This window comes from Furipterus horrens, unplaced genomic scaffold, assembly GCF_987537825.1.
Source record: "Furipterus horrens unplaced genomic scaffold, mFurHor1.1.pri manual_scaffold_16, whole genome shotgun sequence".
In the NCBI taxonomy this organism is placed as follows: domain Eukaryota; kingdom Metazoa; phylum Chordata; class Mammalia; order Chiroptera; family Furipteridae; genus Furipterus; species Furipterus horrens.
The window spans coordinates 1,464,739-1,608,321 of record NW_028327186.1 but is presented as its reverse complement, the minus strand read 5'-3'; the positions used below and the strand labels follow the sequence as shown (position 1 = coordinate 1,608,321).

The window sequence follows — 143,583 nt, the reverse complement described above, 5'->3', positions numbered from 1 at the left end:
CGTGCCCAGTGCGGGGAGGATGACAGCTCAGAGCGGAGCCCCCGCAGACCAGCAGATCCGGGGGGCGCGTGACGGGAGCGATGGAAATGAGCAGGAACCTTTGTGCGCGCCTCCCGGAGATGAGGGGCGTTGTCTGTTGCCATGGAACCACCTCGTCTATTCTGCAGTGACTTTGGCTTTAAAGGGAAATTGGAGCAAAGAGGCGAACCTTGAGGCGAAGCCCTGGAGGGTACCAGAAGCGCAAAAGATCGCATACCTTAAAAACTGCCTAAACCAAGGTTCCGTTAATTCCGTGCACGTGTGCCTTAGTTAAACATGATGGACGGAGTTCGGCTCCAGGGAAATGAGAACGCGCGTTTGGTTTGGAGGCATCTATATGTATTTGAGCCTCCGTGTGGTCTAGGAGGACTTGGAAATATCACGTGCCTTTCCGAGGGAGAGGGCGGGGTGGGGTCGTTTTCAGAGAAAGCCTTATCTCTGGTTTCAGCTGCTGGGGTCTGAATGCAGATGATTAGGTCATGAGGGCTCTGCATCAATTATGAGATTAATGCCCTTCTCAAGGCAGCCTGAGAGAGCCCCCTTCCCACGCACCCCGTGGGGATGCAGCAAGCAGTTGGCACGTGCAGCCCAGAAGAGGGGTCCCACCTGTACCTAACCGCGCTGGTACCCTGACCTTGGGTTCCAAGCCTCCAGGACCATGACAAATACATTTTTGTTGCTTACATGCCACCCAGTCTCTGGTATGTTGTTCTATCCACCGGAATGAACTAAGGCACCACCTCCAGGATGGACTCCAGTATTAAGAATTATTGACTTTGCCATGGTCAGGTGGTTCAGTGGGTTGGAGCGTTGTCTCTCTCACCAAAAGCTTGCGGGTTCCACTCTTGGTCAGGGCACATGCCCAGGTTGCGTGTTCGATCCCCAGTTGGGGGCACATGTGGGAGACAACCGATCGATGTTTCCCCTTCTCTCTCCCTTCCTCTCTTTCTAAAATCAATAAATATATCCTTAGGTGAGGAATATATATATATACACATATATATAAAATATATTTTTTATATATATAAAATTATTGACTTCGTGTTTCTGTGGTTATGCCCCAATTTTTGTTGTAACATTTACATTTTTTGGTTTTGGTTTTTTTTTTCTGTCTCTATTTTATAGTCTTGCATTGAGGCCTCCACAGGTCAGTAGTAGGATCCTTTCCCTCTGTACCAGACCCCAAGCACAGCCTCCAGGCCTGAACAAGGCCGCAGGCAGGAACCCGGCTCCCGCTCTATGGGAAAGGAATCAAGTTTCCTCCCTGGCTCTCAGGTAAGCCCACAGCCCCGAGGTGAACGAGGTGAGCACTAGGTGATACTGATTAGGCTGAGCTGGCCTTGGCAGGGTCTCCAGAGCCCCCACTGTAATTTACGAGGAAAGGATGGTCTGGTCTTCTGATAAGGATGCAAAAACACTTTGTCAGGCTGTGAGGAGGGAAACCGCCCCTTTTCCAACACGGAGTTGGGGGACGTGAAATCACTTTAAAATGAAAGGAGAATGATGTGTGGGTCTCTGAACTGGGCACCTTGAGGACTTGGTCCCGTTAAGCCCCGGGGGCAAGCTCCCCACCCCTGACTGCCCCTAAACACTGACTTCCATTGAAGACTCCTGGGGTGCTTTCCTTCTATATTGATTTTATTGATTTTTAAATCCTCACCTGAGTGTGTGTTCTTAATTGATTTGAGAGAGAGAGGAAGGGGGAGGGAGAGACAGAGAGAGAGAAACATTGGTGTGGGAGAGAAACTTTTCTTCCACATCCAGCTCAGCAACTACTGAACACCCAGCTTTGCAGAGATGTGACGTCATGGAAGGGGATGGAGCAAATCTGATGTTCAAGCTGACTTACCTGGGCGTAGTGGTTCCCCAGGTGTAGGGTGGACATCGCCCTGTTTCCCTTGAATATTGAAAACATCCAGAAGTCTCTGTGAGTCCCCTGAAGTAGACGCCTCAGGACACAGTTCGTTTATGAAAAGCAGTAGCTCCTTGCTGGAGAACAGGTGTAGATAATCCTTTTTCTTCTGCATGATGATTAATTAGATATGCAGAGAATCATGGATAGGAATAGAGAAAAAAACAAAAAGGGGAAATGAAAATATAGAATGAAAAAAAAAAACAAACTCCTCCACAAATGATATTTTTATGCAGTACCACAAAAATAAGCTTATCTTTTTACTAGGTATTTGATACCAGAATATAATTACAACTGAGATAAATTGCATTATCTGCTTGACTTTTCTGTAACTTAAATACTAAGTCAATTATTATTTAAGTTTTTTAAAAAATAATTTATTTTATTTTTAGAGAGAGGGGGAAAGAAGAGAGGGAGAGAAACATCACTGTGCGGTCGCCTCTCACCCGTGCCCCCAACTGGGGACCTGACGTGCAACCTAGTCATGTGCCCTGACTGGGAATCGAACCAGCGACACTCGGCTCGCAGGCCGACGCTCAATATTATGTAAGTTTTAATAATGTCATCCCAAACAGAGAGCCACTGGTTTTTAGCGTGTTTTCTCGATTTGAAAACTAGATTTGTAGGAATGATCAAAAGTATAATAAGTTCCAACAATGAAGTGGTGTTTAAACTTGTTTGCAATGAAGGGTTCTGTTTTTCTTTCTTCAAGAATGCCGATCTGTGGGAAACCGACTGTATTCAAGTATTTGCTTCAGTCTAGTTAAATCCACCAGACAAGCAGAATCAGCCTAACAAATGAGTAAGCCTTCTAACAGAACACAAAAGCAATTGTTAATTATAATTTGTCACCGGTAGCATGCTATTTATGGGCTGTTAGTTGATTTTTACCAAGCGTGAGTAAGTAGGTATCGTTCGTCTGCTTAATTCCATATTACTTCAGCACGGATGGCTGAATCACTTGGTTTTTGAGAAGAACAGAAAGATTTTACGTCTCATTCTTCCCATTCTTTTTTTTTCTTCTGAATTTTGGATAGGCTAGGTGCTTATTTAAACAGTATGTTGCTGCCATCTGTAGGGTGGAATGTGTGTCCTGCTCAGGCACAAGGACTCTTGAAACATCCCAGTGTCTGTTCCTGGCTTCTTTTAACTTCCTAGATATTTCTTTTTCTTTTTAAACTTTTATTTACTAAGTTGAGAGAGCGAGAGAAGCATGAATTTGTTGTTCCACTTATTCATGCAATCATTGGTTGATTCTTGTCTGTGCCCTGACCGGGGATTGAACCCACAACCTTAGAGTATTGAAGGACGCTCTAATCAATGGAACTTCCCAGCTATTTCTTAAAGGGGAGATTCTGCCTTTAATTCGTACATGTGAGGCATGGCTCCTGGCTCCCAGCCTGGGAATGTAATTTATCTTAGGAGTGTCTTCTATTGTGGTGGGGTACTTCCTCTTCAGAGAGAGTGGGTGGTTTTTATCTTCTCAATAAGACTGAGCAGGAGAGGCAGGTTGGCGGGGGAGGCGGGATGCGGTTGCGTGTATCCTTAGGGGCAGGCACGTAGTGTTCACCAGTCATCGATGCAGTGGTGGACTCAGAGGCAGACGGATCAGGCAAAGCTGTGTCCTGACAGCGGTGCATTTCGAGGTCAGTGATTTCCTCCCTCTGGGCTTCAGTTTCCTCGGCTGTGAGATAAGACAGCGGGATGCAAACGGAGACAGTCCATCAACCCAGCGTATAGGCTCAGATCTGTGTCGGTTCCATCTCTCTGGGAGTCAGAGTCAGAGAACAGCAACAGCACAGTAAATACACATTTAAGACAAGACGCCAGCCCTGGCCAGGTGGCTTGGATGGTTGGAGCGTCATCTCGCACACGGAAAGGCTGCGGGTTCCACCCGTGGTCGGGGTACGTGTGGGAGGCCACTGACTGTTTCTCTCTCACATCGATGTTCCCCCCCTCTCTCTCCTTCTCTCCCCTGTACTTTCTAATAATCAAAACAAAAACAAAAACAAAAAAACAAAACAAAAAAACACATACACACACATCCTTTGGTGAGGACTAAAAAAAATAAGACAAAATGCCAAACTTCCTCTTGAGGAAAACACGAAAGGAGAACCCAACTACCAATCCTTGGGAAGGAAGCCGGCTTCCTGGTTGGGGGCGTGTGCAACCGATTGCTATTTCAATATGTCAACAAAGTCCTCTCCAGCTTTGCCCGTGGAAGGGGTGACCATGTGTTTAACGATTCGACAGCAGCAGACAAGGCCAGCTTGCTGAGAGCTGAGTTGCTCTGCTCCAAGTCGCGTTCCTCGGCTAGTCCTAGAGGCTCCCCGTCCCTTGGCGTCCACCTGAGGCCTCATCACTGGGCAAACGCTCACCCGGTCCCTCCCCTGGGACGGGCAGCTGCGGGTCCTAGCTCCTGGTCAGGGGGTGTAGCAGCCCTTGTTCATGGCGCCTGCTGTTCCGGGGCGGCCTGGCTTGGGGACTGGCCGCTGGAGGCCACCGTCTCCCTCGGCTCCCGCACAGGGAGCGAACGTGGAGGCCACGCTGCACAGGAGCCTGCAGGACGTTGGTCCTTGTCCTCCAGTCTGCGCTGCCCTCAAGGGCCGTCCCTGTCTGCAGAAGTGTGTGACTGTAGGAAAAGACGGAGGCTTCATGCTGGCATTGGCGGTTTACGTGGGCCTGGTTCCTGGGCCCTGGGGGTGGGGGACAGAGTCGCCACCCCGCGCATGGAGCTCCACTGTCCTGGGACATCATGGCGGGGGTGGGGGACAATCAAGTATTCAGGTGCTGCAGTGCCTTTTAAACACTGTTTAGGCATGGATGATAATGTAATATAATCAATGTAGTGTAATATAATTAATACAATAAAGTATAATTAACACAACATAACAATAAATATAATATGGTATAATTAGTAACATATAATATATAATTAATATAAGATAATACATATAATATTAACATATATAGCATAGTATAATTAATATAACATAGTAGAGTATATTAGTATAATATAATTGACATAACTTAATATGTAATAAATATAATTGATACAATGTATAGTATAATTAATATAACACAATAGATAATAAATTAACATAATATTAGAGGTAGGTTTTAAGAGGCTAAATGGGACTTTAAGTCTGTGACATCCTCTTTTAGATGATATCACCTTGTAGATTTTGAAAAATCTGCCATTAGTTAGGTTTTTCTATTAACATTGCCCATAGGTTGACTGAGTACCAGAAACCCGTATTTACCTCCTTTGACGAGGCCCGGCGACCGGTCACCACCCGCAGCTCCCAGCCAACCGCCGGCCGGAATCGGCACACGCGCCTTCATCCCCTCCGCTAGGACAGAAGTGGACACATGAGTGAAGGCAGCTGCCACCCCGGGGCCCACCCCGGAGCCCCTCCACGGACCACGCCCCGTGCTGGGAGCACCGTGTGGGTGACCCACTTACCCTCCCACGTTACTCATGGTGCGGGGAGCCCCGCCTCTAGCTTCAGAAAGCAGTTGGAGGCTCAGGAGAGGCTCACACACTGGAACCGGGCCTGGGCTCAGAAACCCTGACTCCGAAGCTGTGACTTCCGGTGGGGAGCTCTGCTCTCAGGGGCCCCAGTAAGCTGCCTGGTGTACTGGGTGTCCTTCTAGACCAGTGGTTCCCAACCTCCCCAATGCCACGACCCTTTAATACAGTTCCTCATGTTGTGGTGACCCCCAACCATAAAATTATTTTCGTTGCTACTTCATAACTGTAATTTTCTACTGTTATAAATCATAATGTAAATATCTGATATGCGGGATGCGTTTTCATTGTTACAAATTGAACATAATTAAAGCATAATGATTAATCACAAAAACAATATGTAATTATATATGTGTTTTCCGATGGTCTTAGGCGACCCCTGTGAAAGGGTCGTTCGACCCCCAAAGGGGGTGTGACCCACAGGTTGAGAACCGCTGCACTAGGGGGACAGACAGCCCCCCCTTTCCCCAGCCAGGGAGGGGCTCCAGATACACCTCTGGCAGGTGTAGCTGTAGCTGCAAACCTAGTCTCTGCCCTGATGAAACTTACAACTTGTTAGTCTAATGGTACAGATACAGCCTCAGTGTAAAATATACCTATTTATTAATCACTAAACTGTCATTCCAAAACCATAGTGCTCTATTATGCCATCATAAGTAGTCTCTTCTATTCATGTCTGTAAGTCGGGTGCGTTTTCCTGCGGCCTGAGAGATAACAACTTAAACAGATTCTTTCTTCATCCATCCATCCATCCTTCCATCTGACCTTCCTTCCTTCCATCTATCCATGCATCCACGCATCCATCCATCCTTCCATCCACACATCCATCCATCCTTCCATTCATCCATGCATCCATCCATTCGTCCATCCTTCCATCCATCCATGCATCCATCCATCCGTCCATCCTTCCATCCAACCATCCGTCTGTCCATCCTTCCATCCATGCATCCATCCATCCGTCTGTCCATCCTTCCATCCATCCATGCATCCATCCATCCGTCCATCCTTCCATCCATCCATCCATCTGTCCATCCTTCCATTCACCGACCCATGTATCAATCCATCCATCCATTAGTCCATCTGTCCGTCCTTCCATCCATCCATCCATCCATGCATCCAACAAATATTTGGTGATTTGAACCTAGTGTCACATGCCCTTCCTAAAGATTGCAGACCAGAGAAATTTATCTTTTAAAAGCCGGAGCCTCCTCCCACAGGGCGCCTGGAGTCTAGCAAGGGGAGGCCCTCCACACGGAGAACTGTAACTTGGGGGAGCACGAGACAAGTGCTGTGGGAGAGAATGAGCACCCCCCCAGGCAGTCACACAAGTCTGGACGCCCGGGCAAGACTTTGAAAGGGGAGGCGGGCTGGTGGAGAGACATTTCAGATGCAGAAAGGGGGCAGGTGTGGGGACGCCGGGTCTGTGTGGGACTTGGGAATGTTAGCGGAGGGGGAGAGGCAGGCTGGGGTCGGTCACAAGGGCCTTGGTCACCCGGGTAGGTGGCTTTGGCTGAACTTGGGAAAAGGAGTCCATGACAGCTTCTGGACCAGGAAAACCCACACAACCTGGGTTTCAGGGGAAACACATACTTTTTCAAGTCAGGCAGATCCTGGATAGAACCCCAACTCTGCTCTTGAGCGGTGCTCTCTGAGCCTCGGTTTCCACGTCTGTCACCGGGAGGAAATGACGCCTGCCAAGCAGTCTTGTTTGGAGGCCCCAGTGCAATCGCTGTGCGGAGCACCCATGGAGGTGGCCTCCTGAGGAGGCCGAGAGACTGGTGCTTTGGGACATCTCACCGTAGAGGTGGGCCGCGGGGACTGGCAGCCTGGTTAATAAGTCCACAGTGGTACTGACGCTGAAGGAAGTGGCAGCAGAAACAGAACAAAAGCAGGGACAGATCTGAGACACGAGGAAGAGTGGACAAAGCCAATGGCACTCGGTGCCATCCAGTGCCACCAGAGACAGCGTCCTCGTGGGGCTGTGAGCTTAGAACAGTTCTGCGGGGCTGGACTTCTTTCAAGCCACAGGGGATTCCAGGAGCCCCTAGTTTCTCACACCCTCCTGATGGCTGAGGCCAGGTTCACGGCTTGCGGTGGCAGAGGGTTTTCTGTTCGCCTTAGGGCTCGACCCACTCCACTCTGCCCGGCTTCCTCCCAGGCAGGTTGGCCAGGTTCTGTGACTTTGCACGGGAGGCATGCGGCTCTGTGGCTCCTGGCATTTCCTTTCCCCAGGGAGTGGAGATCTGTCTTGGCGCGCAGCTGCGGTGGGGGCGGAGTTGGAAATGCTCCTCGGCAGGCAGAGTCTGCGCATTTGGACATGATCCTCAGCTTCAGACACTGCTCCCTGGTGGCATCGTGTACAGCCATGCTGGGAAAACAGAATCAGGGGATACAATGAACTCATGGTCACTGCATCGCGATGAGACACCTCCGCTAGGGAAAGTCAGCATGGAAAGTGTATCCTCAGGAAAGACAATTACGAGTTGCAGCTAACCCTGACTGGCGTGGCTGGGTTGGCTGGGCTCATCCCACAAAGCAAAAGGTCACTGGTTTGATTCCCAGTCAGGGCACATGCTCAGGTTGCAGGTTCGGTTCATGGCCGGGGTGTGTCCGAGAGGCAATGGATTGATGTTTCTCTCTCACACTGATGTTTCTCTCCTCTTTTTCTCCTTCTTTTTCCCTCTCTCTAAAAATAAATAAAATATTAAAAAAAAATTGAAGCTAGGCTAATGAATCTGCTGTAGGAAGTATAAATGTGTTGTCTTATTAAATTGTGGGATGCTCCCATTGAATACTATTCAACTATAAAAAAAAAGGAACTCTTACCCTTTGCAACAGCAGGGATGGACCCGGAGAGCACCATGCAAGTGAACCAGCCGGTCAGAGAAGGACAAGCACCATGTGATTTCACTCATGCGTGGAATCCAGCGAACAAACTGAACGAAGAGATCCAACAGAAACAGACTCACAGATACAGAGGACAGACTGACAGCTGTCAGAGGGGAGGGGGTTGCAGGGATGGGTGAGAAAGGAGAAGGAATCCAGCAAAAGAAAAATAAAACCCAACCCCTGGACACAGGCAACAGTGTGGTCGTGACCAGAGAGCCCGGGGGGGCAGGGAAGGTGGAAGAGAGAAAAGGGGGGACACATGGTGGTGGGGAGACCTGACTTGGGGTGGGGAACACACACTACAATATACAGGTAATGTATCATAGAACTGTACACATGAAACCTATATAATTTCATTAACCAATATCACCCCAATAAATTCAGTGAAAATTTAAAGATATCAAAATAAGTCACCCTCCACCTCACATTATGTGGTGCTCCAGAATAACACACGTATGGACCTCAGGTATGAACTTCTATCCTGGGGGGTGGGGTGGGCGTTTCCACAAGGGGTCTTCGGGTGTCCCTGTGACTAGAAGGCATGATGCCAAGACAAGGAGATTCATGCCCCTTTGAGATACTGCCGGACCCCGTTTCAATAAGTGCTTCTACCTTTTCACCAGCAGATGTCGCCGTTCGCCTGTGAAATAGAAAAAGTTACCCCCCCCCACCCCTCCCTTCTCTTATTCTAGAACAAGACAAGCTTATCCATATTTTTTCCCCCATAAAGCCATATCACATGGTCATTTCTATTCTGGAGAAAAATGATATTGTTCATCCCTTTAAAGAAAAACTACGTATAAAGAGACTGGCTTACAAGAGACACACACACGTCACATTGTAAGCCATACTGTGAAACTCCATTAAAAGTGCTTTTTTGAACACTTACTATTTGATTGAAACCATCTTATGTAATTGGGGCACCCCCAAAAGAGCTGAAGGCCTGCTCCTCAAGGGTCTTAAAACTCTTTTGGAGACAAGACTTAAATGACAAAGCAACTGAAGGCCTCGGAAGGTCAGTGCTGAAACTAAAAGTGACTATCTTTGTTCCAGATTTTATTTCGGGGACTTGGGGGGGGGGGTCAGAGTGGGCTGGAGCAGGGGAAGGCGTTAGAGCAGGAAGCCCCAAGAAAAAGAAGGTGACTTCATTTGCTTGGCGATACAAGGCATTGTGAGTTTTTTTCCCTGAGAGTAAAAAGAGAAAGAATTATTTTTGGGAGATTCGTTTCTTGCAGTGGTGACAAGTGAAATGGATGGGGATGACATGATTATGGATTCTGGGAGTAAGGACAGAGACTCCTGCGGTGGTTTCTAGAAATAAGACTCAGACCCAAGAGAAAGGACAGGCCACCACGCCAGCTTAGGGACAGTGCAGTCACCACAGCATCCGGTCTTCTCAGCCCCAGGTCAAGACAAAAGGGCGGACAACATGGTTCTACAACAGGACCGAAGACCTGAGATCAGAGCTGTTTCCAGAAACGCTTGGACTCAGAGCAAAACATGCATATGGAGAAGAGGGTGGTGTGAGTCTCTTGATCTTGGGCGACTGGCGGGTGAGGGTGATGTTGAGAGAAACAGAAAACCTGGGGAGGAAGGGTGGCCTGGATGGAGAGATGTCAGGCCCGCTGTGGGCCACGTTGTTGAAACGGATGGAGGTGATGCTGGCCGAGAGCTGGAGGCCTGAAGGTCGAGGAGCAGGAAGCTGGACCAGATCTGGGGAGCGTGCAAGACTGTTCCTAAAGGAACCTCGGAGTGGAAGCGATCGGGACCAGACAGAAGGCACCGGGTCTCGGCACATGCCCACAGCTAAGAGGTGACACTGGAAAAGACACAGGGACTCGGGCCATGAAGCATAAAGACCACTAGGAGGCAGCGGACAGTGTCAGGAAGGAAGTAGGACCAACACTGGTAAAGACCTCAGGGAGGCCCACAAAGAAGAGACCGCCCGAGGACTACGCGATAGGATAAGAAAACGCCTGGTCTGGCTGAGCCATCCTGACTTCACTCACACTTGGTTACCACTGGCCCCTTGCCTTCCAGGTGTGAATGCCCAAGAGCGTTTAAATATTGCAAAGGGTCTCCGTTGAATACTAGTTTAGGTTCCTTCCAACTGTGAGTTCCTTTGAATTGGGTGCTGTGAGGCTAAAGAAGCCTTGACGTGAAGGAGGAGCGGGATCAGAACGCTGTCCCGCCCCAGCCTGCAGGTGTAGCACAGGAACCTTGGATGGCCAGGCCACTGGCCAAACATTGGTCCTGCTCGTGGGTAGAAGCAACAGTAAGCGCCGCTGCTTCTGAAGACTTCAAGAGGGTGACAGCGTGGCCCTGACCTTGGGCTCACAGGCCGTCTCCGTGACTTGAGTGTTGACAGTGAGTGTTCATACTAATACGTGTGGACACAATGGCAGGTCCATGACGAAACGGGACCGAGAGCCAAAGCCACTTTTGCTGAACTTGGCATCCAGGGGGAAGAGAGAAGAAACAGAAAAGGAAGCTCTCGGTTACCGGATCCCAAGTGAAAGCTGCTTGTGGGAACCAAATCAGACGCTGTTCGTGAGCCTGCTTTGGGCCCCGCTGTGCACTCTGTGAATCGGCCATTATAATTTAGCAGCTCCAACAACAATCCAGGTGTGAATTAGATCCTTCTAAATAAATATATGACGTCCTTGATGACATTGGGGACATGGTAGTTTTTGGAAAAAATGACCTACTGTGAATGAGGCAGGATTTATCTGCAAGGCTCTCTTTGTGTTTTGACTGTGATGACGATGACAGTGATGACGGTGGTCATTGTTTTCTAATGGCTTCATTGATCAGATGGCCTGCCAGTGTCCCTCCATGCCGAGAGCTGCCCTGGTTTGGGCTGCATGGGTGTTGACCTACGAGTGCTGCTGGCACACGGAGCGCCATCCATAAGGCTCATCCCATAATGCAGAGTCTCAGCTCAGCTGCTCCTGTCTGAGTTACTCCTTTGACACTCCATCACCCCCCAGCCAACGGCTGCTTGGACCTGACCTCCAAGAGAAGGTCAGGCATGCCAGTTTTCCCGGAGCCCAGAGTTAGGTGGTCAAGTGACGCACAACGTAGGAAAACTCACATTCAGGGAGGTGTCTTCCACTACACCTGGCTCCAGTCCTTGCCACGATTAACAGAGAGAAGTCACCTTATCATGATTGCGTGTCGGGCACGGTGCTTTTATTATCAATGACTGGCACTGAGTTCGGGCGAGTGCCCCAGGCATTCCTAGCCAATCACATCACTATCGATAGGCTGAGACCCACAGAAAACAGAGCTGAATGATTTTCCCACATGAGTCCTTATAACAGGCCTGCGAGCTGGACAGCGTTACCTCCCCGTTACACAGAAGAGAGCTCTGAGGCTAAGAGAGATGTAGCAACTGAAGGAAAGCCACCCCAGTAAATGACAGAATCCGAACTTCGGCAGATGGTTTGTCTCTGAGGACCTTATACCTAAGCGCTACTCCTCATGGACCGGAGAGGAACAGTTCCTACTGCTAACCTGGCTTTGGGTCATGATTCTGGTGCGCTCATTTCTACCAGGGCTCCAGAGCACCGCCTGCCCCCCGCCCCCTGATCTCCACCCCTCAGCAATAACTTAATTGGAGAGAGGCGTCCATGTTCATTGCCCAATGGGAGGCACGGGGCAGACGCTCAGGGGGCACCTGTTGAATGAACTCACCCCAGTCTCATGCTACGGGAAGCTCCTAGGCGAGGCTTGGGTGATTTACGTGCAGATAAAACCCTCGAGCTACAGAGAATACCACGTTGGAGGCTCATTACTCTCATCCTTGAGACAGTTTGCATCCTGAATCCTATGAGGAAAGATTTTTTTTTTTTTGGTACTACTTTAGATTCCATTCCCCGGAGGCCATGCTGATGCCTTCCCTTATTGGGACAAGAATTAACAACAGCCACAGGCAGGCAGGGAGATGCCCCTGATCTGGTCCTGTCTCAGAGAAGCAGGGCTCAGCGTGGGGCCAGGGAGACACGTAAGTGCCCTGATGGCCGCCCCGTCCCTGTCTCTGTCCCCGTCCTGTCTGTGTCCTGTTGGGAAGGGATGCTGCTCCTCTATCGTGAGCCCCTTGACGCTTTGCTGGTTTTTCATCAGCATCAGTTCACACCTCCAGGATGCAAAGGCAATGTCAACCCCCGCTCCCAAAACGCTCATAACGCTCTAGTTATACCTCCAGGTTTTTCTTCCAGGCAGCCCTAAGGACTATAAAGACTTCCTGAAACAATACATTAGCTGTGGCAATTGTTCATGGAGCACCAGGCATATTTCCTGTCTTACAAGAAACACTCTTCCTTCTGTGGAAGTGAGGGTGAGTGGCCCCTCCGCTGAGGGTTCTTGTTCTTCTCGCAGGCTGACAATCTCATGCCCACGGGCTCTATGGCCGCTGGCGACGGAAGGACCAGTAACGAGTGACTGCTGAGAAGCTTTCTGTCAAGACAGAACTGGGTTGAAATCTGGCTCAAACCCTACGTTTCCCACGGACTCGCTGAACCTGACATGCTCCCAAACAGGCCTGTGCTATAGTTCACTCAGCTGCAGAATGGGGAAAACAATGCCCACCTCTCGGGGTGCAGCCAAGGGCCGTACGTGGGTGTCTGGTGAGTGGCTGTGCTTGTTCACAGCAGTCCTGGGATTTCCTCACGGCGTGCGTGTGCAGAGAGGCCTGGCGTTAGTAAATGACAGAAATCAGCCCACCGCAGAGCCTGCAGTGAGTCCTCTTCAGCCGGCATCACTGATGATCTACGTCACCAGCGACAAGAAGTGGATGGGTAAGGATGCTGCCCTTCTGATCCTGACACCTGCCAGTTTCTTTTGTTTCAAACCCCGTGCACTTAATTTGCATGCAGAGAAAGGTCACGCATGGAATGTTCCAGGTCCACTGCAAACAAGCAATAGGGACGCCGCCAAGGCCAATGCCTTTGTGAGCATGTTGAGCTATTAATCAAAGCATAGCAACACAGGGCACTTTTATTTATAGCCAACTGTTGCTAAGCAGATAACAGACCCCTTTCAGGGCTTGCTTGCCTTTTTTTTTTCATAGACAAGTGCTTGGTTCGTACACCAGTTTCTCAGATGAAATAAAACCCCCACAAGTGCATGAGCCCTGAGTGCTTGTGGGTTTTAGACCAAGGTCATTGGCAGCCCTGGGAAGAGGGGCCAGGCCATGGCTGACTCACTTCTACAGCTGACAGGGGGACCTAAAACACATTCATAGTAGACAAACAATATGGTAAGGTATATTGCTTTGTTTTTTAGTTTCCCGTTCAATTAAAAAAAGTTTTTCACTACATTGTACATTCAGTATTATTTTGTATTAGTTTCAGGTGCACAGCATAGTGGTCAGACCATCATATACTTTACAAAGTGTCCCCCTGATATTTCCAGCACGCACCTGGCACCGTACATAGGTATTACAATATTATTGATTATAATCCCTATCTAGTCAATCTACATCCCTGTGACTACCTGTAGCTGCCAATCTGTACTTCTTAGTTCCCTCACCTTTCTTACCCAGTCCCCAAACCTCCTCTCCTCCAGCAACCATCAGTCTGTTCTCCATATCTGTGAGTTTGTTTCTGTTCTGTTTGTGCATTTCTTTTATGTTTCATATCCCACATATAAGTGAAATCATGTGGTATTTGTCTTTCTCTGACGGATTGATGTCACTTGGCATCCATACTGTCACAAAGGGTATGATTTCATTCTTTTTCATGGCTGAGTAATATTCCACTATAATATCTATTGTTAAAAGTGTGCCTCCGTTCTTAATCCCAGAGTTCAGTCCTGCTTCCTATATTTTCATCTCCCTGTTTTGACCCAAACCAGATTATTTACTCACACTACACATTTCCTTTTGGTTCATTTAAAAATACGCCTTGGGAGATTTTTCTGTAGGTGTATGTAAATACTTCCTTATTGTATGGATATACCATAAGTTATTTAATTGGTCAAAAATGATGAATTATTAAGGTTACTGAATATGCTTTTGCTTCAAAAGGATACCATGGCTTTAAACTGTACTTAGAGGCCCACAGAGTATTTTTCTTTCTCTAAATCACAGCAGCACGGTTGATGAGGAGGGCTGGGTTCTGTACTATCACCCTGGGATTGGGGGAGAGGTCTGGGACCCTCCAACTACCCTCCCAGACAAACACACAGCTCCTTGATCATTAATTCCTTCATTGAATCAGTGTGCTCCCAAGCCTTCTATGTTCCCAGAGCTGTGCTGACCTTCTGCAGGTGACAAAGGTGAATGATACAGATACCTTGCCTCCAAGTGGCTTGCTTTCCAGTAACTAGAAGAATCACGAACACAGACTGAGGGTTGTCTGTGGGCAGGCACGGTCCTAAAATGCTCTATATCCATGACTTTATCCAGTTCTGCTATTATCCCATGTTTCAGATGAGAAATCTGGGGCAGAGAGAGATCCGTCACTTACTCGAGGTGCCAGTGCTAGTAAGTGGCCGCACCAAGGTGTTAACTTGGGCCGGCAGACACCTGAGCCCATCCATCTAGTAGAGTTGGCACCTACTGCTGAAACACAGTAGCTAAAAACAGCAGCAATCATTTATTTGCTCCCGTTTCTGCAATCTGGGCAGCGCTTGGTGACAATGGCTCACCTTTGCAGCAGCTGCCAGTTCCAGTTAATTCCTGGTTTTGGGAATTTAAGAACATCACTTCCACTGCCTCCATTGGGCAAAGCAATCTTGAGGCTGGGTAAGGTTCAAGGGGACAGGAGAAAACCCTTTGTCTGCTATGGAGGCAAAGTCAAGGTCACCTTGCACAAGAACATGCAAGGTGGGAGACGCTGTTGTGGAAACCTTTGGGGACACTCTGCAATGGGTGATTCCCCAGGCGGACCAGTGGCCATCAGGTGAGAGGAGAGAGATGCTGCAGAAGTGGTGGGGCTCGCAGGATTGACAGACTACTTGCAATGTGCTGAACTGAAGATGAAGATTCATGGAGGGGGTGTTTAGCTTGGTTTGATGGGAAGATAGCATAAGAACTGCATGTGAGCCCTGGCTGGTGTGGCTCAGTGGATTGAGCGCTGGCCTGCAAACCAAAGGGTCACTGGTTCGATTCCCAGTCAGGGCACATGCCTGGGTTGTGGGCCAGGTCCCCAGTTGGGGGCATGTGAGAGGCAACCACACATTAATTTTTTTCTGTCCTTCTCTTTCTCCCTCCCTTCCTGTCTCTCTAAAAATAAATAAATAAAATCTTAAAAATCAAAAAAAAAAAAAAAAAAAGAATTGCATGTGAGATGAGTTTCCAGGAGCACAGAGTAAGCAAAGGCCAGAGGCGGGAGGGTGTGTGTGTGCGTGCGTGCGTGTACACGTGTGCACACATGCCAGAACCCTGTGTTGCTGTGTTTGAGTACAGGATTCGGGGAGAAGGGTAGTGGGAGATGAAGTAAGGAAGGCAGGATGTTACTTTTTAAAGGAGCAAGAAGCATCAAGGCAGGGGTGCGGCACTGAAGGGGTCACATTGGCAGAATCGATTCATGGAGGTCGAGCCTGAAGAGGAGAAAAGCCTTTGGGAGGCCAGTGGCAGTTACCCCTGGGGTCCAGGGGAGAGGTCACGGGGGTGACCAGTAATCACCGAATGTGCCCGCAGAAAGGTGGCGTGACATACATACAATGGAATATGACTCAGCCATAAAAAAGAACGAAATCTTACCATTTGCAGCAACATGGATGGACCTAGAGGGTATCATGCTCAGTGAAATCAGAGACATTCAAGTACCACATGGTTTCACATACATGTCGAATCTTAAGAACAAAACAGAATAGAAGCAGACTCACAGAAACAGGGAACGGCCTGGTGGCTGCAGGGGGGGGGGGGCTGGGTGAGAGGGGCGAGGGGGTAGGAAGCACCGACGGGCAGTTCCTGACGTCGCGGGGATGGGACTGCGGCCCAGGGAAGGGCGTCGGTAATACCGCCATAGCCACGGCGGAGCCAGTGGGCACTCGACTTATCGGATCACTTTGTCAAGCGCACGGCTGTCCCATCACTACGCGGTGCACCGGAAACGAATTCCAAATAATACCGTCAACTGGAATGGAAAAGCCTTACCGCGTGCGTGCTTCAGTAAAGACCCCAGCCGGAGGAGGGTGCAGGCTGGGGCGCGGCTACTTCTAACCGGAGGATCGAACCGGAGGGGAGGCCGCAGGTGTGCCGGGCTTTCCCTGGCGACCAAGAGAGAGCAAACACGGACGGAGGTGACGGCCGGGCCTCTGCCCCTCACGCGGCTGGGGCGGCGGGGCAACCCCCCCGCCCGGAACTGCCGCCAAGCAGACGTACCTGGCCGTGCGCCTGGCGTCGCCCGGGCCGAGAGCAGCGCGGAGCGGCCTCCGTTCCCGGCATCCTCCGCGCGGCGCACCTGCGGGGCGGGCACAGCCGCCGGGCGTCGTCGGGTAATTACAGGAAGAATATGCTAATGAGCAGCTGCCCCTGATTAACTCGGCTTTTCTGTTGCTTGTCAAGCCCAGGCGGCACTTGTTGGAAAAGATAATGAAATCGGAATCAGAGGCCTGCAGTCACTATTTTGTGCGGAGTTCCACAGGACAAGAGAGTAAGTTGATGGTGACGTCCAGCTGTAAGTTCCCACTTCGGTCCGGAAGTGGGCGGGGTTCGGGGCGGGGCTGTGGGCGGAGCTCAGGGCGGGGGCGGGGCTCTGCTTCAGGCGCTTCTTGGCCAACAATCAAGGGCCTGGTGATGCAGGCCGTGCTTATTAGCTGATTAACGCTAGAATGTTAGGGCGATGCTTACCTGCGCCCCGAAGAGTGGACAAAACCTGCAAAGTGTGAAATTCAAAACGACGAGGCCAGCCCAGCCTTGTCTCTGAGCCTCCCATTTGCTCTCAGTTTATGGAGAATTCAGGTCCAATTCTAGTGAGTCTGCCCTGCATGCATTTAAAAAAAAAAAAATCCTCACCCAAGAATGTGTTTATTGATTTTCTAGAGAGAGAGAGAAACATCGATATGAGAAAGATCGAAACATGTATCGGTTGCCTCCCACATGTGCCCGACCAGGGTGTGGGACCCACAACCTAAGCATGTGCCCTGACAGGGGATCGAACCCGCAAACCTTTGGTGCACAGCTCTCCCCTGCATGCCTTTTTATATAACTTCACTCCATTTGCTCCGGATGCTTGACTTTGTGCTTGTAGCATTAATTGCAATTTGTTAAGATTATTCTGGATCCATTTTGGAACAAGGCAATTATAAAATAAACCAAAGGACACAAACATATCACTCTTTGTAGCATTCTGGAAGCCTTGCTATATCTGCTCTTAGAACTATCATAGGCTGTCACATTTACACATTTAAAAAAACAACAACACAGCGTTCATTGTTTACTGAGGTGAATACTAGACCTCTGCTTCCAGGAAGATGGAATAGACATACCCCCACCCCTAGACCCTAGACCCTGCTATTCATCCTACTGAATATAAATAAAATCCCTGGATGTTATATACAAAATATACCTAAGAAGACTCTTAGGGGTAGAGGAAAGAAGATAGACCTGCTAAGGACCTCAGAACTCACGGAACAGCGTGGTGGTGAGCTCCTAGGGTTGCTTTCCGCCTCACATATCCCAGCATTAGAACTAAAGAAGTCAGCAGCCTGGAAACGCCCAAGGGTGCCCACTGCAAATCCCCCAAAGCCCGCTCTCTAGCCAAAGGATCCAAACAACAGGCAGCCTAGCGGGAAAGAAAATTTGAAGATGGTCACCACTCTGCTAACGTGTAAAAACTATGCCCCACCCCTCACCATCCCATCAGAGGCCAAGTGTGAAGCTTAGACTCCCACCTCTCCAAAGGTGGAACTGGGGGCTCCAACATCAGCGCCACAGTGGTGTTAATAACGCTCAAGGAGGGAATGGAGACTTCTGTATCCCATAGGTGGTAATGAGCACCCTATCAGCGTGTCAGTGGAGACCACATGGAGGGCAGCAATAAGCCAGCCCTGCCTTTCCCAGCCAAGGATAAGTGGAAGCCTAGTTAGGAGCTGAGATTCCTCTCCTTACCCAGAAGCAACCAGGAGTCATTCCCTCTTGATTGTCTAAGGAGGGCAAGTAGGGAACTCAAACTCCTATCAACACCTGACAATAATGAAGTGTACCCTATCCCTTCTGCCAGCGTGATGGCAAAGGGAACCCCCTAAAAGAGGGTTTAGATAAGATCCAAAGTCTCATGATGACCAAAGCATCCAAGTCCCAGTGAAAAATCACCCATCAGACCAAGAACCAGGAACATCTCAAACTGGGTGAGAAGATAATCCATCGATGCCAACAAGATGACCATCAAGACATGTTCCAATGATCCGACCAAGATCATAAAGCAGCCATCATAAATATGCTTCAATGAGCAACTATGAACAGTCTTGAAACAAATAAAAAATAGAAGACCTGAGCAAAAAATGCAATGGATGATATAAAACATTCAATGGGCCAGCTCAACAGCAGAAATGGGCAGGAGAGAAAAGAATCAAAGACTTGAAACTACTCAATATGAAAAAAGAGAGAGAATAGGCAGAAGAAAAGTAAATGAATAGAGTGTCAGGGACCTAGGGGACTACAAGACAAGATCTAATGTTTGTGTCGTGGACGTCCCAGAGGAGAAAAGAGAGAGTCAGGACTGAAAGAGTAGTGAAAGAAATAATGGTTGAAAACTCCCAAAATCTGGAAACAGACATGACCTAAAGATTCAAGAAGCTGGGAGAATTTAAAAAAAAAAAAGAAAAGAAAAGATATGCCCTGACTGGTGTGGCTCAGTTGGATGGGTGTCGTCCTACAAACTGAAAGGTCACACCAGTTCGCTTCCTGGTCAGGACACAGGCTTGGGTTGCAGGTTTGGTCCCTGGTTGAGGTGCATACGAGAGGCAACTGATAAATGTTTCTCCCTCACACCAATGTTTCTCTCCCCATCTTTCTTCCTCCTTTCCTCCTCTTGAAATATAAACAAATAAAATCTTAAAAAAAAAAAAAACTCCAAGAAATTCACACCAAGACATATATAGTCAAAAAATAGAACTAAATAGAAAAAACAGCTTTAAAAAGCAGCAACAGAGAAATGGTGTCTTATCTATAGGGGAAGAGCAGTACAAATGACAGATTTCTCATTAGAAATCAGTGAGGCCAGAAGGAGGTGTCACGACATTTTAAAGTTCTTAAAAAAAGAACAGAAAGAAAAGAAAAAAGACCTGTCAACCTAACATCTGACATCCAATGGAAAATATTCTGCAGGAATGAAGAAGAAATAAAACCATTCTCAGATGAAGAAAACTAAGACAATTTGTTGCCAGCAGGTTTACCCTAAAATAATGCCGAAAACAGAAGGGAATAATGAAAGAAGGAACCTTGGAACATTAGGAAGAAAGACTTTCTGTGTGTTATTTTTTTCTAAATTATGTTTAATGGTTGGAGCACAAATTATAACACTGTCTGATGTAGTTCTTAGTTATGTATTGTGTTATAAATGGAGGGGAATATGGGGATGTGAAGGGATGGAAAGGTTTCTACATTTCATGCAAGCCAGTAAAATGTTTGCACTAGTGCCTGTGACAAGTTATGTACATATAATGCAACATCTGCAATGACCATTTCAAAAATTATACAAAGAGAGGCACTCAAAAAAAAAAACCAGATAAATAAAAATGAAATTTTAAAATACGTTCAAATAATTCACAGAAAGGCAGAAGCAGAAAACAGAAATTAGAAGTAGAAAGAACAACCGCTCCCCCCCAAATTATATTAAATGGCAGACTTAAACCTAACATATAAATCATCACACTGAATGTAAGTGGTCTAAGTATACCAGGTCAAAGGCAGAAAGTAGATTTTAACAATGAGCTAATTCTACACTGTCTATAAGAAATTCATTTCAAATACATAACAATATAAGCAAGTTGAAAATGAAAGGATAGAATAAGATATAAAATGAAAACAGTCAAAAGAAAAGCAAGAATGGCTACCTTAATATTGGATAGAGTAGACATCAAGGCAAGGAAAATTACCAAGGACAGAGAAAAATATTACATAATAAGAAATGGTTTAATCCATCATGAAGATCTAGCAATCGTAACACCAAACAACAGAGCTGTCAAATACGTAAAGGAAAAAAGTGAAATGAGAAATAGAAAAATCCACACTTATATTTAGAGGGATTTAAGACTCCTCTCTTAACAACTGATGGAACAACTTAGAAGATCAGTAAGATACAAGAGAACTCAAGAAAACCATCAACAAGCCCTGGCTGCTGTGGTTCAGTGGATTGAGCACCAGCTTGAGAACCAAAGGGTATCTGGTTCGATTCCCAGTCAGGGCACAGGCCTGGGTTGTGGGCCAGGTCCCCAGGTAGGGGCATGAGAGGCAACCACACACTGATGTTTCTCTCCTTCTCCTCCTCCCTCTCTTCCCCTCTCTCTATTACAAAACAAACAAACAAAAAAAGCACCCTTCAAAGGATAGGTCACAACAAAGACAGTCTGTTCCTCTGCATTGTAAATCATGCAGAAACCCAAGAGACAGGCGGGGACTTACCTGCCAACTAGTATAAAATTCAGAATGTTTTTGTGAGGTCGCTTGCTTTCTTTGCGGCGGGGGAGAGGACAGGTAAAGTTTGTCACTGAAAGGCTTGGCATGGGTCCTGGAACATGGTGAGTACTGAATAAAAGGAAGTTGCCAACTTCTGAAAATATTTCACAATCCTGGAAGTCTCCCACCTATACTTCCCATCTGATTTTCATGTCTTTGGCCTATGTCTAAAATGCCAATGTTTCAAACTCTTCTTCTTCCTCTTCTTCCCCTCCCCCTCTCCTTCTTCTTCTTCTTCCTCCTCCTTCTCCGCCTCTTCTTCTTCATTGATTTGAGATAAAGAGAGAGAGAGAGAGAGGGAGAGAGAGATTTGTTTCTCCACTTACTGATGCATCATTGGTTGATTCTTGCATGTGCCCTGACCGGGGATCAAACCTGCAACCTTGGCATAGAGGAATCACACTCTAACCAACTGAGCTACCTGGCTGGGGCCCTTTCTTCATGTTCTTGATCACCGAAGAACCAAGAAGTTCCAGAAACTAGCTATGAAGAATGTTAGGAAGTTCTGTAGTATCTGTTTCATTTCCCAGGATAAAGCTGATGAAATTATCTGTGATTCTAACGGCCTTTCAGATTGCTGAGGATTTAAATTTCATATACCAGGACAAGTAAGAGCTTTAAAGACTCTATGTTCTTGGCTTATTTTTGGTCTTGATCTTACTTTACAGGTGTAGATTTAAGTATTTTTTAAGAGTGAATGAATAAAGAGGGGGGATTTACTCATGAGAATTCAAAGTAGGGGGATTGGTGGAAGTGAGTTTGGAGCAGAAATTTCTCTTTTATTCCACTGCATTTCAGTATTTAATTGTGGCCAGGGGAGCACAGAGAAAGGGCTGGAAGATGTTACTAAAACTTTGACTTGTGGGGGAAAAAAAAGGTTTCTCTTGCCCTGGCCGGGTAGCTCAGTTGGTTAGAGTGTTGTCCTGATACACCAAGGCTGCAGGTTCGATCCCCAGTCAGGGCACATACAAGAGACAACCAATGAATACATAGATATGTGGAACAACAAACCAATGTCTCTCTCTTTTTCTCCGAAATCAATAATAATAATAACAACAACAATAATAATGCTTTCCTTGTACATTTGGGTTTTTAAACTTTGTACAAGCAGAGACTTAGAACACTGCCCAGGAAAATACCCAGCTAGCAAGATCTCAGTTCTTAGAAAAATCTAGTAAAGATTTATTTTTAACATTTCTCTCTAAATAAACTGCCTCTGCTATTCTTTGTGATTTTTTTCCAACTTAAAGTCCAGGCAGAGGAGGAGGTAAAAATAATCTTCTTAGGCTTTTGTCCAGACAAAACACCCAGCACCCAACCTAGTGTCTCATCTGCTTTCCCCCTTTTATTTACTTATTTTTAGAGAGAGGGGAAGGGAGGGAGGAGGAGAGGGAGAGAAACATCAGTGTGTGGTTGCCTCTCACACGCCCCCAACTGGGGATCTGGCCTGCAACCCGGACATGTGCCCTGACTGGGAATTGAACCAGTGACCCTTTGGTTTGCAGGCTGGTACTCAATCCACTGAACCACACCAGCCTGGGCTGGTTATAGTTTCTTATAGTCTCCTTTCTATGAGCCCCTGTCCTTATTTCCAAACTAGTATGTTGCTCTTTTTTTTTAAGTCCTCACCCAAGGATATGCTTATTAATTTGAGAGAGAGAGAGAGAGAGAGAGAAACATAGATCAGTTTTCTGACGTAGGCACCCCGAATGGGGATTGAACCTGCAACCCAGGCATGTGCCCTGACCAGGAACCGAACCCACAACCTTTTGGTGTATGGGACAATGCTCCAACCAACTGAGCCACCCGGCCAGGGCCTAGTATGTTGTTCTTAACTGTCTCTGTGCATCTGCGTGAACCCTTCAGGGTCTGGCAAACTGCTGGGTTCCTGGTCAGCCTGGGTGGGTGGAATCAAGTGGGTGTGACCTGAGAATGCAGTACATGGTTTGCATTTTCAGAGGAAACAGGCCACATACAACACGAAGCTGCTGTCTGTTCTCTGCTCACCGGCATGCCACGTGTTTCCTGGGGCGCTGAGCTAGCCCTGACGTTTCAGAAATAAATGCACTATTCTCACCAAGCCAAATGGGGATGAAAAGCAAAGGACCAGAGAGTCTTTGGTGCCTCTGAAAAAAAAAATGGATTCCCTTCTGCTCACATTTTTGGGTGGTTATAGAATTGAAAATTGGCTCCTCAAAAAACACATGAACTCTATAACCCAGATGTGGCACAGTTTGCTGCTATTTCAGGAAGCTGTTTGAGATCTGTTCCATCAAAGGAGAAACCTCTCGCTTTCTCCCGGGGCCCATTTCATCCTATCTATTCCTTTCTTTCCTTTGAGAAAGGAGTCAAAGAGGAGTTAGAAATAGGCCCCTCTCCACCTGCAAAAGACCATCCTTGCCAGGCTGGAGTGGAGAGAAGAAACCGCAGCCCTGCCCTGGCTGGGTGGCGAGGTTGGTGGGAGCATCGTCCTGTATGACAGAAGTCCTCTTGTCCCTTCAACAAGCTATTGTGTAGTCTGAGTATGGAGTGGGCATAAAAGAGGATGTCTTTTCTTTTGGACTAAAGTGCTCAGAGGAAACTGGCCAGCCTCGTTGCTAGCACATGCTTCTCTATGTACGTCCCAGATGATACAGTCCCCAATTCTTTTTCAAGCACCAAACAGAGAGAGAAAGCGCCATCCTGGCCCCATAGCTCAGTTGGTTAGAGCATCATCCCATATGCCAAGGTTGTGGGTTCGATCCCCGGTCAGGGCACATACAAGAATCAACCAACAAATGCATAAATAAGTGGAACAACAAACGGATGTCTCTCTCTTTCTCAAAATCAATAAATTTTAAGAAATGGAGCAGGATGAGTCAAGACAAGCAGATGATTTGCTCCCAAATCCCAAACAAGATATTTAAACCCTGGAATTAAACAGCAAAGGGTGTGGTGACTAGGATATCATTCCCATTGGGTTTTTTCTTCATAAAGCTTGACAGAGGACAGGGATCCCTCATTGCCTGTGATATATAGACACACTGAATACTTTTTTTAAATTTAAAGATTTGAAATTAAATTATTTTGCAAACGGGGTGCTGATTATTGAAGAAATCTTATGCTGAGATCTCTTTCAAAGCAATAATCCTTTGTTTAGTCGTCGTCGTCGTCGGCAGCCGTCCGTCTCGAGAGACGATGGTGTAGCTTCTTAAGAGTCTATCTGCACCGCCGAGAATGGCTGTGCAGTCCGACTCGGGAGTGACATGGTATCTGTCTCCTCCCGTGTTGAATCGACATCTTGTGATGACGCTGAAGCTACAGAGCCTGGGCAGGGTAATATGGAGGGTCTGCTGTTGCCCATGCAGCAGACCCCCCCTCTCTTCGCAGCTGAAGGGTCCAAGGGAAAGACGGAGTCGATACAGCTTGGGTTCAGGTGCGCCGCAGGAGTTGCCGGTGTTGACTACAACGTCAAACCGCCTTAGGGACTCCGGCTCCGGATTTTCTGTCGGGGTTTACTCCCTTAGCCTTTCCCCTGAAGAGGTATGCCGCAAGGCAGCGGAGGTTTTTTGGAGTCAGAGTTTTCCTTCTCTGTCCTTTGTTTAGTAACCTGTAAACATCAATATAATAGGATTATAGAAAATATAAAAAGTGATAAACATTGATTATCTGCAAGCTCCTAACTCAAATGTGACTCATGTCAACTGGTTTTATTTTCTAGTTTTTGTGTACTAGACATATATATTGTAATTTATCCAAAGATTAAAGTCTTTAGAAAATATTAGATTTCCTTACCCTGGTCATTAGCACAGAACCCCTCAGTCCCCCCCCCCCATCCCCCCATCCTTTCACCAAGAACTTGGTCCCAGGAGCAGCTCAGAGCTGGTCGGTGGCAACTAATGCAAAGACTGAATCGTCTTTCCTTCACAGAGAGGCAGAACAGAGGTGCAGGGTGGGAGCGGTCCGCTCACATGCGTTGTGTGTATGTATGTATACATTTCCCGTCAGCTTAGTGAGCACGGGCGTAATTGATTGCACGTTCCTCAAAGGCAGAGAGTAGCAGTCTTTGCCTGGTGGGGCTATAACGTCAGGGTGAGATTTCAAAGCCCTCTGAGTTTTTCCATGAAGTGGGTGACTGATAGTGGTGATTGGGATGGGGAAAGTTGATTAAAAGGAAGGAAGGGAGGGAGGGGGAGGGAGAGAGGAAGATGCAAAAACAAAAAGGCTTAGAACTGAAGACCCCTGACTTTCTTTTCTGCTTCCAGCACTAATTATACAAACTTTGGGCAGGGCATTCCATCTCCCAATGCCCACGCTGAGACAGGGACCAGAGCGCTTCCCTGTGAATTTATCCTGAGGGGGTGGCGCTCTGGATTATCAGAAGGGAATGGTGCTATCTACCTACCTATCTATCTACCTGTCTATCATCTACCTACCTATCATGTATCTGGCATTTATCATCACCTGTCTATCAATCACCTATCAATAATCTACCTATCATGTATCTATCATTTATCACCACCTGTCTACCTAGCTATCTACATATCATGTATCTAACTAGTTATCTGTCTGTCTCTCCATCATATGTCTGTCCGTCTCATCCTCTACCTACCGCAGATTCCAACCACCTCTGTCTGTGCCTTCCTGGCCACGCCAGACCCTCAGATCTGTTCCTCAGCTGTGGCTGTATCGCTTTATCAAAGATGGCCTATTTCCAAGGTCTGGGCTTCGAGCCAAGCCTTGGCCAAATGCGCCCCCAGAGGGAAGAGTGTCATTCTCCCCTCTGCTTCATTTGGGTCAGGCTGTAGGTGGCATCTAAGGCAAAGAGGGTTCCTTTATCCACTCTATTGCTAGGCTTTGAGATAAGAGCTGACAGGACATTCCGCCCACCCCAGTCAGCTACCGGTTTGCCCCCAAGATTCTCTCGGTTTTTTATTTCACTTTCTTGCCTGTCAAGCCAACGTCTTTCCTATTTTCTCCCCTTTTCTCCCCTCTCTTCCCCTGTCCTTCTCTTTCTCTATTCTGTTCATTTCCTCTTTGATCTTTCCGTGTGTTTGTGCCTTACAACTGCTGCTATCCTGCACGGGCCTCAAAGGAAAGGAGATTCTCAGGATAGGCAGGGACCTCCAGAGCCCATTAAATCAGCCCCTACTTTGTGCCCAGGGGCTGGAACCGAAGCTCAGAGAGCCCAGACCAGCACCATAAATAAGCAGGGGCCCCGGAAAGATCGTAACATCAAATCAAAGTCGTGACGGTGCCTTTGTTCATTCATTTTCTCACCCAGTGTCAATCAAGTGCCTGCTTTTTCCAGCTACTCTATGGGGTGCTCAGTACAGACGTGAAGTTCCTACTTCTGCCCCAAAGAGTAAGTTTGGTATTATGACTTTTCTCCCAGAGCTGTCAGATAATCAAGCAACAGCCGTGGAACATCTCACTGACACACCCAACCATTGAAAGACACACCCAATGTTGTGAGTCCTGCAATGCCACAAGCAACAAAAAACTGGAACAGAATCTTACGTATGGGGAGCATTTGGAGGGGTATCAGCTGGGAGGGGGGAGCAGGAGAAATGGGGAAATGGTGCAGGGATTAAGCAGCATAATTGATTGGTACACAATAGACAGGAGGATGTTAAGAATAGTACAGGAAAAGGTGAAGCCAAAGAACTTACATGCACGACCCATGGACATGAACTAAGGGGGGGTGGGATTGCTGGAGGGAAGGGGGGTTACTGGGTAGAGGGGAGCAAAGGGAAAAGAAATTGGAACTACTGTAACAACATAATCAATAAAATATACTTAAAAAAAAACAAAACTGTTCTAAGCCAAACAGTTCACAATTAAATGAGAGTATACATTATCTGGATAGTGTCCCAGCTGAATTATAGTCTAAGACCACCTTCAGAAATTTACATAAAATTCTTTAAATCACTTTTTATCATGAGCTAAGGCTCTCCATATGCCACTAAACATAGGCTATAACCTTGATCCGTCTTCTGAAATAAATGTTAGAATGAGGTCTGAAGTGAGCCTGGAATTGGATGGTCCTGCTATTCTTCCAGAGATGGCAGTTTTGAAACAATTTAATTAGTTTGTGAAACTGTTTGCATGATAAATATTGTGTATGTCTTAGTGGCCATCTGTCAGAAACCTCCTGTCATTGCCAAGGAATGTGTGATGCAGTACACTCTCAAATTAAGGGAATTTCTGGCAAAAATCAACATGGTTGTTCTACCTGTTTATGTGTTTTGGTTTAGAATCCATAAAATTACTGATTTTGCAGGTAAACTATGTCACAGTCAGTCCTGTTCAACTATCCCCTCAGCTTTCTGATGGTGCAAAAAAGGGTTAAAACTACTATTTAATGTGCATACTCCCTGAAACATATTAAGATTCTAGCAGCACCCTGGCTGGTAGCTCAGTTGGTTTGAGTGTCATTATGATAAACCAAGGTTGCAGGTTCGATCCCCGGTCGGGGCACAAACAAGAAAGACTCAACCAATGAATGCATCAATAAGTAGAACAACAAATCAATGTTTCCCGCCCTCCCCTTCCTCTCTCTCTAAAATCAATAAATACAAAAAAAATTTTTAAAGGAGCTTATATCTCAGTAGGGGAAGCACAGACAAGCAAACAAAAGATTCTAAGGCATTTCTATGATTTCCGTCTCTGAAGCGTTTGTCACAGTGCCCTCCTCATCTGAGCAGGTCATTGATAAACGTGGATGGTTGTTGATTCTACCTGATACATCAATTAATCACATTGAGTCACTTTCTAATAATGTTGATTAAACTCTCACCTGGGTGCCACACATGTGGGTTTTCAGAACTCCTCAGGGGCCACGAGTCTGTCCTTCCGCTCACGTGTCCATCCCACGGTTGTCCCAGTGGCTGTGCTCATTCCGATCACGTTTCCGTAGGAAAGAGAGGGTCACCAGGGAAAGGACAGAGCTGGAGAAAGGGAATAATGCACAGTGATGGTAAAAAATGCTAAGGTCGTGAATCAGTGTTAGCTCTGTGCTTTACAACTCAATGTTATCGGTTTGAAGTCTTCTGTGGCAAGCACATAGAAAAGAGGTCAGAAATAGGGAATTTAAAAGGATTTCAAGACAAATCCCGAGAGAGAGGAGATGCAGGAAGGAAAAGAGGAATGAAGATGAGGACTTAAAGAAGTTAAGTCAGCAGAAAGGAATTCACAGCGAGAAAAAAGGAGACTGGAATGTTCTTGAATGAAAACACTTTCGCAAAAGGCTAAGTGCAAGCGGCCAGCGGCTGCTTCCTCTGTGGCTTGGAAGGAGAACACACTTTCCTTGTAATTCACTCCCTCAGTCTCCTAGAAGGGGGCCGTGGGGAATGAGAGGCAGAGGCAGAGGAAACTAAACCAAAAGAGCTACCAAGCATTTAGCTACAAGAGTCTCTTCACATGTTATCTTCTTAACCCTCAACCCACACCTAGGAGCTATTCTGGAGTCGGCATTATTGAGGTACCATTGACTGAAAGATATTAAACCGCACCAATTGGAATTGTACCCTTTGATGAGGCTGATAAGAAAGTAACCCCTACCAAGACAATGAATAAATATATCCATTATCCACACAACTTTAGGTTTCATGGCAATCCCCTTCCTGCCTCTGAGGACAACAATTTCCCCCATCTCCAGGCAATTTCATCTTCTTTCTGTCACTATAGATAAGTTTACTTTAAAAAAAAAAAAAGAAATTTACATAAATGGAATCATACTATATGCATGGGGGGTGGCTTTTTGGATCAGCATAAATATTTTGAGATTTATCCATGTTACTGCATGCACTCATTTTTTTCTCACCCAAGGACATTTTTGCATTACTTTTAGAGAGAGCATGAGAGCAAAAGGGGGGGGGGGAGATCTGAGAGAATCATCGATTGGTTGGTTGCCTCCTGTACTTGCCTGACTGGGGATCAAACCCACAACCTTTAGGCATAGGCTACAACCAACTGAGCGACTGAGCCAGGGATTATTTTAGATCATTCTTAATTTGTATACTTCTATGTTTACTGAGGTCATAATTGCAAAACTGTAAATAAAGTAAAAATCTAATCCCACATTTTAAAGAAAGGTATATAGTTTTTTTAATTTGGTTTTCTTGTTTGTTTGTTGTTTTTTTTTAAAGAGAGCCTTGGCCAGGTGGCTCTGTTGGTTAGAGCGTCATCCCGTACACCAAAAGGTTTACAGTTCAATTCCCGGTTAGGGCACATGTGTAAGTTGCAGGTTTGATTCCTGGTCAGGGTGTGTACAGAGGCAACCGATGGATGTTTCTCTCCCTCTTTCTCTGTCTCTTTCTCTCTCTCTCCCCCCTCCCCTCTCTCTAAAATCAATAAACATATCCTTGGTGAAAATTAAAAAGAAAAAGAAAAAAAGAAAAGAAATTCAGCCTCTGGGCTCCCAGCTCCATCATGCTCTGACCCACCGAACGTGAAGGGCCTCGGGGAGTGCTTTGGAATTCCAGTCTAACCAGAGCGCTCTGCCAGCTGCCCAGTGGGTGGTTTCCGTCACATTAATCCCACATCCGCCCCTGTCATTTGACCAGATCGTGAATGAGACAGAGTGGATAAAGCAAAGCATGAAGGAAAATCATTCTGAACATCAGGTCCTCCCATCAGGCCCTGAAAAGAAGAAATGGGGTTTTTAAATGTTATCTTTTTGGATGCCTGTGAATAGCACATCCCAAAGTGGGGTGTGGGGGCCCCGGGGGGGGGGTGCTGGGGCAGAGCCGGGCAGATCTGAGCGGTGGGAGGATGCTCCAGGGAGGTAAGGGCTCTGCTCCGCCCACAGCAAGGGTCTGAAGGGCGCCTCCAAGTGGGTCTGAGTGACCCCACTTGCAGGAGTGAAGTTGGTGGAGTCGTGGAAAAATTGGGGGCCTGGCTGGGGAGGACGAGCCCCCCGTGCTGAGCCTCTGTGAAAATGCGCGACCCCGCAGAGCAGGGCAGGCGTGGGGGTGCCCCTTCTGTCCCTGACACCCCTCTCTTCTAGTCTGATCCACTCACTTGAAGCTGCAATGACGGTAATCATGACGTTTATAGGCACACGGGCATGGTCACGAGGGTCACGGATCGTCTGCGGTGGGGTGGCGGGAGGGCGGACAGGGCTGCGTGCGGGGCGGCTGCGTCCCTCCGCGCGTGGGCGGGGGATGCCCGCGGAGGCGGGCCCTGCGTCACCGGCTCCCGGCCGCCAGGGAGGCTACAAATAGCAGCGCCGAGCGCGCCAGCTGCGCGGGCTGAGCCTGGCCACCCCCGCCTGGAGGACGGGGTGGGGGTGGGGGCCACAGGGGGGCCACGCAGGTGTCAGCAGGTGTCGGCGCCCCCAGACGCAGTGCAGGCAGCACCCCGGGCCCGCACGGGCGCAGCGCGCTCGCCTGTCCTTTCTGGGCTCTTTGCGGAGGAACCACCTTCATTCATGAAGGGAATCCTGGTCCTGCCCCTTAGCGCAGCTGGTTAAAAGCATCTTCCCCAGGAGTCAACTCTGCACCAGGTCAGGGCACATGCAAGAATCAACCAATGAATGCAGAATACCTGGAACAACAAATCCGCCCCCCACCCCGCTCTAAAAATCAATCAATAAAAACTAAAAATAAAAAAAATAAAAAATTAGGGGAATCCCGAGCCCCGTCCATATCTGGGGTTTTACGAGCCTGATAGGTTGCTCTTTTGAGAATATCCTGGGTCTACGGATCTCGCCATTCTTCTAAAAGACTACTATCAGCAGACAAAAGCAGCTGCGGTCTTGCTGCTGAGAAGTGCCAAGGACAATTCAGACAGATACCGGGCACCCCAGAAAGGGGGTGGGACTGAAATGTGAATTTTACTGTCCAGGATGTAGAGGGAGGGAACCAAGCCCCAGTTCACGTAGGATAGCCTGGGGCTTGGGGGGATTTCTGCAAGAGGGGCTGTCAGGGGGAACAGCCCCTAAACAGCCAGTGGAGAGAGATGTGTGCATTTGTTTGTGTGTGTGTGCGTGTGTAGACATGTCTGTGTGTATGTGTATATGTGCCTGTGTTTGTATACATATGTATGTATGTATGTGTATATGTATGTGTGTGCATAGATTTGTATGTATGTGTGTGTGCACATGTGCATGCATGAAAGGGCAGGAACAGCAGATTCTACCTTTCCCTGCAGCTCCCAATCCTATGGCTCTGAACAGCATTTTTACCTCAGTGATTCTGAACTGAGGGACTGACCACACAAAGGGACAGTGACCAGACCATGTACAAAACCAGAACTCAGCAACCTAACCAGCCAGCCCCCGAATCTGCAATAAGCAGCCCAGGAAGCCAGCCTGCTCTCAGCCAGGCTTGCCGGAAGTCAGGGTATTACCTAGAGTCTCCATGACAACGCAGGAAGCCAAACAATAATTTCTGTAACAATCAGCTAAAATTGCCCGGGACTTGATTAACAACGAACAGCTCCCTCGGTTCCTGCCCCTGCTTGCCTTTGAGCCTCGGCCAAGTTCAAGCAATGGCGGCTGACTCCCTTGCTCCAGCCAGCTGGGAATCAATAGCCTTTGCATTTCTCATCTGGTCACTCTTCATTTATTTTCACAAAGCCTGCAGCTGAAAGGCTGAGACCCAGGCGTCATCTGGCGTTCTGGCCCCCCGCCCCCTTTTAGGAAGTCAGTCCGTGACCTTCATCCTGCTTGACCTTGGCTGGAGCACTCATTCCGGCCCCAGGTGTGCCAAGAGAGAGGATCTCCACCCAACGCAGGGTTGCTTAGAAAGCTTGCATCTTCAGTTGGCGTAACCTGTGGGCGTGTGTGGTCTGAAACCAGGTCTTTCCTGCATTGATCTCTCATGAGGGACAGCATTCTGATGGATGGGGATGTAAAAGGCAATTTAAAAAGCCACTTGTCGCCCTGGCCAGGGTGGCTCCATTGGTTGGAGTGCCATCCTGTCAGCCATCATGTACCTCAAGCAGACCAGAACTACTGTTGCAGGAGCCAAGGCAAATATATATATGCACGTGCGTGTGTGTGTGTGTGTGTTACACCAGTAAATGCCTTTGTTTAGGTAACCTTTACTGTGTAACAACCACTCCAAAACTTTGTGGCTTAAAATAATCTATTATTTTTCATGATCTGTGGGTTGGGTGTCTTGTTCATAGTGATATATGGATGATTTTCTGAGGACACATACATAGGACAATGTGCCAGACTATGGGGGTGTCTTACCTAGAGGGTAAAAGTCCTTGTTTCCCCACAAGGAATTTGTAATCAGGTATGTGTGGGAGTGTGGGATAAAAAGTAACAGAGGCATCCACCTTGAAGCCTCAGACAAGTCTTAGTTTGCTGGCTATACCAGGGTTGAGTTTGTCTACAGGTTAGCTGAACTGGAAGGTACAAGGTAACCTCACCCTGTTGGTTCTGGCTATTGGATGAGACATCTCGATTATTTTGCCCTTCTGCTTTCCTTTCATGGTGGTTTTAGGGCAGTGATTTAGGACATCTAAAAAAAGAAACTGCAAGATTTCTAAAGGCCTGGAATCAGATGACATAAAGTTGTTTCTGTTACATTATTGATCAAAGCAAGTACAATATAAGATCAGGTTCAAGGAGAGGGGAAAATCAGCTCTACTCTGTGGTAGGAAGGGCAAAGACACATTACAAAGAAAGATACATATTGAGACTGGAGAATTTTGTGACTGTATTCTAAAATTTCAGCCCTGGCTGGTTTGGCTCAGTGGATTGAGCGTCGGCCTGCGAGCTAAGTGTCGCTGGTTCGATCTTCCAGTCAGGGCACATCAGAGAAGGAAAACTCTGACTCCAAAAAACCTCCGCTGCCTTGCGGCATACCTCTTCAGGGGAAGGGCTAGGGGAGTAAACCCCGACAGAAAATCCGGAGCCGGAGTCCCTAAGGCGGTTTGACGTTGTAGTCAACACCGGCAACTCCTGCGGCGCACCTGAAGCCAAGCTGTATTGACTCCGTCTTTCCCTTGGACCCTTCAGCTGCGAAGAGAGGGGGGGTCTGCTGCTTGGGCAACAGCAGACCCTCCATATCACCCTGCCCAGGCTCTGTAGCTTCAGCTTCACTGCAGAGGACACTCCAGTGTCATCGCAAGATGTCGATTCAACACGGGAGGAGACAGATACCGTGTCACTCCCGAGTCGGACTGCACAGCCATTCTCGGCGGTGCAGATAGACTCTTAAGAAGCTACACCATCGTCTCTCGAGACGGACGGCTGCCGACGACGATATATATATATATATATTAGAATGTCTATCAGGAACTGTAAGGACAAGAGAGGTGTCCAGTGATATTTTCAATAAGGTTGGTACATTGCTCCCCAAAATCGAGAACTGTTTGTACAGGTGGGGGCTCAGAAATCTGGGCAAGGCTGTATGACCGTGGCCATGAGCTCCGTCTCGGAACAGCACTTCTGCCCAGGGAGGCCAAGGACCAAGGCCTTCGTCACAAAGGAGCGGGAGTGAGCAGATCCCAAAGGGAGGTGGCTCGGAGAGGAACCGGGACGCAGCCCTCAATGAGGCAACAAAGCCCCTTCCAGGTCCCTGAGCCGAAGACCCAGGCTGCCCCTTCAAGCCCGCCTTCCTCTGCTAATGCTCCCAACACTCCTGGGAACCACGGGGGTACCGGCGGCGTCCTCACTTTCCCAGCTGAGTCCAGCCTCTGCGTGGGTTGGTTACTGTCCCTCTGCCTGGCTGCTCTCCTTGGTGTGGTCGGTGGTTTGGGGCACAGGGACACAGGTCAGTGGTGTTACCACTCCCGTGTCTTAAGAGGCATATATGGGCCACTTCGTGCATGTGCACACAGCATACTATATAGTACGCATGCAACATACATAGTACATGGAGGTAGTGTTGAGATCCACACAGACTCCCAATAGACAGACTTTGGTGCGGGCAAGAAAACTTACCGGACCTGTGGTCCTTTTATGTCACCTGACCTAGAGATAGCTGTTTATATATTTTTAATTAAATAATTCTCTGCCCTGGCTGGCGTGGCTCAGTGGATTGAGCACCGGCCTGCAAACCAAAGGGTCGCTGGTTCGATTCCCAGTCAGGGCACATGCCTGGGTTGTGGGCCAGGTCCCGAACTGGGGGCATGTGAGAGGCAACCACATATTGATGTTTCTCTCTCTTTCTCCCTCCGTTCCCCTCTAAATAAATAAATAAAATCTTAGAAAAGAAAAGAAAAGAAAACATTCTCCAAGGCAATAGCCACTGAGTGTCCATCCCTGCCCACTGCCTGGCATTGGGGAGGTTCTCGCTGGCTCCCGTCGAAACATAAAGCAGGACAATGAGTTTTTAGAAAACAAGATATAATCAATTTGAGATCATGCCCCTCCTATTTTTTAATCTTAAGATTTTTTAAAAATCAAATGATGGTGACCATAAATGGTATTTAAAAAAAATTTTTTTAATTCTTAAAAAAAATTAAAAACTTTGAAAAAATTCTTACCGGTGAAATGAAGAGATTCTCTTCTGTTAATCTGCTACTTTGTGAAAGTGTGGTCTAAATTCCGCCACATAGCCATGACTTCATATACCATCTGGAGAGCGCATCTGAGAACCTTGCTCCTTTTAAGAAGGGGTTGGCACGTGCCTACACATATTTTTGAGGCTAAGTGGAAAGAAAAGACACGTGGGGGTGTTCATGGGGAGTGGCACCAGATGTTAGACCTCGGCCTTGAGTTTTGGTTAAGAAAGAATTCAGAGCCAAGACTCAAATACAAGTGAAAGTCTATTTAGAATGTCAGGGAGGTAAAGGAAGAAAGCCAGCTGGGTTGCGTGGGCTCAGGAAACAAGTTACAGAGGCGAAAGGAGGGCCCTTGGAGTTTGGGAGAAAGAAAGGCAAAGAAAACGCACCTTAGGGGAGAAGAGGGGGGAAGGCACAGGTGAGAGAGAGAGAGAGAGAGACAGAGAGACAGAGAGACAGAGAGACAGAGAGACACAGAGAGACACAGAGAGAGAGACAGAGAGAGAGAGAGCGCGCACACTGGGTCCTTTAAGAGCTTTTATCTGGAGGTCTCAGGGGTAGATCTCAATAGAACATGCATCAGCTCTCCAGGTGTGACCTTTCAAGGTCATGGTCTCCACTGATTGGTTGGCGCCAGGGCTGGGGGTTGTCAGTCATCGCAGGTGGCCCTGACTCAGCCCCGGTGTCCCGCCCCCGCCCGCCTGGCCTTGCTGCTTTTCGGGGCCTGGAGCTGAAACACCACCGAGGCCCAGGTGTTACCTCCAGTTTGCCCCGAACTCCGTCTCCGTGGTCAGCAGGCCCGGGGCTCTGCTCCTAAGATGAGTGGATGCGGGCCAGAACCTCTGCGGCCTGAGGACTTCATGCTCAGGGAGTGGTCGTCCGAGGGCTTGTAGGGGAGTCGCAGGAGGCTGTCCCTCCTCTCCGGGGGTCTACCGCATGACCAGCAATGGGGGTCTGCTGCTAGGCACCCGGTGACCTCCTCTGCTCTGCTCCTGCTAACTGCCTAGGACACTAGAATTCCAAAAGACACTCTCACGTGCCCCCTGTCACGTATGTCCTCGGCAGCGCTGTGAAGAGTGTCCCACTCGGAGCCAGAGCCACTGCCGGGACAGGACGGCGCCCAGACGCTTGCGCTCGCGGACAGACTCGGACGCACCGAGGACGGAGTGCCCGTGCGGGGGGACCGCGTGTCCGGGCGCCTTGTCAGACAGGCTCAGCTCAGCCGGTGGGCCTTCCCTTTCAACAGGAGGGGTGCCTTTTAAATCTTCATTTGGAAAGTTCACTTCTTTAGCAGCCCCCATAAAAAAATAAAACAACGTGAAGAACAACTGACGCGCGGAGATGTGGCAGCTTCCGAGAGACGGGTGAATGGCTGGAGAAACGTGTCTATTTCTGAAGCTCAGGGGCCTGTTGCCAGGCCCTGATTTAAAACGCGTCTCAGAATAGGCCCGCGTGGGCGGCAGCAGGACCCGGCGGAGGGGACCTTGGAAGGGCCCCCACGCTTTCCACGGCCGGGGCTGTGCGTTTCTGGGCGCCAGGTTTCTGTTCCAAACGCGTCACTGCGACTTGCAGACCATGCTGGCTCGTGGCCACCGCCGGTCCCACGGAAGCTGGGTTTTCTCCCTGTTGGAGATTCCAGAAGCGGACTCCCAGTTGAACTGTCGGCGTATTGAGAAATTTCTGCACCTGCTGAATGAAAATGGTAGCAATTGCTTCAGTGAAGAGAGAAGATACTTTTGGTTGAAAGGAATGACGTATCTCCCACCTCTGGCTATCTAGACTATAAAGGAGGAAGGGCTTGGGTAGGAGCCTGGAGGGGAGGTAGAGCGATAGACATTATTAGCATTTAATACAATTTCCTTTCCGGACAGGTGACCGCTTGGTGTCAGGCATGTCACATGACTAACAATAACAGGTGAATTTTATGCATCAATTTTCTTTTAAAAAATGTTTTATTTTAGAGAGGGGAAGGGAGGCAAAAACATTGATGTGCAAGAGAAATATCAGGTGGTTGCCTCTCGCACACCCCCTGCTGGGGACCTGGCCCACAACCCAGGCATGTGCCCTGACTGGGAATCGAACCAGCAACCTTTCAGTCTGCAGGCTGGTGCTCAATCCATGGAGCCACACCAGCCAGGGTAAAAAAGTCAACCACTTCTGAAATTATTAAATTATGGGCTAGGAAATACTAACTTCAGTGGTTAAAGAAAAAAAGAATTTGCTTGGGGCGTCATAGAATCGGCCTTGCAGAAAGTACAAAAGGGTGGCCTGTCACTTCTGCGCAGGGCCATTGTCTCAGCGTCCCCTTTGCCAGGCTGGCCCCACCCTCCAGCCAGAAAGGATAGACAAGGGTGAGGACCAGAAAGGCACTCAGTTCAGTGTACAATCTGAGGCTTTGAATGCTGGTTTCAATGGAGGATGACAGATGGTTCTTTTTTTTTTTTTTTTTCTTTTAAATCCTCACCTGAGGATTTATTGATTTTAGAGAGTAGCAGGGGCTGAGGTGGGGGAGGAAAGAGAGAGAGAAACATCAATCGGTTGTCTCCTGTACACGCCCCCCTTGGCATGAAACCTGCCACCTAGGTATGTCCCCTGAGAACCTGCAACCTTTTGGTTGATGACGCTCCAACCCACTGGGCCACCCAGCCAGGGCTGACAGATGGTTCTTAACCTCAACTTACCTCAGTGTTGATCTAAAAGACTTGACGTACAAGTATAAACACATACGTGGGCTAGCAGGGCAAGGAAAACACACACACAAAAAAAAAACCTAAAAAAAAAAAAGTGTGTGGGATGGACACACAGCTCAGTAGTGTATGAAGCAGCCAAGTGTCCTCATGGTGGGAGGGCCCCCGGGTGCCAGTCAGGCCTGGGCTTGGGTAAGGAGGTTGTTCTCACGCTGGCCAGGGTCTGAACCATGTCGTACCTTTCTACCCACCCCCTCTGGCTGTGGTTTTATTTTAATGAAGACAGGCGTTGAAAGCCACAGCATTAGGAGTGTCTTAAAAACACTGTTATTATTGTCGTTCCAACAGAGACAGCAAGACCCTATAATGAGAGCTGGAGGACACCTGACCCCCGCCAGAGCGTACAAAGACAAAGGCAAGATGGGTGACTTTATTGTTTCCGGGAGGCACGACAGGGACAACTCAGCTAATTTGGAATAAAAATAATTTACTAGCGAATAACGCAGCAAGCCACTTTGCAGACACAGGGCTGCTACCCTCAAGGAGCTAATACGCCCGGCAAGGGGATCCAGACACGGCTGGGGACGCTGCGTGGGACAGATTATTCCCGCAGGCGTCTGCGAACAGTCTTCCTTCTCCAGAGCGGCGCCCTGCGACTGTGCTTTACGGTGGGGTGTTTACTTCTCTGAAGTGGCTCCGGCGTGCATACCCCCAAAGTCACTTCTCCATCCCACTTCCCAAGGGGAAGCACCTATGGGGGACAGACGTCCTTTGGCAAGAAGGCAGGTTGTGTGTACAGGAGAATCCGGAAGCAGGTGCACCTTGAACTCTCCTGCGCAGGTAAATTTATGGGTAGTTCTTCCTGCGCTGGGTGCTAACACCGTGCCCTGATTCCAGGCAACCACAGCGGTGTGCATCTTCACTGAGACATTCTTTTCCTGTTGCTCCTCCAGGAACAGGCGAGGTGGCCTCAGGTGGGGGGTGGGGTGGGGGGAGGCTGGGACAGCGTCACCATCGATCCTGGCTGCTGCAGGCTGCTAAAGGCCCCCCACTCCACCGCCAGGCCCTCTTCTCTCTCTTCCCCTAACAGGACCTGCTCATGCAGCCTTGGAGGGAAGCTGACCTCTCTCCCAGCTCCCGCTGGGAGCCCCAGTCAGGACATTGCCCCCAGTTTGCCAGTAAGGGGTTTAAGGCTGCCCTGTAACCCACGTGGCATGAAGCCAAAGGAACCAGTGCTCTAACTGTGGAGGGCAGCGCCCTCTCCCTCCCCTGGTTGTGTGACATGTGACAGGAACACTGGTCCTGGGATAGTGCCAGCCACGTCGTCACCAAGAACAGAGCCAGCCTTAGGTCTGACACCAGAGGGCTGAGGGCAGGGAGAGGGGGGCAAGCCCCAGGCGTGCGGAGCTGAGTTTGGTCACCGGAAGCCCACACCCTCTCTCTCGCTTTGCAGATGGGGAGCCCCGCTTCCCCGTGGGACCAGGGAAGGTGTTCTCCCGTCACATGGGATGAACCTGGCAGGCAGTGTCCCGAGACCCTATGGCCTCGGTCACTGCTGTTCTCCAGGACAGGCAGCCACAGAAGCCCTGGGGGAGAAGGGGGGCGCTGGTGGCCGGGAGCAGTGAGCCGTGGTGTGGCCCCAGCGTCACAGTGAGCGGCCTGCATGTCACGGGCTGTTTCCCGCATGGTGTCTGAAAGGGCCCGCCACGGGATGTGCGCTGTGGTACTCAAGACACGGACTGGCAGGTCACACGTTCGTGATTTCACGCAGCAGTGGATGGGACACGCTCTCTCTGCAGCGTGAAGGTCGTTTATTGCTTGTGATGACCTTGGCAGGCCAGACCCCACGGGGGGCTGGGATACACACAAGGGAGTCTTTCCGCAATGCCTGTGTAGGGTTGAACGTGGCAGTGAATGTCACGCCGGCATTTTTTGGGGGGGTGGGGTGGGGAATCTCCCTTTCCCTTTCCTGGGTGACACGGAGACCCCCGCTGTCCCAAGCTGCGGAAATTGGGGACACACTGCAGGGGCTCTGCGGCCGGGGTCACGCACTGGCCCCTGTCCTCTCCCCTCACTGCTGTCCGTACCTGCCCGGCATCACCGCACACATACATATCCCCACACGGGACAAGACGAGATCACAGATGGGGGACAAGACCAACCATCCCGCGTCTTCTCCCAAAACGAGATGGAAAAAACAAAAGCTAAACACACTTTTTGAGGGTCCCTCTTCTTTAAACTTTTATATACGATAAAGCTCTGACTTTTCTTTTTCAATATACTCTAGTTAGAACTTTTAAAAAATAAACCTCTGTTTGTTCGTTTTGGTACCTCTCGTTTCCGGCACGAGCCTTGGAAACATATAAAATACATCTCACTAGAACTCTTCTGTGCACATCAGAAACATAAATAAAATTAATATCTATGTATATATATATAAAAAAAAGGCCGTTGTACGGTTCTCGCCACCCTGGACGAGGCCCTTAGAAGTAGTCCGTGGCCTGCGTGCCTAAGCCACGCAGGTCCTGGTCTGGCCGCGGGGCGCTGGGCAAGCGCTCGGCCTCCCGCTTGTCCCCGTGCAGGCTGCCCCGGGAGAGCTGTAAGACGCTTCCCAGCCCGCTGACCAGTGACAGGGAGGAAATCCAGTGGAGCGAGCTGAAGATGGACAATAAGGGGACTGTCCTGCTGGTGCTGATGGGCTTCATCTTCGAGTCCCCAGGACCCCTTCCCAGAGCGGCCTCCCGGGGCGCAGAGGACCCCGGGGCCTGACTGCCCAGTGGGCCGCTCAGAGGCGGGCTCACGTGCACAGCGCTGGGCTCCGCGCTGGCCTCGGGGGACCCGGGTGGCAGCGGGGTGTGCCACGACACCGGGGTGACGTAGTCCCGGGAGACGGATCCCGAGATGCTGACGCCACTCCATTCCGACGGTTCCGGCCTCGGCTCTCCTGGGAGGGGTCCCCGGGCCTCCGTGGGCGTGCTGAGTTTCTTGGGGGACCTGGTGGAAAACTGGCGAGCGAGCTGAAGCTGGGTGGGGAACAGGGTCCCCTGCAGGGCTCTGAGGAACAACCTGGAAAGAGCAGATACAGCACAGTCGGCGACGGCTGGGTGCGTCTGCCTCGGAGGAGCCTTCTGAGGCTCGCGCAGGGCCCACCCAGCCGAGAAAACGCCCTCCGAGCCCCCGGCCACGCACCTGGGCAGCAGCGCCGTGACGGGCGCTAAGAGACAAGTCAAGTAGAACACGGGGTCGCCCAGTAGCGTCTGCACAGACCAGTACGGGTTGGACGGGGGGTAGCACGTGGCGCAGGAGGAGTTGTAGATGGCAGCCATGGTGAAGAACAGGAGGACGCTGAAGCCACACGCCGTCCAGTTGAGCCACGTCTGCGGGCGGAGAGGAGGGAAGGGCCGTTCGGGAGTGGCTGTGTCGGTCCAGGGGCTTAGTGCGAACAGGGCTCTGGGGACCGGGTGGCGGGAAGGAGTGCGTGGCGTGGGCACATGGCCGCCCGTGGCTCTATCTTCCTCCTTGCCACAGCGAGGCTGGCTTTACAGTCCCGCTGGCTCAGAACCTTCTAGATCTCTTGCACCTGCACGGACGCGAGGGACCCACGGCTCTTACCCAGGTCTTGGTTTCGATGCCCAGGTGCAGGAGGAAGGTGAACAGCGCAATGGCCGTGACGGGGGTCCCCCAGGTGAACACGTCTGTGTCGGAGTCGTAGTAGGCCTGCAAACAGGGGTGTCTTGTGTCTGCGGGTCGCTGATGAAGCCGAGGGGAAAGGCCGCGCCAGGGGCCAACTTACCAGGTAAGGAATGAAAAAGCACACCAGGCTCTGGAAGGCGGCGTCGGCCATGTTTAACCAGAAGGTCCGCGGCCGATATTCCTGAGACAGAAGAAGGAGCACAGCGGTTACAGGGCAGAGCCTGTCTCTTCAAATCTCCCGGGAGCTACAGGGCGTTCCGGGGGTCCCCCCAAGTCTGAGTTCTGTTCCTCCTTTGTCAGGGTTTTCCCTCCCTTTGTTGGTGGGTCCCCTATATATTTTTCTTCAAAAAAAATTTTTAATCCTCACCCGAGGATATGTTTTTATTGATCTGAGAGAGAAACATCATTGGTTACCTTACGTACGTGCCCCCAAACCTAGGCATGTGCCTTGACTGGGAATCGAACCTGCCACCTTTTGGTGCACAGGATGCCGCTCCAAACAACTGAGCCATACCGGCCAGGGCTCCCGTTTCTTAAAAGTGATCTCTTAGAGTTCAACCATGGATATTTCCTAATGTCAAAATCGCAAATGTGTACACCAAGGGCAACAATGACCTTGATATGGACTCAAGGAGTCTTCCCTACCTGGGTGACCGTGCGGACTTGACCCTGACCCTGTGAGTTCCCGCGCAGGAAATGCAGAGCAGACAGAAGCTGGGCCCCTCCTGTCCTGCGGGTGGCCTAGTTCCACGGGACAAACTCCCCACATCTTGGTCCCACAGGGGAGGAGCTGAGGCCCAGCTGAGTACAGGAACTCCCCAAGGTGACAGGTCCACAAAGAGGTCGTCCTCATCTGCCTGCCTTCAGTTGCCCCCAGCCTGCGCTGACTGCTTCAGTGGGAACCGACAGTTGACAGAGGTAACCAGGGGTTGTCAACTGGTTCGTAAACCAGGGGGCTCCTTTCCCTTTGCACACATGGAATAATTCCAGCCAGCTGAGGAGAAGCCCTTCCAAGGCTGGCTCTCCTGGCTGGCTGGGAGTAGCTGGTAATTAGCATGTCAATCCATGGGGCATATTTATGGGTATTTACATCTGTTTGTATTCACTGGTTCTTTCAACAGTTTCCCTGTGGGTTTATCTTCTTGTTAATTCCCTTGCAAAATAAGTCCCATTTGGAGGTGGGGGTTGTTTTAGGGGAAAAAATAATCCTTGCTCAGGCAGCAGCTATCCCAGTGACCCTGACTTAGATTACTTGGCATTAAATAACAGTCAGAGCCCTGACTGGTGTGGCTCAGTGGGTTGGGTGTCCTCCCATGGGCCAAAGGGTCGCAGGTTCGATTCCCAGTCACAGCACATGCCTGCATTGGAGGCTGGGTCCCTGGTTGGGGCGTGTGGGAGAGGCAACCGATCCTTTCTCTCATCCATTGATGTTTCTCTCCCTCTCTTTCTCCCTCCCTTCCCCTCTCTCTAAAAATAAATAAAAATCTTAAAAAAAATAAAACCCTAGCGTCACGGTGCTATGTTACTTTTGGAAACTCTAGTGCAGAGACAGTTTTCACCCTACTTTACTTTTTAAAAAATCCTCCGCCTATTTGTTTAAAGCTCTATTGAGGTACGCTGATATACAAACACTGCATCCATTTAATGTACCCATCTTGAAGGGTCTGGACGTAGGCAGAGACCCCTGACACCACTGCCAGGCCTGTCACCTCACTCAATGCAATGCAACGCACAGTGGAGAGAATTCATTTCCCCCTCTCGTTGGTCAGATTTTAGACGTGGCTGAAAAGGGGCCCCATGCTAAGCCAGACACGCTCAGGAGAGGCCCGCATCCTGGCCTTGTAAACTCAAGAGAGCGAAAGGATGGTCAGAAACGAAAACTTCCTAATGAAAAGCAGCTTATGGCTGGTAGTCCTGTCCTAGGCGGGAATCTTCCCTGACAAAGGTCAGCCTTTACCTTAATTGAGCCTGGCTGCTGTCTTTTTGCATCTCAGATAACACACCTTTGGAAGGTCAAGGTAACTTCCCCTTTTTCAGGATCCCCCCAGGACCACCAATCCCCTCATTGTTATCATGTGAATTGTTGATTATTAGCTGTCCTGTACCCACCTGGGTGAAAGAAGTATGTGTCTATCATTTTACCTTTTATCCAATCCCAGAGGTTTCCCTGCCCCCCGCTTTGCTTTCTCCCGCCTCCCTGACCAATAAATAGATTTCAAGTAACCCCCTTACGCCTCCTCCTCTGATTATTATGTATAAAATAAGCTGCAAAACTGTCCTTCTCTGGAGCCTTTTCTCTACTTGTTGAGGTTTTGCTTCCCGGCAACGGTCATCAGTTTGGCTCACATCAACTCACAAAACTTCTCTACAGGTTTGAATGTTCCTCTCGGTGACACAGAATTTTAAGAATTTGTCCCAGGGAGGCCCCCTTTCCCAAAAGCGAACGAAGGGCCAGGAGGCGGGGCCGCGGGAACCTCACCTCCATGTTCTGGCCGCTCCTGTAGAGCTGCGGCTCCGTCAGCAGCACCTCGGCCGGCACGTCCTTGTCCAACACCCCAGTCACCAGCTGGGGGAGCGACGAGAAGAGCAGATTAAAGAAGATCAGATACCACTGGTCGATCATGGCGGACGCGGAGAAGCCGCAGTAGAACTGGAACCAAAACAGGAGGCCCACGAACATCTGACATCGAGAGAGGAAGGAGGGGAACGAGCAGGTCATAGGGGCCCTTGCGGAGTGGCATCCAGGGGCCTGAGCGTTTGGCGCGGTCCAACGGCAAAGGCTGGGTTGATAGGTAGTGATTTCCTCCCAAGACAGCCCTAATCTTATTGCCCTCGGTCTCCCCTTCCTCCTCCACCGGGGCGCTCGCTCTCCCCTTGGGCACAAAGGGTGGGCCATGGGACAGGAGTCCCAGGAACGGCCTCCGAAGAAGTGGGGCCTTGTGACCCAAGAACCATGGATCATCCACTGAAAACCAAACGAAGATCTGGCCAGGCCTGGGGTGGCTCACACTTCAAGAGGCCCAGGGGAGTCACCCTGGCTTCTTTCCTCCTCTGTGACCCCAAACCAAACCTACCTGTGCTGCATCCCATAGATGCCATTGTGAGGCAGAAGAGGAAACCCAGGCAGGGATGGGGGCAAGGCGCCTCTCTCCCACTCACTCGGCAGCCCTGAGCCTGGTCTGATCATACCGCCAGGTGCTCCCACATCGCAGGGAACACCGTGCTAACCCGGGAGGAGGGAAGCCCCGGAAACTCTACACATTGTTTCCACTATCTGGGAAAGAAAGCCTTGGAACTGCGCTTTTATCCCAAGGCCTGGGAGATGGGAAAGGGTGCACGGTGCCCAAAGAAGCAGCCCATAGAATAGCTTTGGTAAACTGCCTACCTCTGGTCCCTGTTTTACAGAGAGTCCCTAATGCTGACAGAGAGAGCCCATAAATAACTTCGGGGAACGGCCCCAACTTTAATTAACTGCCTCCTGTCACGTACCTGTTTTACAAGAGGAACAAATGGGGTCTGGAGCAAGATAAGGATTCGGCTAACAGACCCCCACACATGCCTACATTTGGCAGTCACGTCTCCCCTGGGGAAGCTGGCACCACCTTTACTCCCAATCAATATGCAACTCCCGCACCCCCATCCTGCCAACTATCTAAATCCTCAAGACAAAGGACCTGATGCCTTTGGCCATCCTTACCTTGCCCTGCCCCGAACCTGTGCCTTTCAGCCCCCACCTTAGCTAGGTCCATTCTCTTCAGTGAGGATGTATGACTGATAAACCCTGCTTCCGTACTAATAGGCTTGCTGATCTGTAATTCTTTACTGCGTCGGCAAGAAGAACCAAGTTTCTCCTGTAACCTTACCTCCCTCTTCAGCAACATACCCTTTGGACAAGGAACAGCGGGCAATTAGAGACGCCCGCTGTGAAGGGGACCCACACAGGCATGGCAGCACAGTCGATGCTAGCAACATCGCTGACCCTGACCGAGCTCTGGCTGTAGGCACCATCGCTGGTCCTTACGGCTACCCTCACTTTGCCACCAGGAAAGTGAGGGTCAGGGACGTTCAATAGCCTCCTCTAGCCTCTGCTCAGTAGCTGAGGGGTTGGGGGGATCTCTTCACGCTGCTGCCTGGCCACTGAAAGCCAGTGGTTTATGCTTTTGTAATAAGGAGCATGGCAGTTCAGCCATCGGAAAGCATTCCTACCGTCATGAACGATGCAGCTCAACAAAGGTCATGGACCCTCCTGCTTTTGTGTCCCTATCCACAAACTGGGGACAGCAGTGGTCCCTAGCTCTGGGGCTGCCCCAGGGATTAACGTGCTGATGCACTGAAAGGACCCACAAGAGCCCCTTGCACACAGTAGGGCCCCCTGCACACAGTAGGAGCTCACCCACGCTTTTTGTTGTTAAACTACTAACAGTACAGTCATTTCCTCTGTGTGAGGCTCATGCAGGGCTAGTGCGGTTTCCCCATTTAGAGAAAGAAAATTGAGATCCAAGATCTTCAACGACTTCACTACGGCCATTGTATGAGTAATACACCCAATCTGTCCAAGCCCTCGTGCTGCTTGGCCTGGAGGGCATGAGCAGTCCCAAGAAAGAAAACTCTTTGCTGAGCACCACAGGCAGTGGCCTGGGCTTTTCTCTTGAGCCGCCACTGCCTACCGTCTTGACCTTGACCCAGTCCCTAAACCTCTCTGAGTTTGTATCTTGCCCAGACAACGGTCTGTCCGAAGGTCAGATAACATGACCGTCTGTATGGATGTGACTTATAAGGACACACATCGTCCCAGTCCTGTTTCAACCTATGGTGGAATGCAACCGTCCCCGTCTGCGCTGAAATCTGACGGACGCAGCTTTCTCCGGGACTTTCTTCCCGGCCTCATTCCCGAGGCCACCTTTCTTCCACCCAGCACCACGGGCTCAGTGGCCTCAGGAGTCACCAGTGAGGACGTGGTGCCAAGAGATAGAGGAGAAAAAGGACAAAGGTAATCGAGATTTTTCTTTCCTGTGGTACCAGAAGCTTTCTTCCCAAACCACTGTTGCTATGGAAACGTCTCTTGATTCAAAAAGAAGGCCAGCGTATTCCTAAGACAAGTGAATTCCTCACTTTGGGAGGCAGACTGATTATCCTTGAACTTCTCAAGTAGATTAAGTGCTTGTTCACAGAGGCCTTGAGTCATATTCGCAATAAAAATGGGGAGTGTTCTCCTTCCTGCCCCGGTCCCCTCCGTGAGGACAGACTCGCCAAGCCAGGCAGGGCTCTGCCCGCTCCGAGGGGCCCTGCTTTGCACTTGAACTGCTGAACACCCTTCCCCTCCACCTGGGAAACTTGCATCAGGAATTACGGAACACACAGCTCAACTCCCACGTTCGTTTTGTTTTCTGATTAAGAAAACCCCACATCTGTAGAAAGCAAACGACTTGCTCAAGACCATACAAATAATGACGAAAATGGGGCTGGGGTTCCACCCCACCCAGCCCCGCCCACCTTGACTCAAAGCACCCGTCCCCCCTTTTGAGGGACCTCAAGATCTGCAACTGTGTGCACGAGCCTGGGAAAAGGGGTGTCAATCAGGTGAAGACGGGCCAACCCACCTTGGACAATCCCAGGCAGAACCTAGTCGGAACTAACTTCCAGAACCCAACCCGTCCAATTAGACATCCTGATTGGTCCTGAACATCTGTGTTCGTTTGCTAGAAGACATTTCAAAGAATGAGGCGGGGGGGCGGGGAGGGATGAGGGGGCAGGAGCAGAAGGAAGAGGAGACAGGACTAAACCTCCGGAACGAACAAGAACACAAGCAAGAGGCGAGCTGGTGGCAGTTTAGTTAGCATGGAGACGTTATTACTGGACTTAGGAAAATAAAATAGGAACTTAATGAACAAAAGAAACAAACAAGCAAAATAGAACCAGAGGCACGGAAACAAGGAGCAGACTGACAGTGACCAGAGGGGAGGGCAGAGGGGGAGAAGTGGGAAAAGGAGGGGAAGGGTCTAGTCAAGGAACATGTACAAATGACCCGTGGACACGGAGAGCAGGGTGGGGATTGACTATGGGAGAGGGGGGAGGAGGGAGGGGCCGGGGAGAGCAATGCGGGGAAAAATTGGGACAACTGTAATAGAACAATAAAAAAATGAAAAAAACAAACCCAACAACCAAAGCTATAGTAAAAAAAAAAAAAAAAGGAAAATAAAATAAGATAAAGTAAGAAATAGACCTTTCCACGTATTGTACTTCACTCTTTCTCAGAAGACTACAGGATGGCCTTGAGATTCGCACTGCAGCATCCACTCTGCGGTGGCACATCTGTGGGGGCGATCCTGGAAGGCCACTGATTCTCAGAGTTTATTGTCTCCTTGTTTGCACATTCAGCCACAGATATCAGAGGCTGGAACTCAGGGAGCAACCCAGCAGTCTGTCTGTCCCTCCTTACAAGTAGGACAGAGGTCTGGACTGGCCACGTGTCCCTTCTTGGGGCTGCGGAGAACGGCGACCATCTGCCAAGGGCTCAGGAATGAAGGGACTAAGCCACATGTTGGGACCAACACAAACTGGGCCAGGACTCTGGAGCAGAGCCCTGGAGACACAGAGCTGTCCCCAGCCAGCCCAGCTGGGCATCCCCTCCCTGAAGGGTCCCCTTCAGACTGAGCTGGCCGAAGGGGGTGCATCAGTCCTCCCAGCCCAAAGAGACAGTGTGACCAGACCCTGCTGGTGACCTCCTTCAGAGCCAAGCCTACACCCGGACTGGGGTCTCGCACGCCTGGCCCACTGTGACTAAGTCCTCTCATGCTGAATCCAGGACCACCGGTCACACTCCCACTTGTCACACACCCCACATCTGCTCTACAGACACATCAGAAAACATGTCGCCAACATGGTTAAGAGCTTAGGAGTTAAGAGTCCTGTGGACTGGGAATGAGCGTGGCCTTGACTCTTCTTAGTAGCCACGTGACCTTGTGCCAACCACCGGACCTTCTCATTACAAAGTGGACGTTCTTGTTTGACCTATTTCCACAACCTTCTCCCTCTGAGGTGGCGCAACCCTGATGTGTCCACGAGACAGATTTCTGAGCCTAGAGGCCAGGCCAATTCTGGAGGAAGTTCATTTGCGAAGTTCAAGGAGGACGGAACCCGTGGGCGGCCATGGGGTGGCCGTGGGCTGGCCTGCTGGTCTCATTTGCATGACGGTCCCATAAATCTCAGGTCAGGCCTTTTAATGCAAGCGCTCAGAGACCACTGGCATCCGATACCTACCGTGTTTTTGTAGAAAAAGTAGAGCGCCATGCTGGCGAGCCGGGAGTAACACCAGTGCCCGTGAACAATTAACAGCCTCTCGAGGTAGCGGAACCTGGGCACCGCGAAGTCGCTGGCCATCACTGCCTTGAAAGGAAGAGGACTTCCATCACTGGGGGCCCCTCCCCCCAACGTGTGTCTTATCCCCCCAGACACAAGGCAAAACACGGACGGAGAAGGACAGCTGGGCGCACGGCGTGTGTGCGACCGGCCACTGCTTGTTTTAGCACTATCTCTCGTCATCTCCTTCGATTAAAGAAAGATTCTACCTCAGCAAGTACTCTAGTTCAGGGTATCATTTTATAGGACTCATGTAAGATTTCAAAGATATGTAATCGATGGATTTTTTAAAATGTCTGCTTTTTATTTCCCACACTTTTTTTAATGAAAACATTTTTTAATTTTTATTTATTGATTTTAGAGGGTGGGGGTAGAGAGAAAGAGAGGGAGAGAGAGAGAGGGAGGGAGGAAGGGAGGGGGAGACAGAAAAAGACAGACACTGGTTTGCTGTTCCACTCATTTATGCATTTATTGGTTGATTCTTCTATGTGCCCTGACCGGGGATTGGACCCACATACTCCAAAACTGTGGGTTTGATCCCCGATCTGAGTGCATACAGCACTCTAAAAAAATCAATCTCTCTCTCTGTAAAAAATCAATAAACATACCCTCAGATGTTGATTGAAAAAAAAAAAATCAGGACAAATGAACTATTTCGGTCATTCACTCAACCAACATTTCTCATGCCTTGCCCACGCGCATGGCCCCGGGAAGAGGGAAAGATGAGTCCTGCCGGGACTCCGTTTCCAATTTCATGGAGGAAGAAAATACACACAAGTAACATAACACAGTGACTTGAGACAGACAGGCTCCAGAGGGAACCACGGTGATTCTAGGTCAGGACTTTCTATCTAACTGGTACGTTCATGTCAAGTACGAAGGTTAGGGGGCCCTGCACAGACCTGGTCCGGTGAGTGGTCAGTGCATAGTAACTAACTGACTGTATCAGCCAATGAGTCAGCCCATGACGAAACAGTGACCACATCCTGCTTTTTTAAGAGAAGAGGCCTGTATAGATTATTCCCTAAAGTCTGTACCAAGTTAAAAAATGTAGTTAGAAGTAAATCAAACGTAGGAAATGGCTGTCATGACTACATTAAAAAAAAAATCCTCACCAGAGGATATGTTTCTTGATTTGAGAGAGAGAAGAAGGAAGAGAGAGAGAGAAACATTGATCAGTTGGTTGCCTCCCACATGTGCCCTGACCGGGGATCGAACCTGCAACCTTTTGGTGGATGGGATGATCAAAAGCAGTACATTTCTAATGAACTCATTTGTTCAGCATCTGGGTCATGGGTCCGGATGACACAGTGACAGCGGATAAGGGCAGGGTTGACATTTCATGAGGCAAGATGGTTACATTTCATGTTTATAGTGGTACCAGGTTCCAACCACGGCAGAATCATTTTCAAATGGCATTACGGGTGACCGAGGAAGAGTAAAAAGTACCATCTGAAGATGAGGCAAAAAGCCACAGAGAAGGCGGTGACTTAATTCAACCCTCGGTTTTACTTACTTTGCAACAATATCTCCCACATATTTATGGCTTCATAAATATGGACTCGCCTTTACCTTGTCTTTGACTACTGTCTAGCAGAACGTGAGCATCAGCGTGTTGAAGGCTGATCCTTTAGCTTTGTTGGACAGAGCCCCCCGAGAAGGCGTGACATGAGCCACAGGGTCACCCAGGACAGCCCCGGTGGGTCTTTACCTGCATGCCCTCCTGGCCTGAGATTCCCACACCCACGTCGGCCACCTGGATCATGCTGACGTCATTGGCTCCGTCACCTAGAAACGGCACAGGCAGGAAGAAGCGTTTGAGCTCAGACGCACAGAATGAAATCGGCTGGACGGATCTTCACGGGGGGCCCCACGGGACCAAGTCCTGTGAAAGCGTCTCAGGAAGAGCGAGGACAGGCTGTGGGAGAACTGAGTCAGGCGGTCAGAACCTCCATGGTGTGAGGTCTGGCACTGCCAGCTGCGCCGAGAGGCGTCCCAGAGAGCAGGCTGGCATGGCTACGGTTTTACTTAGTCTTCCCTCTGCGTCACCGGCTCCTGTGGGGATAGAGCTATAAGTATTATTTCCTGGGCTGCTCCGGTCTCTCACATGGAGACCACGTCCAGGCGATTCCATTGCACACTCACGTGGGTGCTTCCCTACAGCGAATGGAGGGTTAATTCTGCCCAGAACACGGGTGAGACCTTTGTGGGCACAGACTAGCTGCTCGCTCAACAGCTCCATGTGCCCCCCGGCTCCCTCTGAGGGTCCCACAATGGAGAACTTGCATTCATTCAGCCAAGCTGCTGACAGAAAATATTTAGCCACACAAGGCACAGGCGAGGGCTGTGGATGCCTTCGGGGACAGGCAAGCAGGGATTTTGTCATTGTCACTCCGCGCACAGTGACCACTGTCAGAACAGGACACTAGAAGGACCCAAATCACAGAGTGACAAGTTTCAAATACACAACAGTGCATCTGAGGAAAGTCCAAGTGACTCATCAAGTGGCCGGCCACCAGATGTCTCTCTCCCGTGATTTTTCTGTTCTTTATTGCTCTTGGCCCAAAGTGGGCAATTAGCCATTGATCGAATTGAAATTCTGCAAAGCAGCAACAATCTCTGCAGCTTTTCCTAGAATGTCCCATTCAAAATGAGATATAATGGATAACAATGTTCTCTGGTATTGCTCTTTGGCCACCCGGGACCAGGTCACATTAACGCTTTAACTCACGGTGAAAAAATGAGCTGAGGTTTTCAGGGGCTGCTACCTGCTTTCTCTTTTGAAATTCTCTTTTGCTTTTTTCTTTTCTGTTTAACCAGCCAAGACTTCACTGGCATTTTCTTCAGTGAACACCTCCCATCCGGGACTCGGTGGCTGAGCCAGGCACCCGCCAGGCTGTGCATAGGTGGTCTGTCAGCCACTTGTACATGGCCTTCCCAGGGGGACACTCCAAGGAGCGAGGTTAGTGGAGAGGGTGTGGACCCTACAGACCCTAGCCTGCAGACTCCTAGGCTCCTGCCTCCAACACCTGCTCAGGGGCATTGGAAGGCCACACCAGACACATGGGGACAGAGGTGACCCTGAGACAGTCTCCCTTGGGCAGGGCCGAGCCCCAGAGAAGCTGCCTGCCTTCCCTGGGCCTGGACCACGGAGATTCTGAACATGTGCTCACTGCTCCGGCCTGAGCCCAGCTCCCTCCCCATAGCAGTTACAGAAGCCCCCAGGTAACACAGCGTGGTCTCCATGACAACCACACTGAGGCCACACCCTACTCCTTACCCAGGCTTTCCAGGAGCCTCAGCTCTGACAAGGAGGCCATCCTCACATCAACAAGGATGGTTGTCATAGACCTCTTGCAGAAAATACTCTCATCATCACTGATGGGTGAGGACACTTTATTTCAAGAGTCAACTCTCACCCAGGTGTGGGTTCTATATGCAGGAAAACCGAACAGATACCTGGGGTCACAGGGAATCACCCCTTTCTCTAAGCCACCTGCAGTCTTTCCCAGCCCTCACCAGCAGGTGGAGCTGCTGAGTCCCTGGACCGGGCTGGAGGCTGGACTTGAACCTGTGTGGGCAGGGATGCCGCCCGGGAGGAGGCAGGTGAGCATCGCACCAGGTAGCACTGGAGAGGAGCCTAGGAGGCTCTCCAGGCCAACATTCTGCAAGGAATAACCACCGCCAGATGCACAGTCCCTAAGGAAATCATGTACATTTTAGCAATTATTGCTACCTTAGGATGAATGAATGCATTTAATTACATGCTTGTCTTGGAGCAATCAGTAAAGTCCAGCCTACAAGAGGCCACGGGGATTCTGAGTCTCTGGATCCTTCTGGCATGATAGAGCCTTGGACCCCAGGCAGCTCACAGTGACCAGAAGCTACTCTATTACTGATCTTTAAATATGTGGCTGTGACTGTTGCCACTATATACTTGTGGTTTTTGAACCTAAGTGTCCTATTTGGGACAGGCTGCTGCATGGGGGGCGATTTTAAAAGCAGAAAAGAAGGCGAGGAAGCGTTTTCCCACTAGAGCGGATGAAGCCGAGGATCAAATCAATGATTTGGAACGTAAGGAAGCAAAAAAAACCACCAATCGGAACATAGGAAGAAAAAAGAATAATGTAAGAAAATGAGGATAGTGTAAGCAGCCTCTGGGAAAACTTCAAGTCTTCCAACATTCGCATCATAGGGGTGCCAGAAGGAGAAGAGAGAAAGCAAGAAATTGGAAATCTATTTGAAAAAAAATAATGAAAGAAAACTTCTCTAATTTGGTGAAGGACGTAAGACATGGAGTCCAGGAAGTGAAGAGAGAAACCAGATGCCTGAGGCGGGCCGGGCTGCCTACTTACCTATGGCCAAGGTCATGGCCTTGAGCTTGCTTCTGACCAGCTTCACCACCATGCTCTTCTGCAGGGGCGTCGAGCGACAGCAAAGGACTGACCGGCACTGCTTGGCGAGGAAGAGAAATTTGTCCTCCAGGCTTTTGTCGAGAGCGTAGGCCAGGCTTCTCCCGTCGGTCACGAGGCTCGGGCAGGGGCCGGAGGTGATGGGCTCAGAGGGTGAGCAGACAGGGGAGGACCCCACACTCACGTCACCCGGGGTCTTGTCTGGGGTGCAGCGGGGGCCCCTGGCCTGCACGTAGTGTAGGCACTGGTCTAGCAGGGCTGCACATGCCTCCTGAAACACACACGGGAGGGCGCTGCTGGTCGCTACATCACGGCCCAGGTTACACCCGCCCCCCTGCCCCGCTGCACACACCTGGGTCTGATCTCCTGGCATTGGGTGGCATGCTCTGCCTAGGTCCCCTCCTAAAACTGGGCTAGTCAAGGAGGATCACTTCCCACACAGAAGAGAATGAGCTGCTCTAGAGGTTCCATCAATTTCTGCTTTTTTGCACAGAGGCTAGGACAGGACTGTTTGCTTTGGGAAGCCTGGGCCATAATGTGGCACAACTGCTGGCCGCTGAGGCTGAAGGAGCCCCGCGTGGCTCTCGGGGGCCCCCACTCAGCCCCTCGTGCTTCCTGGGAAGGTACAGACACAGGACACAAGGTTCTTTCACAGCCTTTGTTATGATTGGCCCCTGAAGAATGTCATGATCAGTGTTCTTCCTGAGCTTTCCTGTTGACCAGAAAAGTTTCCAAAAAGACACATAAACCCGGAGATATTTCCTTGGCAATGCCCTTCCCAAACCGGGTCTGAATTCCAGAGCCAGCAGGAAGGCCTGCTGGGGAGGCTGCAGAGTCAGGGGACAGAGGGAGGCCGTTTCCAGGAACAAACACGCTCTGTCCACAGAACTCAAGTGGTTCCTGGTCCTCTGCTTAGTGACCAATTTCCTGCCATGCACCACGGAAATCTTGCTGTGTTCAACATACACTTATTGGGGATCTTTTATATTTAGAAAAGTGAGCGACACAAGAGGGCAACAAGGCTGAGAAGGTATCGCTGCTGGCCTTGGGCGGAAAGAAGGTGGCCAGTCACAGACACACACAACCTTGTGACCACAGCCAGTCACAGGCCAGGATGTGCAAAAGTGGTCCTGGATATGGAGATGGCCCTACGAGTTGTAGATACTCGCTCCATACTCAGGGATTTACATACATAAATGGGACTGTCTCTGGCTGGTGTGGCTCAGGTAATTGGAGCATCATCCCATAACCAAAGGGTTACAGGTTCGAGTCCCAGTCTGGGTGTGTATGCATGGCAACCCGCCAATGCTGCTCTCTCACATTCATGTTTCTCTGTCTCCCTTTCTCTCTCTCTAATAGCCGTGGAAAACAATGTTCTCAGGTGAGGATAAAAAAAATACATAAATGGGACTGGATGAAAACCCTCTCTGCCCTTTGGGGCATCCCAGGACAGCCCATGCTGCCCCGAGGGTGTTGGTGCTGAATGAACCTGCTGCCCTCGCTCCTCGTGGCCTCACAGAAAAACAAAACAAAACAAAACAAAACCAAACCCTCAAATACTGTTGACATGGACTGTGTGCCCGGGAAAAGCAGGCTGAACTTTGCATTAATAATGCCCGGGTGGCCCTGGCTGGGTAGCATCATCCCAATACGCCAAGGGTGTGGGTTCGATCCCCAGTCAGGGCACATACAAGAAGCAACCGATGAATGAATGAATAAGTGGAACAGCAAATGGATGTTCCCCTCTCCCTTCCTCTCTCTGTAGAATCAATACATAGGAATTAAAAAAATAAAAATAAAGCCCAGGGAGGCATTCCTTTGAAACTAAGAAACGCCAGAGGATTCCAGGTGTTCCAACGTAATGACAAGTGTGTGCTAAGTGCCAGGAACAGAGCACAGCGGTGGGCAGAGGTGGACGGCCATGCTGGTTGCCGTGGTGGCCAGAAACACAGGTGCCTGGCAGCATCCCACTGAGTTCTGTGGGGAGGCCCTTGGTGTGTGGCTGCCCCAGGCCAAGCAGCGTGCCCCCAAAATGCACGTACCTGGGACTCGGCGTTCAGGGTGATGACTTCCTCGTCGTGGTCCAGCAGTTTGCAGGCGTACGCGATGTTAATGGCTGTTTCCTGCTTGTCACCAGTGAGCACCCAAATCTGCAGGCCGGCCTGGCGCAGCTTAGCAATGGTTTCGGGAACTCCATCCTGCAGGCGGTCTTCAATGCCAGTGGCACCTGGAGAGAGGCACACAAGCGTGTGACTCCCTCCTTCCTGTCCCCAGACCCCAACGGGCGAGAAGCTGCCAGGCCCCCACACAACCAACTCGCCGGCGTGCCCCGTAAGACTGGGACCTGCTGAGGGTTTGCCCCAGGTGGCCACATGCATGGGGGAGTGGATGGTCGGCTCTGGACAGCGGGGGACACTGTCAACGGCTGTGTCCCAGGGTGAGTCGGAAGCCCTGACCAGAATCCTCTGCCCCTACAACAAAATGCCTCTAACTCTTCCAAACACACGGCCGACTTTTAACTTCACAGACAACTTGGAACTATTCTTAAGATGTAACATGCAGTCATTTCTGGGGTTCAACAGTTTCTTTTTATTTCCTGGGTGGTTGGACAGACTTTTCTTTTTTTTTTAATTTTCAGAGAGAGGGGAAGGGAGAGAGAAAAAGGAGAGAAACATGGATTGGTTGCCTCTAGCACTCCCCCAACCAGGGACCTGACGCACCAGGCTTGTGCCCTGACTGGGAATCAAATTGGTGACCTTTCAGTTCACAGGCCGGTGCTTAATCCACTGAGCCACACCAGCCAGGGCTGGCAGATCCTTTTAAGCATTAATTGTCGAGAAGCCTGGCTTCTGTTTCTGGTGGGAAAGCACGGCTGCAGCAGAGACAAGTCAGGGGACCTGGTGGCGTGCCTGCCGGGGCACACGGGGAACCCCAAAGAACCAGGCCACGGAGAGAGTATTCATTCCATCAGGGACCGTCCCAGCTGAGGGCCGCGCTCGCCTCAGGCCAGGAGTCTCCTTAACCCAGCCCGGCATGTGCAGAGATGCCACTACCTACAGCCAAGTCGCCTCCCGCTCCGGGACCCCAGCTACAAACGGAACCCCAGCCCATGCAACAGGCACTCGCGCCAGAATTACCCAAGAGGTGCAGATTCGTCTCGAGGCGTATGGCCGACTGGAAGAGGAGCTCCTCGCGGTTGTCCAGGGCGGATTCCGCCTCTAAGTGGCCCTTCAGCCAGCAGGCATACTCTTCCTGACTCAGGACCTGCGGAGATGGCCTGCTGAGCGCGGCACTCAGTCCGGTGAGCATCTGCCGCTCGGGAGCGCGCCCGGGGGGCGGGGCATGGAGCCCCTGGGAGCGCGCCTGGGGGCGGGGCATGGTGTCTCTGGGAGCGCGCCCGGGGGGCGGGGCATGGAGCCCCTGGGAGCGCGCCTGGGGGCGGGGCATGGTGTCTCTGGGAGCGCGCGCCGGGGGGCGGGGCATGGAGCCCCTGGGAGCGCGCCCGGGGCGGGGCATGGAGCCCCTGGGAGCGCGCCTGTGGGGCGGGGCATGGAGCCCCTGGGAGCACGCCCGGGGGGCGGGGCATGGAGCCCCTGGGAGCGCACCTGGGGGCGGGGCATGGAGTCCCTGGGAGCGCGCCCGGGGGGCGGGGCATGGAGCCCCTGGGAGCGCGCCTGTGGGAGCGGGGCATGGAGCCCCTGGGAGCGCGCCCGGGGGGCGGGGCATGGAGCCCCTGGGAGCGCACCTGTGGGGCGGGGCATGGAGCCCCTGGGAGCGCGCCCGTGGGGCGGGGCATGGAGCCCCTGGGATCGCGCCCGGGGGCGGGGCATGGAGTCCCTGGGAGCGCGCCCGGGGGGGGGGGCATGGAGCCCCTGAGAGCGCGCAGTGGGGTGGTGGAGGGGCCCCACTCACCCTCTTGGCGATGCACAAGGTCCGCAGGCCTTCCACAGCGTACAGATTGAGGTAATTCTGAGTCCGGCTGCGGATTCGTTTTTGATGCCTGCCTCTGGCGTCATCTAGGTTGGAGCAGAAGCGGAAAGCGGAGTGAGTAAGAAAAACAGAGCCCCTGTGCGAGAACCTGAGGCCAGTCCAGGGGCCCTGGGGACCTCTGCCCAGTGTTCCTTTTATTGATTTAAATTTTTAAAAATTTTGTTTTTCAATTACAGTTGATATTCAATATTATTTGTATTAGTTTCAGGTGTACAGCGTAGTGGTTACACAGTCATATCATATACTTCATGAAGTGTGTCCCCAATATTTCTAGTAACCACGTGGCCCCATACACAGTTATTACAATATTATCGACTATATTCCCTGTGCTGTATTTTATATCCCTGTGACTGCTTTTTTTTTTTTTTAAAATCCTCACCTGAGGGCATGCTTATTGATTTTAGAGGGGAAGGGAGGGAGAGAGAGAGGGAGAGAAACATCAATCAGTTGCCTCTTTTATGCGCTCCAACCAGGGACAGAAGCTGCACCTTAGGCACGTGCCCCGACCAGGAATCGAACCTGTGACCTTTCGGTTTATAGGATGACACTCCAACCAACTCAGTCACATTGACCAGGGCCCCATGGTTGTTTTTATAACTGCCAGTTTGTGCTTCTCAGTCCCTTTCCCCTTTCTCACCCAGCCTCCAAACCCTCCCGTCTGGCAACCATAGTCTGTTCTCTGTATTCATGAGTGTATTTTCAATTCTGTTTGTTTTGTTCATTAGATTCCACATATAACTGAAGCCATATGGTATTTGTCTTTCTCTGACTTATTTTACGTAGTATAATACACTCTTAAGTCCATCCATGCTGTTGCAAATGGCAAGATTTCATTCTTTTTCATGACCGAGTAGTATTCCATTGTGCAAATGTACCACATCTTCGTTCCCCGTTTGTCTAGTGACGGGCACTTAGGTTGCGTACACATCTTGGCGATTGTAAAGAATGCTGCAGTGAACATAGGGATGCACATATTCTCTTGAATTAGTGTTTTAGGTTTCTCTGGATAAATACCCAGAAGTGGAATCGCTGGGTCATAAGGCAGAACCATACGGTGTTCTCTTCAGAAATAATTATGCACCAGCTGTTTACACAGAGGTCTAGCTGGGAAGCTCTTCCCCCCCAAATTCTGGGCTAGCTTCCCATGGAAAACAGCACATGTGAAGGTCAGCAAGGTAGTCAAACTCCTAGAGACAGGAAGTAGAATGGTAGTGGCTGGAGTCTGTTCAGTGGGTGCAAAGTATCAGTGTTTCAAGATAAAAACGTTCTGGAGAGCTGGTGCCCAACAATGTGAATATACTTAACACTACTTAACTATACACTTAAAAATGATCAAGATGGTAACTTTTAATTTCTTTTATCCCTACCTGAGGATATTTTTTTCATTGCTTTTAGAGAGGGAGGAAGGGAGAGACAAAGAAAAACATCGATTGGTTGTCTTCTCTTATGAGCCCCGACTGGGGACTGAACCTGCAACCTGAGTATGTGCCCTGACTGGGAATCAAACCTGCAGCCTTTTGGTCTGTGGGATGATGTGTCCAACACCTGAGCCACACCAGCCAGGGCATGATGGTAACTTATGTATTTTTAAGCACAATTTAAAAAAAACTGAGAAATCAGCTGTTAGCTAATAAGAGTTCTCCACACATCCACCCTTTTCTGTTTTCCGTGGATAAAGACGAGGAGCAGACTTGCCGCTTATTCTGAAACTGTGTAAGTGTTGACCATGAACCTCACCCATCTGTGGAACCTGCAGCAAGGTGACAAACCTGAACTCTCCCTGGGTCAACAATTATGAGTAGGAAGGCAGAAGGCACTGCCTTTAGAGCATGACAACAGTATGTGATAAATGAGTGTGTTTTGGGGCAACAGGGTAATAAGGGGTCCTCATCTTTCTGCTCCACTCTAGTTGGTGGTGAAACAGGTAGAATATAGTCCCCAAAACTGCTCCATTGAGTGAAGCCCTGCCAGAGCTATGGCACTTATCAACAGGCAGCTACGAAACAATGGTCTAGGAACTACCCTGACTTCTTTCAAGTTTTTTTCAGATCTCAAGCCAAGCAACACAGACAAACTCAATGCGTGGTTGGGAGAGTCCCTTCCTGCATCCCATAATAAGTCCTGCACAATCCCAGAACGCTTTGCTTTGCGGATGTATACCAGACATCGCTGCTTGAAATGAGATGCTCATGTAGACAAAAACCCCATTAAAGAGGGACTTGGCATCATCTGTCTGGTCCATTGAATGGAGGTGTGTCTTCTTGTTTATGAAAAATCATCCTTAATACAAAATCCAGTTTCTATCCCCAGAATAGCCCCCACATCTGTTTGCACTGCCAGATAGAAAACAAGATGCCCAAGTACTGCATAGGACATACTTTTACCAAAAATATTAGCTGTTGTTTTTCTGATACTTACATTGAACTGGACAGTCAATATATTTTCTTTGCTAAATCTGGCAACCCTAGTAACCTGTGGTGAGGAAGACTGTCTACTGTCGTCAGCCCCCAGGACAGAAAGACAGGGAGAAACACTTTAGCTCCCACACACCCTGTCCCTTATGAAAATCGCTTTATGCATGGAAGGCACTGGGGGCGGGGTGCTTTCCGGGGCCGGATCGGAGGGGTCGGGTACCTGAGGAGCAGGGCAGCAGCAGGTCCATGACGACCGAGTCGGCCCCCTTGGTGTAGACGTTGATCTCGTCGGTGAGCGGGTGCCGGATCACCACCGACATCCTCTTGCGGATGGAGTCGAAGCCCAGCGTGTGCAGCAGCTCGAAGGTGAGCCTGCCCAGGTGGGGCAGCTCCACGGCCACCTGGTCGTGCAGCCGGTCCACCAGCGCGCAGTCGTAGGCGCGGGCGGCGTACACGAGCGCCGCCTCGTCGGGGCTCTCGGCCTCGTAGCGCAGCTCGGGCGTGGGTTCCCGCTCCGGGGCGCACGGCGGCGCCCAGCCATCCGCCTCGCTGCTGCCCGCGGCCGGGGCCGCCTGGCCCGGTGTCTCTTCCAGCCGCGGCAGCATGCTGTCCATGGACAGGGCCGACAGGAAGCTGGACCCCGACCTGTGGTTGGACTTGCTGTTGCTCAGGTTCCCGATGCTGTTGCAGCTCGCGGTCAGACGGCTGGGCGAGAACCTCCGGAGGAAGTCCTCTATGGTCTTCACTGGGGACTTCAGCTCAAACCTCACCCTCACCTGCAGGAGACAGGGGAGCTGTGTCCTCCAGAGGCCCTGCCCAGGCTGCCACGGGGCACCCCATCCTTCCCAATCTCCTGATTTCGGGGCATGTGATAAAAGTTGCAACCAGAGCCAGCAGCTCTTTCTTGAGACCATCCTTCGGCCTCTTTACTTAACAAAGGTAATGCCATGTGCCTTCTTTTAGGATGTGATCACCTGGATCGCCTGGCTGACTCAGAGGGTTGTGTGGCTTTGAGACTGTTCTTTTGCTCTGCAGAACAGCTTCGGAGGCACGGGCTGGCACGGGCTTCTCATGGCCTGCCACAAAGTCCCGCTCCCTCACCGCCCCTCACCCCCCCATTTAATGGAAGACTAGTTTATACATTTCTCTGCATGATGTCCATAAAAAACTTAAATACACAAAGAACATTCCCGAACCCCAAAGAACCTTTCTAAACAAATGACAAGCTGCTCAGCTGGGTGGCAGAGTCAGGATTCCAGTCCAGGTGGTGTGTCCCTGAGTCTGGGTCCCCAGCTTGCCCTGTTCTCTCTCTCCCCTGTGAGGCTTGGATGCTGAGACCCAGGTAGGTCACGCAGGCACCTACCCTTCTGCCCCTGTCCATCCCGTCCCAGGCCCAGAGGGTGTCTGTCCTCTCCCGCTTGGCCCCTATCCTGGCACCCAACTGCTGAAGCCTGAGGAGGAGACTGCAGGGCCACCAGGTGGCTTGCCTGCAGGAAGCCCCGTCACATGCCCTTAACCTTGACAGGAGGTGCTGAGCTCCGGCAGGGAAGGGAAAGCCAGAGACGGACAATGTGCCACAGGTCAAGGGCGTTGCAGGCTCTAGAGGGGCCGGTGGCGCCGGAGGGGGACTTGCCTTTTGTCGTGGCTGATCTGGGGATGTGACCACTACCGTGTTGCAGACGGTGAGCGCGATGAAGAAGTCGAACACGTCTGACAGCTCAGGCGACAGGTGAGCCAGCGGCTGCTCCTGGTGCCTCGCGATGGCCAGGTACCTGTCACATTCGCTCACCTTCTCAAACAGCTTTGGGTCGGGCGTGATGTCTTTCTCCTGGAAGAAACCAGAGGCTGGGGGCTGAGTCTGGCCCAGGGACCTACTCAGTGTCTTGGTGGCTGGTTTTTTAAGGCACCTTGATTTTATTTATAGTTGTAAACACACCTTCATCTCACATATACACATGTCATTTTATAATGATAATTATGCATACTTTTAATTGTATAAGGATCTATAACTTATAGTTGAAATGGAAAGCATATACTCTTACATAAGGTATATATGTTCTTTTTATATAATAACACATCTAAGAATATGTATTATTATAAAATAACATATCTTACTTGGAAAGATTTGGAAATAAAGAAGAATAGGAAAAACTTAGTAACTCTGTATCATACCACCTCATGGTAATACAGGGTAGGGCAAAGTAGGTTTACAGTTGTGAGCACGCAAAGCAGGTATTCTTGTATTATTACTTATCAATTATCATATTAATATCCATACGAACAACTCTAAACCTACTTCTGCCCTGCTCTGTATATGCTTTTTCAAACTCGTGCTTTGTGTTTCCTACCAGGCTTTTTTCTATACATTTACATTGGGCATAATCAAAATCTTTTACACATTTCCTTTGGCTGTATAATAACCGGAAGTGGGAATGCTCGATCTTACCTTACATTTTTCATTTTTTTGAGGAGCCACCTTACTGTTTACACAGTGGCCGAACCAATTTACCTTCCCAGCAACAATGCAAAAGGGTTCCAACTTCTCCACTGACATTTGCTACCTGTTGTCTTTCTGATGACAGGTAGCAGTTTGTGGGGGGCGATCTCATTACGGTTTGATGTGCATTTCCCAACGTCAACACCCACTGCTACATGTCAATTATATTCCAATAAAAATGTACACATAAATTGGCAGAGTCCCTTTTCCCCAAAACATGATATTGTCTGAACTTTTCCAGGCCTTTAAGAATGAGTCATCCGCCCTTATTCATGGACAATACATTCCAAGCCCTCCATGGATGCCTGGAACAGCGGATAGTACCGAAGCCTGTATGTATTACGCTTTTTCCTCTACATACACACCTTTCCACTTAAAAGAAGAACTTTCAGGTTTCTCTCTGGCATATCCAGATTGCCAGCATCACTGCTCTTACACTGGAGGCCATTGTGAGGTAAAATAAGGGTCACCTGAACGCCAGCACTGTGACGCCATGCGAACAGACCAGATGACCCATATGGCTACTGAGTGTCTAGAAGGTGGGGCACCTACAGCCTGCGGATGTTGCACAAAGGGATAAGTCACATCCCAAGCAGGACGGAGCGGGACAGTGTGACACTTCATCACGTTACTCAGAACGGCTTGAAATTTAATTCTGGAACTTTCCATTTAATAGTTTTGGACCACCATTGACCTCAAGGAAAACCACAGAGAAAGGGGGGGCTGTTGTATTTGGAAACACAGCTCTTAACAATTTCAAAACAGATCTACCGTGATTTATCTGTCCATTCCTTTATCACTAGATACATTTTTTTCACTGTTTTGCTGATGTAAATAAGGCACCGATAAGCTTCTGTGCGTATAAATCTTTGAATGCCATGTTGCTAAACCGATGTCAGGAAAACCTGTTCCAACGCAATCTCCCTCCTGCCAAGTGTGAGAACCCCTCCCATGTGCCCCCTTTAAACCCACCCCGAAGCCACTGCGGTTCTAGGTCATCTCTGGTTAGTGGCAGCTTCTATATGGCCTTCAAAGGACATAAAAGAATGAGACCAGCATAGAGTGAGCAAAATGGGTTCCCCTTCTCTGTTCCTAAACCATTTTTAAAGTGAAAGGATCCTTTTAGAAGCTGCCACTCGCTCATTTCCAGAAATGTTTGGGCAGCTGACAAAACCAGAGAGAAACAAGTTTTACTGGGTTTTGGGCTCATGTAATTAAAACTTTTTTTTCTTCATTTGGCTTTGCTTTTTCACAGTTGTCATCTTGCTCTGTTGTATTTGTTTCATTTGGCAAGACAGGCTTCCGCTCTGTTACCCATCTGGGCGGCTCACGGGGGGTCCCCAGCCTCGAACGGTGGCGGTAAAGGGGCCATGTTAGCAGCTGTGGGGAGAAGGTGCTGACCCGAAAACCTCGAGCTAACGGAGCAGAGCCAACGGCGCATGTGTATTATTAAACACAGACGCTTCTGATGGACGGGAAGGACAGGCAGGAGCAGAGGGGCCCACGCTCGGGCACTGGGCAGCGCCAGCGCTGTCCTGGGGGCAGGACTCACCATGGGGCTGCTGAAGGCCGTGTGCTTGGACAGCATGCTGGCCCGCCTGACCTCAGCCCGGCTGCCCGTGCGCCGGTGCGACCTGGTGCTCTGGGTCCTGGGGACCATGCGGACGCTCTGGTGGCTCCCGACGCTGCCACGCTGGGACAGCGAGCCCCCCTTGGGCACCGTCTCTTCTGAGTCCGAGTCCACCTCCTGGTACCTGGCCAGACGCTGCGCTGTGGGGAGAGATGTGGGTGACTGGTCATGAGGAGGCTGGGCAGACGCAAGTGGGTCTGTGGAGTCCCCCTGCACCCCCCCTTTCATGGCCAGGCCGCCTTTAATGAAGGAGGGCTGATGCTCCCACATATCTGCACCTGCACTCAACCTGATGTGGCTGATATTTTCAACCCGTTTCACAGAGGAGGAAACTGATCTCAGGGAACTTTAGAGCTTGCTAAGGTCACAGGATGCAGGGGCAGGGGGTGGATGCCAAAGTTTGGGTCCTGACCTTTGTGGCACGCAAACGGGCCCGGTGTGGGCCGGGATGGGTTCACACGGAGCCCCTCTACTCAGGTGAAGCCTAGATATGAGTGGGGCCTGGGGACAGGTGGCTGGGAAGGCCTGGCTCACAGAGTAACTGGGGTCAAGGGGCAACCTGGCTCACTGGGGCCATTGTGACAGATCCCACTGAGCCTTGCAGTCAGTCACACAGAAGTGACAGTCCTCTCCCATGGGCAAGGTAGGGCTCCCGGTCCTCCCGGAGTTGCCCAGCGTGGACCAGTGTCGCCAGGGCTTGGGCCCCTGCAGCCGCGTGGCGGTCGGTGGATCAGCAAAGCGCGTCCACGCGGCCGTTCTTGGCTCGCGAATGACTCTGAACACCGTTTCCTCGCTTCACCCAGGTCGGGCGGCCGTGTCATCACGGATGAGCAACAAGGACACCGTCCACGAGCAGTTAACTCATTCGAACAGGCGGTTACTGAGCTGGGAACAAGGGCAGCCCGGTGCTGGGCCGCAGTGCAGGGACCCGGACACAAGGTGGCGTTCGTGCGAGGCGCTGAGAAGGGGCTTCAAGCGCCACCGGGCCTTCCACGCAGCATCTTCCTTTAGAGGTGAGCAAAAGAGGGATAAAGAAGGGGGAGTCGCCTGTCCACGGCCACGAGGCCCAGTACCCCCAACGCCAGGACCCTGATCAGGGTGCTCCGAGGAGAAGAACAGGAGCTTGGCATCAGCCTCCTGCAGGGCACACGTGCCAGGCCCACCCACCTGAAGTGAGACATCAGCCTGAAGGAGCTGCCCCAGCGACCACACTGGAGTGTCTGACCAGCAGTGACTTCAGTGATGGCCTGCATGTCACTGGGGAGGATGACGGTCAGGATCAGGTGACGCCTGGCCCCAGCCACACACCGGCACCAGCCCCTGAGGTCAGCATGGGCTGCACCCCGGGTCTCTGTGGCCAGGTCAGGTTATCTGTGGGCTGAGCCCTGAACCCATTTTCCTCACAAGATCTTGAGAGGTCGAAGTCATGGGAGAGACCTTGGAAGATGCTCGTGGCTCTGGGGTCATGTCGATGACTGATCACAGCAGGGCTTTCGAATGCTGTAGAGGTGCCTGCTGGTCTCCATCATCACCAGAAATGTTTCCTGTGTCTTCCAGACGCAGTGGGAGCCTTGGGTTTTTTAGTAAGTGGCTGACAATGGTCAAAATCTGGAGTCCTAGCTGGGGTTCTGCCCGCGGAACCTCAGAGGCTGCCGCTGACCTGCTGGGTCCTTCACAATCAGGCTGAGTTCCGCTTGTGGGCACCTGGGCTGTTCTGCACGAGGCTGAGGGGGTGCAGGAGGAGAGAGTGGATAGAGAACAGGGACAGACGGGATGCTCTCTCACTGTTCTATTTGGATGGCAAATTAAACCTTAAGCAAAGTGGATAAATTCTTACGACTTCTGTTTCCTATGATGGCTTTCATTTTACATGGAGGGCGTTTGTGGACATGATACTTCTTGGTTTTATAAAACTCACAAAACTCTTGTGTTCCAGCAGACGGTTCCCACCGAGTCCTCCTAAAGGACAGCTTCCTATGGTGTCCCCTGTTACGTATTTGCTTGTTTCATGGCAAGGTGTCTTGGATGTTCTCCGATGCAGTTCCGGGAAGGAAGGGGACCCGTGGTTACACATACAGCAGATATCTGTTCTCGACCCCAGAAACATGACAGGGCGCCCTCTGCTGGCTCAGGCAGACACCTGGCCCCAGTCATACCCTCAGCTTATGAAGCTGACCACTCCGGGTGCTTTCAGTGAGGCAGCAAGGGATAAGGAAAGCTGAGGTGGGAGAAGAGACCGCCTAAAATATCCAACGTGAAGTGACTCAGTTCTTCCCAGCTCCTGTGACATCGTAGTCCAAGGGAACGAATTTGGCACAAATTCTAAGAATTTTCAGCTGATCACAAGTCCACCATGGACGACCCCAGAAACATCTCTTCGCCTATTCGTGAGGCTCAGAAATCGGGCCCCTCAGAAGTGAGTTCCTCCAGGATGCCCTCCTGGGTTCCGCTTGGGTGGCAGAAAATGAGTGTGTAAGCCTGAGCCTTCCCACGCTGTACACTGCAATGCACACAAGCCCCCTTTCCGGTGCTGGGCTTCATTTCAGGCTCCCCCCCAAATCGGCACCCTTGGAGGGCGCGTGTGTGCATGTGTGTGTGCACACAAGCAAACACTTGGGCATGTAGCTTGGGACCGAGCAGCTTTCCGGCCCAGCCCCCACTCCCAGACTCACCATTCGCATCATGAGAATATTCTACGCCAGACACGGTGCACCTTCGGAAAACCATCTTATTCTCAGTTAACGTGCCGGTTTTATCGGAGAAGATATACTGGATCTGCCCCAGGTCCTCCGTGATGTTCAGAGCCCGACACTGCAGCTGGGAGTCCGTGTCTTCGTCGTACAGCTCCATGTCCTGGTTGATGAAGTACACTTGGCACACTTTAACAATCTCAATGGAGACATATAACGAGATGGGGATCAGGACCTAGAAGACACCGGGCACCTGGAGTGAGTGACTGTGAGGGCCAGGACGCTGCGGAATCAGTCTGATCTACTGAAATGACTACAACCACAAGTAAGAAGGGACTATACTGTACCTTTACGAGCTTACACAGGTTGGTTTAGAGGCACTATTGGAAAAAGATTAGGGCATTGGCAAAGAGTTTAAACTAGGGCAGCCTACGATGCCCCACAGAGCGCAAATCCACTATGGTGTCTGGAAATATGGAACCATGGCTTGGAGAGAAGCAAGCGTTTTCGAGTGAGTAAGCTGTGCTTGAGAAAGGCTAGGAGAGGAAAGAGAGAAAGAGTCAGAGTCCTCGTAAGCAAAGTCACCTTGTACTACAACGGCCCCGGGGTCCCAGGCTGTCCCCTGGGCTCCCAGCGGCCCGACCCTTGGGCACACCCACCCCACAGTCTTTTCCGAGGCTGGTTTTGTGTTGAAGGAGAGTTTCTGGGGCGTGCATTACAGAGCAAAGGAAAGAAGGCTCCCTGAAAAATAGTTATGTTTTGACACTTGAAGAACCACCTCCATGAAATCAATCTTTTATTTCTTTTATTTTGGGGGGAGGTATGACAGTATTGAACTGATATTTATGGGCTCAGAATATTATTTGGATGAACTGGTTCTCTCGGTAATTTAAGTATGTTAATGAGACACATGTTACAGAAGGTACAAACTCCCAGTTATAAGATGAATGAGTTCTGGGAACACAATGTACAGCATGCTGACTAGAGTTAATATGGTATATTTGACATTTGCGAAGAGAGTAGATCCTGAAGGTTCTCAACACACTCAAAAGTATAACTCTGTGAGATGATGGGCGTTAACTAAATTTATTGTGGTGATCATTTTGCAATATATACAAATATCAAGTCGTCATGTTGTACACCTGAAATTAATATAAATACAACCTTATATGCCATTACAAAATATGCCTCAATAAAATTGGGAAAATGTTATCAGAAAATGATAATAACGTATAAAAAATTCTTTGAATAATTCCTATAGTCACCACAATAGTCGAAACCTCTTCTTCCAGCAAACTTTATGAGAACAATCAGGAGGTAAATGACCTCACTGAGTTCCAAACAAACCCCTGCTAATTTGGAAAGTTAAGTAAGGCTGTTTCCTGGTGTATGAAGCACATGCAATGGAATACAAAGGTGAAGCAAATGTCCTGTGGTCACTGTGTGCTCCCAAGGAGGCTGGCAGTGACATTCACTGTCCCTTCTCCTCCTGGGCACAGATCCTCAGTTAGTGACTGGGAGTCATGGAAGAGGCATGTGAATTAATAATAATAATAGTAATAGTCCTAATAACAATAATAAACAACGCTGCGAAATGTGCTGTGACATCCTGAATTGAGCGCTGGAACAGAAAAAGCACACTGTTGGGAAAACTAGCGGGATCTGAATGAAGTCTGGAGTTTAGTTCCGGGCAAAGTACCAGAGCTGGTTTCTTAGCTCTGACAATGTACTACGGTGATCCGTTCACATTAGGGAAAGTGGTGAAGGACGCAGAGGACCTCTCTGTACTATTTTTTGTTGCAACTTGTCTGTAAGTCTTAAAATTATTCCAGACTGGCAGTTGCAAAACAGCCACAAGGAGGAAAAGTACAGCAAAGGGAGCAGAGTCAGTAATATTGTAATAACCATGTCAGGTACCAGGTGGGCACTGGAAATATCAGGGGGACACTTTATAAGTACATGATTGTCTAACCACTACGTGTACACCTGAAACAAATACCAATAATACTGAGTGTCAACTGTAATTGAAAAAAAGTTCTAAAATAAAATTTAGATTGTTTTAGAAGTAATGGAATGGATAAAGCACCCCTCAAACCAACCCCTCAAAGCCTAAGCATCTTAAGAACAGCAAAGGAGAATTTGAACTTGAAAATCACCCCAGGAAACACCCTCTAGGAAAAGTAGAAGTCAGGATCATCCCAATGCAGAATTTACAGGCAAGGCTGAGCAGGGGACAGCATTCAGTTCTTGCCAGAAAAGTAAAGCCAGTGTCACGTGGCCTTTCGTCCTGTTACCTGCAGAACTATGATCATTGTCAAAAACGAGTACACCGCAGCTGTGACTGGGGACAGAGGGCTGCCATCGGGCTCAGGGACTTCAAACAACGCTTTCTTCTCTTGATAGCGCCGGACCCACACTCCGTGCCCTGTGATACGTTCAAAGAGAAACATCATTCGGCCAAAGGGCAAATGAGAACACAGTGAACTGCAAAGTAAACGGAAACTTGAAGACGATCATTTGACGCAGGTACGTTTGGCCCTAAGAGCCTGCTTGTCACCTAAGACAGCAAAGCACATGGTTCTGTTGGCCCCTGTGACCTGACGGCTGGGAGGTCCAGGGGTGGGGACTCCTGCTGGCATCCGGTTTCCCACGGTTGGCATGACACAGGAACTGAATGATTGCGGGTAGAGGGCAGTGAGAACCTTCCAGAAAGGAAATTCCCAGCATGCACCTCACAAAACCCCAGCCTCGTCAGCAGGCTCTGAGTACTGCCCATTTTTGTCCCTCCTTGGAGGCTCAAAAGCCACATACCTTAGACTCCAGGAAGCCAATGGCAATGCATGTTACTTCATCAACTTGTCCCAGAGCTCTCTGATAACAGAAGCCCTTTACCTGTCCTGTATGCTGATGTCTGTCACCACTGAGCTCTGAGACCATGTTATACCCACCTGCCCGGACGTGGTGAACGCCATGTACCCAGAGGTCCGACACACTTCCCTGGGAGGTGCTCCCGAGGCCGGGTCTGGAGGCCGTCATGGGCTGCAGAGCCCTGGAGCCCACATGCAAACTAACTGCCAGCCCAGCCCCATCTCAGGCTCTAAGTAACTTTTCTCCTCTTTTCACGGAGTTCCCACTTAGTAGCATTTATGCTTCTCCTGCTCTTACGACTCCTGGTTCATCACCAGGTTCTGGATACTCTGTCCACTAGACTCATGACAAATGCAGTGACGAGACCATTCTTCATCCAGGAAGTTTCCGATGGGAAAAGTAACACATGGTGCCCAGCACACATGTCTAGACATTTCAGCCTGGCCCCTGCTGATGCACACAGCCCGTGGGTGTCAGCCGGTGACAGATGTGCCATTTAACTTTAGGGCATAGGAGTGAGCTGTGGGCAGCCCACCAGGCTCACCAGAGGCTGTCCCGTCGAGGAGACTTACCGACCGCTGTAGACAGAGACATACAAACGAGCAGGAGGACACACCAGAGCACGTCACAGTTCATCTGTCTCTCCAGCTGGCTGCGCTTGTAGCGAGGCCCACTGTTGTTCAGCAGCGCCTTGGTTTCGTGTCCTGTGGGGGAGGGGAGAGGGGGGCGGGGGGTCAGAGTCCAGCAGTGAGGGGATGCGTGGCCCTGACTCTGAGGATCGAAGTGCGATGCTGGCATTCAACAGTACTTATGGGACAGGCTCGGTCCGAAGAGCAGGGTATAAAAGTAATCTGAACTAAGTGCCAACCATGGAGACCCATGCAATGAGACAGGCTAAGAGGGAACACTTTTGGTCAAGATACTATTAGATACGGTGCTTCTTTCCCTTTTCTTTGTTTCCTAAGTTTTCTACACTGGGTCTCTGCTACTTTTATAATCAGAAAAAAAATAAACAAGGAGCCAAGTTCGAGAACACACAGGACCACGTGGCGAGCCGGCGCCGTCCCCGACCAGGTGCCCACCTGCATAGATGACGATGCCAACGACGGCCTCTGTGTTCCTGACGGTGCAGCCTCGAAGCAGCAGGTTCTCCTTGTGCAGCCCGGCCTTCTTCCCATTGTCATGCACGCTGTGGAGGAACACATGTCACGCATGCGCCTCACATGCCAAGTAGCACTGTGTTGGGGAGGAAGAGTCTAGACGCCAGGCTGGGAGGGGGGACAGGGACCCTGGAGGGAGCAGCTTGCCTCAGTGGCCTCTACCAGAGCTGGTCACAGGGCTTCTAGAAGCATCTCCAGAGCCTGGTGTTTACTTTGCCGATGGGCTTTGGGAAATACTAAGAAATGTGTGCATTGGTCCCTGCCCCGGCGCCTTGACGCAGGCCTGCCGAAACGCTTGTAAACAAGGTGCTGGGAAAAGCTTTTGTTCTAACATCTAGTCTTGGATCCCAGAGCCCAGCACGGCGCGACTAAAATCCTGACCATTTCCTCAGGGATAAGAGCCCCAGAAACAACTTTTGTCCCCACATCAGGCCTTTGACTCTGGCTGTTCCTGACGCAGAATACGCAATCCCTTGGAATTTCCTGGGTGATGCAAGTGGCTTTTGTTCGAATAGGGTGACTTCGGGTGAGCTCGCGGATGGGGGCTGGTCACCAGAATGACCTCCACCAAACACATCAGGGAGCCGGAGATGGGGGAGCTCAGAGGGCATGGAAGCCCCCCGCCCCTCCCACTCGCCTCTCCCTACACGTCTCTCCACCTGGATGTTCATCCAAACCCTTTGTCACACCTTTCGTCATAGACTAGCAAATTAATTGACCCTGAGCAGGAGGTCGTGGGGACCTCTGATGTCCCAGAAGCGCAGGTGACAATCTGGACTCAACACCAGCACTGGCATCTGGGGTGGGGCTGGGGGTGGGCTTGGAGGACTGAGCCCGGCAACCGTCGGGTCTGCGCTAACTGCAGGCAGATGGGGTCAGGACTGAGTTCCATTGAAAAACACGCAGCTCGTGTCGTGGGACTGCTCAGTGTGGGGAAACCCCGCATCGGAACCGGCATCAGGATTACAGCTTGCCGTCACCTTGGGAACACACCACGGCCAGAGAGGCAGGCCAGGGAAGGTGGGGCTGAACGGGGACACTGACCACCCGCCCATCACAGTTCCTGGGCATCTCTCTGTCACAGAAACTCCAACATTCCACTAAAAAGCAGAAGGGGACTGGTTCTGGCAACATTTCTCTACATTCTTTTCTCTTCTAAGAAGTCATAACATTATTAGAAATATTAATGTAGTAAATCTGAAAGGTCACCAATTCCATGGGATGATTTTCTAAATTTGGTTTCAGTGTTATTTAGATTCAGAGGGACAGTCCCCATTTAAGCCACTGGATTTGCAACTCCTCCTCTTGGTCTACAAGGGACAGTCCCATTGTCACCATGCTGGCCAGGACCACATGTGCGAGACCACACCGGGACAGACGTGGTCCCAGGAGCATGACAGGTCACAGCGGAAGGCCCTGGAAACTTCCAAAACTGGGGGCCCAGCCTAACCTACACCAAGGGGGCCCTTCCAGGAAGTCACCTTCTCAAGCTTTCAGTGGCTAGTCTTTGTCACCCCCCCCCCCACACCCACAGCCCAATCACCTCCTCTGTGTGTTTTTAAGATTTTATTAATTTTTTTAGAGGGAGGGGAAGGAAGGGAGAAAGAAGGAGAGAAACATCTATGTGCGAGAGATATATCAATCGTTGCCTCTCACATGCCTCTAACTGGGGACCTGGCCTGCAACCCAGGCCTGTGCCCTGACCGGGAATCAAACCAGAGAACACTCGGTTTGTCGGCTGGTGCACAGCCCACTGAGCTGCACCTGTCCAGGCTCTTCTGTGGTCCTTGAAGCTCACCAGTTCCCAGCCACGGTGCCACTGGCGGGGTCACCAGAGCAGGTCTGGGGAGGTTCAAGGTCAAAGGAAGCTGCACTTCCTGTCACATCTGGCACCTGGTCACAGGCATGAGGGGAAGGGCTGACTCAACCTCACACGTAACTCATGTTCTTTACAACCAGGGGAAATGAATGTATTTCCCGGTGCAGAAGAAGGAAAGCTCACAACGCTGCTGGAGACGCATCTTCTGCAAGCCTGTTAGCAGCGCCACGCTGATTCCTCTGCAGAAGGCATGCGGAGGACCACGCGGGGGCGCCCTGTCCCCACGGTCAGCAACCCCCATGGGCAAGTCCGGACAGAGTAAGAATTTGCTTTAAAAAGACATTCAAGCCCGAACACCTCACGGCCAACTAAAAGCATCAAGACACCAGCCTACGTGACACTGGACTTCAGACCCGGCTCCTTTGTCTGGAGAGCCAGACTGTCTGCTGCCACAGTTCTCTCTGTGTGACAGCTGGACATGAAAATTACTTCTCAGGGACAGAAAATTATTTCTCTGTGACAACAAGACATGAAAATTATTTCTTAGTAAAGAACAAATCATCTCCATCAAAGTTCCAGCCATGCTTATTCAGAGCAAGAGACAAACCCAAGAGAAACGAGGGCACTATGACGTTACGCTTTCTTTGATGTGACACACGCGTCTCATTGCCACGGTGCTTTTTATTCAGACCAAGTCACACAGGAACGCGTCGCTGGCAGGTGCATGGGCCTCAATGAGGGCAACAGCGCAGGGACAGGCAGCCAATGCGAGGGGACAAACCCACCGCCCCCAAGTCACTGCCCTGCACGAGGCTCCTGTGTTGAAAGCAGAAGGGAAGGAGCCCGAGCCTCTGCAGGGAGCCCGAGGAGGGAGTCACCCGGCAGGCGTTCGGCACCTGAACCCCACCTTGAACTTGTGACAGGAGGGTCCCCGCCAAGGGCCCAGGGCAAGCAGGCACAAGCCGATTCCAGAAAGACGCACAGGAGAACATACAGCCATTGGGCTTCCCTCAGTACCCACCCCTTTCTTATGGGTCGACATGTGTCTCCCACGCAGAATCCCTATGTCGCGGTAGGACCCCCGTGTCTCAGTATGTAACTGTATTTGGTGGCAGCTCTTTGGAGAGGCAATTAACTTCAAATGAGGTCAATGAACGGGCCCTGACCCCCTACGACCGGGGTCCCTTATATGAAGAAATTTGGAAATAGAGACAGTCAAGCATAGAGGTTAAGATGATGTGAAGACGTAGGGAGAAGACGGCCGTCTACTGGCCAAGGAGAGAGGCCTCAGCAGACACCAGTCCTGCCAACACCTTGACCTTGGACTTCCAGCCTCCAGGACTGAGACAATACGTTTCTGTGGTTTAAAATGCCCGGTCTATGTTCAGCTTGAGCAAACGGATACACCCCTTCACGTTCCCTCTGAGCCACTGAGAGGCCTCCTCCAGTTCAAGTCCCCAGGCCTCCGGACTCCTCCGACCACTCCCTTCTAAATCAAAACGGGCCAAAAGCAAACCGTGATGACAGGGCCCTCTGGTGACATGTCCTGATCACTGGCAACTGCCACACGCATGCCCCTTGGGAAATGGCACCGTTCCGCTGATAAAGGGCAGAGTCCAGCCTGCCTGGCTGCTCTTTCTCAGAGATGCTAAGTGTCCCCGGCAGTCGTTGCTCTTGGTGGCGAGTCCTGCACACCAGCGCTTATCTGTCTGAGCCTATGACAGGGGTAGCAAGCCATCGGTTTCAACACAGAGGTACGAGGTACGCTTACTGCCCCGCGGTCCCCTCCAGGGCCACAGGCTGCACCGTAAATGTCCAGAGACCTCGGACAGTTGTCTGCAGCTGACTCTCTCCCAGGCGGTCACACTGCCTCCAGCACCCAGAGACCTGGGTGGGCTCCACTGCCCCCCAGTCTCTGGGACCAGCACCCTTGGGGTCCTTCTTGACCCCTCCTTGCGGCTCCTCCTCTTGCTCTTTCTGTGCAGAACTGACGTCATTCAGGCTCCGCCATGTCTCTACCACCACCAGCAACACACCCTTGCTGGCCCGGATGCCACCAGCCTCGGTCCCTCCTGCAATCTGAATGTCACGTTCTACTGGGAGCATCCTGTCTGAGCTGCTTACTTCCTGTGGCACGGCCCCCCCAGCCTGCTCTGCTGGCTTCTGGCTTCAGCCACCGCACACTGTATGGCCTGCTCCCCATTGCCTTCACCCCAGCATGTCCCGACCAGCCTCTCTGCCTGGAGGCGCTCGGCCATTTGCCTGGGCTCCCGTGTGTCAGGGAGATGCTCTGGACTGGGCCCCCGGGCCTGCAGCCAGGACCCATCCCGCAGTATCCTTTGTCCTTCCTTGTCTGAACTTCTTGCCACGGCTCCTCACGTCTTACTCCACGGTACTCCCCGGTGCTGGATGTGCTAGTCAATCAGAGACGCGAACTCACACCAAGAGCTCTGAGAAATGGAGCCCCCGCGTGTCTGCGCCTGGACCACTCTGCAGCGCGTGGGTCAGCTCGTACCGTGAAGCAGGACAGCCCACGGGGAGGCGGCCCCGTGCTCCGTAGATGGGACAGCTAAGCCTGGGAGCGTTGACAGTCGCACAGAGGTCAGGCTGTGATCAGGCAGGGCCACCCTCCATCCCTGAGGTTTTGCCCGTACACCTCATTTATTCTCTGTGAGACGTGCCCTGACTCACAGACAGTCCCCATTCTTTCCCATTTTATCTTTGCCCACACGGTTGTTATCATTATCATTGAGATTTCAACTGCCCGTGAACACAGAGAGAATAGTGTCATCACCCCCCGTGAGCCCACAGCGCAGCTGAAACAAATACCAATCTGTGGCCTTTATCTGCCTTTTGTGTCTTTCTGTTTTGGAGTGTGGGGCTGGATGATGTGACGTATTATAGATTACAGGTTTTGTTCACGTGTGTATTTCCTCTCTTTTTCCTTAACTAGGGTAAAATAAATACAAAGGCAGGACTTTTTGTCTATTCTGGTCACCCTGTTATCCCTCGGAGCCTTGAACAGAGCCGAACACACAGTAGGTGCTCAATAAACACTTATTCAATGACTGTGTGGATGGATGGATGGATGGATGGATGGATGGATGGATAAATGAATGAACTTCCACTCGGGCTCCTCGAGTCTGGCCCCTGTGTTTCCATTCATGGGGCCATGTGTGGTCAGCCAGGCCCCTCTGTCTCCTCCCCTTCCCAGGGCTGCTGAGGGGGCGAAACCAGAACTACCCCCTGCAGGCACTTGGGTAAGTTTCTACTGTAGACACAATCTTATATACTAGCCTTACAAGAAACCAAGATTCTCACGTGCTGAGCAACATTCCTAAAGGGACAAAGGTGGCAAAGAACAGTAAATGCATATTTTAGGACTCTGTGCGTGTGTGTGTACACAGGTAGTTCTTGAACAACACGGGCTGGAAATGGATGGATCCATTTATTGATTTTTTTCAATAAATACTGTAAATTCATTTTCTCATCTTTATGATTTTCTTAATAGCACTGCTTTCTTTAGCGTACTTTATGGCAAAAACGCGGTATGTATAATACAGATAATAAGCAAAATATGTGTCGATGCACTGTGCACATTATTGGTAAGGCTTCTCGTCAACAGTTGGCTGTTACGGTCGAGTGTTGGGAGAGTCCAAGTTATACGAGGATTTTCGATTATGTGGCGGTCAGCGCCCCTAACCCCGCATCGTTCAAGGTCGACTGTGTGCTATATATGAGGGGTCTGTCAAACGGAAGGGCAGGCTCAGGCTGGGGAGGGTACTCACATGCAGCCGCGGAAGCGGCCCAGGTCGTTGTTTGGCTTCTCGCACTCGATCACGCTGGTGAACGTCAAAGGATTGAATTCGGAGACCTAAGATAACGGCATGGACACATTAGAGAAATCGGGGCACAGGCTGCTCCGGCCAGAGGGCTCTTGCCTTTCTGGGCGGCACCCACAGCTGGGGAACCCGCATGGGAGATTCTGCTCACTGACTGTGCCTCTACTTCCATCACGAGTGATAACTCACCTGCTGAGTGAGTGAGATGCACTAATGCAAACTAAGGGAATCTGAGCTCAGCCCTGGCTGCTGTGGCTCAGTGGATTGAGCACCGGCCTGTGAACCAAAGGGTCGCCGGTTCAATTCCCAGTCAGGGCATATGCCTGGGTTACGAGCCAGGTCCCCAGTAGGGGGCGAGTGATGTTTTCCCCCCTCTCTTTCTCCCTCCTTTCCTTTCTAAATAAGTAAATAAATAAAATGTTTGGGTGAATAAAAGAGAATCTGGGATCCCAGCAAAGGAAGTCACTAGTGACAGGAAGGAGCAATTGCATTTTGGGGGGCTAGGTCAGTATCTTCCAATTTCCTACTAGAGAAGCAAATTCCACCTGGGAAACAAACTTAGGAGGTATTTCTTCAATGTGTGCTAAAAATTCTTCGCCAATATTTGCTGAGAAACATTTACGTCACCAACGTGTAAGCCCAAACTTTCTGTTTGAATCTGCTCCATGAAAACACAAAAATGACAGCTCACCACAAGAAAGTCTTTCATTTAGAATCTCGCCTTGTCGGCTGTGACATATGGAGGGATTGGGGGTGGCGAGGGGGGAGGAGGCAGGGCAGGGGAGAGGGGAGGAAATACAGGGCACACGCCTTTGGTGGAAAGAATCGAGTACAACGAAAGGATTTTTAAAGTCAGTTCCCTTTGCTCAAGCTTGTCAGTCTTTCTCTCTCCGCTGCCACAGCGTGGTAAAAAGTGGAACCATCTTTGCTCACCCAAGCATGTCATCACATAAAAAGTGCAAGTGATTAGAAGTCAAAGAGAAGGCACTGACATCGCTGACATGACGCCACCCCAGGTCGTGACGGCCCCACTACAACCGTGCGCTCCCCGGCACCGAACACAGCCACAGAGGAGATTACTCAGAAGTCACTTCTGACTTTTCCAGGACACCGTGTGTGCCAGGGAGGGCTCGCTAGGTAATGACAGCCCAATTCAATAGCGGGAATCACAATGCCATTTTAAAGGGCTCCTGAATTTTATTTTATTTTTAATCCTCAGCTGAGAACATGCTTATTGATTTGAGAGAGAGAGAGAGAGAGAGAGAAACATCAATGTGACAGAGAAGCATCGATCAGTTGCCTCCCATACACACCCTGAGTGGGGACCAAAGCTGCAACCCAGGCCTGTGCCCTGACCGGGAATAGAACCCGCGACCCTTCGCTTTACAGGATGATGCTCCAACCCACTGAGCCACCCCAGCCAGGGCCAACTCCATTTACTTTACAGCAGATATACAGCTGGGGAAGATGAAAAAGTTCTGGAGATGATGACGGCGATGGTTGTAAGACAATAAAATCAACACCCCAGAGCTGGAAGCGTAAAAATGGTTAAAATGTGATGCGCATTTTCCCACACACACACACAAAAAGCTCTAAGAAGCAGATATAAACAAACACCGAGAAATGGCTGTGAGGACAGTGATTAATCACCAAGCAGAACACAGCCCAGAATTCCAGGGCCTCCCAGCACAGAAACAAAGAGCCTTGCGTATAAATAATTCCTCTTTGTCCCTTTTATCACCAGAGTTATGTAATTAGAAAAGTACAAGTGCACACCTATACCAATGACATATTGTAACAAAGATAAATAAGAGTTTATATTTGGAAAAGTTTCGTTTCGCAAATCCCGAGACGTAGCTAGTTCTTCCACTTACCTGTATTTCTTCTAGAAATAAGTTAACTGTATAGTGGTTCCTGCTAGTTATTTATAATGAGAACTCATTCTGCCATAAAAACAATGTTAGAGGTGAGAAACATGTCTCCTCTGGCCTCTGGGCATCACGTAGCTCTCTAGGTGCTTCTAGATTTTTCAGGTTAAATGCTGACCTAGGTGCTGCTGGCTGCCTATCCTTCCATTGTTTTACTTTATTTTTTAAAAAAAGATTTTATTTATTTATTTTTAGAGAAGGGGGAGGGAGGGAGAAAGAGAAGAAGAGAAACATGGATGTGAGAGAGAAACACTGATCGGCTGGCTCTCATATGCTCTGTGACTGGGGATCGAACCCACAACCCAGGCATGTGTTCTGACCGGGATTCAAACTGGTGACCTTTCGCTTTGCAGGATGACGCTCAACCCACTGAGCCATATCAGCCAGAGCCCAAGAAATGAGAGGCTGTGCTAGGGATGTGTTTCAATATCCTGACTCCAGTAAGTTACTACTTATCTCCAGTTACCTCTGGGTAAGCAGACGTCTCGGGACCACAGTTATCTATGCAGCGAGGGTGTTATTTCTATGAAAAATAGAAGGTTGTACTTGAGAAAAAATGTGTCTCAGCTCCCTGCCTTCACTCACTGAGACGATCTTGCATTAATAGGAAAAGAGGAAAGTATATGATCGCTTGTACAGAAAGTTCCAACGAAACTTAAAAATGTTGTAAGGTTTTAACGTTTCCCAAGACAATTCAATGCACCCTGGTTGGATCGGTATTGATGATCCCCTCCCACCTTCAACAATGTCTGTGGATGTGGAGTTAGCACAGGCCACCCCAAATGGTGTGAACCCCAGGAGCCCTGGAAGTTGGTCCTGGTTCTTCTCATTAATCAATGTGAGACTTCGGCAAGTGAAGAGGGGGCACTTGACCTTGAACCTCCAAGGTCTGTGGAGCCCTATGAACCCGCAGTTCTTCAGCACGCAGAGCACAAGTGGCTAATGACATGGAGCTGGGACATGACCCAGTGCAGAGCATGCATGTCCAAGCAAGCCCCTCCCTGGCATGGAAACGCTCATCCTTCCTGTTGCCCCACTCCAAATGTTTCTCAAGCTTCTGTGGACAAAGTGGTTTGACCTTAATGGGCAGGAAGGACGATGCCAGGTGGGGACACAGTGGCGAGCCCCCAGCCCTAGCCCTGAACTTGCACTTGTGCTAGAAAATGCAGCAGCCGAGAGCTCTGCCACACCAGCAGGTGCCCCGTCCTTCCTCTGCGGGTGGTCAGTATCCCCTCCAGGTGGACCCGGTAGAAAAGGTACATGCAGGTGCTCTGCTTCCCTGTCTGCCACGCTGGGAGGCACGTGCGCCCAGACTCTTCTCTGAATAACGCTTGGCTCATGGGGAGGATTCTGTGACTGATCTCGCATTTCACATTAGTGTTAAAGGAATTACTAACATGTATTCATTAAAATCAAAAGCAAGCCCTGGCTGGTGTGGCTCAGTGGATTAACTGCCGGTCTGCAAACCAAAGGGTCACTGGTTCGATTCCCAGTCAGGGCACGTGCTTGGGTTGCGGGCCAGGTCCCCAGTTGAGGGTGTGCAAGACGCAACCACACATGGATGTTTCTCTCCCTCTCTTTCTCTCTCCCTCCCCGTCTCTCTAAAAATAAATGAATAAAATCTTAAAAAAAGAAAAATCAAAGCAGGCCTCCTCCATTCCCCGAAATGGAAGCAGTGATGTCTGAAAGGACATTTACCATTTATTCAAGTGGACACTGTTATTTTTTTAATCATAAAAAAGGCGACATGAACCAGCTTATGTTGCTTTGCGGATGAGATAAGCAGGTGCTGCCTGCCCTCCCCGTGGAGGGCTGGGTCTCTGGGGGACAGCGTCCCGGGGAGCCCGGGTGAGAGAAGGCATCAAGTCCAGCAGCACCCTCTCCGGCACTCACGACAAGACACGCAAATTGTGCGCACGCTCCTCCTGCCCTCCGCATCTGAAAATGCCCTTATCGCCGCCCGTCAAGGTGTTCCTGCTCACAGGGGACTTGGAGATGCCACTACCTGCAGTCCCAACGTCATCACCCCACCTGTACACCCGCCTTTGAAGGCGGATTGTCTGTGGTGTTTCCAGGCAGCTGCCAGGCTCTGTCCAGGGTCCTGGAATAGACCTCGTCTGCGGCGCCCCCGCTCCCAGCACCCACTCTGGCCATGTGGGGAGCCATAGAGAGGCCCACAGTTTTCCGCCTGGCTTCGTTTTCCCCCCGCCCCACCCAGTCCCCTTGGCTAATTGTCCCCTACACATCAGGCAGTGACAGCCCCTGGCTGAGGTGGGACAGGCAGGGGCCGCCGCTGCCCAGGGCTTGCAGGCCCTTGTATACCTGCTCCCGGCTGAAGCGTCTCCACTGTTCTGCGCTAGACCCCAGGTTCCCTGAGACCAGCCTGGAGCCTGGGGCACAGACACCTCACGGGTGACAGAGGCTTACTACCCAAGGATCTCACATGTCACAAGAGATGGTGCCAGACAAGATCCTGCTTGCTGTGGCCCCCTCACCTGCTGCCGTGGACCACCAGGGGCCACAAGGGCTTCTCTGATGTTCCAGAAAGCACAGTCCTCTGACACATTCCACGTGGTGGCACAATAACATGACTTCTTTGTAGCATCTAATCTAGCTGCGTATTTATTGACAAAGGGTGAACAATATCTGAATTCATTTAGGCAAAGCATTTAACCCCAATTAACTGGAATAATCACCCCATGTCTCATTTTGCATTTTCAATCCAATTTATATTCACTACATGCTGGTCAGAGCTGCAGGAATTCACAGAACGGCAGACAGAGTAGTACCGAGTGAGCACATGAATGAATGGACGCGGAATTTAGTTGCTGATTGCAAACATTGTGTTGCCAAATCAATATTTTTGATTAGTTAACCTGAAGCGGGAAAGAAACTGTGTTGTTCACCAGTGTTCCCTGGCTCTCAGTATTTATTAGAGAAATAAAAATCCGCATGAAGTCATATGTATTTTGGTACTGGTGGCAGGAGACATCAAACCTGCAAGGAAGCCCTGGCTGGTGAGGCTCAGTGGATGGAGCAAGGGCCTGTGAACCAAAAGGTCGCCGGTTCGATTCCCAGTCAGGGCACATGCCTGGGCTGTGGGCCAGGTCCCCAGGTGGAAGCATGTGAGAGGCAACCACACAGTGATGTTTCTCTCCCTCTTTCTCCCTCACTTCCCCTCTCCCTAAAACTAAATAAATAAAATATTAAAAACAAAAACAAAAACATGCAAGGAGCCTTAAATCAAAGTATCTTTTCTCCCATCAGTTCCATGGATTCAGTGTTACACTGGGAGTTAGTTTGTGGCCCCAGACAAATAGAACTAGACTAGAGATGGTTACGGAACGCACTTCGGTAACTCGTTAAGACTACCGCTGCCCTAGGTGTGGCCGTGTTATTCGGCCTGCAGCAGGCGAGGACAAAGCCTGGCTTGCCCGTCACACAGCATGTGACAGTTTCTGAGAGGGGTGACAGCCACCCCTGATGCCATCACCATCGCCAGGGAAACAAAGTGACAGGGAGCATAGGATCGGCCCCGGCGGGCCTTGTGGGAGGCGTCCGGAAGCTCTATGCCTTTGACAGCTCAGAGGGGAAACTGATCGGGGGTCTCTGGGCTGCTGCCTTTTCCTGACTGCAGACTTGCCTGTGCTAAGAAGAGGCGTCAGCCATCAAGGAGACCTCCTGTCGTTTGCCAGTAGAAGAGCCGGCCTTTGTCTCAGGAAATCGGACCTGAAAATGAACGAGCCGGCCCTCCCTCCCTCTCCCTGTCTGCTCAGCCTTTGTTCCCTTGGTTCCTTGCTGTTCCAGCCAAAAAAGCCTTTGAAGCTTCAGTGTGGACCGTGGCAAGCAACGCGAAGGCTCAGAGCCCCGGGGTTTGAGCGTGCATTGGCAAAATCAAACGCCCTGCCTTCCCTCTGGTCGCCAAGGGCACGGCGCAGCCGCGCCGGGCTGCGGTGGCCCGAGCAGATGTTTGAGGGGATCGGAGGGCTGGCTGTGCATTCAGACGCCAAGCAGGCAGAGCTGCCTGACAGAAAACCAACTTCAAAACCTAAAGGAGAGCCGGCCTTTCACACAGCCCCTCAAAACGACCTGTACCCGATGCCACACGGTGCTGAGCCTGAAACATGGCCCCAGAAACGCTGCTGAGCTCATCTGCACCAGCCGCCAGGTACGTGCCAGACAGTCTGGTTCACGGCCATGGCTGCCTCGTCCCTCCTCCACCAGCAGGGGCGGGCCTGTCACGTCTTGGAAATCACTGAGGGGAAAGGCGATGTCTTCCTCCCAGGCACGTGCAAGGGAACATTTATAATAAAGGTCCCTGGGGCACCCACGCAGGAGAGAGTTATCCTGATGGTGTCGGAAGAAAATCGGGGTAGAGGACACTGAGCGACGAGGTCAGCCCATTCCTGCGCTCGCTTGGGGAATGACTCCGCGATTACAAGGGCAGCGCAGCTGTGAAATCCTGTAGCACCACCAGGTGGGCTCAGCCATCGAGACTCAGAAGGAAAACCATCCAGCACTGAGGACAGGCAGTTTGGACCAAGTGGCCAACAGAGGGCAAAGAGAAACAGTGGTCAAGATAATAAAAGTGCCTTCCCAAAGCTGCCAGAGATGCTTCAGACTATGTCCCTGGCCGGGTGGCTCAGCTGGTTAGAGCATCATCTCCATACGCCAGGTTGTGGGTTTGATCCCCGGTCAGGGCACATATAGGAAGTACCCAATGATGCACCAGGAAGTGGAAGAACAAATCAATGTTTTTCTCTCTCTCTCTCTTTCCCCCCTCCCTCTCTCTCCCTCTCTCTTCCTTCCTCTCTTTCTCTAAAATCAATACATAAAAAGTAATTAAAAAAAGGTAAAACATAATCAAACCAAAATCTACAAAAGGCAAAAACAAACCAGGTCCAAGATGCAAGCTTCACACTCTGCTATACCAGTTATGACCCTGTAAGTAAGTCAAGCAAAATCTTTTAATGAAATTATAAAGATGGTCAGAATGAATTACAAAACCCAAATACGATGTTTATAAGAAATATGCCTGAAACACACAGATACCAAAAAAAAAAAAAAAAAAAAAATCAATGTGAAAAGATGAAAAGATATAGCCGGAAAAGAGTAACAGGAAGCCAGTGTACCTGTATTAATATTAGACCAAGTAGCTTTGAATCAAATAGCATTTCTGTGTTTAAAAAGAGTTCATCTTAGACTCCGGCTGGGTAGCTCTGCCGGTTAGAGCATCGTCCCGGTACGCCAAGGTGGCAGGTTCAATCCCCAGTCAGGGCACACGCAAGAAGCAACCCATGATGCATAGAGAAGTAGAACAACAAATCTCTCTCAAGTCAATAGATAAAGATTAAAGTGTTCGTCTGAAATGGCCAAAAGTCCCGATCGTTAAGAAAATCAAAATAATTCTAAATTTGCAAACCCCTAATAGCGTAACTTCAGGTTATAGGTTGTAAAACATACACAAACCCCCAACCGTGGTGGGAGATGTGAGCGTCGCTTCACAGTATTTGACAGAACAGCCAAAAAGCCGGGAAGGTATACAAACTGGAACAGCATTGTCAACAAATTTAACCTCTTGGGACAAATATAAACACTGTCCCCAACAGCTGTAGGCTGCCCAGTCTTGTACGTGCCACACACACATTTACAAACAGTGACCCTACTCTGAGCTATAAAAGCAAATAAAATGGCAAATAAAGGCAGAACTCAACGAAACAAAAAATGAACAATACGACCCTTTTTAAACTTCGCCGTGAAATTATGGCATACATGTCCAAACGCACAGATTTCAGTTAGTGAAAGAAAAGAGTTCCCGGAGAAATCAGGACCTATATTTGCCTAAATAATGTTAAATGTACTATGTATCCAAACTTGCGAGCTATGGCTGGCTTTCAGGGACATTAAGAGCTATCCGTTCATATTAAAAATATTAAAAGATGAAATTAATGAGCTCGGCATCCATCTCAAAGACAAGAAAATAGTCAATGAAATCTCGAGAAGGTTAAAGGAAGGCTCCATGAAACATAAGCATGGGGGCGGGTGTTCAATATCCTTGGTAATGAGGAAAGTACACATTAAACCACAGTGAGGAACCTCTACGTACCCATCAGAGTGACTCTAATAACAAAGCACTGAGTGGGGCGGGATTGAGCGCTAGCCTGCGAACCAACAGGTCGCTGGTTCGATTCCCAGTCAGGGCACATGCCTGGGTATATGGGCCAGGTCCCCAGATGGGGGCATGGGAGAGGCAACCACACACTGATGTTTCTCTCCCTCTCTTTCCCCCTCTCTCTAAAAATAAATAGAATCTTTTTTTTTTTTTTTAAAGGTGTAGAATAGCTCCTTCCTTATTCCCAATGACCCCCATGGGGACTGGCCTCCTGTTAATTCCCGGTTTGGCTCTGCTGGACAAGAAGTCATGGGAAGGCAAAATGGTGCCGTCACGTTGGAAAGCAGGTGGTGATTTTCTTAGAAAGTTAAACATAAACCTACCGTACAACCCAGCCATTCTATTCCCGGGTATTTGTTGCTCCTCCAAGAGAAATGAAAGCCGATTTGCATACAAAGACCTACACGTGAATTTCCACAGCACCTTTATTTTTAACAGCCAAGAAAACCTTCTACAAACCAAATGTCTCCCAAGAGATGAATGTATCACAAGGCTTATAGTGGGGATAGTCGTCGTCGTCGGCGGCGGCAGCCGTCCGTCTCGAGAGACGATGGTGTAGCTTCTTAAGAGTCTATCTGCACCGCCGAGAATGGCTGTGCAGTCCGACTCGGGAGTGACACGGTATCTGTCTCCTCCCGTGTTGAATCGACATCTTGCGATGACGCTGGAGTGTCCTCTCCAGTGAAGCTGAAGCTACAGAGCCTGGGCAGGGTGATATGGAGGGTCTGCTGTTGCCCATGCAGCAGACCCTGGGGATAGTCTACTTAACAGATTAGTACTAGCAATAAAAAGAAACAAGTTACTGATATATGTAACAACTTGGATGATTCTCAACATATGTGTACTGAGACAAAGAAGCCAGTCCCCCCCAAACAAAACAAAACAAAAAAAGTACCTTACTGTAGGATTCCATTTATAGAAATCTCTACACAATCAAAAATCATCTGTTGTGACCAAAAGAGATCAATGGTTGTCTGAGGGCCGAGGACAGTGGGAGGGCGGGCTTACGGCCTCAGGGGTGTGGGGTACCTGGACTACCTAGATTGTGTACTTGGTACCCTGGTGTGTAGCTATGTCAAAACTCATCCAATTGTCCAGTTAAAATAGGCACAGCTTACTGTATGTCAATTATATCTCATTGAAGCAGTTCAATTTTTTAAAATTCCCATCAGAGGGTTTTATTGATTTAAGAGAGGAAGGGGGTGGGGAGAGAGAAAAGAGAGAGAGAAACATCTATCAGCCGCCTTCAGTATGTGCCCTGACTGGGAATCGAACCTGTGAACTTCTGGTGTACAGGACGATACTCCAACCAACTAAGCCACCCAGCCAGGACTCAATAAAGTGGTTTAAAAAACAAAAGGACAGGTGAAGCTGGCCCCCGATAATGACCTAGTAAATTTTTTTTCCTCGTAGCACCCAAATTTTCCCCAACTCCTCATTTTTTAAACAATTCTTCCAGAGCAGCTATTAACAACTGCTTAATAAATTGCTCGTCCTTTAGGAAGGACGCGGCCACCTGACTTCTGTGAGGCTGTTTTCACCTCAGGAAAAGAGGAACTTATTTCTGGAGGAGAATAATGACTCCTCCACCTGCACTTAGTTCCTTCCCGAGCAAAATTAATCTGCCCAGAGCAACGGCTTTGCTTTTACAAGCTTAAAGTTGCTTGCGCATGGAATTCTTGAAATAAATTACTTCTGTGGGGACTCGGTGTCCTTTTAATTCGAGATCACCAGGTTCACGGTGGCTTGTTTGTCTCTTGAATGGTAGCGCCTGGTGAGCCCAGCTCATCCCAGACCACAGCACAGGCAGGCTTTCCCGCTGGCGGCCACTCAGTTCCCCGGCTCAGGACGCCTTCCCCAGCGGAGGGCTGTCACCAGCTTTGGTGTGCCCTCACTGCCCCCATGTCTAAACCTCCCTGTCACCCGAGGCTGAGCTAGGCTGCCCCTCACCACCCGTCAATCCTGCCCCCAGAAACATCCATGCACACCTGGTCCAATGCAGGCCCACCGGGCAACAACACACAGCACCATCTCTTACTGCGCATGCGCTATGTGCCAGGGGCCACTCTTATTTTTAGGAGAGGGGGTGGGACGGAGAAAGAGCAGGAGAGAAACCTTGATGCGAGAAACATCGATCAGTTGCTTCTTGTATGCAACCTGACCCAGGGACCAAACCCGCAACCCAGGCATGTGGCCTGACCAGGAATTGAACCGGCGAACTTTCGCTTTGCAGAACAATACCCAACTGGTCAGGGCCAGGAACCATTCTTAATTTTCTCCCAGTCCTCACTACAGCACTACGAGAAAGTATTTTCCTATCCAGGGGGCAGAGATAAAGTCAGTAAGAGCCAGACCGCAGAGATAAAGACAGTAAGACCCAGATGGCATGTAACTGGCCCCGGGCAATGAGGCAGGAAGCCTACCTCTTTGGAGGCAGCATGCCTCTCCCTGTGACCCCTAGTCCTCCCAGGGTCGGTGCCCAGCTTGGTGGGCACTGCTGGGATCAGCACCTGCCGCCTTTGCTCTGCTGAGCAGGTTGAAGGTCATGGCCCTTGTTGCTTAAACCGATGTAGAACCAGGCTCCAAATCCCATGCGTAATGGGGTAGCAACAATCAACATCATGGCCGGATCCCTTATCCTCAAGAGCAAATAAAAGAAATCTGCTTTGTTATCCAGCAATCTGAAGTCAGATGCAACTCTTCTCCAAACTGGGGGCAGCTGTGGGCGGTGCATTGACTAACCCTGCCAGGATCCCTCTTACAGGCAGCCCACTGGGTTTATCCAGGTCAAAGCAGAGACGTGAGTACGGAAGGAGGACAGGGAAGGGCAGCCATCTCTGGCGCCCACAGCACGGGCTACTGACAGTTCCCCCGGCTATCTTCATGTAACCCACCCGTGACCAGCGGACATGCCAACGTGACACACCACTCCATTCGCATAGGCCTCAGACGGGTGCCACTGCGCAGCAGCAAGCGGGGAGCCGAACCTCTGCGGATGCTCCTTCTTCATCTCACCCTGAAGTGCTTCCCTCTATAATACCTTTCATATGCCCTCAGGTAGCAGCAGTATAGCAGGATTCTGACCCACAAAACCAGCCACAGTTCACCCAAATGCACAGAACTAATTTACAGGGAAACAGACACGTATGTGTCACGGGGGTGAGGCCCTGGGTACCAATCAGGGCACAGGAAGCAAACGTATCAGGGAAGTGGTGGCTCAGCGGGAGGACAGAGAGAGGGCAGGGCGCTATCGGGCGGAGGCTGGTGAGGACCCAGGGGTCCCACGCAGCGGCTGCATGGCTGTCCCTCCCTCTGGGATCCCAGTCAGTGCCTGAGTGGAGAGTGAGGACGACTCAGTCCTGTCTCTTGGGACGAGGATTAACGAGATGAGTGACAGGCAGTGACTTGCCCCGTAAAGGGTTGCAGTGAAGATGAGGCTCCCCGTGGGAGGTCCAGCCCAGGTGCAGCGCCCGGCGGGGACAGAGCGGAAGGTGGGGTGTCCGGGACCCAGGGGAACCAGAGGACGCTCTAGGGAAGCTCTCAGGCCTTCCTTCCCTGGGGAGGCACTTGATACACGCAAGGTGCCCAAACTGGCAACATCCGCTCATTCTCCCAAACGCCCTCATCCCCGATTCTGCTTCCCAGGCCTGTGCTGGCAGTGTGTTGGGCTGCAGATTGGCCGCCTAGACTCAGCGGGGCAGGGTCGGGCCACTCCAAGTGCGGGGCTGGGGAGGCTGGGAAATGACGGGACTATGAACAGGCATAGTCAGGAGAGGAGTGGCCGGGACGGAGGGCAGGGGAGGGTCTGGGGGCCCCTGGGCCAGGGGATTGTTGGGCAGAAATGGTACCCAGGCTGCCTGCTGCCGTCACAGCAGCTCCATCCTGTTCGCTGCAGACTTTTTTGGAAAGGTGTCATCAAAAACAAAAATGGCTTCCTCAGCTTAACAGAAAAGCAAAGGTTGCTTTCCCTCCTCGTGGGACAGGTTTGGAATCAGAAGCATGCACTCCAAGCTGAGCAGGAAGCCCCACCTGCCTGGGGAGACCACACAGGCCACGGGGACGGGACTGGCTGCCCCAAGGACGGCCACCCCCACCCCGGGTCTGGGTCCCAGCCTTCTTTCTCCACAATGACTCTCCGAAAAGCTCTCTCTTTACTACTGATGGGAATCACCTCCTGGGACTCCTTTTATAATAGAAAACGAAGAGGTGAACAAGGGAAAAAAAAAAAGAGAGATACTGTGTCCAATGGACGTGGCAGCTTCCTTGAAGGAAACTCTACGATCCAAAGATGTCAGTCAAGGGCTGAGAGGTTTTCCCCCACTACTTCTAGGGAAATTATTTCAGGGGAAAAGATTTCTCTTCTGGCACATTGACTTTGAATCTCTTGCCTCAGGCAAGCCTGCATGCCCACGTACCTAAAAGAACTCTAACCAACTTTTTGAATTCTGCCCTGTAATAAAATTCTCGTTTGTCTGAGGCAGTCATTCACAGAGTTTTTATATGTAACATATGCCTATGTTAATGTTCAGCTTCTTGGCATCCTAGGTTGGTACCAGGGCTCAAGTTCGCAGCACCAAGTTCATCGAGAGGAAGCCTTCTGCTCCTCCAGGCAGCGGAAGAGAAGGCACTCGGAGTGCAGTGGGCTGGTCTGAGACGAGCCCCATGCCACACTCCCCTCAGAAATGGCACTCTCCCTTTGAGACTGCGCTGGTACCTAATGAGTTGCGTTCCTCCCCCAAGTTTGTATGCGACAGTCCTGACCCCCAGCACCTCAGAATGAGGCCCTACTCACAGATGGGGTCTTGACAGAGGTGATTAAGTAAAATGAGGTCATTAGGGCGGCCCTGATCCAATACGGCTGGTGTCCTTATAAGAAGCGATCAGGACAGACTCACACAGAGGGACGGCCACGTGAGGACACAGAGAGGATGGCCGTCTACACCCAAGGAGCGAAGCCTCAAAAGAACCTCAGGGCCAAGGCGCCGAGTCCCTCTGTCTCCGCTGTTACGTGGGAACAATGATGCGGGAAGACTCGGGAGGGGGCCAGGTGCAGTGACCACTGGGTGGGTTGGCTGGTGCTATTACCCGTGTGTGTGTGTGGGGGGGGTGTGCCCCGTTATTCTCACCAGGAGGGGAATGAGCTTTCTGAACACTGACACAGAACCCCCACCTGTCTCTGGTTCTAAGTGGTGCCTGTCCCTAGACCTGTTGGCAATGGGTCATTTCCAGGCAGCCTGTCACAAAGACCCCAGCCTCCTGAGGGTGCACAGCGTGCAGGAACATTCACAACAGGCATGGCCCTGGCCGGTGTGGCTCAGTGGGTTGGAGCATCGTCCTGTAACCGAAAGGTTGCAGGTTCGATTCCGGGTCAGGGCACATGCCTAGGTTGCGGGTTCAATCCCTGGTTCAGGTGCGTATGTCTGGGTGTGTGAGGGAGGCAACCAATCGATGTTTCTCTCTCTCTCAAAAAGCAATGAAAAAAAAAAATGTCCCCAGGTAAGGAAAAAAAAAAAAAAAAAAAGAACAGGCATGAATGAAGGCTGCCCTTTTGCGGACACCCCCCCCCCCCCAGGAGCCTCCAATCTTGATGCCTGAAACAGACAAGTTTTCTCAGCTACAAACCCAAGCCCACACCACACTTGTCCCTGCCACCATCGACCCGGACAGACCAACACTCAGGACACTGGAGCAGGTCCCCACGGGCCACAGGGGCGTGACTGGGCCGAGGGGGGGACCGTCCCTCACAAGGTCTGTCTGTCCTCACAAACTTCCTGCCTGGCGGTCAAGGCTCCAAAGCGCTTGATAAAGGCCGGATGAACAAACCACCTATTTGAAGTTCCGCCCAACACAAATCTAAAGCCATCGTCCTTTGAAGTTGGCTGCCAACATCACCCCTGTGAAAGGGCTCGTTTGCTTAGCCCACGGCAGGTGCGCCTGGTGGAAAGTCAGTCATCACAGGTGAGGGAGAATGATCTTTACTCTTTTTCCTCAAAGACACACGGTCACGAATAGACATTTTTGTTTGGGTAAGTCTTGTGTGCACGTACGTGACAAAGATTGATGTTTGAGCACTGGCCCGGTTCGTGGCTTATAAAACCCCATCCAGACGTGCCGAAGCGTCTGCTCTCTGGAACTCTCTGGAACCCAAGGGAAGGCCTGTCCTCACTGGCAATGACTCACTCTGACAGGCAGACCACAGAAAACGACTGCTGAAAACCAACACACAAAACAAGCTGGCTCCCAGGCTGATCTCCGTGCGGTGGAAACTCCCATGGGGCCCGTTAAGTCACTTCCTCTGCCCCTTTTACAACATTGAGTTATTCATCAGCAATGGTGGAAAAGCCCTGAACTTATTACAAGTTTTTTTTTTAGTCCTCACCCAAGGATATGTTTACTGATTTGAGAGAGCGAGAGAGAGAGAAACATCAATCTGTTGCCTCCCGTACGTGCCCTGACTGGGAATCGAACCCTCCACCTTTTGGTGCACAGGATGATGCTCCGATTAACTGAGCTACCCGGCCAGGGCTCAATATAGTTTTAACCTAATTTGGGGTTATAATTTCGAATTGCCAGGATAACTATGGAAGTAAAGAATCCACATCCGTCCAGACGGGTAGGAGCGGCGCAGATGCAGAACGGGCTGGTCCCTCACCGACGAGTGGTGGATAAAAACTGGCAGGGATATCTCAGGAGCGAGGAGTCCCAGCGCCACACCAGGCCCACCCAGCCCAGAGTTCCAGCGCCAGGAAGATAAGTCCCCACAGCTTCTGGCTGCAAAAACCAGTGGGACTGAGTCGGTGGAAGAAACTGCCGGAGCTCCAAGCCGTTCCCCTTAGAGAACCGCACACAGACTCACCTGCTCAGAGTCGCTCCCTCTGGGCTTTGGCACCGGGGTAGCAGCTTGAAAGGCGCCAGTGGCGTACGGGGAGGGACTGAAGTGTCTGGTGTCAAGGTGAGCAGAAGTCATTGTCCCTTTTCTAAAACCTCCCCCAGAGAGCCGGCAAGCTGGTGCCATACCTGAGACCCCACCAACCTGGCTAGCACGATGGACCCGCCCCACCAACTTCCGGGCCCGCCCATGCTGCGTTTCCATATGAGTGGCTGGTCTTGGCTCCTGCTCCCCAACTTCCTAAATCCTCTCGAACCAGCAACAGCTGGCCCCAATGAGCCCCAGCGGGTAAATCCCTCCCATCGATCTGCCAACAGCAACCAAGGCTCAACTACAAGAGGAAGGTGTACTCAGCCCACGTGAAGGATGCACCTCGAGTACCCAGCTTGGGTGAAAGGGGAGGCTGTGCCACTGGGCCCTACAGGACACCTACTACATTAGGCCATGCTACCAAGACAGGAGTCAAAGCAGCTCTACCCAATACTCAGAAACAAACACAGGGAGGCTGCCAAATTGAGGAGGCAAAGAAACACGACCAAATGAAAGAACAGAACAAAACCCCAGAAAAAGAACTAAATGAAACAGAGAGAGCCAACCTATCGGATGCAGAGTTCAAAACACTGGTGGTCAGGGTGCTCAGAGAAATGGTTGAGAACGGCCACAAAATAAAGGAAGAAATAAAGGGTATACAAAGTGAAACGAAGAAAAATATACAGGAACCAACAGTAATGGGAATGAAGCTGGGATTCAAGTCAGTGATTTGGAACAAAAGGAAGAAATAAACATTCACTTGGAACACAAAGGAGGAACAAGAATTGAAACAAATGAGGAGAGGATTAGAAACCTCTGAGACATCTCCAAAAGTGCCAACATCTGAATCACAGGGATGGCCAGAAGGAGAAGAGGAAGAGCAAGAAATTGAAAACTTAGGTGAGAGAATAATGAAAGAAAACTTCCCTAATCTGGCAAAGGAAATAGACACACAAGTCCAGGAAGCACAGAGAGTCCCAAACAAGATGGACCCAAAAAGGACCACACCAAGACACATCATAATTAAAATGCCAAAGGTTCAAGATAAAGAGAGAATCTTAAAAGCAACGAGAGAAAAGTAGAGGGTTACCTGTAAAGGAGTTCCCGTAAGAGTATCGGCTGATTTCTCAAAAGATACTTTGCAGGCAAGAAGGGACTGGCAAGTAGTATTCAATGTGATGAAAAGCAAGGACCCACAACCAGGATTACTCTATCCAGCAAAGCTATCATTTAGAATGGAAGGGCAGGTAAAGTGCTTCCCAGACAAGGTAAAGCTAAAGGAGCTCATCATCACCGAGCCATTGTTATATGAAATGTTAAAGGGACTTATTTAAGAAAAAGAAGAGGATCAACTATGAATACTAAAATGACAACAAACTCACAACTATCAACAACTGAATCTAAAAACTAAAAACTAAAACAAAGCAAACAACCAGACCAGGAACAGAATCATAGGCATGGGGATCATTTGGAGGGTTATCAGCTGGGTAGGGGGAGGGACAAATAGTGCAGAGATTAAGAAGCATCATTGATAGGCACTGGTAAATTCCTGCTACACACACAGCCACAGAGCCTCAAGCCCTTTGCAATTTGGGATGCACTTCAACTACCTTTAGGAAACCTGGAAGCTGATTAAATTTTTCTACAATGAAAATACAAAGGGAAAAATAGCATTTCACACTGTGTACCACCACAAATAGGAAACAAAATCTCTTATTACTTTAGTTCTCTTTCTCTTAGAAAAAAAAAAACAAAAAAACACCACTTTTGACCACACTGAATACGGCAAGTTAAATGTACACAAAGAATTTTCAAGTCTCCATATACTGTAATGAAATCTTGTTGGATAAATACTTCAATTTAGCCTGATATCATGAAGTTCACAGCATTTAGCGGATTTCAGAAGGACCGCAGCACTTAATTGCTATTCCACAACTTCAAGGAAAAGAATCCGTGGCAAAGCCAATGGGGTTAGGAAGAAAAAAGATCGTATTATATAACCGAGTTTACATACTCTGTGAAGTAAACACAGTTGATATTATAACACGTGGGAAGTCTCAGAGGATTCCATTCCCTACCTAATCATATTCCCCAAGTGACCACACTCGCTGAAATTAAAATTTTTTCCCTAAATATAGTTAGTGTTCGCGGAGTCATTTTCTTTCTCAAAGTCTTTCCTGCTACGTGTTCAATAACCCCCAACAAAAGGATGCGCTCGTTAAATCTGACAATGAAAATGTCCCACCGTATAAATTATGAATTTAGTGACTCACCCTCCATAACGGAAAAGAAAATCATGATATTTCTGTAAAAGCCTGAGACTGACCGCTCCAATGAACAGACCAGCACAGCTGCCTTTGTTTTCCCCTCGGATGATAAATGTTTTCCTCCTTCAATTCCACAGCAGCGAAGGCAGCTAATTTAATTAAGGAGTAACAACCTGAACAGCTTAAAGGAAAAGAAGTTATCTTGCAGACTGGACTTTTTTGCCGTTCTTGTGGTAGAGATTATTTCAGGAGGCTGGGTAGGTAGATACCAACAAAAAATGATTTTCCTTCAACATAGTTGAAATTTTAAAGTTGTTTTTCTAAGCTCCTTGAATTCTGTCAAGTAACTTGGTGGAGGACCGCTTCTCCCTGGTCAAGGACACTGTGCTTTGTCACTGCCCCAGAGTGCCTGGTGACTGAGAACGTTGATGGGAATGGAGTCAAACGTCTGTGCAGCCCTGGCTGGAGAGGCTCAGTGGGCTGGGCCTCGTCCAGCGAAGTGGAAGGTCATGGGTTCCGCAAAGCGGAAGGTCATGGGTTCAATCCCCAGTCAGGGCACATGCCTGGATTGCTGTTTTGATTCCCAGTTGGGCGCGTACTGTTTCTCTCTCAATGTTTCTCTCCCTGTCATTCTCCCTCCCTCCTCCTCCCCCCTCTCTAAAGTCAGTAAAATATTTTTTTAAACGTCTGCATAAAGATCGCATACTTTTGTTGGAGGACATCTGGCTACATCTTTGAGAATAAGGCTTCTCAGACTCCTCCCGGCCCAGGCCCGTTTCCACACTAGTCTTGTTAGAGAAGACAAATGCCTTAAGGTTGGGGCAGTTCTAAAAGTTATTACTAAATGCTATTCTTGCTAAATGTTAAAATGGAGCACACTAGTTTGCAGACCAGCTCTGAACAGGATGAGCTTGACAGGAATTCAAGGAATAAGTGTGGCCAACTGCAAAGAAGAGTTCAACTTACAGTTGACCAAACAGTGTCTATAAGCTGCAGCTAAGCCTTCCTTTGCCTGGAGTGAGCGCTTTGGGTAGGAATCCCTTCTCCTTTCATTGCTGCAAGTAAGCAAAACCACCTTGGGATAAGCCCATCTTGTTTTGTTGTTGTTGTGAAGATTTTATTTATTTTTAGAGAGAGGGGCAGGGAGGGAGAAATAGAGGGAGAGAAACATCAACGTGTGGTTGCCTCTCACACACCCCCAACTGGGGACCCAGCCCGCAACCCAGGCACGTGCCCTGACTGGGAATCGAACTTGCGACCTTTTGGTTCACAGGCCGGTGCTCAATCCACTGAGCCACACCAGCCAGGGCTGCATTTTGTTTTTGAAGAACGCACTGCCAGCTGCAAGCCCTATGAGTTTGGTGACAGCCTCATCCTTCTTCCTCAGCAGGAGCATTCAGCAGGCACACATGCACCGGCGCGTGCACACGCCCACACAGCCTGGGAACAGCTGTCTTTGGCAGCCCGTGGTTTGAGCTCCTCCTGCAAACCTCACCGTGGAGGAGCAGATGGCCCCGTGGGTGTAGCTGGGGTGTGGGCACTAGTTGCCCAGGTCCATCCAAGAGATAAACTGGAGGGACTCTTTTTTTTTAATTTATTTATTAATTTTTAGAGAGAGAGGAAAGAAGAGAGAGACAGACAGACAGACATCAATTTGTTGTTTCACTTATTGATGCATTCATGGGTTGCTTCTTGTATATGTCCTGACTAGGGATCGAACCTGCAACCTTGGTGTATCAGGACAACTGAGCTACCCGGCCAAGGCCTGGAGGGTCATTTTTGGTCAATAAATTAACCAACACAGAAGTCACCTTCTCCTGGATGATGACTGACTTTTGGGGACTCAGGTCTGGACTCCGGCCCTTCCCAGGGAGTGTGCCTGCCCACCCCCATCTGAAATACCAACAGCCACCTGGCATGTCACACCCCTGCTCCTGCTTTATTGTTTAGCCGTCAGCACCTATCACTCATCCACCTTCTGCCACACTTATTTACCCAGGCTGTAGAAATCCCACTGGGGACCCTAAGGTGCTTGCCGGTTTGGATCAATGCAGTGCCCAGACCTGCGTTTGAAGCACAGCAGATATTCAACAAATATTGGTTGAAAGAATGAAAAAAAAAAAATCACCAATAGGAGTCTCTGAAAAAAATGATTTTTCAGTCAAATTAGCCACCTAGGGAGCTCCTAATACTGCAGAAATGACTGTGCAGATGTTCCAGATGAACTGGAAACTTCTTGACCCACGTAGGGGCTGAACCTGCGCAAGGCTGCAGGTCTGAGCAGATGCCCAGTGAGACAGGGGAGAACCTGATGCTGGAGGACCCCGCCCCCCACACACACCCAAGCCACCTGAGGAGGTGACAGAACCCAGAACTTTAAATTTTTTAAAATCCTCAATCGAAGATATATTTACTGATTTTTTTTTTTTTTTTAGAGGGAAGGGAAGGAGGGGTGGGGGGAGACACAGAGAGAGAGAGAGAGAGATCAACGTGAGAAACATTGACCGGTTGCCTCCTGTACACGCCCCGACCAGGGATCGAACCCACAACCTTTCGGTGCATGGACAGCACTCCAATCAACTGAGCCACCTGGCTGGGGCTGGGGCTGACTTTTATAACAAGCTTATTTTTATTTATTTGTTTGTTTATTTATTTTATTTTTAGAGAGAGGGGAAAGGAGAAAGAGAGGGAGAGAAACATCACTGTGTGGTTGCCTCTCACTCGTGCCCCCGACTGGGGACCTGACGTGCAACCGAGTCATGTGTCCTGACTGGGAATCGAACCAGCGACACTTGGCTCGCGGGCCGACGCTCAATCCACTGAGCCACAGCAGCCAGGGCTTATATCAAGCTTATTTTAAAGTCTCAATACCTGTTTCTTTGCCAGAGACCAGAGGGCTGGGTGGTTTACGTTCCTGGGGCCATTGGTCCTGGGCTTGGATTTGGGGGTCTGGACAGGCCGCACGTGCCGCCTTCCTGCTTCTAGCCCCTCAGTTCTGTACAGTTTGCCCAACGCTCTTCATTAACTAAAATCCTATTTCTGCCTCTGAGACACCTTCTGGCCTGTGTCCCGGCCACAAATATGTTGCACCCAAACCCTCCCCGCCCTAGCCTTCGGAGTGCAGCTCCACCCCTCCTTTGGAAGCCTCCCTGACCTCCCGGGCCACAGCCTCTGCCTTCGCCTCCTTCCCTAAGCAAACAGGCCCCTCCGAAAGGACGCCTGGAAAAGAGGGCGGAAGGAGAAGTTATGCTGCGTCCTGTCAGCAGAGGGCGCGAGAGGGACGCGGCAGGAGGACGGGGCCGGCCTGCCCGGGGAGGGGTGTCTGGATTTATTCTGCACTGCCTGGCCCCTCCAGGTTTGTCCAGGACAAAGACACAAGGGCCGGTTTTCTCAAGGCCCTGACGATTCCCAAGCTCCCCCGCCTGGCACCTCCCTGAGGGTGGCCCCCCTGCACCCCCAGGGGCCACTTCTGGTGGGCACAGCCCCTGCAGCTTCTCTGCCATCCCATGGGCATGGACTCAGCCTGGGGGGGGGGGGAGCAGGCTGTACCCTTGGGGCTAGCTCAGCCCACTTTACTTCTTGCTTCCCAACCACCCCCACCAGAGTTCTTTACATCCGGCTTGCCCTGGACACGTCATGGGTGGTCTCTCGTCCTCGCCTGACGCTGATGGATACACCCAGTACAAATCGAGTCTAAGTCCCCCTAGGAGCCGCCACTCCCACGAGCCTGCGTCCTGGTGGCCACACGGGCTCTGCATGTGACGGGGCAGCTCTGCCCCTGCCTGGACGCCAGCCGAGGACTGATATCCTAGTGACGCTGCAACACCGCGGGCAGAACCCTGGTTTCCAATTGCTGGGCTTTTGGAAGCCGGAGACCTCCTATCTTTATTTCCCCTGGAGTGGTTCATATATTTAATATATGAATAAATAATAATAAATTTCAGAATAATAATATATAAAGGGGTAGTACAGAAATGTCTTCAGACATTTAGGGAAAGAGGAAAAAAAACAGAAAGTGGAAAAATATATCAAAACCAAGTACTAGAATGTGCGTGCGTACTGAAGGAGTGGGGTGCTGATAATAGATATTTTAAAAAATCAGAATTGCTGTGGATGTTCATTTAGGCCATTTTGACTAAATGCAGCTCCGCTCCACTTACTTCCTAATGCAGTCACGGCACAGAGGACGGTAGTCATGGGATGGGTCTCTCTGCGGCTACCCGTGAATTTTTAACATTCAACTTACAAATAGCGTCTGTCTAAAAGCACCGTTGGGCTCTGAAGAGCTCCTGTCGTTTGGGGGGCTGGGGTGAGCGGGGGAGGCTTTTAGATCAATATCACCGGGTTCAGCTGCTGATAAAAATGAGAAGATAGGAAACAAGGACTTATTCTTGAGTTGACCAGGGAGACCAGACCCCTGGGGGCTTTCCCTGACCCCTCACGCCCTTGGGTCTCCAGTTCTGACATGCCCCCTGACCAGCCATGGGATCGGGAGTGGCACGGGTGCTAGCTCCCTTGCACGGTTTATGTTACACACGCTGGCCGCTCCTCTCAGAGGGTAACGTCCAAGCCTGCACCTTTCTGCTGCCTACACCCCCTGTTCTGAGATCATGAGAATTGAGGGGTGACTGTCTCCCCTTGCCGGTTCCATTTAGTCTGCACATCGATCTGTGTCCCAGAGAGGAGCTAGGGACGGGGTTCTGGGAGACGCAGGGTGACACCGGGGAGGGAGGCCGACCTCAGGAGAACACACGACTCGCAGGCCCAGAGGGCGGGGAGGGCAGCACATAGTGGGTCCACGTTCATTACCAGACCCCGGAGCACCAGCAGCGCGCCTGCACGTAGGCTTGAGGGTCCCTAACCAACACGTTCACCAGCTTCCCTCATGTGGGATGAGAATGCCCCGTTGAAAAACCGCACTTTTAATTTATTGCATGATTTGCCTCATTCCAAGAAAGATTTGAGGAAGCTCATGAGCATAGACTTAGCACAAAGGAGGTTAAAATGAGGAAATTGTGGTGGAAGCGAGTGGGGCAGGAGCACAAGCCAGATGCTGGCGCAGAGTCCACGCACATGGCCGGAGGCAGATGAGTGACAGCTCAGAAATTCCCACAGGCCAAGGCTAGGGGGGAGCCCCATGGGAGGGACACGCTGGCTGTCACGGACTGAGGGTAAGGTGCACAGACGCTCGTGATCGGGAGGCAGGGATGCCAGCCCCCAACACTCCTGCCTCATGGACCCCCGCCCCAAATGCCAGGAGTGTCCCGGTGACGTCCCAAACAAGCCACTGCTGCAGAGACACCTGCCGTCCTGACTCCAAGGCCTGGCTCCCCTGTGGGAGCTCCGGGAGAGGCTCAATGGCAGAGGGGGCACACCCCCAATGGGTGGCACTGCCTGACACACAGTGGGTGACACTGGAAGACCATCCTTCCTGAACCACAAAAGCCCACGACCTTGGGTTGGGTATTTGTTATTTTTTAAATCCTCTCCAAGAGATGTCTTTTTCTTTTCTTTAATTGATTTTAGAGCAAGAGGAAGGGGGAGAAAGAGAGAGAGGACCATCCATGTGAGAGACAATATTGCCAGCTGCCTCCAGTATGTGCCCTGACCAGGGATCGAACCTGCAGGCCAGCGATGCACCCTGACCCTGGGGCACCTCTTAAGCTTCCTTCAGTGCAGGCTGATGGTAATATCCATGGAGACAGGACAGAGTGGGGGTTGGGGGTATCGGCTGACGACCATCCCACGTCCCTCCCAGACGCTTTCCAAACCCCGAGGGCCATGCTACTGGAGTTTGCTTCCCTGCACCCTGCACACCACCCCTGAGTGGGGTGGTGATGGAGCATGGATAGGTGGTTAGAAACCCTGACAAGGCTTGAATTTCCGGCCCCGGGGTGGTGGGTGAGTGCAGGTACTCAGAGCTCACTTCCCTTCCTAACCTCGCTCTACAGGCTGTGCACTCGGGAGCCACGGCTGACGCTCCTCTGTCGCAAAACTCAGGGATGCTGCGCCCAGAAACGCTCTGGAGGAGCCACGTGCTAGGAACAGGCTGTTCCCCGAGCAACAGCCGGGTCAGCCGGTCAGAGTGTTCCTTGTAACTTCAAAGGGACCCCAAACACTGGTCTGAGAAACTCCGAAGTGGACAGTGGAAATTGGAATCATAAAAACCGAGTCCTGCCCCTGGCTGGGTGGCTCAATTGGCGGGAGCATCATCCTGTACAGCAAAAGGTCACATCATGGGTTCGATTCCTGGTCAGGGCATGTACCTAGGTTGCTGGGTTCGAGCCCCGGTCAGGGCGTGTATGGGAGGCAACTAACTGATCCATGTTTCTGTCTCACATGGATGTTTTTTTCTCAATCCCTTCCTCTCTCTCTGAAATCAATTTTTTTAAAAAATACCCTTGGGTGAAGATTTATAAAAACAAAACAAAACAAAGTCCTGTTCCCCTTAGCTGCAGACTGGTCAGGGGTCCTCTCTGACCCTCGGTCCCACCTTCGTTCCCCCAGGAGAAGCAGCTTGGCCTGATGGAGGGGATACAGCTGCTCTGAGGCCCTGAGGGCCAGCATGTGGCCTTGGTGTCTGGGAGGCCCTGGGGACCCCGGGTCACTTACGAGCTCCGAGAACCCACGGACCACCTGCCGCCGCTTCAGGTTGGTCTCTCCGTCCAGGTTGGCGGTCTCGATGTGGCACAGCCCGTCGGGGTCGCTGGAGGACAGCAACAGAATGTCCGCAGGGATGATCTCGTTGCAGCGGAGACGCACGAAGTCCCCCACACGGATGTCTTTCCAGAATCGGTTCACGTACTGCTTTTCTTCCCTGGGGAGGAGACTGCTGTTAACAAGACCGGCAGGAAGTAGAGCGGCCGAGTCCAGGCACATGGAACTTACTGAACAATTCTGCCTACTTCCTAGTGTGAGAAACGCTCACAATGAAACACCGGGACACAGGACTTGAGCAGCAAAGTGAGGCGTTTACTCACGAGTCTGCAGAGTAGGGCGCACAGCCAGCCGGGGGCACACGTGCATGAAGTAGACAAAGAAAACTGGTTTTATACTAATGCGATTAGCTTCCCCTCCCTAATGCGATTAACTCCCCCTCCCCTCCCCTTCTCCCCTGTTTCTCCATTACTGGTTAATCCGGGTTCGCAATCTGACGCGATTAACTACTTAACTCAGGATGTGATTAACTAAGGGTAATCTAGTCATAGGTCTACAGTAGTCCCTCGCTATATCGTGGTTCACTTATTGTGGCCTCACTGTATTGCGGGATTTTTAAAATATTATACTTAATTATTTATTGCGGATTTTCCGCTATATCGCAGGATTTTGCCGTACTGTATTTGTATGTTGTTAAAGTTACGTGGGTTTAAGAGTGTAGAATAAATGTAAGGTTCCTACTTCGTGGGGGGCTCTGGAATGTAATATCCACGATAAGTGAGGGAATACTGTATCTCCAACTTGTTTGCAAAGTTATCTAGCTACATCTTCCCATTTCTCTGTGTTTGGTGATGGCGATCTTCCTCCTTTTGATCCCAGAGATACGTGTGAGGAGCGGCGGAATGTCATTTCCTCGCCCCTTTTCCATGATGTGTCTGTCCATTATCTCCTGCTGGTTTGAGAGTCCCTGGCTTCTTTGTCCCTTACACTAACTAGTATGTGGAACAATTCCGTAACAGAAAGCGTTTTAAAAAGAACATTCACAAAGGCCACCTATAGTAGGACCCCATTTATATGAAATACCCAGAATAGGCAAATCCATGCAGCACAAGGTTGATTTATTAGTTGCCAGGGGAAAGGGGGAGGGGAAATGAGGATAAATTGTTTACGGGGTACATGTTTCTGTTTGGGGTGACTAAAATATCTGGAGTTGCTTTGGCCAGGTAGCTCGGTTGCTTAGAGCACTGGCCTGATGGGCTGAGGTTGTGGGTTCGATCCCCAGTCAGGGCACATACAAGAAGCAACCAATGAGTGCATTGGTTGGAATAACAAACAAATCAGTATTTTTTTTCTTTCTCTCTTCCCCTCTAAAAATTAATAAATAAAATTTAAAACATCCTCTGGGTGATATTGTTGAGGGAAAAAAATGCAATGAAACACATTTCATATCACCTTTTTACTGGTCTCAACTCCATAAAACAAAGTTCCCACAGAGCCCGAATTCTGGCAGTGAGTTTGGACGTCAGGGACCAAGTTAGCCACATCTAGCGGACTCTGGGGCTTTGCCAGGAAGCATTGAGAGTTTTAGACTTCTATTTATTCCACACTGTGGATTTGAGGGGACCCATGGCAAACTTCTAGAGGCTCCTAACCAGCAGCTGCCCCAGATGCTGAAAGAGAAGTATCCCCTTCCGTTTTAAGCCTCTATTTTCTTGTATTCCCCTAACTCAAGATCCACCAATTATATGCAAAGCATGTATGGTTGCTACAGTCATCAAAGGTAAATTAGATGTAACACCGTTCTCAAAAATCAATACAAGGCAAGACCAAACAAACCACTAGGTAGCACCCCGTTGGGGCTGCAGAATCAAATGCCCCGTGAGCACAAAAATATTCTTCCTGGGCCAACGCAACATGCCCCTCAAGGCCAGGTATCTGGTGAGGGTGCTCTCCAGCTGGGACAAGGTCCCGGCAAGGTCACCTGGTGCTGAGATAAGGCGCCATCCTATGTCTTTCCAGTGGACAGGTAGCCTTGATGTCTGATGGATGAAACCATGCTCACCCATTTTTCTAAAGGGCAGACCTTGACTTTATAATATTGCAAAAGCGGTTCCTTTGTCTTTCTTATTGTGATCCTTGGTTGGGTTCCCACAGAAAACAGTACAAAGTTTTCAGAAGTGAAGTCACTGTTTGTCACGGAGGAGGGCAGTGGGCACTCTGAGCTGGACAGGCTTTGGTGTGATGGGAGTTGCCGGGTGACCGATGGACCCAGACTGGTCTGAGGACAGGCAGAGGGAGGTGATGATGGGGACAAAAGGGAGGCTCATGGCGCTGTCTGTGTTTAGTTTATCTTAACCATATGCCACTGATGGAACTCATAGAAAATAGGGTCTGCCTGTAATGTTGCAACATTACCTCACCTGTCCCTTCAGAGCACATTTAAAAATAGATTTTATTTAATTTTAGAGAGAGGGGAAGGGAGGGGAAGAGAGAGGGAGAGAAATATCATTGACTGGTTGCCTCTCCTATGATCCCCGACTGGAGTTCGAACCCACAACCCAGACAAGTGTCCTGACTGGGAATCGAACTGGCGACCTTACGCTCTGTGGGACGACACCCAACCCACGGAGCCACGCTAGTCAGGGCCAGAGCACATTTTAAAAATTAACTTTGGTGGAGGCCCCGGAGCCCCAGAGGAGACCCATCCACAGCCCCAGCTGTGCCTGAGACACATGGGTTGTGTTATTTGTTGTCAAGGTTTGAAATGGTCTCAGTCCTCAGTGCTATGGGCTGTTCATAGAAATGTTAGGAAGGAGCACTGTTTAGTTTGCCCGCATGATAGTCCTTCCAGCACAGGTGCCCCCCGCAAGTGGTGGCTGATTCTGAGATGGCCCCCTGGTGCCACGCCCCTGCCAGCCCTGAGTGAGGCGGGGGCTGTGCACGGTGGGGGTCACTCCTGCAGAGTGATGAACGTGACCAATCAGCACGCTAGGAGCTAATGAGAAGGGAGACCACCGGGTGGGCCTGACAGAGCTACAGCAGCCCCATAAATCGGGGCCTCGGGACAGGGGCAGGAAGTCACACCCTGGAAGCGTCCTAGGGCAATGGAGGGGCCACCGGGCCAGGGTCAGGAACTGAGAGCAGCCTCTGGCCTTCAGCCAGCAAGGCTACAGAGTCTCATTCCGACCACCACTGGAGCTGAATGCCCCCAAGAACTTGAAGGAGCTGGAAGAAGATTGAGGCTCCGACAAGACCACAGCCCCGGCCACACCTCAAGGGCAGCCAGCCTGGTGAGGCCTGGGCAGACCAGCCAACTCTGCCTGGACTCCTGGCCCCTGGGAACAGGAGACTACGTCTATGCTGTTTTTAGCTGCTGAGTTTGTAGTAATTTATGACAGAGCGATAGAAGACTAACACACGGCATTTCCAGTTTCTGCACAGAAGCAGGAGCTGCATGCCTCTCCCTTCCAGGCAGCTCCGTCTCCCATAGTGTGAAGCAAGCAAAGTCCCACGGCTCTTGGGTTTATAACACGCATACTTGGGGTAAACTGCATCACCAGAAAAGAATGCAGAACGAGACATGTTTTTTTTCCTCCCCACAAAGTGGGAAGCCCATTGGAGGGTCTGAATAATGCACTAAAACACGAGGAAGAGAGTGTTCATTCTGGAAATAGGGACTGTCACAAATATTGCAAGTAGCGTCCACAGTTTCTCCACAAAAATGACCCCTGCTCAGGGTCTGGGAGGGTCTAGACCCCAAACGCTGGTCCTAGAGTTCAAAGGTCACTGGTGGAAAAGCTTAGGCATCAGACCTGGGTTATGGGAGTCAGGCCTGGTGTTAGCAAGCCCCCCCCAGTCGCTGCTGGTGTCAGGGGCTGCCTGGCCCCCCATAAACCTGCTGCCCCTCCTGGTGCCAGTGACTGCCTACGTCCTTCAAAGTGTCCCCACCTGCAGACAGGAACTCAGCAGCCTCTGTTCCCAGCATCAGCCCCGCTCCCCCATCCGAGCCACCTGCAGAACGCCCCTTCCACTCCCCCGGCCCCTGGCTGCCCCAGACCCAGGCCACCGTCAGGAGGTGACAACTGCCCAGCCGCCGACCTGCTGGCTGTACAGGGGGCAGCGCAGCCCACCCGGTGCCAATTCCGCGTCCCAGTCTCAGGGCGCCTTACACACGCGCTCCACCCCGACCCTCGCCGCTGGTGTCTGCCCCGACCCCAGCCCACTGCATCGCTTACTCGGTAACCGCCTTGTTCAGCATCTGGGTGCTGGCCTCCTCTGCCTCCACCGACCCCCCCAAAACCTAATAGAAAAAGTTTGACATTTCTAACACAGGGGAGGAAAATATCCTCCAAAATTCGAAGGTCTTTTCTTAGGCCAATGGGAAGCTTCTATGATCAACTTTCCTTTTCTGGGAAAACCTGTTACCAGCATTTTATAAGTAGGCTAAGCCTTGAAGTTCTCATCGGAGTCTTTTTTTTTTTTTTTTTTGTCCAAAACAGCACAGTCCAGGGGAGCAAGAAAAAGGACATATCAGGGTGATGGGGGACAAATCTTATTGAAAGACAAGCTATAAACAGAATTTTAACATCCCTTAACTTAATCATTTGTGGTCCCTTGTTTAGGCTGAGTTGAACTAGTTACTTTACTAGTTATGTTTTTAAGGTTATTAAGCAAATCATTTCGTAAGAGGGGCTAGCTGATTTAGGGAATTTACAGGACTTAACGCTAAGTAGTTGAAAAGCCCAGAGTTCTCTGTCACTTTGATGTAGCTCTCCATGGGAAGGCAGGGTTTAAGGACACCTGCTCAGAGAGGTTTTAATTTCTCCATCTGGCAGGAAGCAGCAGTGACAGCTGGGCACCGACTGAGAGATGAAGGGGGGCGTGGGGGGGGCAGCTGGGCGGGGCCAGACACGGGGCGGGGCCTCAGGCAGGGCCCAGCGTGGGGCACAGCACAAGGCAGGGCATAGGGGCCCCTGGGTGGTGAGGAGCCAGCAGGGTGCGCAGGGCATAGGGCACACAGTGGGACAGGGGGCGGGGCCCAGAGATGAGCCACCCCCAGGGCCCCATGGTGTCTCACGCACCTCCTGCCTCTAGCCTCTCCCTTCACCCTTCTGCTTCCAAGTGAATACATCTGGAAAAACATCCCTGGGTTGTGGGCACGACCCCTGTATTTTCACTTCCTTTTTTGAAACTGCAACTTTCCGTGATCCGAAACCCACACCCGAAAACGCCCACCCATGAAGGTCAACGGTCACCTTTCCAAACATGCCTGGTAGTGCCTCCTCCCCTCTGGACCCGTTCATCACTCAAGCCCACTTCCTGTCCAGCTCCGGTGACAGCGCAGTCATTTGAAAGACAGGAATGTTTTCCAGAAGACGGCCTCCTGTACACGGTTTGCCACCCGCGGGAGGTCTGGCCACCACGTCCCTGTCAGTACTGAGCCGTCATCACCATCTTAGTAACAACAGCAGAGCAGAAGTGCCGTTGCTCCGGACGCCGCTCAGCGTGGACCAGCCGGTGCAGGGCGGCTGACCTCCGTTACGCCAGTGGACCCTCAGCCACTGCCCACACCACAGTCCCCTTTGCGGGTGGGAAACTGACAGAGAGCCTGCTCAGGCCCAAGTCACACACCACAAAGTGCCCAGGAAGGGCCAGATCTGCCTGACTCCGTTCCACGAAGCTGGTTTTGAAAGCGCAGCTGATCTGCAGGCCTCGAGGAGGTCCATGTGGCAAATTCTAAGCCAAAAACGCTTCATTGTTTCCCTTTGAAATCATGCACACCCCCCAGACCACTGTGGTCTGAGAATAAAATACCGCTCGGCTGGAAAAGGGCGGGCAGGCAGGCAGTGCCAGACCCAGGCAGTGTTTGACACAGAAACAGAACCACCAATTTCAGTCCGTCTGCCAAAACGCCTGCCTACGTGCAAACGACAGGGGCCATGTCCAAGGTCAGAAGTAATCCAGTCGTGGTTTTTGCTACAAACTGGGAAGTGGGCCCTAAACCAGCGGTCAGCTCGGTGAGGGGACCCCCGCGGCTGGGACTCTGGGCTGCTGCCACAGTGTGACACCACTTGCTTCAGGCCTCAGGCCCTCGGGACTCCCTCAGGGGTTGAAGGGCGGCTAGTGGGCTGTCACTGGAGCAGTTTCTGCTTATAGTTTTGGGGCGACGTGGTCGCTTTGAAAAATGTTCCCAGCTCGGGCAGGGCACACCTGATACTTCTGGATGCAAAGCTACAGATTAACGGACCTGTTTTCGAACAGGGCAGCTCTGGGCTGCCGGTCCCTTCTGCACAAAGCTGCCCTGCCCTTTCTGGAAAAATCCCTCCCCAAGAAAATATTCACCAACAGCCCTGCTCTGGCTGCTTTCTGTCTTATATATACACAAGATAGCTGAAGGGAGGCACACTCTTTTCCTGTAAATGGTTCAAGGTGGAGGCAGGATCACATGCAAAGTATCTAGAAAGATCCACAGGACACAGTGAAGGAAAAGGGGAGACACGGACGTAACCTAACACGCCAGCCGACTGGGCTGAGACCTCCCAGGGCCCCATCAGACTGAAGAACACCTCTGGCCCACAAAAGGGAGTGAGCACACGCTTTTCTAAGTCAACAGAACTGCCGGGAAACCAGGATGCCATGAGGCAAACCCTCAGTGGGAGGGTCAAATGAGGGAGCCAAGACTCTCGCAGAATGATCAGGAGGGCCAAGGCCTGTTTTTCAGATTGTGGACAAATGAAGGGGGGGGGTGGTTGTCGGGGGTGGGCAGAGAGAGAGCGAGAGCGAGAGCGAGACAGGGAAAATTGTCACGGCACTTGAGAAAGGCCCACTGAAACTCCAAAATGACACCCCCACCTCGCCCCGTAGAATACACACTCATTATACAACGGGCAGAGACCACAGCTTGCAAGCAGGGTTTCTCAACCTTGGCTGTCTCGTATTCCAGGATGTGGAGCAGCATCTCTGGCCCGTACGGGAGACGCCTGCAGCTCCCCGTCCCCGCCCCAACAAGCTCGAACAGCCAAACGTGGCTCCAGCGTTGCCAGATGCCTTGGGGGGGGGGGGCGGGGGCACATCACCCCAGGTTTGGGGGCTGATGCTTTAAAGCACCCATGACAAACACTCCTGAAAACTGAGACTTTTCAAAGCAGATGTGTATGGGGCCAGCTCACGTAGGTGAGAACTCAGCACTGAATCAGAAATGGCAAAACCTGCAGCACGAACTTGACCCAGAAACATTGCACAACATCCAGCCTGTGTCTTCTCGCGATCCCTGAACCAAAACAGCTGTCTTCGCTGACACAGGCTCATGGCTTCTGAAGCCAACTCTGCAAGTCCGAGGCTCCGAAGGAGAGGATAGCGGAGCGATTGTTCTGGGGTGGAGCTTACCAAAGGTTCAGTGCATACAGTGTGTTTTCTAAAAATATTTTCTATTCCCAATGCCTCCTAAAAGCTGCCTGCCCTGGAAGCAATGGCCTGGGGCGTGTGGAAGGCCCACGTGCACGCAGGAGGCCGCACAAATGGGACCCACCCGAAGGCAAGTCCCAAAGGGCTGCACACAGTGCTGGCAGGTGACAGGGCCTCTGGCTCCTCCAGAATGTGGTCCAGGCCCCTCAGCCCACACAGTCCTCTGCTGGGGTCACACAATGACTCAGTACAGTGTGCTCCGCACGCCCAGAGAACAAACATTCCCAGAATTGACTATAATGGCAGGCAACTTAGAAACCTCTTTGTGACTTTTTTTAAATCCTCACCTGAGGATATTTTTTCATTATTTTTAGAGAGAGAAATGTTGATGTGAGAAAGAAACAAGATTGGTTGCCTTCCGCATACACCTGGATCAGGGATCGTATATGCCTGGGCCCGGGATCGAACCTGCAACCTAAGTAAGTGCCTTGCCCAGGAATCAAACCCACAACCTTTCGGTTACAGGACGATGCTCCAGCCAACTGAGCCACACCGGCCAGGAATCTTTGTGACTTTTAACCTAATTTTTTTGGACAAATCCTCTTGACTGCAGTCTTTTCCGATTTTGATGGGACATTTTCAACATTTGTAAGGCAGGGTAAACCCTTTGGGGTGCTTTTAGAGGTTTCAAGGTAATTTCTTACCCATGAATTCGCTCAGTATGAAATTCTCACCGAACAGGCAGAATGTACATTATATGATTCACATGCTTCTAGGTAATGTCTTAAGCCTTGGAGAGGCCCTGCGTTTGTAAGACTTTTTCCTAAGATGCTCTAATTTCTTCATGGTACCTAATAACCCACACACCTGTTTCTGTAAACGATGGCTGCCTCTTTCTTTTAAAAGGTTCCTACCTCCCTGCCAGTCTGGGAGGCAGGACCCAAGACACTTTGCCTTCTGCCTGCGTCTGCCTGGCTCCTGGCCCATGTGACTTGCTCTGGAAATTACCTACCTACTTCCCCCTCATTTCTTCTGTGACCTTGCTTTCTTGAAAACTTAATTTGTGAGAGGTTTTCTATTAAAAATATTAACCCACCCTGGTCTGGGTGTTCAGTGGGTTGGAGCGTCATTCCATGCACCAAAAGGTTGAGGGTTTGATTTCCGGTCAGGGGTCATACGTGAGTTGTGGGTTCAAACCCTGGTCGAGGTGCGTACGGGAGGTGACCGATCAATGTTTCCTTCTGTCCGTCTCCCTCCCTTCCTCTCTCTCAAATCAATAAACAAACAATTTTGTCACATAATAGTTTGAAGTTTTATATAGTTCAATATGTCTGACTTTCCTAGGCCTGGTGAAGAATATTTCCTGAGTCCCCGGACAGTACCTGTCACTTCTTCACTTTTTTTGTGTGAGCAGAGCGCAAAGTTATTTTCTTTTGAAATGTTCGAACTACCTGGTATTCATATCTCTATGGTGCAACCTAAGGGTCTGACGCTGTTTCCTTCGGACCACCAACTGTCATAAAATACCACCAGTGAAATCATTGTTTTCCTGGTGAACTTAAATACCCACTCTAAGATTCCCACAAATAATCAAATAATGTCGTTTATTGGGGGAGAGGGGTATCTATTATTTCCATCAATCACCCTGTCTTTTCTTCTGCTCACACCTTGATGCTGGTTTCATTGCAGAGCATGTTTTTTTAAAAATATCTTTTATTGATTATGCTATTACTGTTGTCCCAGTTTTTCTCCCTTTGCGTCCCTCTGCCTGGTACCCTCCCCCCACTTCCCTCCAGCCATTCCCTCCCTTAGTTCATGTCCATGGGTCAAAAGGTACAGGGATGAAGAAGCATAACTGGTAGGTATAAAATAGACAGGGGGTGTTAAGAACAATATAGGAAATGGAGAAGCCAAGAACTTACATGCAGAGCATGTTTGATCAGCTCCATCGTGCATCTGGGTGCCGAGCGGGGCCTTGGTACAAAGTGACAGGTGCCCCTTGGGGTGGGGGTGGCCCCACTCCGCGGGGCACATGGGACTCACCTACAGTTTCAGCACATCCTTAGGTCCCTTAGCTGGTGTGAAAAGTCCCCCCTTTTTCATCTTGGTCAAAATCTCGTGGCTACATTGGGGCATTATAAATTTTAGGGCTGTTTTACTGAATCCCAAGAGCGCCTCCCAGGCAGAACTGCCCCGCACACACCCGGGTTTTCCTTGGGAAGTTTCTCACCGCCTGGCGCTGGCTTTCATCCTTCAAAAAGATACGGCTGTTTTCTTTTTTAATTAAATGCACTGGGGTGACATCAGTTAATAAGATCATACAGGTGTCACGTGTCCAATTCTATGATGCATCATCTGTATATTGTACTGTGTGTCCATCACGCAAAGTCACACCTCCTTTTGCCCTTCACTCCCCTCACCCCCGCCCCTCTGGTAACCGCCATACCGCTGGCTGTATCTTTGAGTTGTTTTTTTGTTTATTTGTCCGTTTGTCGCTTTCTGTTCTACATTCTTCCTATGAATGAAATTCTACGGCACTAAACTTTTTCTATTTGACTTATTTTGTTTAGCCTAATAGTCTCAAGGTCCATCCATGCTGTCACAAATGTCACTCTTTCATATTTTCTTACGGCTGAGCAGGATTCCATTGCATACGTGCCACATCTTCTTTATCCAGGCCTCAAGCAAAGGACACTAGGGTGGTCCCCATGTCCCCATGACGCTGCGATGAACATAGGGGTGCATATCTTTGTGAGTTGATGTTTTCAAATTTGGGGGGTAGGGACCCAGAAGAGGGGTGGCTGGGTCACACGGTAACTCTATTCTTAATTTTTTGAGGACCCATCACACTGTTTCCCATTTTCCTTCACGAAGCTTCTCATCCTCCTTATAGCATTCCTGGGTGTTGTACAGTTTTTGTTCCCACTGTCCCCGCTTCCTCTTCTGCGTGCTCAGTGCTCCGCAAACAGCTGCAAACACGTCTCCTGCTCCGGGGGGCCCCCAGTCTCCTCGGCAGCTCTGTTTCTCAGGGTGGGTGTTCCCTTTGCTCAAACCACATTCCTCGGCCTGGAGGCCAGGCCCCCTTGGAGGAAATGGCTCCTGTTCTTGGTTAGCATGTGGGAGCTCTGCTCTGCGGAAGGTGAAGAGCAGGGAGCGCGGAGCTTCACCCATCCGTCCGTGTCTGGCAGCCTCTGCCAGCGTCAGGGGTAAGCAAAACCCACCGCAGGACCAGCGTCGGGTCACCTCTGCAGGCACCCACAGCCACCTCCCGCAGCGCCGGCCCAAGGACCACCACAGGCCCAGGTTGATTTCCCAGATGTTCTGCTTTGTGATGCGGCTCACCCTGCACCCCCACATGGCTCTCTAATGTCATCTCCAAGTGCCTGTGACCCCTGCGGGCCCCAGATGAAACTCAAGGCTTTCTCCAGATGCTTGGAGACCCCAGCGGCAGCCCCTGGCTCAGACATGTGGGGTTGCAGAGGGGAAGGAGTTGCATTCAGATCCCCATTTCCCCAGCCCGCTGCCTCCTCGGAATCAGAGCTGGGAAGGTGAAGCCTTCCCCGAGGACAAGGCCCTTCTCTCTTGTTTTATGCCCCAAGGGGACAGGAGCCAGAAAAGCAGGCCGTTTTCTCACGGGGGTGCGGGTAGGGGGCAGCTGGGATGTCTGCCTGGGGCTCACTGTCTCAGAAGTCGGAGCCCCTGAAAGGGACGGGGTGCCAAAACCTGGATCAAATGAAGCGGTGGTGACTTCTTTTTGCTACGGCTTCTCGGGTGACATACGACAGCCTGGGTGCTCCCGGAGTGGGAGTCCAAACCCACTTTTCTCCCAGGAAGCAGTGACCGCGGCAGGAACCTTGGGAAACTGGTTTCACCCCCTAGTTTTCTGAAAACGATCCACAAGGCTGGAGTCCGGAACAAGCAATGAACCCTGCTCACACAGTGGGACCAGTCTTGCTGACCGTCACCCCACAACGGCCACTGTGGTCAATGTCTCCGTGCTGTGGCGGCGGTGCCATTCCTACTTTAAGACGAAGATCCTGAGGGTCCGAGTGGGTCCAGTTATCCCTGCTCCCAGTTTCAGATGGTGTAGGAAAAAGGCTGAGGCGTGGGAATTGCTAAATCGTAGATGCTCTTGTCTGTAATAATTTAGGGAAATAAATTTTTTTTTTCTTCTTTGGGAAATCAAGCAAGTTACATGTCCTTGTCACCACACAAATATATAAAAGATAGCATGTGAATGCCCCTGGAGGAGCCAGATCAGCTGGGGGTTCAGCTGAGCCCCGGCACAAGGCCTGGAGGCCACATGGGACTGTCACACAGGGCCCCCCCGGCACGGGACTGTCACACAGGGCCCCCTGGCACGGGAATGTCATCTGCGATCCAATTTCCCACACAAAATCATTACAACATTGGGCCTTCCCTGTAGTCCCCTGAGATTACTGAGTGACAGACCCCACCTTCAACTGCCCTGTCATTTGGGATCAAAAGGAACAAAAATCTCCTTTAATGGTTTTTTGGGGATTCTGTTTCTGCTTCTAACAATCCAAACGCCACTGATGTAGAATTCTGATTTTGGGTTAAGTGATGTGTGATTAGTAGACGTAGTATTTATTTTCCCAAAGTGTGCAAGATAGGTAGTAGCACTGAACTGATTGCGTGAAAGTATTTGTTTATCCCTGGCTGGTGTGGCTCAGTGGATTGAGCACCGGCCTGCGAACTGAAGGGTCACCGGTTCGATTCCCAGTCAGGGCACAGGCCTGGGTTGTGGGTCAGGTCCCCGGTTGGGGCTGTGAGAGGCAACCACACAGTGATGTTTCTCTCTCTCTTTTCCTTCCTTCTCCTTTCTCTAAAAAATAATAAATAAAATCTTTTTTTAAAAAAGTATTTCTTTAGACATTTGATTGCTTAACTCAGGAGTCACGTGTCAGGAAGTCCATGGGAAAAAATGTGATCTGTGCAAAGAGTGGGTTTCTGAGCTCATGAATGGGACCTGAGGGTCAGTCAGCCGTGGGTCTGTCGCGACCTTGTGGGCACCCAGAGGTGCTTGTGGCACGATGCTACCAGGGAGTTTTTCACCCTGGCTGGGTGGCTCAGCTGGTTGGAGCATCATCTCATACACCAAAAGGTTGTAGGTTCGATTCCTGGTTGGAGCACATGCCTAGGTTGTGGGTTCGATCCTGGGTCAGGGCATGTACAGGAAGCAACCATTGAAGCTTCTCTCTCCACTGCTTCCCCTCTAAAATCAATAACTATATCCTCAAGTGAGGATTAAGGACAGAAGATGCTTTTGTTCATGCACAATGCTCGATGCTGATAGTCATCATAGAGCAGTGACCCCTCTTTATACGGTGACATCTCCGCCCTGGGGGACATGCCCCAGAGTAATGGATCCACACACAGGTGGGCGTCCTGGGCGTGGCCAGAGTCCCCCATGGGCTGGACAGTGTCCTCAGCCTGAAACCTGCCTGGCATCCACGGGATGGGCCCCCGGGACTGCAGGACAACATGTCCCCGGGCAGAAGGTTGCTGCCGCCATGATTCGAATCCACCTCGGAGAGGCCTTTGACCCCTTCGGCGGCTGTGGATACATTAGGAAGTCGTCATTGGGACCTTTCCAGGACAGAAGATTCACAAGCAGGAGCCTTGCATAGGGGTACTTCTCAGTGGGTGAGGAAAGGCTGCCCCAAGCAGGCAGGGCAGAGGCCGGGGCTGAGGCAGCTGCCTCCTGTCCTCACTGGCCGCCTTCCAGGGGCCCCGTGCTCCTAAGGACGCAAGTCCTCCTCTGACTTCTCTATTACTTTGTGCTGGGACTTGTCATTGGCATCATGGATTCACTCACAACAGACACAGGGTGCCCTCCGGAGGGTGAGCAGGTCCTGGGCCCCCCCAGTGGGGACAGCCACACAGTGCAGCCAGCCCCATAGTGGTCCGTCTTCTGTCCCGGCGCCAGGGTTAGGCTCTGTGCCCTTCTGGGGCAGAAATGCCCTAATAGGAGATGCTGTCTGCAGGACAGGAACAGAGTCGGCAGCATGGACCCGACATGCCGCCCTGACCTCGCCGTCAGCCGGGTTCCACGCTAGGTCACGTCCCCCAGGGACATGCACGGGACCAGGCTGAACACAGGTCCCAGACAGAGGTCATCGTCGGCACAGTGAGGTTTGTGAGAACAGTGTTGAATATGACTTTCCTGGCTTCTTCAAGACAGAACCCTGGAGCCCTGGCCGGGCAGCTCAGCGATTAGAGCGATGTCCAGATATACCAAGGTCGTGGGTTCGATCCCCACTCAGGGCACGTACAAGACTCAACCAATGATGCATCAATAAGTGGAACAACAAATCGAGGCCCTCCCCCAATCCTCCTTCTCTCTAAAATTAATAAATTAAAAAAAGGTAAGAGACAGGAGCCTGGCGAAGTGTATCAGGCCACAGTTTGGATGGACTTGGTTAGCGGGCAGAGGTCCCCCGCTGCCCCTCCCTTGTCTGCACTGAATCCCTTGCTGACAGGCTCCTCTACTTACTGACACCGGACACCTGACCGTCTCCTGGTGGGACAGCCTGTCCTGGAAGGGAGAATCGAACCCAAAGCCAAATAATGGGACTGTCCTGGGGGCAAATAGATGTGCTCAGGGCCATAGGAGCTTTGTGTTTTTTAGATCTGGATTTACTGGGGGGGGGGGGCAGTAATCTTGGGGGAGGGACGCAGGTCTCTCTGCCACCAGGAGAACTGGGATGGGCACCCCGAAGACCCCTGCCCTATATCACAGCAAAGGGGGCTGACCTACCCATGTGGGCGTCAGGGTGGGCACCTAGAGTCACTGTTGGGGGCCAGATCGCCTACGGGAAGCTAAGAAAGGCCCAGGGCCTGCGGGAAGGAAGCAGAGAACAATGAGAAGATTCCAATCGCAGGAGAAAAGGGTTTTTCTGCTTCCTGCAAAGTGTCAGGTGACCTGGGCTGGGACAGCCTCCAGCCTCCAGGGCCACACAGGTGTGGGTCTCCTGGGAACAAAGGCCACACTCTCCAAAGCACACACGCTCCAGGCCAAGGGTCGCAGCCTGGTCTTGTGGGAGCTTCCTGACACTCCCGACCCCGACCCCCGGCCCCTTCCCTCCTCAGAACCACAGGGCGTTCCCCGCAGCAGGGACAGCCCGATAGGAGGACTCCGTGGTGCAAACTGAGCCCAGCTCAGCCCAGCCCAGCAGGGAAAGACTTGGAAAATCCGCTTCATTTCCAAATCCAATCCTCAAGAAAACCACTTTCACCAACCACTGCTTCTCCCACTGAATTTTTTTTTCCGTTTTATTTTATTACCAGCATTGCAACCACACTGGAGACTGTTTGCACATCAGAGGCATGGGCACCTCTGCCGCGCTCCGGGGTCTGAGGGCACAGGGTTTGGTGAGTCACTCTGGGTCAAGGAAAATGTGTTTCCTTCCAGGTAACTAATGTGAGAAAGCGCAAGCCCAGTGGGGTAATCGCCCCCCTATCAGCGGAGGAGGGCAGTCTGCACACCATGTCCCCCCAAGGGGACAGATGCATTTGAGGACTCAGCCTGTGCGTCTAACCCACAGCTGCCCTGCGCACACTGGGATTCGAGGGGGCCACTGAGCCTGCAGCCCCGAGGCAGGAGCCCATGCACAGCTAGCAGGGCCATCTGGGTGTCCCTCAGGGGCAACTGGGCACACAGCATGAGACAGGCAAGCTGAATAAAGGCGCCCGGGCGGGGGGCACCCTCAGGCTAAAACCCCAGGGTGGGCACAGACCAGCTCTACAGCACATCTTGTCTCTGAGCCTCAGCGTTCCCATCTGCAAAGTGGGCCGAATGGTGACAGTGCCTGTCTCATGGGGGAGGGGCGGGCACAGCGCTGAGTGGCTCCCTGATGACTCAGGGCCACTGTGAACCTGTCTCAGGGGCGGGGAGGGTGCTAGTGCTCAGTCTGGGGACACTGACCCTTACCACCCTTGGCTCCCACTCTCTTGGCCTCAGGGTGCTTATTTCAGTAGAATTCTTTACTCAGGCATAGAGCAGCTCGCTATTGAGGTACACACGCATCCCCACCCCATGCAGCCCCCCACTCTTGATGCTGCTGCCCTTGAGGCTCACCTGGCCCACTGTGGCATCATTGGGCAGGAAGGCACCGCAGTCCCCTGCCTCAGGGGTGTGCTAACTTGTGAACCTCAGCATGCCCCGCAGAACACACAGTCACGCTGTAGTACATCCCCATAATTAATCTGTCACCCTGATACCAATTGATCCCGGCTGGCAGGCAGCTGGCCACGTGCCCTGGACCCAGAGACTGAAAACCTCCCCAAGCCCCAAGGGAGGGGCTTCCCCGTGTCTTCCCCCAGTGTGGGGAACACGCGCCCCCCGTGACGCGGGCATGTGGTCTACATATGCTCAGTACCACATACAAAGTCATCTTTGTTCACCAGAGAGACGCTCACAATTATTTTCCTGTTTTAAGTCAGGAAAATGTTGCTGCTGGACCCAGACCTCAGTTGGGGACTCTGCGTCTGAATGCTTTCCTTCTGAGAACAGAAACCGGGCAAAGGGCGCCATGGAAACACCGACATGTGCCTGTCCCCACAGTCCCCACTGCGTTGTCAGCATCGCGACACGGGGCTGGGCTTTCCTCTCTGGAACCGAGAGGGCAGCACCGACCGAGGCTCCGGGCAGATCCCCTCAGGCCCACGAGCTCTGTGGACAGTTTGCTGAGTCAGATCATGGGAATCTTGAACCTTTTTCTATGGGTGCTGCAACAGATCACGCTAAATTCAGAGGCTCCCCACCCCACAGATTTATTACGCTATCGTTTGGGGGGTCAGAATGCCCACCGGGGTCTCGCCGAGCTGAAATCAAGGTATCGGAGGGCCGCAGCCCTTCTGGAGGTTCAAGGGCGGGACCACATTCCTTGGCTCATGGCCTCTCCCTCCACCCGCAAAGCCTATGATGGTGCCAAAGAGTTCTCACTGAGTTGCGTCTCTCCCGCCCCCTCTTCTGCTTCTTTCTTCCACAGGAAGGACCCCTGCAATGACATTGGACCCACCCCCATAATCCAAGATAATCTTCTTCTTCTCAGGTCATCTCATTAGCCACCTGGACTCTGCTTTCCCATGTGACCTAAAATATTCGCAGGCTCCGAGGATTAGGATGCGGACATCTTTGGGGAGGCCACGATTCTGCCTAAAAGGAATCATAACCCTAGCCAGGTGGCTCAGTTGGTTAAAGCATCGTCCTGATCTGCCAAGGTTGCAGGTTTGATCCCCGGTCAGGGCACAGACAAGTATCAACCAATAAATACATCAATAAATGGAACAACAAACTGATGTTTCTCTCTCTTTCAAAGAAAATAAAATAAAAATCAGGAGATAAAAAATTTAAATTATAAACAGAAGTCAGTAAACTGCATTTTAAAAATAAGACAGATGCGACCGGCACGCTGAGGGTCCTCGCCCTGAGCTCAGCTTCCACCTGCTGCTCTCATGACCCGGGACCCCAACTTTACAGTTTTTGACACAGGGTTTGGTTTCATTACTACGCTGCATAAAATATAGTTAACATGTATTTTATTTTCCCTGTCTCTTTTTTTTTAAGGGGCCCAATATTTTCTTCTGCACCCGGGGCCTCAACCAACTGTAAACCGCCTCCGCCCCGCGTGGCTGCATCCACACTGCCCTGCGGCACGATGTGCATGCACGCATGTGTGCGCAGGCATGTGACTGTGTGCGCGATTGTGTGTATTATGTGTGTGTGTGTGTGGTGCGTGCTATATGCATGTGAATGCGTGTGTGCCTGCATGTGGGTGTGCACGTACATGCACACATGGGCGCATGTGGCGACAGACATCAAGGACAGCTGGCAGGGAGGCATCCCGGCAGAGCAGAAAGAGCACAAGACTAAAACGCGCAGCAAGGGTTCAACACCACCCCTGCCATCACCCCTGCACCCGGCTCAGCGTCTAACATCTGTGGACATGAGCATGAGTCATCTCACCCGCAACACGTGGCCGAGGACGCAAGGCAAGTCCGCCTCTCAGCACTGTCCCCAAGAATCAAGTCAGAACGGTCCCAGCCACTGCAGCATTTGTCGACGAGGTAACGCATATATTCCAGTAAGTGCTGGTGAAGAGCTGAATGGATAACGTGTGCCCGATTTCTTCTAGAAGCATGAGACCAAACACTGCAGAACGATTAGAAACGGGGAGCCTCAGCTCTTTAGATTTCCTCCAACTGCAACGCACCCAGGGAAGGCAGATGCTCTCGGTTTGGGAAACAGCAAAGCAGGAATGGGGAAAAGGAGGAAACCTCCCTTTTACATCCTGATGGTCCCCAACTCACTAGAGTTCGACTTAGGGTTTTTTTCAGCTCCAGGCCGGTGCAAAAGGGACCCGCGCTCCACCAACGGTGTGCTTGGGATTTGGAACGCTGACCTTCTCCCATACACACCGTCCAGAGGCTGGACCGCGGCGGCAGCGAGCCCAGCTCCCGCCCGCCCCGAGGCACGGCTCCTGGGGTGAGACGCGTCGGCCCCACTGTGGGCGAATGCGGTGTCTGAGCCCGTTTCGGGGGGGGGAGGCCGTGACGTTCAGTAGGCTGGGTGTGTGCATGCACGTCTGACTCACGAAGTTCCCACCTCGGGACAGGTTTATCAGAACAGAGCCCCAGCATATAACACAAGGCGCCCATGGCAAGCGGGACCTGCAGGGAGCGTGCTCAGCGGATGGGACCACAGGGGTGACCTCGAGAAGCCAGCCTCCACGTCCACCCAGGGCCCGCCTGCCTGCTGGAGACTCGGCAATACTTCCGAGCTGGGCTGTGAAGGACCGAGCCACTGTGCCGGGGGACGCGCCCTCCCTGGCCACACACTGCCCTGGAGCCAGGAACTCCTCAGGGGCCAAAACCACACACCCATTGCGTGGCTTCTCATTCATTCTGGGGGCCCAACGGTCGGGATCTAGGAGAACAGACGCTGCTTTCGTTAAAAAGACAGAAAGTCCCGTCTCATGATCAATTCAACGGTAGCATTTAGCCAAAAAAAAAAAAAAAAAAAAAAAGAGAGAGAGAAAGAGAGAAAATAAGTACCCACCCTTTGCATCATCAGAACAGGAATGAATGGGCTATTAATAGATTTTAAAGGGGAAGATGACGCATTAAACCCAACAAATGTGGGCTGTAGTCCTTTTTAGTACCTTCTTGGGCCACAGATGGGAAGATCTTGCTTCTCTTCTAGGGGCAGAACACAGAAAATACTAACTTCATGTGTGAAAAGTGGAGGCTGCCCTGGCCGGTGTGGCTCAGTGGGCTGGAGCATCATCCTGTGCACCAAAAGGTGGTGGGTTCGATTCCTGGTCAGGGCACATGCCTGGGTTGCAGGTTCAATCCCTAGTCAGGGCACATATGGGAGGAAACTGATCGATGTTTCTCTGTCACATCTATGTTTCTCTTCCTCCCTTTCCCTCTTTCTCTCAAAAGAAAGAAAAAAAAAAGAGAAGAAAGCTGGACTACTTTCCTTCCCCAAGTTCATCTATCTCTGCCAAACATTTCACAATTTGCTTCACGCAAACAAGTTCCTACCTTCACCTGAAATAAAAGAAAAGGAAGCCCATAATTTGCTCACAGAGTATTATGCAGAAAAAGTATTTTAGAATCAAAGATGGGAGGCACACGTGCTGTTTATTTCAAATAGTGTTTTCCCGAGACGTTTGCCTTTATTATGGCCAAGGGCCCTCCTGCACTGAGAAGCAGCAATTGGGATCCGCTGACCACGGTGATTCTTGAACGCAGAACATTAAATGTCCTCCCGACCATCCGGCGCACCAGTGATTTCTCGTTCTTTCCACGTACCCCACGAAACAGCTGCCGGAGGCTTTTGGTCCTCTCCCTCCTACCTGTGCCCTCATTCCAACCACAGTTCCCTCTTTCCCCAGAAACAACTAGATGAAGGGCAGGCGCCCACTCTTCTCTGGCGCACTGGTTCTGATCATGACTTTCACCTCAACACCCCCGTTTCTGTCCAATGAATGAGCTGCCCTGAGGCGGAGAGCGCAGCTTATTAGGTGACTGAAGAGCAAAGAGGGGGCGAGAGAAGAGTAAAGTGTCCCTAACTTTCTGGTCCCTGTTCACCCACGAGACAGTTGCTACCAATGCCAGGCAGTTGCCAGGCAACGGAGGCGGGAGGAAGACCCAGGTGAGTGAGTAGTCAGCCTCGTCCACTTGACCATGAGGGCCCAAGAGACCCCAACGCCCGGCATCCGCCGCTCCTCACGGGCAGTGCAAGTACCACAGACCCACCCCCTCGCCTGCTTATTTCACGGCTCCTTTAAACCTGAGCACGTGCCGGGGCCTGGACACCGACGTACGTAATTGTTTGTCTGCAAAGTGTAACGGCGCCAAAAGGGCTCTGGGCGCACAGACTGTTTTGCCAAAGTTAAAAATACACGGTGAAAGGTGGCCAGAGGGACCGGGAGCCAAAGCGAACTTGGATTTCACGTCCGGCAGGGCTTCGCTTACACCTGCCTGCAACAGGCAGGCTGCACAAGGGCACGTCTGTACCAGCCTGGAAGCCGAGCAGACAGACCGTCCGGGGCGGCTCTCACGACGCCAGCGCGGCCGGGGTCTGATGCACAGCCTCCCGCAGGAAGTCCCAGACCCGGGAGGGCAGGGCGGCCACAGGGCAGCTGGCGATGCGTCGTCAGAGCCGGGAAGGTGGGGAGCTGCAGAGACCCGTAACTGAGGTCTGGAAGCCAAGTGGGAGGCTTCCCATCGACCACAACCTTGCAAACGCAGAGCAGAGAGAACAATGCCTGCATCTGAGATCTCGTAGCTCTGTGATTGCGTGTGTGCTTCAGCGAGGTCCAGCGACTGTGCTATTCAGCTGGAGTGACAGAGAACTTAGCACCATAGTGGGCTTCTTAAAAAACATCCTACCTGATGATATGTTTATTGATTTGAGAGAGAAACATCAATGTGAGAGAGAAACATTGATTGGTTGCCTCCTATACGTGTCCTGACCAGGGATTGAACCTGCAACCTTTTGGTGCACAGGATGATGCTCCAACCACTGAGCCACTTCACTAGATTGGTTACAATCCATTAACATCCTAAAGCGACCAGAAACTGAGGTCATAGATGGGTCAGTGTGGGGGGGCCACCATCAGCATCAGGGGCCCCACAGGGCCCAGAAGGCAGGTGTGGGCGCGTCTCCCGCAGGCACTCACAGGTAGCAGCCCTGGGTGACTAAGAGGAAGAAGAAGATCGAGGAGGACTTTGTTGGTGGCTAGTTGCTGGCCACCAGGACACAGGACATAAGGTGGAGCTGAGGGAGGAAAGGAGAGGAAGAAGCCAAGGAACAGGTGACGATGACAAAGAGGGAGGACGGAGGGGACAGATAAAAGGAACCAGTGGAGCCCGCCAGAAGCCCTCCAATCTGCCCCACGCGGACACTGTCCCCAGAGGGTCTCCTCAGACCTGACCCAGACGGGCCACCAACACAATGAGAATGAACTCCCACCCCAGATGCTGGGTCCTGGGTGAAGTGTCTGTGGCAAGTGCAGTCCTATGGAAAAAGGGACAGGGACCCTGGCCAGGGAGGAAATGAAAAGCCCCTGTGACATTGTGGGGAGGGAAGCGACAGCACTCACCAGCTCTCAGACACCTGGGGGCCCTGCTCAGACCCCGCCCAGCTCCGAGGTGGCTGGTCCCCTCCCCCACTGCCCCCACTGCCGCTGTCTCTGTCTCTGCCCCTCAGGGCCCTCCTGGAGGCCAGGGGAAACTGAGCCACGCACCTGGAAGCTGGAGTCAGACGCCTCCCTGCTGCGTGGGCACCCTGAAATGCACCAGTGCACCGGGGGCAGACCCAGTGGTGACAGCTGTGTCCCCAGATGGCATCGCGGGCACCAGCGTGTAGGAGTTAAAACCAAAGGGACAGTTTCAGCTTTTGGGGGACTAACAGTTTCCTCTGTGTCTGACTACGAGACTGGTCTCCAGTGAGGAGCGTGGTATCAGCCACACTTAAAAATAACATGTCAGGAAACAGAAACCTCACTCCGACTCTTACCGGGTCACGGAACCCTTTTGTCGTGCGGTTCCCAGGCCCCCGGCTGGGGACAAAGCTTCGCTTCTCCCTGCTTTGTAACACAGAGCGTGCCGTCCTGGGATTGCTGCAAGTCGCTGTGAGGAAAACTCACTACACAAATAAATAAGCTGCTTTTTTCATTCAAAGGCTGGGAACATAACAAGGACACCCTCAACACCCCCCCTCCCCCCCCACAAAAGAAATCCTTTTCCAAGAACACTTTCATTTCATTTGTCCCGGGGCTGGCAGGATGCGTGGCCCATGGTATCAAAGCCCTTCCACTTATCTGCCATCAACCTGACTCCAACACAGAGGAAAAAATACTCATTCTGTTCCACTTGAAATTCAAACAAGCTATTTTTTGGTTCCTGGGCTTGTCTTTATTTTCCTTGGAACACGGTGTTCTGAAACCTTGCACAAGGATCCTCTCTCTGCTGTGGAAGGACAGCAGCACCCTATTAATCCCAGCGCTGGGTTCTTAGAAACGACAAGGTACAAATTCCATTTTCTAAAAGGAGCAAAGTACATTGAAAATAAAAAACCCTCACCTGATATATGTTTATCGATTTTGAGAGAGAAAGGGAGGGAGAGAGAGAGAGGGAGGGAGAGAGAGAAACATGTGAGAAACATTGACTGGTTGCCTCCGGTATGTGCCCCAGACAGGAATTGGACCCACAACCCAGATACGTGCCCTGACCAGGGATCGAACCCACAGCGTTGTGGTATATGGAATGATGCTCCAACCAAATGAGCCACTCGGCCAGGGCCAAAATACATTTAAAAAAAAAAAGTTTTTAGCTACTGGACAGCCAGAAGCCAAGTGGAACACAGAAGGGGAGCCCCATGTTCGTCTGGAGAGTGTCACTGGGCTACAGGCAGAGCCGCAGGTCTCCCCAGTGGAGGCGATGAGGCAGCCACAGCTCACAGGGCAGAGTCCCAGGCAGGGGAGGCCCAGGGAGAGGGAGTGAGCACAGGAGGTCATTTAGAGGGTCCCCAATGCCCAAGGAAAGAGTCGCTGAAGGAAAAACAGAGCAAAGCTCTCTGGAGCTCACAGCGGTGCAGAAATCGCCACGCGCTCACCAGCCTGGGCATGAGCTCTCTTGCCTCAAAGGGCCCCAGGTAGAGCAATCCCATAGGGTTAGCTCATTAGGAGAGAGAACGGGAGCCGCAGACCGAAAGCTCTCTCCTCCTGACTCCCAAAGGTCAGGGGTAAGACTCTTCGGTGCGCAAACATCAATGGGAGAGAGAAGCATCAATCAGCTGCCCCCCACCAGGGATCAGGCCCACAACCTAGGTATGTGCCCTCACTGGGAATTGAACCAGGAACCTTTCGGTGTATAGGACAATGCTCCATCCAACCGAGCCACACCAGCCAGGGGTATGAATTACTATATTATTTTCCATACAAACAACTGCAAACCTGCTTTCACCCCACCTGTATTTGCAGTTTCTGTGGCTGGTGTATACTCTACAGTACCTTCTCAACACAAAGTGTCCACGTGGCTTGTGAAGAATGTGTATATAAGAAGGTTCTTTCAAGATAACTATGTCCTTTTAGGTAAAAAGGTATTAAAATGGAATTTCCTGTTGGTTATAACTATCAACTCAATTAAATGGAACTCCCTCCGCCCCCTGCCCCCTCTGCCCCGTTGACGTCAACCCACTGGACATTCAGAAGCCAAATCCCGTAAAACCCACACAGCTATGCTCCATCCAACCGAACCCCCAAATCGGAATGGATGCCTCTGCTCTCAAACACTCCAGAGAGCTGAGGTTACTGACCAACTGAAATCGTCAAGCTCAAAACTATTAATATAATCTCAAGTTCAGGAGCAGGAAGAACCGTACGAGGTTCTAGGGAGGGGACACGGGACCGCCAGGCTGCTGGGGCACAGAGAGGCCTGCTGGCTTGTCCTATGAGCACACAGATTTCTCGCTGCCTACAGGACAGACTGTAGCTGTTCACGGGCCTCGGGGTTCCGTTCTGAACACTCTTGCAATAGTATCCACGTGCCCTGACTGGGAATCGAACCCACAACCTTTTGGTGCGCAGGATGATGCCCCAACCAGCGGAAACCCCCATTTAGGGCAGCTTGTACTCATTTTTGTTTTTCACTAGCAATTAGCATTCACGTTCTAGTAAACGGGATTTTCACGGACTTTGTTTGAAACAACTGGAAGAAAAAGCCACAAATATAAAAAAGCTACCTAGAAAAATAACCGCTGTCATTATTTACTTGCTCTTGAATTCCATACAATGATCCTCAGGGATATGGTGAACTGCCGATTCAGCTTTTACTTGTATGCAAACAACAAATAAAAATAAAACACAATATTTGTTCTTTACAGGTGAAACAAAAGAGAAACTCTGGACTCTTTAAAAATCCTATTTTTGCAGGATATTTCTTGACAAAGAAAACATAATTTCAAAGTAACAAACACAATAGAAAACTCTAGACACACCATGGCAACGGTATCTCTGAGGGGCAGAAGCGGTAGCAACTTGGGCAACTTTGTTATTTTCTTCTTTCCGGTCCTTCTCTCTGTGGCCCGGGGGCTTTAGCCCACAACTCCAGGACGGTAACTGATTTTCCCAAACCTGAGCTGCCCCCTGAAGGCCTGACTCTTCAAGAGTCTCTCTCCTCCCTTTAGCAATTAGGCCCGTTGAGAAAACGGCTTTAGGAAACGTGTCCCTTCCAGTATCGAACAGCTTATGGTAGTGAGTGTTCCAGACAGGAGGAAGGGACCCAGGCCCTCGGTTACCAGGACACTAGGGTAATAAGACGCTCACAGACTCCCAGACGCACGGCAACCCTGCTCTGGCCTCAGAGCCTTGGGCTGTGCGGACTTCTGCTCACGTCACTGCCCCACCATGTTATTCCAAGCCAAGTTTATATTTGGGGTGAGTGACGACTCCGCCGTAAAATGCAAACAGAACTCCCAGCCACCCACCCAGCTCCTCCGCCCCACCCAGCCCCACCCTCTGCAGACGGGCTGGGCCCCGCGCACCCCCTCCGCTCTGTCTGGACGTCTGGAATCTCTGCCATCTCTGCTGACACCCTGTCCCTTCTAAGGAGCCCAGTCACCCCAATGGCGTGTGTGGTGGGGGCCTCCACGGGCTCCTCCCGTGCAGGGTAGTGGACACATGGGGGGGGGGGCTGCTGAAATTGTAATGAGTTCTGCCTCTGACGGCCCTGCAGAGAAACGCTGGGTTTGTTCAGGACACAGTTCACCTCCTCCAGAGCGTTTTCCAGGGAATGCTGGGGGCGGGCAGTTCCCAACAGGGGATGCCCCCCCCATTTGGGAATTCCCCCAAAGTACATATTCCATGTACAGAGATGACTAAGTCAAGCTTTCCTAGAGTGTATTTTTTTACTTTTAAATTTTTATTTTTAATTTATGATTTTAGAGAAGGGGAGGGAGGGAGAAAGAGAGGGACAGAAGCACTGATAAGTGAGAAACATCTGTTGGGTGCCTTCTGTACTTCTGTACGCACCGCTGCCTGGGGACCAGACCACAACCCACGCATGCGCCCTGACGAGGAATTGAACCGGCGACCTTTCAGTTCGCAGGACGATGCCCAGCCAACTGAGCCGCAGCGGCTGGGGTTCAGAGTTTAAATGACCAATGTTGACCTAACAATAGCCTCAAAATACTTGGCAATCAGAGTGTCTTCAAGTATAGTTTCCTCCCAAATTCTGTGTGGATTAAGGTACCATGTTTCCTGAGTTTCTCTTTATCCACAAACTCCAAGCCCGTATGGTATGCCTGGCATGGTGACAGGCACGGGGAGATGTCACCAAAGAATAGGATGCTGTCTCTGCAGTCACAGGGGCTCCCATGTGCACCACCTCACCTCCCAGTCCAGGAGGAAACATCTAGAAAACACATTGGCATGGATTTCCAAAGAGCCGTATAACCTTCTGCTGTTAATAATTCATTATTCAGCTCCGAAATGGAATCCTTAAAAAAAAGGGGGGGGGGAACCCTCCCTACCTACATGTGGAAGTGTCCACAGGTGACTATGACAGTGACGTGGCATTGAACAGTGTCCCCCACACACGTCCACCTGGAGCCTCGGCATGTGACCTGATTTGGAAACGGGCCTTTGCAGATACGACCAGTCAGATAACAGTGAGGTCACCCTGGATCAGTGGCAGATTCCAAGACCAGACGGCCAAGGCACTTCATTCTGATCGGTGCCGAGGGAGAAGCGGGAAGACCCACTTTGCCCTGCCTCTGGGTCTACGAGAAGGCCCGTCGCACGGCACCTGCCACGTGGGAAGGCCCTTTCCGGAAGTGGGAGCCCCATCCAGGCCCGGCTTCCCTGAGGTTCGGCAGGAACCCATCTGATATGATCCAGGTGTCACAGAAACTTGGGCACTTTGATTTCTCGGCGTGGAGCCAACACACTCAAACTACAGTCCTTACGACTCGCGATGAGAGTCCCAGAGGCCTGTGACTTCGGAATGTGGCCGTCCTCCTGTCTCAGGAGGTCACCTGCCTGCACAACACAGGCATGGGACACGGGCAGGGGACCCCCTGCGCCTCCTCCCGGAGCCAGAGTGAATGAAGTCCCTGGGGTTGCTGGGTCCAAAGGAGCAGGTGAGCAAACGTGCCAGACGTCCTTCAAGGTGGTGGTGACAAACCGTACCCCCAGCACAGACACTCTTGGAGGAAACCTTCCCAGCCACGCTGCTCGTGTGAAAGGCCAGGGTGACCAGCTCAGACCGGACGGCACAGCACCCCAGGTCCCACTCAGCGCTGGGCCCTGCCCGCCCTCCATCCCCTCCTAGCACCGATCACATCGTGTCAATCCAATAACCGGGTGTCAGAACTCAACAGCCGACCGATTTCCGATGTTCTGCCTCCTTAAACTCACGCTGCGATGTTGTTCCTTGCTGCTTTTTTAGAAAATTCATTCATTTTTCATCAAAGGATAATTGGCATAGAGTCTTCAGTTCCAGGTGTGTAACATAGCGATCTGACATTTACGTGCCTTACGAGGTGACTTAGGATGGTGACCACATCCTCTGCCTTTTTAGGGAAGGGTCCCTTTGAGAGGTGAGGCTCCTGATGATAACATCGCGTGCGGCATTTCCTTAAAGCTACTTCCCCTGAGCGACAGGGGGACGGGCAGGCATGACTCCAGGTACCAGTTCAGTTCTAGAAGCAGCCTTTCTTTCAGGTTGGCCATTGGTGTATTTAAAAAAAAAATTTTTTTTTTAAACTCATTGATTTTGGAGAGAGAGAGGGGGAAGAGGAAGAGAGAAACATTGATTTGTTGTTCCCCTTATTGATGCAGCATTGGTTGCTTCTTGTATGTGCCCTGACCGGGGATCGAACCCAGAACCTTAGGATGTCGGGATGATGGTCTAAGCCAGGGGTCCCCAACCCCGGGGCTGCGGATCACTACCAGTCTGTGGCCTGTTAGGAACAAGGCTGCACAGCAGGCAAGCGAGCAAAGCTTTGCTCCCATCACTGCCTGAGCTCCTCCTCCTGTCTTCCCCCCAACACACACACACACACCCCCATCCATGGGAAAATTGTCTTCCACAAAACTGGCCCCTGGCGCCAAGAAGGTTGGGGACCGCTGCTCTAAACAATCAGCTACCTGGCCAGGGCAGCCAACAAGGTATTTTCAGAGGCATTTCCTGTCGAACACTGCCTGGCCTTTGCACAGCATTGGGAGACACCTGCCTGCGTCCAGCGGGCCTTATCTCATGGGACTGAATCTCTCTAACCCCGAGCTTGCTTATTTAGGAACATTCTGGAACAGTGTGGTATTGCTCTACAGTATTCGTGTCTTGTAAATGGTTACAAATGCGTCTTTAACTAGGTGTCAACTATGGCAGGCGCAATCTCCACTCTTTCCAGAAGCCACTGGTTCTCTTTCAGCATCCAATTACAATTCTGATTTCAAAGGCAAAGGCCGAGGCACTCCCAAGATTCACACACAGATAGGAAAACCTCCAAGGCGTGTGCTTAGTGCACCTCTTCCAACTGTAATGAGCCGAATTACTCATAAGAGGCAAGTACATTAAAGTAAAACACTATTGGGCATCTCCAGACATTGATTTAAGCTCATATAATATTCTCAAGCGTTTTTGAATATCCCTTATAACCAGAGGACCAAGCCTCCTTCAAGTTGGGCCTGAAATAACAGCAAGATTGTCTATTTGTCTTTCAGGACAGCAATTCACAAGGTTTATACACAGAGGCCCACATGCTCACCCATGCACTCAGCTCTTTTAGACGTCTCTGAATCAACGTTCTTCCCTCAACACTGCTCCCTACTCCTCCCAGACCCGCCTTGCTTTAGAGTTCATCGGGAATGCAGAACAGAAAAGTTCCCATGTGGAAATTCACGGGGAACTCACCCCCAATATAAGGACACGTGCAGGGCCACCAAACGTGACACCCCAACATTTGAGCTAGCTGGGGAGAATCACACCATGTTCATGGCTATTGCCAGAGACCCCGTGGACCCCAGAAGCTATTTCATGAGGCTCTTGCTGGTTGATACAAGACGCACTAAATTCAAGAATGCTCAACAGGCACTATTTCCTCCTCCTGTGGTCCCCAGGTACAGTTCCGTGGTGTTCATCTAAAATGACAGTGTCACCCTCTCCAAACAGTGACAAAGTCCCACCACCCTGGAAACTTCTGTTGGTATGGCTGGGTAGCTCAGCTGGTTAGAGCATCGTCCTGATACTCCAAGGTTGTGGGTTCAATCCCCAGTCAGGGCACATACAAGAATCAACCAATGATGCATCAGGAAGTAGAACAACAAATCACTGTCTCTCTCTCTCTCTCAATCAATCCATCAACTTCTGTTCGAGTCAAATCAGGTGGAACTGACATGTGCTTTTACTCTCCCACCCAACGACAGGAAAGAGCCAAAATATCAGCAACCAATGGCACCATGTCACCACGCACACAGGTACTGAAACACCTTTGTCGTATGCTTTGAAAACATTTATTGTTCCCACTTGGTCGTATGTCATTCCACGACAGTCTGAACGTTTTCAAACAAGGGGCAAGCGTCTGCTGTTCAGTGGAAACGGCCTTGAGATAAGAAGACTTGGATTTCGCACCATGTCCCATGTCGGGGCCAGCTGGAGCCTCTACAAAAGCTCAGCTTCATAAGCAGCAACTTCAAGTTCACGCACGACAGGAACAAAAGGAACGTTTCATGGGCCTTCCGCACCGAGGATCCGCTCCAGGGTCATGAAGTTCAAAGAGATATTTTTCTAACCCGTCGCCATGTTCCTGACATATTCACTTTTAGGACGTCCTATTTTAAAGAAAGTTAAGTTCTTGGGTCATCAAAGGGAATTAGATAACAATCTGTGTTCCTGGAGGTTGTAACATGCAAGGAGAGCAAACGGCAGCGGAGAAAAAAAACCAGCCTCCTTCCATGGGACCCGTGGAATCACACAGTGAAGCCCCCCCGCCCCCCGGCTGTGTGCCCCTCACTCCAGGCACCCTGGGTGGCCGCGGGGAGATGAGGGCCTTGAGCCTGTCCAGGCCTGGACTGTCCCATGGGGCTGTGGGTGTCCAGTGGGGCAGACAGACCTGGCTCCGGTCCCCAAGGACCTGCCCTCTATGGACATGTTCAGCCCCACGCTGGGAGCTGGTGACAACTTGAGCAACACGTAAAAAGATGGAACTCCTCTCTGCTTCAGCGACATCCCTGTCCTTCCGGATCGTCCCTCTCTGCACAGCCCAGAGCAAGGGCCCTGTCAGAGGGCTGCGCTGACCCAGGAGAAACGTCCGCACGCAGGGAGGAAGGGGCACCTCCGCGTGACACCAAGCAAGACCTCGGTCCCACCCCCTCGGCCGGCGATTCTCGGGATACACGAACAGGTGACATTTCACGAAGGACACAGACTAGGAATCAGTAAAGAAAAACAGAGGTGAAAGGGTTGACAAAAGACAATGATGGCAAAGTCATGACTTCAAAATCAAGAAGCCAGCATGGCCCCTCCTCCCATGTGGGTGACAGGTCACCCAGGCAACTAGGCTGACGGTGGCACAGATTCCACGGTCCCTGCTTCCCCGGTCACCACCCCCACCCGTGCTCCCTGGATGTGGCCCCTGGAAAGGCAGGCACCCGAATTAAATCTGAGCAAACTGTCCCCATCAAATCAGAGCATGAGATGCTCAAGCAGAGACCAGCACACCAGTGTCCTGGCACGACCATTCCCAACAGCCAAAAGGTGGGTGCGAGCCAAGGGTCCACCACCAGGTGAGCGAGAAACAAAACGAGGTGCATCCGTGGCCCTGAACGTGGGTCAGCCTCGAAATGTTGGGGATCCTGGCACACAAGTGACCCTTGAGGGTGTGATATGGAATGAAATCAGCCAGTCACAGAAGGACACATACTGTATGATTCCACTCCCACGATTCAGTCAAATCCACAGGGACAGAAAGGAGAAGGGTGGGCCCCGGGCGGGGGAGTCAGTGTTGAACAGGAACAGGGTTGTGGTTTGGGAAGATGAGAACATTCTGGAGATGGATGGTGGGGATGGTGGCTCCACAGTGTGAACACAATTAAAGCCACCAAACTGTCCACTGAGACGTGGTGACACTGGCAAAGGGTATGTATATGTTACCACAATAAAGTTTTTAAAAAGTCAACGCAGGACAACATGTCCAAAGCAGGCGGGCAGTGTGCAGACGCAGGTTAGCCACTGTCTCTGCCTGGATGACCCACCAGCACCAGGAAGGGACAGTCACACCCGCAGCACCTCACAGGCTTGGCCAGCAGCGCTAACCCCACACAGCATGGGGGAAGAGCCACCTCTCTGCATCTGGGGAATATCAGGGCGCCTGAGGTCCTTTAAAACTTTCTATGCAGCCCCAGCCACGTGGCTCACTGGTTGGAGTGTCATCCCACACAGTAAAAGGTTGCAGGTTTGTATGTTTGATCCCCAATCAGGGCATGCGTGGAGGGCACCTGATCGATGTTTCTTTCTCGCTCGTCCTCCCTCCTACTCTCTCTAAGATCATTGAGCATATTCTTGAGTGAGGATAAAAAAAACTTCCTAAGGAGCACTGGCTTAAAGAGAAATCTTGAGGATGACCAGGAATGCGCAACATTGTCTGAGTGCTGAAAGATGACGTCACAGCATGAAGCTCCTTGGGGAAGCCCTCAGGCAACAGTCCCTGAGGGCGGCTCGCTCATGGGCATGCCCACCATCACAGCGCACACACCGTCAGGGGCGCGCACACCGTCACAGCGCACACACCATCACGGGCGCGCAACCGTCACGGGCACGGACACAGACACTGTCAAAGGCGCGCACACCATCACAGGCACGCACATCGTCTAGGGCGTGCACACCATCACAGGCGCGCACACCATCACAGGCACGCACATCGTCTAGGGCGTGCACACCATCACGGGCGCGCACACCGTCAGGGGCGCGCACACCGTCACAGGCGCACACACCATCATGGGCGCGCAACCGTTACGGGCACGGACACAGACACTGTCAAAGGCGCGCACACCGTCACAGTCACGCACATCGTCTAGGGCGCGCACACCATCACGGGCGCGCACACAGTCACGGGCACGCACATCGTCTAGGGAGAGTACACCGTCACGGGCGCGCACACCGTCACAAGCACGCACATCGTCTAGGGCGCGCACACCATCATGGGCGCGAACACCATCACGGGCGCGCACACACTCATGGGCGCGCACATCGTCTAGGGCGCGCACACCATCATGGGCACACACACCATCACGGGCGCAGAGAAAGATCGCGTCTTTTCCGCGCAACTGCTATTTATCTCATTGTTCACTTATTTATACACTCATGCCATGCCTGCCTGACGTACACAAATAAATATGCATCCAGTGCGCACGCACCAGCCTTCTCTTTACTGATAAGGCTGTGAGAGCATCCTGTTCAGAGATGACTGCGTGAATGGACCAGCTACCCTGAAAGGAATTTCCATCCCAAGATTCAGATTTTTCTACAAAGTGTCCCTGCGGTCTTTGTTGCTCACCCTCCTGACACTTACCAGGATAACGATCTGGTTTTAGCCACTTTCTCCAAAGCCTGAAATATTTCAACAGCAGCTGGGTCCTGTCGACACACATAGTCAAGATGGAAATGGCCCAGGGCAGCACACGGGTGGCTCTGGGTGATGTCACCTGGGATTCCAAAGCCCAGGGGCCCCTGTCCCTTCCCTCTCTGAGCCAAGACCTCCATCTCTGTGCCACCCCTGCCTGCGAGGGTCAATGAGGGACATACAAGTACATCGCAGGGCCGGCCAGGAACTTCACCACACTCTACTTCATAAACCCTGTCTCAGGGATGGGGAGACGCCTGATGTTCTATGCTTATTTCAACTGAAAACAGAAACAAACAAACAAACCCACAAGTACCTGTTTTCCACCATGCCTTCCTAATCCCTAGAGTCCATAGATATATCCTCAGGTAAGGATTTTTTTTAAAAGTTCCCAAGGTCACATTTGGAGAAAGGAGAGAATTTGGAACCAATAGTTCCTTCTCTTGAACCTGATTTTTTCTTTTTCTTTTTTTTTTTTTCTTTTAATAGTGATTAGAAGTACAGGGAAACCAAGAAAAGACAGAGTAGCTTAAACCCAACAGACTGTTCAAAGGTCTGGGAACAGCTTGGGTCCACTCCTACCTCATCGATCCCTCAGGTACTTGATTCCTTTGGGGGCACAAGTTTCTTGTCATCAAAGCAGCGGTGGGAAAAGAAGAAAAGCAGAGAGAGGCAGGGGAGTGGGTGCTAAGGGGGTGCGGGGCAGCATCGTGTCTGCTGATGTCCCGGGGCCTTTCTAGGGAAGTAGCGGGGTTCCTGAATGAGACAGCCCTGAGGTGAGAGAAAAATCAGGCAGATTCCAGCTGGTTTCACCTTCCTGCTGTGCTAAACCACACACATCCTGAGAGCCCATGAGGCCCTCCTGAGCAGCTTGGCATGGCCCACCTCGGAGGAAGCCCACCCTGGCTACATTAGGTTTGTCTTCCTTTCAAAAACCAAATCCTGGCCCTGACTGGTGTAGCTCAGCTGGCTGGGTGTCATCCTGTAAAGAGGGAAGTCGCAGGTTCAATTCCCAGTCAGGGCGCGTGCCTGGGCTGCAGACCAGGACCCCTGTTGGGGGTGTGCGAGAGGCAGCCAATGGATGTTTCTCTCTCACATCCATATTTTGCTCCCTCTCTTTCTCCCTTCTTTCCCTTCTCTCTAAGAATAAATAAATCTTTCCCTTCTCTCTAAGAATAAATAAATCTTTTTTTTAAAGAAAACCAAACACTTTATTTAAAAAAGGTAGCAGTTGATACGCAAAATTGAGAATTCTAAAGACACCATGAAATGGGCTAATGACTTAAACTCACTTGATGCTTAAAAGCAAGGTTATTTACCAAATCCAACTGGATTTATAAAATACACCAACTCTGCTTTCTAATAAACAAATCATGCCTTGATTTTACCATTCCCTAGAGCGCTTTTCTAATGACGTGCGTTTTAAGAAGACACTGTGTATCTCTGGATTATCGGGGGCTCATGAGCCGAGCGGCGGGAGAGCACCAGCCGTTTTCAGCATTTCGGAAATGCTTTTCGTAGACTGTCCATTAACCCGTGATAAAATGATACAGGTCAGATGGCACAAATGCCTCTGCTTTGGCTGGAAGTATGGCTTCCTTGGAGTAGCAATGTTAAGAAACATTTTGATGGAAAGATCTTAGCCACACTAGCAATCCCAGCAGCAGGAGCGGTCATAAGGACGAGTGCCACGCACCTGCTCAGGCACCTACCTGCCCACCTGCCTTTGCTCTGCCTTATTGTGCACTATCTCCATCTCAGAAGCTGTTGTCCCCCCTCCTGCTTATGTGAGGACACAGGGCTGGGGACAGACACAGCCTGCCCAGCAAGTGACCTCCCTGGTTTCTGATCAACTACAGAATGAGCAAAAGAATTCATTATCATCTAACGAAGATGGTTTGGTAGGCAAAGTCTTTCCAAATCCAGCATCCCCGGTGGGAAAAGAGCCAGAGGGTATGCCGGGGGCAATGTATACAAACTGTACTCTGGGAAAACGCAAAACAAGCCACTGTGGACAGCCACGCAGAGAGGGCTCTAAAAAAGCAGAAATGAAAATAGCCTCTTCCTTTTCCCTGTGAGTTCTCTCAATGCACTATATATAGCAAGATACGCCTCGTACAAATAAGTACATTGGGCTCCCCTGTTATGGGAATTCAGAAAGAAGCCAGACCAGACCCCAGTGAAGGGCAGGACCCGGATGGCCAGAGTCCCTTTGCAAAATTCCCCAGTTGGCGAGTCCAGAAACCTGGATGAGCTTTGACTTTAAATGGACTTTCTAATGTGCTTCTCAACGAGGGCCTTGGGGACAGGGTGGTTCTTTATGGGCACTGTCCAGAGCAAGGCAAGGACATGATAGCATTTCAGTGACCTGACCCAGGAGTGCCAAGGACCAGGAAGAGCAGCAGTCCCTGTGATGACTCAGTATCATCCCCCCCTTCCAGGAGAGATGCCACCTGTAGAAGTGATGGTCACCACCATGGACAAGCCTTGGAGCAGGATCCAGCTAGACCACAGCATGATGAACCAGGACCCGGCACGCTGGGCCTCCGAGGTCACCAAGAGCTACGGAGGAACCGCACGAAAAAGAACAAGGTTTCTAATCCACTTACAACAAGAGCAAAGGACCCAAATAGACATTTTCCAAAGAACATACGAATGGTCAACAGGTACATGAAAAGATGCTCAGCATCACTGACCATCAGGGAGACGCAAGCCAAGGCCACAGTGAGGTATCACTGAACACCTGCTGGGTGGCCGTCGTCAAAAAGACAAGAGGTCACAGGTGTTGGCGAGGACATGGGGAAAGGGCACCGCTGGGCCTATTGGTGGGACCGTCCATGGAAAAAGTGTGGAGGTTGCTCTGCCAATTAAAAATAGAACTATCTTACGATCCAGCAATTCCACTTCTGGGTATTTATCCGAAGGAAACAAAAACACTGTATCAAACAGATCTCTGCACCCCCATGGTTACAGCAGCATTATTCACAATAGCCAAGGCATGTAAGTTACTTACAACAGATGGAGGTATGATATATGTATTCCATATTATATGTCATATATTAATATTCCATGGTATATATAACGGAACATTACTCAGCCACACTAAAGAAAAGACCCTGCCATTTGTGACAAAACACACAGCTCCAGAAGGCATCATGCTAAGTGAAATGAGCCCAACAGTAAATGATAAACACTGTATGATCTCACTTATGTGGTAGATACAAAAAAAAAAACCAAACAACTTAGAGCGTTGGCTGGTGTGTATTGAACGCCAGCCTGTGAACCAAAGGGTCGCCGGTTCAATTCCCCATCATGGCACACGCCTGGGTTGCAGGCCAGGTCCCCACTTGGGGGAAGGACGTGACCCCCCAGGACCACCCACGATGCTCCCTCATCAAACTGGGTGCGGCTCAGGGAACTTTCCTAAATATGGGACGTGGAAATACAGGGCAGTTTCTTGAACCCCTGTGTGCAAACGAAGCCGCGAGGTAGACACAAGCTCCCACCCCCCAGAGGCTCAGCGGGGGGAATGAAGGGGGCCCGGGAGGCTGCATTTCTAACCAGCTTGACTGGAGATTCCCACGGAGAAGGGACCCGAGGCCCATGTCAATCAGAAGCACCACGTCAACAGTGTTTAAATAGTTGGTGCCTGAGAGAAGCCACCGTCCAGAGACAGGGTCAGAGGCCAAGGCTCCCCCAACAAAAGGGTACCCTCATTCTGCACGTCCATGCGCTTTAACAGAACAGCCCCTAATTGTATATCCACCAGGGCAATGAGAAAACACAGAATAGACGCCAACTGTTTGCAGCCGGGTTTCCCACGGTCTCTGCAGTAAAGGCACAGAAGTAGCATGGGCCTGAGTTGGAATAAGTCAGTTCCCAGGTTTCTCTGGCCGGTCCCCATGCCAGCTCCCCCAGATCCCGGGCCCCCAGCTTGCACCACACCCCTGCCCAGGTTACAATCTGGTTACGGCCTCAGAGTACCCTGGACCCGTCATGTACCCCATCCCGCGGGCCCTCCCTGGCAGCCTCTGCCCTTCGGGCTCTTGTCTGGCCACATCCTCCCTGGTCCTCCGCCTCACACCCTCCTCCCTGCATCCCGTATCTGTGGGCTGGGCAGGGCTCCCCATGGACACACCCCACAATGCAATCGGTCTCCAAGGTAAGCTCCACGAGAGACCCAGCCTCCTCATTTCCGTCTCCACAGCCTGGCTGGGGCCTGGCTTGGTGAGGACGAGCTCAGGATGCTGGTGTGAGCCAACCGGAGGGATCTGGGAGGCAGCTGCACACAGTCTGGAATGCCATAGGTACACAAGCCACTTGCTGTTCCTAAAGGACAGGGCAGGGCTCAGACACCCTCGCTCCGTGAGCCCAGTCCTGAGCACACCAGTGCCAGACTTTCTTGAGTTTTATGTGGTTTCTGGGAGGGGATGAGCCAGTCCCTGGACCTTCTTTCTCTCAGCCCTGCTCACCCAGGCAGACGCGCCCACCGGCCCAGCCCAGGGGAAGGCCACTCTCTCCCCAGGAAAGCATCCAAGGAATCTGACCGGGGAGCTGGGAGGTATCAGGGAACTCCTGAAAGCACCCTTAGCCCCGAGGACCCGCCCTGAGGACCGTTCTGATCCTTCCAGAATCCAGGTCGGGTCAGGGTGGAAGGAGAGAGGACAGGCAGGTGTGGTCTGTGAGAAGATAAAGGTTTCACAGCCCCGCGGAACCCTTCCAGGTCACGGAATCAAGACAGCTGCTTTGGGTCCCCTTTCTCAGGTTTTCCAGCTGTGTGCTGGGGATGATCATTGTTACTAGGGTCAAATGACATACTGGATTGAAAGCACTTTGTCAACTGGAAGAAAATAAAGTGTATTTCCTGAGGCCTAAGTATGTCTAGCAAGGAGGCCACAGGAGGACTGGCTGGGTGTTAACAGGAAGTGGTATGTGTGTGAAGACTTAAACCTTGGGTGCAACTGGCAGCCACATGGCTGCCTGGAGTCCTCGCCCTGAGGACACTGAGGACGTTTGTGTCAGGGGGTCACCCCTCCCTTCTTGACTCCAGGCTTCTGGTGAACAGAAGCCAGGAAATCCCACAGCCCTGCCCAGCAGCCTCAGGTTTGCTAGCTGGCGGGCACCCGAGAGCAAGCAGGGCAGCATCACTCAAGGCGGGGGCCATCAGAGAAGCATCAACTGGGTGTGAATCCAATGTGCTGATTCCTGGGCGCAATCCTGGGCCCAATCTCCGAAGAGCTCAGTCAGAAATGTTGGGGCTGCGGCCTGGCGACTGTTAGTTTTAACAAGCTTCTCAGGTGAGTCTTGGAGAAATTTGAGAAGCACCAGCAAGGGTGCAGTTGGGAAGACCTAGTTCAAATTCCAGTTCCACTACCTAGATGCTGTGTGGCCTTGGGCAAGTTACTTAACCTCTCTGAACCTCTGTTTACTCATAAGTATAAGCACAGCTAGGAGAGTCAGAGATACTCAAAGGTAGGAATAGATATTCATGGTCTTCATCTAAGCTATCCTAGGAGGCATGAACAACTGTGACTCCCACCTTTTTGAGGGGAGGAGGTAACAATCTGATACTGAGAACTCAAGAAACTTCCTAGAGGTCCTTCACAGGTACAGAGGTGGACAAAGCTCACATCCTCTGCCTTGGAGGCTCATATCAGCCCCTATACTGGGACTCAAGCCAAGGAAACAGGAGGGAGACATGGGCTGAGCTTTGAATGGAGGCCCAGACCACGTGCCCTCCTGAGGGGTGTGGCCTGCAGGTGGGCTCAGCTTGCTAGACAGCTCCTGAATGGGCCTGTAGCCAGGTGGCTCCTTCAGGTGGGAATAAAGGAAGAAGGGACAGCAGGCCTCCTGGACAGGCCTCCCAGGAGGTGTGAGGCCAGAGGAGTTAGAGGAGGAGCCCAGCGGAATAACACTCCCTGATACTAACCATGGGCAGGATGCACAAACCCCCCAGAGCCTCAGTCTTTCCACCTGGAAACTGGGGTTAACTCTAAGAAAGTTAAACAGCCCACTGGGATGGCGCCTGCGAGGTGGTCCGCTCATAGCGCCCGTCAGGGTGTGGACGCTGCTCTAAGGCCCCCTACCCTGTATCTGGTGTGTGGTCCCTCGCAGCAGAACTTGGTGGCAGTTCCACTCTTTTGCCCTGAGATGAGATGTTCGCTATGACTGAGGTTCACACTCGTGTGTTGGCTGGTAAAGTTATTAAACGTCCCGGCCCACAGAGTCGAGCCAAAGAGAGGCAGGAACTTTCAGGCCAGGGCGCCTGGGAATAGATTTCCCTCCTTTTTACTTATAAGGCGGGAGCCTCTGAGGAGAAGGACACCCAGCAGCCGCTGGGTTCCAGCCCCGGGATCACTGCAGTTCAGAGGAGAGGTCTGAGGGACAATCCGGGACAGGGTACCCCCTGCGCCCCAGCATCTAAAGTTTCCCGCTCTCTGTCCCCGGGCGCACAGGCGCCTCGGGCGGCGCAACATTCTCGTCAGGCCCACCGGTCCCTCGAGGCCGGACGCTCTGTCCCGAGTCCAGCCGCTCTCCCGGCCGCCCCCACCCAGTGCCACTCACACGGTGCCCAACACCGAGTCCCGGGCGCGCCCGAGCGCAGCGCGGAGTGCGCGCCCCCGCCCGGCCCGCCCGCTCACCTGCTGAAGACCAGGCAGTCCAGGTGGTTGATCTCGTGGTCGGAGCGGTGGCGGCTGTAGTCCTCCCACAGGTCCTTGAAGGCGGTGACCGCCAGGATGAAGAGCACGGGCGCCAGCGCCAGCCCGGGCTGGAAGGCGTTCACCGCCGGCACGAAGTTGAGCAGCGCGACGAAGACGAAGTACACGTTGGCCAGGCGGTGGAACTGCTCGAACAGGTTCTTGGGCACGAAGGACAGCAGAGTGTACTTGGTGGTCTTGATCCGGTTGTCGGCCACGTGCCGCGCGCCCCTGGTCGCGCCCCCCGCGGGGTCCTCGGCGCTCGGGGGCGGCAGCAGGTTGGAGCGCACCGTGCGCGTCCTGCCCTCCCGGCGCCGCCGCCGCCGCCTCCGCCTTCCCGGGGGCTCGCGCTCCTCGGCAGCCGCCGGCTCCCGCTCCATGGCCGCGTGGCGCTGCGCCCCGCCGCTCCGCCGCTCGCGCCAGCCTCCTAGGTGATCATCGTCCGCGGCCGGGGCGCGGCGGCACGGGCTCCCCGCCTGCGGGACGCACGGAGACGGCCCTCAGCGCAGCCCCGCCCGGCCCGCCGGCAGCTCCCGCCGCCTGGGCCGCTTCCGCCACCGCGCCCGGCCGCCCCGCCCCGCCCCGCGCCGCCGCGCCCGCCGGCTCCGCGGGGAGCGGGAAACACAAAGAGCCGCGCTGCAAAATCGAGAGCGGCTGAGTTTCGTTTCCCAGCGGCTGCGGTTCGCGCCCACGTGGCCACGCGCCCACCCCGGCGGGAGGGAGCGCTGCAGCGGCTGCGGGACCAGGCTCCTCGCGGGCAGCCAGGCCGCCTGGACGGACGGGCACCGGCTGGGGACCCCGGGTTAGGAGCCAGAATCGGAGCCCGGAGGACCCACGCATGCCTTCTCTGCCCGGGGCCTCTGCTCTGGGGACGCCCCCAGAAGGCGCTGTGCGCGCCCCTTGCCTTTACTCCCCTCCGTTCCCCTGCGCAGCCTCCACCTACTTTAAGATTCACTTGAGTGAACTAGACTTTTTCCTTCCCATAAGCACGCTGCCTTCTTTCCTTTTCTAAATAGGATGAAAGAAAGAAAGAGAAGAAGGGAGGAATGTGTCGCTGTCGCAATGGCGGTCTCTCTTCCTCTCTGGTCAACTTTGAGGGACAAAATCGCCCTTGTGTGCTGCGGTGCTGAGGTGGACTCAGACCCAGACAGGGACAGGGAATGGAGGGTGCGTGCTGGGAAGGGAGGACCTGGATGGAGGGTGTCTCCGAAGCAGCAGAAGTGTTTGTTCAAAGGGCCTGCCTCAGTACTCACAGGGTATCAGAGAAGGGGAGTGTGTGGCGAATGTTCTCGCATGGCAGGAGGGGTGAGGGAGTCCCGTGTTCACAGTAAGACACTCCCCCGCCCCCTGTGCCACAGCTGTGACGTTTGGCCTCCCACTTTAGAAGTCCAGAGATGAGCCCTGGCTGTAGCTCAGTTGGTTAGAGCGTCATCCAGATTCGCAAGGTTGTGGGTTCGAAACCCGGTCAGGGCACACACAAGAGGCAACCAATGAATTCATCAATAAGTGGAACACTAAGTCGTTTCTCTCAAAATCAATAAGTTATATATACACACACATACACAGAAGAGAGGCAGGGATTTCTTGCCTTGGAGACCATGGCTGGGATTTGGGTGAAAGGTACAATTGTGGGTCCCACCTGTCTGGATTGGGGGAGCTGCTGGCCTCCTCCCTACCTCCCCCTGTTCTCTTCCCGCATGGGGACCCTCTATCATCCCAGCCTCTGCGGACCTGGATTCCTCCCCAGGGGGCCTACTGAGAAGTCACTTTTCTAACTGGGCTCTAACCACCTGCCTCTCTTCTGCGATGCTCTCTCAGGATTGTCCTGACCTTCTACCCCTGCAGCTTCCACCACCTCCGGCCATGTCAGGGTCCCCCATCCTACAGGGAGCCTTGCCACAGACCACAGCGGTGACCAGAATCCAGCGCGAGGAGGGGAGAGTGTCCGTGTCTGTCACTAAGATCATGTCCTGTGCCACAGACACAGCTTCCCTACCCATGCCATTCCTAGCGGTCCAGTGTGGATGTGTGGAGGCCCAGACCAGAGAAAGGTTTGGCCCAAGTCCCTGCCTTTCCAGGGACAAGAAATCAGATCTCACAGTGGACCCTTGGCACCCAGGACTGAAGATGAACAGCATGTGAAGGACCCCAACTTCCCTGGTTCCCATGACGAAGACCTCATGGATTTATGTTTTCCTCCATCATCAGCCCCATGAGGCCTGGGGCCTGCTGGCTCCGCCATTTCCACGGATGCCTGTGTCCCTGAGGGTGTCCCCAGGGTGTCCCCAGGGTGCCCAGGGCCTCCAGATGGGCCTCCCTGCCTCCCGGTCTCCTCCTTGCTTCAGCCAGCCTGCGTGTGGCCCAAGTGGTTACTTGACCCTTTAACGTTCTTACCCTGGAGCTCACGCGTGTCCCCCGTTGCTTACAGAATCAAAGGCTGGCTCCTCAGAGGTCCCTTGAGGCCCTCAGGGGACTGGCACCAACTGGCAGTTTTCGCTGCGCCCCCCACTCCCAGCCTAGCCCCAGAGCGAGGGGTCTCCTTCCCCTCAGAACAGGCCTTGTTTTGCTCACCCACATTCCGCGCCAAGGTTCCAAGATTCCGCGAGTCACACTGCCCCTTGGGCCCGGAATCTTCTGCCCTTGCCCTTTCCCAGCCTCGTCTCCCCACTGTGGCCTGGCTCGGCGGCCTTTCGGAGGGTTTCCAGCCTGCACAACCCACTCTGACTGAGGTGCCGTGGGTATGAAAACCTCCTTGGGCAGCTTCACAGGGAGCTGAGCTTGGATGGCTTCTGCCAGCTGAACTTGGACAGACTCAGGGCCGCCATGTGCACCACTGCGCTCTCACGGGGCCCCACCACTGGGCCCGGGCACATCACTTTCCCACGGAAATACATACCCATCACTTCCTGTATGCCCTGCATGCTCCAGGCCCTGGGGACACATGGGACAATCGTCCATGACAATATGGATCTAACCTTGTGGTAGAAAGAGGAAGTGTGGTATCGTAATTCATAGTAAGAAGTGTATATTAGGTCCTCCAGTGGCTAAGGATGGGCGCTGGTTGCCAGGGGAACCAACCGTGGGATTAGAGGTTTAGATCTTTCAGTCCCATCCCCTGACCTCCTGGAAGGGGACGGGGCTGCGGGCCAAATCAATCTCCAATGACGGATGATTTATCGATCACGCCTGTGCAGTGGGGTTTGAGGAGCTTCCCCGTGGAGAGTCGTGGGCTCGGAGCGAGCACAGGAGCTCCTGGCCCCTGTCCCCATCTCTGGCCCTACGGTCTCCTCCCTGTGGCTTTCTTGAGTTACAGCCTTCTTTAATAAACCGTTGGTCTGATAGGTGAACTATATCTCTGAGTCCTGTGAGTCACTCTAGCAAGTTACTGGAACCTGAGGAGGGGGGCGTGGGATCCTCCAATGACGTCCCCGCTAGGCACAAGCACAGGTGACAACCGGAACTCCCGCTTGGCCTCTGCTGCTAGCTCCAGGCAGACAGCGTCAGGATGGAGCCGCAGGTGGCCCGGCTGGGGCTGGAGACTTGCTTGGTGAGGCAAAGACACTCCCCCACGATCACAGACACACATTGGAATCAGTGTCCCGTGATGCTGGCAGCACGGAACAAGGCAGGCTGGGGACGCCACCATGTCCCTGTTCTCAGAGACGTATGTCCTCCTGGAGGGATTCCAACAAGGAGGCGCACCGGGGACCGGGTGCAGCTGGGACTGCGGGAAGGGCGCTGGGCAGCCCCAAGCAGGGGCCTAAGGAAACGGGGATGCACGATGTGCACGGGGACCCTGGGTTTCAGGCCCAGCCAGCAGGAAGCAGAGGCGAAGCCCTCGGGGGCTCCTGTAGGGCCTGGGGTCCCGGGGAGGAGTTAGCTTCCAGATGCGGGACAAGGGAGCCTTGGAGCGTGGGCCTGGGCCACCGGCTGCTGGTGAACAGCAGGCTGTGGAGCAGGAAGAGGCCAGTGAAGTAACGCTGGGGACAGTGTACAGTGGCAGCTCGGGCCTCAGCGACCATGGGGGGGGCGGGCCAGGACATGGCCCACTTAAGAAGCCAAATTGAGGACAGCTGAGCCTCTGAAAACAGGAGCTGCTGAGGCAGAGACCAAGGGAGGGGACAGGCCGGAGGTAGCCATGGGAGGCTGGATGCCCATGTCTGGACGCAGAGGGGAGACCCAGCAGGTGGCAGCCTGGGGTCGCAGAGCAGGTCTGGGTGGAGAAGTCTGGGGGCTTGTGGGTGAGGCAGAAGGGCCAGCGTACAGGCTTCTGTGGCCTTTGGAAGGAACTGGCCTCTGGATTTGCTCCAAACACAACAGGAAGCCGTGGGTTGCCCCGGGCAGAGGCACGAGGTGAGGGTCTGGCTTTCCCTTTGAATGGAAGATGTGTTTGGGGCCGTGGGAACGGCGAGGCGAGGCGATGATCACTGAGGTGGCTTTGTCCTGGGCGGTGATGGGCAGTGGGAAAGCTGGAAGTACTTTTCCCAGGTAGACTCTGCAGGATTGGCCAACACGTGGGATGTTTGGATGAGAGAAGGAGGTGGTGAATTGTGGACAACAGTCAAGAGTTGAGGTCCTGGCCGGGTAGCCCAGTGGGTTAGAGCGTCGTCCAGCTACACGAAGGTTGTGGGTTCAATCTCTGGTCAGGGCCCATACAAGAATCAACCAATGATGCATCAATAAGTAGAACAATCAATCAATCTCTCTCTCTTCCTTCCTTTCTCTCTCTCTAAAATCAATTTAAAAAAGAGTTGAGTGAATGATTTGGGGATGCAGGGTAGCTGAACACGCCACCCAAAATAGGCCACTTTGGCAAATTATTGATTATTTTCAATTAAAGGTACTTGAGAAACAACCAGAGAGAAAAATATCCTCTGACTCTCCTTTGTCCCCCCGAGAGCAAGAGACACATCTTCAGTGTGAAGGGGACTGTCCCTGGACCAGGCAAGTAGATGTTGTTTTTTGTCACCAGAAACAGGAATTTAGGACCACGAGGACTATATAAACAAGCTTTGGGCGTCTTCACTAATTTATGACCCTAGCCCCAACCCCTTCGTTCTGTCAATTCTTCACAGCCTTCTTGTATCCTGTCTCAAAAGTATAAAAGCTGCCTGCTATCCTCTCCTCTCTGAGCCTTGTCTTTTTATGGGTTCCCATGAATGCCGAGTTAAATTTGTTTTTCTAGTTATCCATCTGACGTTCATTTAATTCTTAGACCAGCCAAGGAAGCTAGAAGGGAGGAAGGGAAATGTGGTCTGTCCCCGTAGGGCGGAACAGATTCAGGGACATACCTACAAAGGTGGCGTTAACGCCATGGAAAGCTGGAGGTGTCTGTCCAACATCAGGCAAAGCCCCAACATGACACAGGAGGCCAGGCCTGGAGGACGTCAGGCACTCCCTGCGACTCGGAGCTGTGGGATGAGAAGCTCCTGCCTGCAGGGAGAGGGCGCGGATGAGACTCTGGAAGGTACTTCCTCATGGATGCATGTAGGCAGTGGGAGGCAGCGGTTTTAACGTGGCTGCTGGCTTTCATGTGCCGAGAACCTGCACCTTTGATGGGGAGATGCTGGCTTCATACATGCCTCTGGAATGAGTACGAATCACATCCTTTTGCATTTTACCCTGATAGCATCTCTCCAATGTTTATACTTGTGACTGTCCCTAATTTATCAATTTTTTAATTTATTGATTTGAGAGAGAGAGAGAGAGATTGAGAAACACTGATTTGTTGTTCCATTTATTGATGCACTCATTGGTTGATTCTTGTATGTGCCGTGACTGGGGATCAAACCTACAACCTTGGTGTTATTCTAACCCACTGAGCTACTAGCCAAAGTGTGATAGTCCCTAATTTTTTTTTTTTAAAAAGCATAA

At 51.3% G+C, this 143,583-nt stretch overlaps 1 protein-coding gene across 1 annotated transcript; it reads right to left on the bottom strand.

The window, feature by feature from the left end:
• Positions 1-39,558: 39,558 nt before the first annotated feature.
• ATP10A (ATPase phospholipid transporting 10A (putative)) lies at positions 39,559-138,089 on the bottom strand. Its single transcript, XM_090263612.1, has 21 exons — positions 137,653-138,089; positions 99,406-99,610; positions 75,454-75,539; positions 69,769-69,875; positions 69,259-69,390; positions 68,113-68,243; positions 65,801-66,053; positions 63,051-63,268; positions 60,635-60,829; positions 59,222-59,777; positions 56,510-56,613; positions 55,735-55,861; positions 54,640-54,824; positions 52,541-52,868; positions 49,897-49,973; positions 48,087-48,212; positions 43,306-43,506; positions 40,927-41,007; positions 40,746-40,850; positions 40,323-40,510; positions 39,559-40,199 (listed from the first exon to the last, which is right to left on the bottom strand). The coding sequence occupies exons 1-21, from the start codon at positions 138,087-138,089 to the stop codon at positions 39,617-39,619; spliced, it is 4,425 nt and encodes a 1,474-aa protein (XP_090119738.1). The 3' UTR covers positions 39,559-39,616.
• Between the last annotated feature and the right edge of the window lie 5,494 nt (positions 138,090-143,583).

What these genes read in the sequence shown, in the direction of transcription:
- ATP10A (XM_090263612.1), bottom strand. Translation starts at nt 138,089, where the DNA reads ATGGAGCGGGAGCCGGCGGCTGCCGAGGAGCGCGAGCCCCCGGGAAGG. An exon ending in CAGATCAGCCACGACAAAAG is followed by an intron (nt 59,778 to 60,634) that starts GCAAGTCCCCCT and finishes TGTCTCCTGCAG; the next exon opens with GTGAGGGTGAGGTTTGAGCT. An exon ending in CCTTGTGCATCGCCAAGAGG is followed by an intron (nt 55,862 to 56,509) that starts GTGAGTGGGGCC and finishes CCATCTCCGCAG; the next exon opens with GTCCTGAGTCAGGAAGAGTA.